Here is a 133,189-nt window from a genome sequence, read left to right as displayed (position 1 = left end):
TAATTAGCTGTGTAATCCTTTCAAATTGCATTTAATTTTATTGGACTTACTTTCAGATAAATAGGTATAAAATTGCAGCCTGAAATGCCAGTAACGTTAATCTTATTCATTTCTAAATAATCATGTTTAGGAGGACAGCATCCTGTATTAACAGGGGAAATTCTGAATTAATATTTTAATTTATTTGTATTATATCGATGCATCAAAACTTGGAAGTGTCATTTTTTTCTGATTAGGGAGCATTAATGGTAAGCCTTAGAGATTTGCATAAGTTATTTATAAAAGGCAGATCAATAAGTCTGTGGACTAGATGTTTACTTGCTGTCTCTCTCCCTCAGCTCCCTCCCTCCCTCCCTCCCTGTCTGTCTGTCTGTCTTACTGTCTGTCTTACAACCCTTTGAAAATCTTCACATTGCTGGATTCAAACTTAGTTGTGCTTAGAACTACCATTGAAATCAATGTGATGAGTTAGCCATAAGTAACTTTAGTTCTATTGAGTTCAATGGGTCTCTTCTATACATGAACATTAATCCAATCCACGGTTTCATTAACTAATGGTATAAGTGGTTTTGATACCCATGTTATACTCTAGTTCAATACTGCGTATTTCCCTGTCTTTCCATTTTTAATCTTAACCCCTCTCTTTCTGAACCATCTAATTGCCAACAGCACACAGATTCGCACCTTTCCTGGGTTGGTGGAAATGTGCACTTCCCACAACCTGAGATCAAGCATCGGTTCTTGCTTCCTCATAAAGAAGACTTCCACTTGTGAGAGGAGTGTCCACCCAACTTTTGAGGATCCCACTTCCCCCTGCACAGAATAGCTCATCCCATTCAGCAGGGTCTCCTGATTCTCTGGGTGAAGGAGGGAGTAGGGAAGTCCACATCCTGAGATCCTACCTGTGGAATCTTGTAAAGACCCAAGTTATGTGCCATGCATGCAGAGGTAACAGCACTTAGTCCACCAATGACCCCGATGAGATTTTTGTGGAAGCCACATTTGTAGTTGGGCACGATCTGATGTGATTTGAAAAGCAGGTCCAGCGTAGTACGGTATGTCATTCTTGCATTGTAGTAGCTGTCATAGATGTGGAATCCAAGAGTGACGTTGGACAAGATCTTGGGATTCTCATTGATTTCATTAATGGCAAACACCATGGCCAAGATGTGCTGGTAGAACTTTGTCAACACACTGCAAATAAAATGACTTCTTGTAGTTTGACAAGAGAATTCTGCAGTGAATTTAGTCACAGTCTATAAGGAGAGGGCACAATCTAATCATGATGAAATCCCATTAAAAATGACTCAAGATGGCGCCTGCAGCAGCAACAGTTCCTTTTGGAGCTCCATTAAGGTTTTAATTTTACTTGTTTTAATTCTACTTTTACTTACTTCTTTGCCTTGCCTTTGAAGTTTGAAGCTACGAGAGAGTTGGCGTGTGGGAGTCCACTCTGGTATCTGACTGTTTGACTACTATCTCCTCCTTCAAATCTGAAAGTTAACACTGGCTAACAAGATTTCAGAAGCACAGCATTTTATCTCTCCTTCAGGGGTCAGGAGGGCTGAAAGGTTTTCCATACTCATAGTTTAACTAGAGAATATTTACCAGAGCTTCAGTGGAGGAGGGCAACTTCTCCGGCTTGGGTGATAAAGGCACCGGGGACAGAACTGCAGAGGAGTTGTGAAGGAGGTTTGCAATTAAAAAGCCAGGTGCAAAGATAAATGTTGGTTGCCAGGAATTGAAAGCGTAAGTTCAAGTACAAGTAAGTAGGGGCACTTCTATCAAACAACTTCATTGTAATTTTTGATATCTAGATACACACTTAACTTCTAGTCATGGAGAGATAGGCCTCATCTACACCAAGCAGGATATTGCACTATGAAAACAGTATGAAAGCGGTGTATAAAAGGCAGGAGTCACACCAAGCAGGATATAGCACTATGAAAGTCTTACTATGTCTTACTATGATTTTAATTCTTGTGAACCGCCCAGAGAGCTTCGGCTATTGGGTGGTATAGAAATGTAATAAATAAATAAATAAATAAATAAATAAATAAATAAATAAATGGTATATGGAATGTGTCAATGGGCCCCAACAGTTGTCAGTGCACTTCAATACCGCTATAAAGCACTAGTGTGGCTCCTGCCTTTTATATACCGCTTTCATACTGCTTTCATAGTGCAATATTGTGCTTGGTGTAGATCTGGCCACTGTCTCTGAAAACAATTGATCAATGGTGCTAACCAGAAAGGACTACAAAACCCTTGGGCTTGTTCCCGCATCTACAGATGTTCTCTTAAAGAAACACAAAGTTCAAACAAAAATCATCAACTTCCTCACAGACAAGAAGAAGGGGGAAAGGGAGGGGGTGGGGAAGTTGGAAGATGTGAAACCACACTCCCCAGTTCCCCCTAACTCCAATTTGGACCAGACCTTGGATCTTAAAGGGAATCTCCAATGACTACAAAGAGGATTCCCATCTAGTCAGCCTTGCAGCAGAGCTGACTCTTGCAGAGAGTGTAGCACCTCAAGAGCCGTATCAGTCACCAGATAAACTCCACCTACCTCCTGACAAGTCCTCTGAGAATTCTACCCAGATAGAGGAATTAATGGAAAGGCAAATTGCTGCAATGGTTCCAGGCAGGAAAGAGGCCCCAATTCAACCCTGCACGATAAATGAGGAAGGTATGCCTATCCTAGGATGTCTTTTTATGTTAACAGAAGACATTGAACATATAAAATCTTATCTGGCTGAATGCAACAAATTATTAACTACTTTGGCGGAAATCTATAAAAGCACTAGGTTAAGTTCCAATAAAGTAACAATTGGACTGCCGACTAACAATAAGAGCCCCCCTACAAGGGGCACAAATATGCCAGGGGGAAAAGCGCGTAGTAAGGGAGGCAGCCAAAGACGGGCTATAGCCACGAAGAAAACTAAAAATGTAAGAAATCCAAAGCCAGCTCATTTTTAAAAAATGGATTATAAGAAACTCTTTAAAATACTTGATAACAGCTTAAAATTGAATTCCAACCAGAATATGGAGAAATCCCCTACGAAAAGCAAGGTAAATCAAAATGACAACAAACACTACTCAGAGACTGCTATGGGAAACCTAACCCAGACCCCAGTGTTTACACCATCTCAAAAGCAGGATTTTATAAGGAAGAGCCGTATAATGCAGGACCCATGGTCTCAAATCCTGACAGAAACCAAAACACCTCAAAAGACAGTTGTAAAAGATTGTACCTGGAAACTAGTATTGAGCGAAATAAATTCGTCTTATCAAACTATCCAAAACCAGAGGGGATTTTATCACAAAATGAACGTAAACATCATTTTTACAAAATTTTGGAACTGGTTCTTCCAGGTTTCTTTTCAATAGAGGACCTAGTAAGGGTTGAATACCTATATTTCAATGTCTTTCGTGCTCGTGCAGTAGTCACATTTTGCAATTGGAGTTCAGCTAAGATAGTGTATGATTGTAGGGGCCTATTAAGTAAGCATGGTATGGAGGAGGAGGGCTTTCTCCGCTGTGGCACCCCGGTTGTGGAACGAGCCCCCTAGAGAGGTCCGCCTGGCGCCTACACTGTACTGCTTTCATCGCCAGCTGAAGACCTTTTTATTCACTCAGTATTTTAACACTTAATTTTAACTTAAATTTAAATTTTACTGCTTTAACTCTGTATTTTAATCTTATATCAACTTTGCTGTGTGGTTTTATCCTGGTTGCGCTTTTTATACTGTATTTCGTAATTGTGTTTTAACCTGTTGGGTGTTTTACTGTGGTTTTAATTTTTGTGAACCGCCCAGAGAGCTTCAGCTATTGGGCGGTATAAAAATGTAATAAATAAAATAAAATAAAAATAAATATATTAGTTTCTAGATTATTTGAGAACTCGGCACCTCCCCTTCCTCTGGGTCCCCACTTGCCCATACATACTAAAAGTGCTCAAATTGAGGAATCATCCAATCATAATAACCTAACTGACTTTGATAGTGCAGGGAACAACCCTTCTATCCATGAACGCTCCAGCAATTTAGAGACACGAGAACTTTTACATCCTGTCGACTATGGACAAAGGCTGACATCACATAAGAGGGAAGTACCCTTCGATGCTGAAGAGCAGAAGTTACTAGAGTCCTTCTCTGCTCTATCCCATGATGCACAAAATGAAATTGTTGATAGACTCAATTTCTTAAAATCACATTTGGTAAAAATGAAGGTGGGGCAAAGAAGCCTAAGTGATCACGGGGAGGTTCATCAAACCATAGGGAGTCCGATAATAGACCAACAAGTGAACAACATGGAAAGTTGGGAGTGTGCTGAGCCGAGAGCTTTGGGCGAAAAGATATGCCCTCCACGACAACAGGTTACTGTAGAGATAAATCCACTTACCTGTAAACGTGATCCTGACTATATCCCTAAAGATCTTGCTATTGCAAAAACAGCAACTGCCTCCAAATTAATCTGGCTTGAGATGAGAGAGCTGGATGTGGCAGAAATTGGTTCTCCTCAGAAAGCAGCTGTGATAGGAGGACACCTACCTAATGCATATCATCCAATAGTTTCAAATGTGAGTAAATTGAGGCCACTTATGGAGGCCATTGAACTTGCTGAGGATGAAGTTGGCGTAGTAGGATCAATTGGGGAAAAGGAGCAGACCCATGAGAGTAGTAGGGCTATCTCCATGGGAAAAGCCAATGTACAACCTCCTCATAAAATGGTCCAGAGGACTCTTTTGCCAAACCCTGAAGGTTTGAGCCTGAAAGGGTTAAACTCTGTAGCTCCCATAGTAATGTGTAGACCTTTGAGTTCCCCTGTTGGAAAGGCTCAGTATACCCTGGATTGACCAAATTTATGCCATCAGAATTCACAACTAACATTGCTTTCTTGGAACGTCGCAGGCTGGCAGAGCAAGACTGCTGATCCATCTTTACAGGATTTCATTAGCAGTCATGATATCCTACTGCTACAGGAGACTTGGGGCCTTGCTAGACGAGGCCTTAGCGCGCCTTCTGACCCAGTTTCCCTGCTGTGCGTCCAGATGACGCACAGGGGAATCCGGAGGCAGGACGCGCTGAGGCCTCCTCCAACGTGCCATAAGCGAATACGCTTATGGCGCGCCTTTTCCCCAGCTCCGGCCTCAGGCCGGAGCTGGGGAACGTCTAGGGACTTCCGCGGCTTTTTGCGGCTACTCGCTTACTCACGAGTAGCCGCAAAAAGCTGCGGACCTGCCTGGCACAGCGCTCATAGGAGCGCTGTGCCCATCGGCCCGGGGGGGGGGCGCTTGCCCGGGCAATGCCGCCCCATGCCAGGCATTGCCCGGGCAAGCGCCGCTCGCTTGCTTGCTCGGGCGGCGCGCGGCATGATCGCACCTGCCCTGCCCCCTTGCCACCCACCCTGCCATCCTTCGCCCCCCCCCAGTTAAAAGAAAAAACTCACCTTGTCCGCCGTCTTCGGTCCGCACCCGGCCCCTTTAAAATAAAATTTTAAAAAATGACGGACGCCGCAGGGACCCGACGTCCCTGCGCGTCCGGTGTGTGGAAGCCTGGGGGAGGCGCGCTAACAGTAGTACACCTTGGCCCCGCCTCCCTGCCGGCGTAAGCTGGCAGGTCTAGCAAAGCCTTTGGATAAGGGAGGAACTGGAATGGAATGGCTTTGCAACCTACTCATTAAAAGCAGAGCCAAGAACTAGGGGAGGGCGCTCTAAGGGAGGCCTTGGGATTCTGGTTTCAACTAAACTCAGAGCCATCTTCACTAGTTCAGACTGTTTACCTGGTATTGCAATTTCTCTAGTGATTGAATTTCACATTTTCTCCTTGTTATTAATAAATGTTTATTTACCTCCTCTGAGTAAAAAACATCTAAATAAGGATAGGTGGTTCAGACTGCAAGAGTTCATCGAAAGAAAGACATCTTAGCATCCAGGAGCATCTGTGATACTGGCAGGAGATTTTAATGCTAGGATTGGTCCAAATGATGAAGCTATCTACAGCCATTATGGTGAACACCCTCCTGAAACAGAGGTGGCACATTGTATCAATCGGACAGCATGTATACCAGAGGACTGGGGCCTTGCTACAATTGTTCCGATATATAAAAAAGGGAAAAGAGGGGACCCTGCTAATTATAGGCCAATTAGTCTGCTGAGCATTGTGAGTAAGTTGTATGCTAGTCACCTTCTTGAGAAACTTTTAGGCTGGATGGAGGAGGAAAATCTTCTGGAAGATGAGCAGGCAGGCTTCAGAACTGGGCGTTCCACAGCGGATCAAGGACTTGTACTACAACATCTGGCTGAGAAATACTCCTCTGCTTCCGGAGGGGCACTTTACACAGCCTTCATTGACTTTAAGTCTGCTTTTGATCTAATCCCGAGAGACAGGTTGTGGCAAAGGCTTGAGGATACCAACATTGATAGGCGATTGTTGTTTCTTATTCGTAGCCTCTATGATAAAACGTGGGTGCAGGTGAGATGTGACCGTGTAGGCCATCTGACCAGAGCGATTCCAACTCACATTGGTGTTAGACAGGGCTGTGTTCTTGCCCCCACCTTGTTTAACATTTATATCAACTGTTTGATCAAGGGGCTCTCTGAGATAAACTCTCACCCTCCCAACTTGGCACATAGATCATTGTCTATTTTACTATATGCAGATGACGCGGTACTTCTCTCTTTGACATGCATTGGCTTGAGGCGGTTATTAGGAGTTTTAGGCATCTATTGTAAAACTGAAAAGTTGGTAATTAATTACACTAAATCTAAAGTCTTGTTTTTTACCAGAAAGCGGATTAAACATCATTGGCAGATAAATGGGCATTTAATTGAACAGGTTAAAACTTATAAATATTTGGGAGTTATCTTTCAATCGTCTGGCTCATGGAGGAGTCAAATCTCTAATGCCATTGCAAATGCACAGAGGAGTGCCAAATCACTAATTTCTTTTTTTTTTTATGCCAAAGGAGGACAGTACATACCATCAGCCCTACAAGTGTTTTCCGCCAAGGTGTTAACACAATTGCTTTATGGTGCACAATTCTGTACTTACAGCAATTTTACTGCTATGGAATCCACCCAAACAAAATTTCTGAGAAATATTCTTTGTCTTCCAAGCTGTGTGCCCAACGTACTTCTGGGTCTAGAGACAGGTCAAATCTCAGTTGAATCCCGTGCCTGGAGGTACAAGTTAAACTTCTGGCTAAAAATGACATTCTCTCCTCAAAGCTTGGCCCTTTTGACTCTGACTGATGCATTTCAGTCCAAATGGAAAAGGGCTGTGAACGAAAAATTGTGTACTTTGAGTTTCTTGCGAAATGCCATTTTGACATTAGGCCTTTCAAAAGCCAAGGAGGATATATGCCAGCGCATTAGTGACATTGAGTTACAAGATCATATAAGAGCAGCAACCCCATATCCTGAATTTAGAGATAGGGGGCAGGCTCTCCTTCCTGCAACATATTTAACTTCTTTAACTATTCCAAAATACAGGAAAGCATTCATGCAGGCTAAATTTAATGTGCTTCCCTCTGCATTTTTGGAGGGTAAATATAATAATATACCATATTCTAAGCGCCTATGCCCCTGTAAAGCTGACATGATAGAAACTGTGGATCATGTATTGTTGTACTGCTCCTTTTATTGTGATTTTCGGCATACTTTCATCACTCCTATTTTACAAAGAATACCTGGGAGATCTGATGTGTTCTATACAGACTATCTTTTGGCTGATCAGAACTCTCAGATAACCTCCAAGGTGGCTAAATTTTGTGCTGCAGCAATTGCTTGTCGGCGTGGGATGATATCATCTGATTGTGACAATGTTTTAATCTTCTCCTCCTGCTGCTCATGGGCTGGTGATCAGTGCTGGGGGTGCGGTAAGCTGAAGGACAGAATGCATCCTCCTGTCCCCCCACCCCACCCCAGGCTGATATAGGCCTTTTCCTGGGCCAGGGCGGAGAAGGCTAGATCAGACCAGGGTGGGGGTTGGGGTGCTGGAACACACGTTCCCGGAAGTATATCCATAGTATAGAACAACCTCAGTATGGCTCAGAAACAGCAGAGCCAATGGTATGATTGGAATGCCAGAGAGAGAGAGAGAGAGAGAGAGAGAGAGAGAGAGAGAGAGAGAGAGATCATACAGCATTGGAGACCCAGGCCTAATCTACACCAAGCAGGATATTGCACTATGAAAGCGGTATGGAATAGGTATGTAAAAGGCAGGAGCCACACCAAGCAGGATTTAGTGGTATGAAAGCGGTATATAGTATGTGTCAATGGGCCCCAACAGTTGTCAGTGCACTTCAATACTGCCAGAGGACCTTTTCATCTGTCGCCCCCAGATTGTGGAATGGCCTGCCGGAAAAGATTCATAAAATTAACTCTGTGTTATTTTAAGGCAGCTTTAAAGACTAGCCTTTTCCGGCAGGCCTATCCAGATCAATGTTAAATTATGAATTTTTAAGATGTATTGATTCCTGTTCTAATGTTGTTCCCCACCTCGATCTAAAGAGAGAGGCGGGTAAGAAATAAATTTATTATTATTATTATTATTATTATTATTATTATTATTATTATTATTATTAAGCAGTAGTGTGGCTCCTGCCTTTTGTATACCACTTTCATATTGCTTTCATAATGCAGTATCCTGCTTGGTGTAGATTAGGCCCCAGTCATGGCTTATATCCTTCAACTGCAAAATAAATTGCAGGCCAGTTGGGAAGGACCCTATAATATTAGAGAAAAAATGGACACTGTAACTTATGTAATTTCATCAGAACATGTACAGAAAAATAGAACTGTGCATGTGAATATTTTGAAGCCATATAGAACACGGGAAGGGAAAATCCTGCAGGTATCTTTATTCCCAGAAGGGGCAAGTCTATATGTACCAGATCTTTTAAGTGACAGCAACAGAATGAATGGAATGGCAATGTGGAGGAGCCATTGAAGAAGCCTTGAAGGACCACTTTATATCAGCATACCATCAATACTGGGAATCATTCACCTATTAATTGCACTCCATATAGGCTGAATGGCAAAGTGCTGGGGACCATAAGGGAAGAAATGCAGGAGATGCTAGAGCTGAAAGTCATCTGAGAATCACTCAGCCCATGGTCATCCAGAGTCCCCAAAGATGGGACAACACGTTTCTGTGTGGACTACAGACTCCTCAATAAAATCACATTGCAAGAAGTATTCCCTATGCCAAGAGTGGACAATATGCTGTAGTTGTTGGGATCAGCTACCATCCTTTTTAACCATAGACTTACGCAAAGGTTTTTGGCAAATGGAGTAAGAGGAGTTATCAAGGTGCAAGACTGCTTTCATCACCCCAGATGGACTTGACAAATTTACCGTTCTGCCGTTTGGATTGAGGAATTCATCTTTATCCTTCCAAAGACTTGTAAATTCTGTGATAGCAGGTATGACTAATTTTACCATCACTTGCATTGTAGTAAGACTGTACCAGACATTTAGAGCATTTTACTAAACTGTTAGAGGCAATTGAAAACGCAGGCTCAACTATTAAGGCAAAGAAGTGCCAGTTTGGACTACCAGAAATTATGTACTTAGGTCATCGAGTAGGAAATAGCTCTCCTTTAAAATAGCTCTCCTTTGGGACAAGGTGGAGGCTATAAAAAAGTGGCCTATTCCAAGAACTAAAAAACAAGTCAGAGTATTCTTAGGAATAATTGGCTATTACAGAAGATTCCTAGAAAAATGTGAAGATTTGGCATCCCCATTACATGAACTGACCAGAAAGAAAAAGCTTGATACCATCAATTTGAGTGACAAGTGTCAGAAGGCGTTTGAAGGGTTAAAAGAGGCATTATGCAGAATTCCAATTTTGATTGCTCATAACTTCAACCAACCCTTCTTTATGGTAACTGATGCGTCAAAAGGTTGGACTTGGAGAGGTGCTGTTACAGGAGAGGAAGGGGGCTAAAAATCCTATCACTTTTTTGAGCAGGAAGCCAACCAACACAGAGAAAAAAATATTATTCTGTCCAAAAAGATTGATTGGCAATTGTTTGGGCACTAATCAAACTAAGACCTTATGCATGGGGAAGGACATTTATTGTGACGATGGATCATCGTGTGGCTGGAGACTATGAGGAATACGAATACCATGTTGCAGAGATGGTCATGGATTTTGCAAGAATTTCAAATTGACTATCAATTCTTCAAAGGCAAGGACAATTTGATTGCTGATGGACTACCAAGACAAGGAGGAGAAACCAGCAATTCAGAATGCCCAGGATGAACAGTGAATGGACAATCTCCCTGATGTGTTTGTGACTTGGTGAGGACTTTGTGCCACGCACAAAGGAAATTTCTTCAGTTCTGGATACTGTGTATTCTTCAAGGGAACAAAAAGTATACTTTGTTTTGTTTTAAGGGTGGGAGATGTGATGTTTCAATGTTTTATGCTATTTATCAATGATGTAAATGCAGTTTGGACTTCATATGGTAAAGGGTGGTTAACCCTGTTGGGAGGGGAGGGAGTGAATGGAATGTTGGAGTGTATGGTGATTGGGTGTTGGATTCAATTGTGTGAGGGGGAATGACAGTTGAGGTCAGTTAGCAGTTAGAGTGAGTAGTTGATAGTTGGGAGTGAGAGAGTCTGGGTTTGTCTGGTGAAGGGGTTAGATCAGTGTAGGGTCGGCATTTAATTATTTTGGGAATAAGAGGGAATAGGAGGAGTAAGATTGGACTGGTGCATTGACTAGGCAAGGATACATGATACATTGTATTATAACAACCAAGTATTGAAACAAATGAAACCACAAGAGGAATAATTTGTCCTGCAATAAAACAACTTCTTATGTTCTATTCACATTTTATAAACATAGTATTAATGATACTCAAAGGAATGAAATCAATCTGCAGCTTTAAAAATCAATTTGCATTCTTCTTCTTCTTCTTCTTCTTCTTCCACTACTACTACTACTACTACTACTACAAGTATTCCTTTTTTCAAACTGATGAAAGCAGTTTGCAGTTACAGAAACATGAAATACAACTAAATTAAAACCAAACCTCTCTTCATAGGATTCCTTACATTGGGACCAATACCATTTCCTCCGAAGGGTGCTTGTTGAACACAATATTGGGGGACATGAAATGAATGTGAGATACAATCCCACCAATGATGAGGTCACCTGCCTGGTACCATTCATGTGGAATATGAAGAGGGTCATTTCCAGTGCACTTCAGAGTTTGCTCTTTGATTGCCATGTGTGGGACCACCACCAACATCACCACCATAATTATCATCATCTGGGTGGCCAACATCCATCTTGTGGTCACCTCTCTCATGTTTCTCTATAGAGCAATGTCTCCCACCAGCTTCATTCAAAAAATGGTTGGTATCTTCTGCCCATACACTTCTTAAGATGAGAAAAGATCCGTAACAGTGGTGTATAATCATGCCTTGAATGTTAATTGAAAATCATCAATGAATGCCAGGAAGGCGAAAATGGTTCAAAGTGACAAATCCCTGATTTTAGGTGAGTCCTTTAATGTATGCTGTAAAGGACATTGTAGGATTCTAAAATGTCAGTCTATGACGTGACGGTTGAATTGCTTTCTCTAATGCCCTCTTAAAAGAAACTGGAGGTTTGAGCTGGTGAGTTAATTACAGTGATTCCAATAATTACAAGAGTGATAATAACTTTGGAGTCTGTGGGGTATGTCTGCTATCACTACTGGTGAAAAAAACAAGTTTGTCAAATTTTGCAATTTTTTCTGCTGCTCTTCAGTGGAACAACAACTGTGCGGCCACTTCAGTTTTTTCTTCAGTGACCCCTAGTGCCGGATTCATCCTATTCTTCAGGATTTCCCAGTGATGCAGTGGTACAGAAGAACATAAGATGAGCCATGCTGGATCAGACCATGGGTCCATCTAGTCCAGCGCTCTGTTAAAACAGTAGCCAACCACCTGTTGACCAGGGACCAACAAAGCAGGTCATGTTGCTACAAAATCCTCCCACCCATGTTCCCCAGTAACTGTTGGACACAGGCTTACTGCCTCAGATACTGGAGGTAGCCCATAACCATCAGGGCAAGTAGCCATTGATAGCTTTCTCCTCCAAGAATTTATCCACCCCATTTTAAAGACATCCAAATTGGTGGACATCACTACAGCTTGTAGTAGTGAATTCCATAATTTCACCATGTGCTGTGTGAAGAAGGACTTCCTTTGATTTGTCCTGAATCTCCCACTAATCAGCTTCATGGGATGACCCCAGTTTCTAGTATTTTGAGAAAGGGAGAAAAATGGTACAGATTGACAGTATGGGTGCTGATCTTTAGCGTCCAAAAACCACACATGCAAGGAGCTAAGTAGATACAGATCAATACCCAGCTGTGTAGATATATGTCAACGGAGCAGCCTTAGCATTTTTCAACTTCTCTAGAAGCAGATGTTTCCTGCCCTGACAAAGGGCTTTACAAGACCTGCCGGCTTATGCCGGCAGGGAGGTGGGGCCGAGGCGCGCTAACGTTAGCGTGCCTCCCCCACGCTTCCACACGCACGACGCGCAGGGACGTCGAGTCCCTGTGGCGTCCGCAATTTTTTTTTTTTTTGTTCAAGGGGGTGGGTGCGGCCCGAAGACGTCAGAGAAGGTAAGGTTTTTTTTTGGTTATTTTTACGGGGGGGGGGGAGGATGGCAGGGTGGGTGGCATGGGGTGAGGGTGGGTGAGATTGCGCCACGTGCCGCCCGAGCAAGCAGGCGAGCGGCGCTTGCCCGGGCTATGCCTAGCATGGGGCGGCATTGCCCGGGCAAGCGCCACTCGCCTGCTTGCTCAGGCGGTGCGCGGCGCGATCTCACCCGCCCTCACCCCTTGCCACCCACCTTGCCATCCTTGTCTCTCCCCTCTCTTTCCACCCCCCCACCGATGGGCACAGCGCTCCTATGAGCGCTGTGCCAGGTCTGCGGCTTTTCGCGGCTTTTTGCGAGTAAGCGAGGAGCCGCGAAAAGCCGCGGAAGTCTCCACACTTCCCCCAGCCCCGGCCTGAGGCCGGAGCTGGGGAAAAAGCACGCCATACGCGCATTCTCTTATGGCGCGTTGGAGGAGGCCTCAGTGTGGCCTGCCTCCGGATTCCCCTGTGCGTCATCTGGACGCACAGCACGGAAACCGGGTCAGAAGGCGCACTAAGTCCTTGTCTAGGAAGGCCCCTACACAACTTGTGAAGAACATTTGTCTAACGGAGCAAAGGAAATATTGGAGCTTTCCCATTTCATGTAAATCAGACAATCAGATTGGCATTTGAATCCTATTTTGACACCAGAGTTGGGGGAAACCCCCCTCCCCGGCAACAGGCTTGCTCAGGCCTCCCTTCCAGCACTTCTCCCTAAGGCAGTTATTTCTCTTTGACAAATGGTAGGGTTGGTTTTGCCCCCTTGCTGCGGTCTTCTCATCACACTGATATAGTAACCAATTCAAACTAGTGTTACGTGATGTGCTCCCATTAGACCCGTGTACAAACTTGCACACGTTCTAATAAGACTTACACCCGCTTATAAGGAATCTTTTGACATTGGCAATAGAGCGTCTGTGGCTAAGTAAGGTGATTCTTACTCAAGAAACTTACAGCACTGAAGGGGATAACGCCACAATGGCACATTTATTGAAGTTGAAACAAATACAAAGGCACAAGCTAGTTTTGGGGAAATTAGCTGAGCAAGTAGAAGCTTAGAAGCAATTTCTAGACTGAAAAATAGACTTTTTGAGACTTAAGAGCATACACACAGAGACAGCAGGGGAAAGAGTAGAGGGAATCTTTAAAGGCAGTATACCTTTCCTTGGGCTGCAGCCCTTTCTTGTAGAGCAGAACTGGGGAGCGTTGCAGCTCTTGGTCTTATGTAAAGAGAAAAAGAATACAGCCAGGCAAAGCACTCACTCATGGCGGCTTGCCCTGTGTTTCTGGTTCAAGAGACAGAGAGCTAGCCGCCTTTCCCCCCCTAACTTGAGGGGTTTTTTTGTGTGTGTGATCTTATCTAAAGTTCTACTTGCTATGGGAACAAAAGAGGGTGATTTGGGATGATGGCTGTCCTTGATGCAGCCTGGAGTTCAGCAACAGGGCTACATTAGCATGCGTATGACCAGGTAAAACTCTTGCCATCCAGCATTCATATTCTGCTTAGTTTTACCCCTACCTTTGTCTCTGGGGAATGCATTTGAAGAAGTCTATCAGGAAATGATTACTTGACCTAGGCCTTCTGTGAATCCTCTCAGTCTGTAGGTGGGGTTTTGGGTCGCTTCAAAATGGAGTCAGTACTGCTCAGAGAAGCTACCTTGTAACACTAGCTCTTTGCATATCTCTTTACACAGCTACTCTTGGCTTGGTGCAATTTCCCCATGCTATTTCTTATAGCCATCATGGTAACTTATCTTTCATTTTGTGAGTTGTTTTCCTATTCAAATAACACATGTCTGTATCATATCAGAAACTCTAAACATTGCTCTACTTTCCTGGGATAATTGTGGTGATGCTCCACCATCTGGACAAAGTTCCTGAAGTTTTCCATGTTGAATTCTTGTTGATTTGGTAAAATGTCCCTGTTTTGGGGCCAGCTCTACCACGTCAACAGCAGCCTGTCCAGTGGCAGAAGCAGAAGAAAGGACCACTAAGGGGAAAGGTTTTTGAATCATTATTATTATTATTATTATTATTATTATTATTATTATTTATATAGCACCATCAATGTACATGGTGCTGTTCAGAGTAAAACAGTAAATAGCAAGACCCTGCCGCATAGGCTTACAATCTAATAAAATCATAGTAAAACAATAAGGAGGGGAAGAGAATGCAAACAGGTACAGGGTAGGGTAAGCAGGCACAGGGTAGGGTAAAACTAACAGTAGAAAGTAACAGTAGAAGTCTGCACAACATCAAGTTTTAAAAGCTTTAGGAAAAAGAAAAGTTTTTAGTTGAGCTTTAAAAGCTGCGGTTGAACTTGTAGTTCTCAAATGTTCTGGAAGAGCACGAATTCCCCAAATATCAGTGCTTCAGAGGGGCTGATTCCTCTAACATGGAGAATGGGTTGTGACATTTATTAGGTATGATGTCACAGAGCAAGCATGGTATCCACATTCAGACAACTGTAGGACTTATTGTACATTTAAAACTGAATAAATAGCCTCATGGATTTGTTAATTATTAATTATATATTTATTTGCATATGTGAGAAGAATGGTTGTATTGGTCAATTTAGACATGAAGGTTAGAAGGAACAGTAATGAAAGGATGAACTTCTCTCTTATTTACATCTTTCTTCGCATTAGCTGCTGTCTGGTGTTCAACTCAGGTCTCACCAGAATAATGTAGCATTTGGGGAAAAAGATGCAGCTGAGTAACCCAGTGCTGGAGGCCAAGATGGAGAAGATCTCCACAACCACCATGTGCTTTCCTTGTGTGCTGAGGTAGGTTGGAACAAAGGACACCCACACACTGCAAAAGACCAGCATGCTGAAGGTGATGAATTTGGCTTCATTAAAACTGTCAGGCAATTTCCTGGCCAGGAAGGCCACAGTGAAGCTGACAATGGCCAGCAGACCCATGTAACCCAGAACACAACAGAACATGAGGACAGAACCTTCATTACATAGCAGTACAATTTCTTCCAACATTGAGGTCATGTCAACATCTGGGAATGGAGGAGACATTGCCAGCCACAGAGCACAAATGCATGCTTGAATATTGGAGCAGGAGAGGACAATGGAGTACCCCAATCCTTTTCCCACCCACTTCCTCATCTGGGATCCTGGTTTGGTAGCCATGAATGCCAAAACCACTGATACGGTTTTTGCCAAGATGGTGGAGAGGGACACAGAGAAGACGATACCAAAAGCAGTTTGTCGAAGTAGGCAGGTGACCTTCTTAGGCTTTCCGAGGAACTGGAAGGAACAGAAGAAACACAAGAGGAGGGAGATGAGGAGAATGTAGGTGAGGCTTCGATTGTTTGCTTTGACCATGGCAGTGTCCCGTTGCCTAATGAAGATGCCAAGCACCAGCGCTGTGATCAGAGACAATAGAAGTCCTGAAGAAATGGAAATGATGGCTAATGTTTCTTCAAAAGCTAGGAAATTCAGAATCTTAGGAATGCATTCGCCCTGGAACTTGTTTGGATAGTGATCTTCTGGACAATTGACACAAGTTTCCATGTCTGAAAACAAACAAATGTACGTCAATTTAAAAAGGTATAATTCTATTGTCATGTCTACAAATTGCCTCACCAGAAGTCTGCCAAGTCTTATATTTTTCACCATAGAAGTTTTCAAAAATTCCTTGGAAGAAGCTTCAAGAGATATGCCATTGTTAATTTTGTTTACTTCCTCCAGCAACGAATTGTGGTATTTGTTCTAGTGGTCTTTGAGTCCATATTTTTTCTCAAAATTATGAGTTCTATGTTGATATAATAATTTCAGGACTAGGCCAAAAACATGTGGTCCATTTCTGTCCCATCCCTGCCTCGCAATTCACCTTCAAGCACATTTATCCTTTGTTAGCTAATAGGTCATTCATTCCAATCATGTGATGTATGGAAAATACTCTGCTTTAAAATACTCTGAGTATTTCTCTTTACTAACTATGATAAAACAAACTTCTGAAATGAACAGGAGTATTTGCGGAATGGAGAATGTAGCTAGTTCCCCTACATTGCAGGAGTTTTGGGATTGATTTTGTCCCTGAACTTCATGGAAAGGACGTAACTGACTACAGATCCTACAGAAGACTTTATTTCCTAAAACAAAATATATCTTTTACAAAGCTTAATGTATCATGTCCTACCCTTCTGGTTTGAGAACATCCCATCTGGACATGGAGTACATTCATAGCAGCAAAATTCGTCCCCCTCCTTCTTTTTCTTGCTGTAACCTGGATTGCAGGGGTCATTACAGAGGGAAAGAGGTGGCAGCTGTCCAAAACATTACAAGTGCTTAGTACTGAGAACATGTTTGGGGGGGGGGAAGTCATATCAGTAGTTTTATCTGTCAACATCAAGACCAAGGATATGGAACACTGGATGTGTTTGTGCACAGATGGCAAGTTCAGTGGCAGGAATAGAATCATAGAATCATAGAATAGCAGAGTTGGAAGGGGCCACTTCTGTGCCACTTATCTGTACTCTTCTTTTGTAGCCTGGCCTTCCTTCCACTTCCTTTTTTGTTTTCAGCTCATCTCTAAGCTTTTTGCGGAGCCACATCGGTTTCTTCTTTTGTCTTCTATCTTTTGTCCTTGTTGGAATTATTCGTAGCTTTGCCTTTAAAATTTCCTTTTTTAAATACTCCCACCCATCCTGCACTCCTTTTCTCATTAGGCTCATTTGCCATAGGACCTTACTTATCATAGTTCTGAGTTTATTAAAATCGGCTTTCCTAAAATACTTGTTGTTCTAAATATTATCTGAATACTTGTTATTTATTTATTTATTTATTTATTTATTTATTTATTTATTTATTTCATTTCTATACCTCCCAATAGCTGGAGCTCTCTGGGTGGTTCACAATATTCTAAATATTATCTGAAGACTTTATTTCCTAAAACAAAATATATCATTTACAAAGCTTAATGTATCATGTCCTACACTTCTGGTTTGAGAACATCCCATCTGGACATGGTGTACATTCATAGCAGCAAAATTCATCCCCCTCCTTCTTTTTCTTGCTGTAACCCAGATGGCAGGGGTCATTACAGAGGGAAAGAGGTGGCAGCTGTCCAAAACATTACAAGTGCTTAGCACTGAGAACGTGTTTGGGGGGCCAAGTCATATCAGTAGTTTTATCTGTCAACATCAAGACCAAGGATATGGAACACTGGATGTGTTTGTGCACAGATGGCAAGTTCAGTGGCAGGAATAGAATCATAGAATTATAGAATAGCAGAGTTGGAAGGGGCCTACAAGGCCATCAAGTCCAACTCCCTGCTCAATGCAGGAATCCACCCTAAAGTATCCCTGAAAGATGGTTGTCCAGCTGCCTCTTGAAGACCTGTAGTGTTGGAGAGCCTACAACCTCCCTAGGTAATTGATTCCATTGTCATACTGCTCTAACAGTCAGGAAGTTTTTCCTGATGTCCAGCTGGAATCTGGCTTCCTTTAACTTGAGCCCATTTTTCCGTGTCCTGCACTCTGGGAGGATTGTGAAGAGATCCTGTCCCTCCTCTGTCTGACAGCGTTTTAAGTATTTGAAGAGTGCTATCATGTCTCCCCTCAATCTTCTCTTCTCCAGGCTAAACATGCTCAGTTCTTTCAGTCTCTCTTCATAGGGCTTTGTTTCCAGACCCCTGATCATCCTGGTTGTTCTCCTCTGAACACGATCCAGCGTGTCTGCGTCCTTTTTGAATTGTGGAGTCCAGAACTGGACACAATACTCTAGATGAGGCCTAACCAGGGCCAAATAGAGAGGAACTGTACCTCATGCGATTTGGAAGCTATACTTCTATTAATGCAGCCCAAAATAGCATTTGCTTTTCTTGCAGCCATATCGCACTGTTGGCTCATATTCAGCTTGCGATCTACAACAATTTCAAGATCCTTCTCGTTTGTAGTATTGCTGAGCCAAGTATCCCCCATCTTGTAACTGTGCATTTGGTTTCTATTTCCTAAATGTAGAACTTGGCATTTATCCCTATTAAATTTCATTCTGTTGTTTTTAGCCCAGCACTCCAGCCTATCAAGATCACTTTGGAGTTTGTTTCTGTCTTCCAGGATATCTATCCCACCCAATTTGGTGTCATCTGAAAATTTGATCAGCGTTCCCTGCACCTGCTCATCCAAATCATTAATAAAAATGTTGGAGAGCACTGGGCCCAGGACTGAGCCCTGCGGTACCCCACTCGTTGCCTCTCCCCAGTTTGAGAAGATTCCATTGATAAGTACTCTTTGAGTCCGATTCTGTAGCCAACTGTGAATCCACCTAATAGTTGTTCCATCTAGCCCACTTTTAGCTAGTTTGTTAATCAGAATGTCATGTGGTACTTTGTCAAAAGCTTTGCTGGTCAAGATATATGACGTCCACAGCATTCCCACAGTCCACAAGGGAGGTTATCCTATCAAAAAATGAGATCAAATTAGTCTGACAGGATATGTTCCTGACAAATCCATGTTGGCTTCTAGTGATCACCGCATTGATTTCAAGGTGTTTACAGACTGACTTCTTTATAATCTGCTCCAGAATTTTCCTAGGGATGGATGTCAGTCTGACTGGTCTGTAGTTCCCAGGTTCCTCCTTTTTGCCCTTTTTGAAGATAGGGGCAACGTTAGCCCTCCTCCAGTCGTCTGGCACCTCACCCGTCTTCCATGATTTTGCAATGATAATAGAAAAAGGTTCTGAGAGTTCTTCCGCTTGCTTCTTCATTACTCTAGGATGCAGTTCATTGGGCCCTGGAGATTTGAACTCATTCAAGAAAATTAGGTGTTCTTTGACCATTTGTTTATCAATCTCAAACTGTAATCCTGCCCCCTCAACTTCTGCTTAACATTTTCCAGGGGGGTTATAGACCCGCTTTTGGGAGAAGACTGAGGCAAAGTAGGAATTGAGCACTTCAGCCTTTTCTTTCCCATCTGTTAACAATTTGCCATCCGCATTAAGCAATTGAACCACCATTTCTTTCCTCTGTCTTTTACTACTCACATATCTGAAGTAAGCCTTTTTATTGCTTTTAGCATCCCTCGCTAATCTCAGCTCATTCACAGCTTTAGCGTTCCTGATGCCATTTCGGCACTTCTGCGCCACTTGTCTGTACTCTTCTTTTGTAGCCTGGCCTTCCTTCCACTTCCTATATGAATCCTTTTTTGTTTTCAGGTCATCTCTAAGCTTTTGGTGGAGCCACATTGGTTTCCTCTGTTGTCTTCTATCTGTTCTCCTTGTTGGAATTGTTTGTAACAATTTCCTTTTTTAAATCCACCCACCCATCCTGCACTCCTTTTCTCATTAGGCTCATTTGCCATGGGACCTTACTTATCATAGTTCTGAGTTTATTAAAATCAGCTTTCCTAAAATACTTGTTGTTCTAAATATTATCTGAATACTTGTTGTTCTAAATATTATCTGAACTTTAGAAAATTTAAAGTCTGAAACCTGATGTACTAAGCTTCATACACACTCTAGTAAACTACATTTTCCTTAATTAGCCCTATGAATTGTATAATGTGCTTAGAATTCAAAGTAAGGCCAGTTACAGAGACTGTACAAGAAAGGGTTGGGGGGTGGGGAACATTATTTATACTCTCTGAAGCAGTGTTCTATGCTAGTCTGAAATGTCATCTCTGAGTACTGCCTTTGGCTTGTCTCCACTGGAATACCCATCACCCACTTATTAATTTTCTCCTTTTTAAAAACAGCTTTCCATATTTAAAAACACAACAGAAAATTCCAGTGAATTTCAAATATAATTAAGCCTCATCTAAAGACATGCTTCACCTTGTTATCCTTACATACATTCTTGTTTCAATGGATAAGCATCAATATTTATATTGGAAGGATATAGTTATTTTCCCACCGGAGTCAAGGTTCTCTGCCAGTTGATTTTGTCCTCAGCTATGGTCAATTCTTCCCCTGGAGGAGCGTGAGGATCCAGCCTTCCCACTTTGACCCTGGTATAGGAGTTATTTGGGAAAGTGATCAAGTTGGTAACATCAAATCCACCTGCTAACTCTCCACAGTCATTAAACATAATTTCCTCTCCAGCGGTGTTGTTGAATGAGATCCTTTGAATCAAAGAGTAGAACTAGATAGAGAAAGAAGGAGAACAAATATCTGGAAAACCTTTAGTGGATGAATTGAGATTATTTTTCTGTGTTTCTCTCTCTCTCTCTCTCTCTTTTAACCATGTTAACTTTTTTATTATTTCAAAACACAAATAAATAAAAAACACTACAGAACAAAATATAATACATATAAACAGACACACCCACAAAAATCAAACAAAACAAAATCAATCAAACAAAAAAAACCCCCACAAAATAAAATGTTCTTCAAATATTCTCTCCAGCAAAAATATATAACAATTTTGTTGTATTTTTTTCTCTTACTCTATCACTATCAAATCCAAATCCCTAATTTATCTCTCAACATTTTCTACACTATTGGTTGAATCCACAGATATACAAGTCATCTTTTTCTCGTCCCCTCATAAAGTTTACAAAGGGTTCCCATTCAATTATTAATCTTACAGTCGATTTTTCTCTCATTGTTGCACTGAGTTTCACCATCTCCGCTAGCTCAAACATCTTCAGTAGCCATTCCTCTATTGTGGGCACTATTTTGCCCTTCCATCTTTGTGCATACAGTAGTCTTGCAGCTGTCGTCATATATAATAGTTCCCATAGTTCTTTTTCATCTGCTCATCCATAAATCCCAAAAGAAAGTATTCCAGTTTCTGTTGGATATTAATTTTTAGGATCTTTTGGATTACAGAATGGATTTGTATCCAGAAAGTCCTTGCTTTTTTGCAGGGCCACCATGCATGGTAGAATGTCCCTTCCTGCTCTTTGCATTTCCAGCACAATCCGGATGTCCCTGTATACATTTTGGTCAATTTTGCTGGTGGCATATGCCACCTATACAACATTTTGTAAAAAAATTCTTTAAGGTTAGTACTTAACATAAATTTTAGCCCTCATCCACATATTTTCCCGTTGTGCCATTGGTATACTATATCCCATTTCTGGGCCCGTTTTATCATACATTCTTTCACTTGTTCTTCCTCCATCTCAAACCTCAATAAGAGTTTATAAATCTTAGCAATAACATGTTTGTCGTTCATACATAATGCCCTTTCAAATTCTGACTTTGTTGTTTCAAAGCTACAGACTTTTTAAAAAATCAATTTTAAACCTTTCTAACATTTGCATATATTCAAACCATTGACATGGGCACCGTTCTTTTGTCAACCCTTCTCTTGACTTTAATTGATAATCCCCTTGCCAGGGTACTAAATTATCATGGTATGTCCACCAATTGTAACTGCCTGTCCTCTCCCTTCTTTGGCATGCTTCCTGCACTGATATCCATAATGGCATTTTTTGACATAGTATAGGTTTATCTTTATTCCATATTTTCAGGACAGCACACCGTATATAATGGTTGTTGAACTCTACATTAACTTTAACTTTCTCATACCATATACAACCATGCCACCCAAATCTCAAGTCATGTCCCTCTAAATCCAATAGTCTTTTATTTTTCAACAGTATCCAATCTTTCATCCATACCAACTTCCTGTATTTTCCTGTATGAGAGAAAGTGTTTGAGAATGCAAGCCTTTTACATTTGTGTATAGATTGCATTGTGTATTGCTTTTGGAAACAAAGCAATATGAAATCATTTACAACAACCCTAATGATTTATAATTTGCAGGTACCATACGGCCATGTTCCTCTACATTAGTATATTCAATAAATGGTAATGAAATAGAAACTAAGGAATCATACTTTCCTGGACCTCTCATGATCTGTAATTTATATACCATTTTCCCATTATTGCTGTCTTGCACACCAATTTATACAACTCATTCAAGTCTGTAAATGTAAGGCCTTTTCCTAGCACATTCCCACCACATGTGCTGGTATGTGCCAGTCACTAGGCATAGGTTACTGTGTACTGCAGGTCACATCAGTGTGTGGTTTCAAGGTTATTGCAAACAACAACAACAGCAACACCCATGGTTATAGGGATACATTACCTGCCAGGGTTGCAAATGTTGAGGTGCCAGCCCTCTCATTTCTGCCATTGTTCTGTGGTTGAATGGAGAAATATAAGTGCTGTATAAAGTATGAGCAACAACATAGACAGCATTGTAGATACCGTAACTGTGGCCAGTCATGTTCATTTCAAAGAAAGGTGAAGTTAGGCTCTGCAGCGATTCCTGCCCAGTACATGATTCAGTGTTGTCACTTGGTGCATCAGAATTTGTGATAGGGCACCCAAAAGCTTGCTCCCAGAATTCTGTGATAAAACCATCTGCTTTTGCTCCAGAGGGGTTGATAATGTGAAGAAATTCTTGGAAACCTGGAGGCTCTTTTGAATGAATAGTGAAGGAAATAGCGCCATGGAACATTTGCATATTAACAGGCTTGTGAATGTAGTGTAAAATGAAATCTATTTGGGCTGTTGTAATCCACACTTTCCCTTCAGCGATAGTTGCGCTATACTCATGATGTGTGACAGGAAAAATAGTTGTAATCAATATAACATTAGCCAGCCACACAATGGATAAACTTTCTCCATAAATAATAAATACAGTGGCTTTCTTCTCCAAGAAAATTGGAAGATGACTCAGTATACCATTGAAAGTCTCAACCCAGTCAAAGAACTGCCAGTATGCTTCGAATCTTTCTGTGAACTCTGAACAGATGCCATTCTGGGAAAGCATTAGCTTCATGGTCCGCAAGAAGTGTTCTCCCCCTTCATCATCCAGAGTAATGAGCCCGACCCATTTCCACCCAAAATGTTGAAGCAGTTGGACAATTCCTTGGTATTGAAGGGCTTCATTGGGGACCATGTGGTAAAAGGATGGGATATGGGATTCATCCCTTACTGGTGTTTCAAATGAACCATATGAAAACTGAAGAAAGAAGAAATAAATGAAAGAAATATGAGCAAGAAGGAAAGAAGTGGGAGTAGGTCTTAGGTCTCCTTTAGTGAAAATACAGTTATGTGGTTCAATCTTTTTTTCCCTTCTTATTTACTGAAATTCAGACCCTCCATTTCATTCAGAAGAATGTCTTCAGTGACTTGTATAGAAGCAAAAATATGTAATTAGCAGTGTAATCCTACAAAATTGCATTTAATTTTATTGGACTTACTTTCAGATAAATAGGTATAAAATTGCAGCCTGAAAGGCCAGTAACATCAATCACATTTGTTTCCAAATAATCATGTTTAGGAGGACAGCATCCTGAATTAATAGAGAAAATTTTGAATTTATATTTTAATTTATTTGTATTATATCGATGCATCAAAACTTGGAAGTGTCATTTTTTTTTATTAGGGAGCATTAATGGTAAGCCTTAGAGATTTGTATAAGTTATTTATAAAAGGCAGATCAATAAGGCTAAGTGGACTGGATGTTTACTTGCTGTCTCTCTCCCTCAGCTCCCTGTCTGTCTGTCTGTCTGTCTATCTGTCTGTCTGTCTGTCATACTGTCTGTCTTACAACCCTTTGAAAATCTTCACGTACTCATACTCATTACTTATTGATTGATTCCTCGTTCTCAGCATATTAAAAAGCACAATGCTGGATTCAAACGTAGTTGTGCTTAGAACTACCATTGAAATCAATGTGACGAGTTAGCCATTAGTAACTTTAGTTCTATTGAGTTCAATGGGTCTCTTCTATACATGAACATTAATCCAATCCACGGTTTCATGAACAAATGGTATAAATGGTTTTGATATCCTTGTTATACTCTAGTTCAATACCGCATTTCCCCCTGTCTTTCCATCTTCCTGAACCATCTAATTGCCAACAGCACACAGATTCGCACCTTTCCTGGGTTGGTGGAAATGTGCACTTCCCACAACCTGAGATCAAGCATCGGTTCTTGCTTCCTCATAAAGAAGACTTCCACTTGTGAGAGGAGTGTCCACCCAACTTTTGAGGATCCCACCTCCCCCTGCAAGGAATAGCTCATCCCATTCAGCAGGGTCTCTTGATTCTCTGGGTGGAGGAGGGACTAGGGAAGTCCACATCCTGAGATCCTACCTGTGGAATCTTGTAAAGACCCAAGATATGTGCCATGCATGCAGAGGTGACAGTTTGCCCTGTGGGGGTGGGGGAAGAGTCCAACAGGAGCAGGCCATGATGTTTCTTCTGCCTGCTCCTGTCCCCTTGCTCTTTCTTCTTCCCCACAGGGTCCAGATGACAGTTTACCCTGTGGGGGTGGGGGAAGAGTCCAACAGGAGCAGGCCATGATGTTTCTTCTGCCTGCTCCTGTCCCCTTGCTCTTTCTTCATCCCCACAGGGTCCAGATGACAGTTTACCCTGTGGGGGTGGGGGAAGAGTCCAACAGGAGCAGGCCATGATGTTTCTTCTGCCTGCTCCTGTCCCCTTGTTCTTTCTTCTAAGTTAGCCATAAGTAACTTTAGTTCTATTGAGTTCAATGGGTCTCTTCTATACATGAACATTAATCCAATCCTTGGTTTCATGAACCAATGGTATAAGTGGTTTTGATACCCATGTTATACTCTAGTTCAATACTGCATATTTCCCAGTTCATACTCATGGATTGATTTCCCAGTCTATTTCCCAGTCTTTTCATTTCTAATCGTAACCCATCTCTTTCTGAACCATCTAATTGCCAACAGCACACAGATTTGCACCTTTCATGGGTTGGTGGAAATGCGCACTTTCCACAACCTGAGATCAAGCATCGGTTCTTGCTTCCTCATAAAGAAGACTTCCACTTGTGAGAGGAGTGTCCACCCAACTTTTGAGGATCCCACCTCCCCCTGCAAGGAATAGCTCATCCTATTCAGCAGGGTCTCTTGATTCTCTGGGTGAAGGAGGGAGTAGGGAAGTCCACATCCTGAGATCCTACCTGTGGAATCTTGTAAAGACCCAAGACATGTGCCATGCATGCAGAGGTATCAGCACTTAGTCCACCAATGACCCCGATGAGATTTTTGTGGAAGCCACATTTGTAGTTGGGCACAATCTTATGGGATTTGCAAAGCAGGTCCAGCGTAGTACGATATGTCATTCTTGCATTGTAGTAGCTGTCATAGATGTGGAATCCAAGAGTGACATTGGGCAAGATCTTGGGATTCTCATTGATTTCATTAATGGCAAACACCATGGCCAAGATGTGCTGGTAGAACTTTGTCAACACGCTGCAAATAAAATGACTTCCTGTAGTTTGACAAGAGAATTCTGCAGTGAATTTAGTCACAGTCTATAAGGAGAGGGCACAATCTAACCATGATGAAATCCCATTAAAAATAAGAGAGCTGTTGTCATGGTGTACATTTCCTCAGTTCTGTGCAGCGTAAGCTTGTGGCTCCAATTTTGGTGGGGCTCTAAATCCATTCTGGGTTTCAGTCAGAACCAGTCTGACCCCTAAAGAAATTCTCCAAGGCATGGAATGCATTTTGGGAATACGGTTCAGCACCTTGGATAGTTCAGTTAGAGTTCTGGGTGGTTTGGACTGAAACCCAGACTGATGCATAGCTCCACTGAAATTTGAGCCAATGGCTTCCACTTCTTGTGTTCATAGCTGGGAAATTGTTAGGCACATTAAAGATTCATGAACCAGCCCCATAGGTTGCCAATTTGCATAAAATTGGCATATGCTAAGTCACACCATTAGATATGTGAATTTAGAAATAATGACCAGGGTTTATTTAAATTTCACAGGCTACAAAGCCAGTCAATTAATTTCTCATTCAAAGCACCTCAGTTAGAATAAATTGCACCTTGTTCAAAGTCAGCACAAATCAGTAGCGCCACTTCCATTAAAATTAATTTGTAATGCAGTGAAAAAATACATGCAAAAATAAGAATGGCTGCTTCACAAATGTAATGAATCCCCTATTAATTTAATTCCCCTTTTGTAAACTCAACTCAATGTCATATAAAGTGTGCTGACCGATTCTCTCTCTCTCTCTCTCTGTGTATCAAAATGCTTGGTGGGAGGGTTAAAGAGAGGGGCAGAAGAGATAGAGGAAGATACTGAGAAAGGAAGCCTCCCTCTCTGTGAATTCTCTTTTTCCATCACCGCCACTTTCAGAGATGTGTTTGGTGGAAACAGAAAAGAGGGCCTTTCTGGTTGTGACTCCCAGGCTGTAGAACTCCCTCCCAAGTAAAGGTGGGATTGATCCCTCCCTCTTATACTTCCTCCAGCTGGTAAAGACTATTTGGTTCAAGAGGTCTATCTTAGGGGGACAATATTTTTGAAATCAAAAAGGAGGACATCATGGTTGTCCCCAAGAGGGCATGTTCTCTAACATGTCCAGCCAGTTGTTTGTCATCAGTTTTCCACAACCCCACAGTCACCTCTGCATATCCTATTCTCCATCCTGTCCTCATGGTTTATATCTGCTTTGGGAGAATGAGAATTTCACTGGCACTTTCTGCCACCTTAGGGAGGATGTGGCGTTATAGGCTTGTGAGCCTTAACTCCCAATTTCCCTGCTTTTTGGACCAGTGCTATTATGTCATTAACAGAGCCCATGATTTGGATTTAGATGGTCAAAGGTTCAATTCCTGGCATCACCAGTTAGAAGAATCAGTTAGCAGGTCATGAGAAGGCCTCCTGTAGAGAGATGTCTCGTAAGGAGAATCAGTAATAGGCTAAATGGAGAAATACTTTGTCCTGCAATAAAGCAACTCCTTATGTTCTATTCACATTTTATAAACATAGTATTAATGATACCCAAAAGAATCAATTTGCAATCTACTACTACTACTACTACTACTACTACTACTACTACAAGTATCCCTTTTTTCAAACTGATGAAAGCAGTTTGCAGTTACAGAAACATGAAATACAACTAAATTAAAACCAAACCTCTCTTCATAGGATTCCTTACATTGGGACCAATACCATTTCCTCCGAAGGGTGCTTGTTGAACACAATATTGGGGGACATGAAATGAATGTGAGATACAATCCCACCAATGATGAGGTCACCTGCCTGGTACCATTCATGTGGAATATGAAGAGGGTCATTTCTAGTGCACTTCAGAGTTTGCTCTTTGATTGCCATGTGTGGGACCACCACCAACATCACCACCATAATTATCATCATCTGGGTGGCCAACATCCATCTTGTGGTCACCTCTCTCATGTTTCTCTATAGAGCAATGTCTCCCACCAGCTTCATTCAAAAAATGGTTGGTATCTTCTGCCCATACACTTCTTAAGATGAGAAAAGATCCGTAACAGTGGTGTATAATCATGCCTTGAATGTTTATTAAAATCATCAATGAATACAAGGAAAGGGAAAATGGTTCAAAGTGACAAATCCCTGATTTTAGGTGAGTCCTTTAATCTATGCTGTAAAGGACATTGTAGGATTCTAAAATGTCAGTCTATGACGTGACGGTTGAATTGCTTTCTCTAATGCCCTCTTAAAAGAAACTGGAGGTTTGAACTGGTGAATTAATTATAGTGATTCCAATAATTACAAGAGTGATAATAACTTTGGAGTCTGTGTGGTATCTCTGCTATCACTACTGGTGAAAAAAACAAGTTTGTCAAATTTGCAATTTTTTTCTGCTGCTCTGCAGTGGAACAACAACTGTGCGGCCACTTCAGATTGTTCGTCAGTGACCCCTAGTGCCGGATTCACCCTATTCTTCAGGATTTCCCAGTGATGCAGTGGTACAGAAGAACATAAGACGAGCCGTGCTGGATCAGACCGAGGGTCCATCTAGTCCAGCGCTCTGTTCACACAGTAGCCAAACACCTGTTGACCAGGCACCAACAAAGCAGGTCATGTTGCAACAGAACCTTCACACCCATGTTCCCCAGTAACTGTTGGACACAGGCTTACTGCCTCTGATACTGGAGGTAGCCCATATCCATCAGGGCAAGTAGCCATTGATAGCTTTCTCCTCCAAGAATTTATCCACCCCATTTTAAAGATGTCCAAATTGGTGGACATCACAACATCTTGTGGGAGTGAATTCCATATTTTTACTAGGGGTGTGCACGGACCCCCCGCTCCGCTTCACTTGCAGATCCGCCATTTTTCGGAGCGGGTCGCTCCGCCCCGCCCCCGCTCCGCCCACTTCCGCTCCGCTCCGCCCGGAGCTCCGGATCGGATCCGGAGCTCCGTTTTTGCCCCCCCATAGGCTTGCATTGAAAGCTAAAAAAGTAAACAACTTTTTTTCCGTTGAAGTTAGAAACCTCACGTTTGGCACCATGACACCTCATGGGCGTATACACACACACGCCAAGTTTCAAGGCAATCCCATCATCCCCTGATTTTTGGCGAATTTTTGAAAATCGGGCACCCCATTCACACCCCTTGGGATAGCTCCGTCAATTTGCATGTTACAAACCTCAAACTCGGCACCAGGGCAGCTTATCCATGTGTCCACATGCACGCCAAGTTGCAAGCAAATCCCATCATCCCCTGATTTTTGGCGCGGCTCTACCCTCTAACGCACCTCCCATAACCCTAATTCACACCCCTTTAGATAGCTCCGTCAATTTGCACGTTAGAAACCTCAAACTCAGCACCATGATAGCTTATCCACGTGTCCACATGCACGCCAAGTTTCAAGGCAATCCCATCATCCCCTGATTTTTGGGGAATTTATGAAAATCGGGCACCCCATTCACACCCCTTGGGATAGCTCCGTCAATTTGCATGTTAGAAACCTCAAACTCGGCACCAGGAGAGCTTATCCATGTGTCCACATGCACGCCAAGTTGCAAGCAAATCCCATCATCCCCTGATTTTTGGCATGGCTTAACTCACCCCAAATTGTCCCATTCTACAACTACGTCAATTTGCACGTTAGAAACCTCAAACTCAGCACCATGATAGCTTATCCACGTGTCCACATGCACGCCAAGTTTCAAGGCAATCCCATCATCCCCTGATTTTTGGGGAATTTATGAAAATCGGGCACCCCATTCACACCCCTTGGGATAGCTCCGTCAATTTGCATGTTAGAAACCTCAAACTCGGCACCAGGAGAGCTTATCCATGTGTCCACATGCACGCCAAGTTGCAAGCAAATCCCATCATCCCCTGATTTTTGGCGCGGCTTAAACTTTTTAACTCACCCCAAATCAAGTCCCATTCTACAACTACGTCAATTTGCACGTTAGAAACCTATCCTTTGGTCCCATGACAGCTTACCCATGTGTCCCCATGGACACCAAGTTTCAAGGCAATCCCATCATCCCCTGATGTTAGGGGAACTTTTGAAATTTGAACACTCCAGTATGTCAGGGATTTAAAGTTGCAATTGCAGACAGCTCAATGGGGCCAGTTCCAAGGCAATCCCAACATGCCACGAGATAACCCTAAATCTTCTGGCACATTTGAAAAAGGGATTATTGAATTTGATAAAGTCTAAGTGAGCGCAGGAAGGACTTCTCCCCTTAGTCAAAGCAAGACACATACACCATCGCTGCAAGGCGGGAAGGGGAGAATTATTATTATTATTATTATTTATTTATATAGCACCATCAATGGAAAGCAGGCAGGCAGCATGCATTGTAGTGCCGCAAGGATGGCTTGAGCACTAACGCATAGCAAACCAACCCATAAGTGGGCGCAAAGTGAGGCAAAGATGGCTGGTTGTTTCTTTCTAAGCCAGCAGTTACGCCTTGAGGGGCACAGAGGAGGACGATTGGGAGCAAACCAGGCACCAGGCGGGCAGAGAGGCAGGCAGAGTAGGCGAGGAGTCAGTCCTGGCAGATGCCCCACCACAGCAGCACCCCGGGGGAGGCGGGCAGGCAGGCAGGCAGGCTGCGGGCATTTCTGGGGGCACAAGGAAGTGATGGCTGGTTTCTAAGCCAGCATTGCAGTTAGTCACGCATTGCAAACGCAAACCATCCCAGCGAGTCGGTCACCGAGGAGGACAGGCTAGCAGAGGGGCAGGCAGAGTGACATGTCATAGATCTAGTATTGGGGAGGAGTCAGTCCCGGCAGATGCCCCAACACAGTAGCACCCTGGGTGGGCATTGGAAAACGCCATCTTGTGGGTCAATACTTCCCCCACCCCATGTCCTGCAGGGTTGCCTGCCTAACCCTTGTGGGGATGGGAGATGGAGAGCTTAGAGTGGCAGTGCCAGCAGCAGCCTTCGGCTTTCCCCTGGAACCAGTCGCCTTGCCCGCCTCTTTCCCCAGCAAGATCGCCTGGTGCTGCCTCTTAAGATGCATCTTCATGCTGCTGGTTCCATAATGCCCTGTCGATGAACCCCTGCTTAGGCTGAGTTTGCAGTGGCGACAGACAGCAAAGCGGGGATCCGCTCCCAACTCAAAGTGGTCCCACACGATGCTTGTCTTTCGTTTCTGTGGTGACACCACCAATTGCCCGCCTGAGCTCTCTGGTGTTGCCACAGAAACAGGGGTGTGGGATGAGACTGGGGAGAGAGCCTCGGCCTGCTGCTGCTCCTCCTCAGCCCCCACATCCTGGAGGCCCACCGCCTCCTCCTCCTCCCCCCCCTCCACTGTGCTGAGGACCTCGTCTAGGTCCATCAGCGGGCTCGTGGGCTGAAAGGAGAATGAAGGAGTTGGGGATACTCCTCCTCCTCTAATGGCACTGCTGCCACGTGCCTCTTGCAAACGGGCACTTTTCCCATTCCCACCCTCAAAAAGAGAACGCCGGGCACAAGTTGCAGAAGAGAGTGGCTCTGCCTGCTGCTTGTCCTGCTTCTGTTTTGGAGCAGTCAGCCAAGGAGTTGCCCGTTTGAGTTTCACAGGAGGAGAGGAAGCCCTGCTGGCAGACTGAGCCTTGCTGCTTTCAGCACGCCTGCTTTCTCTTTTCATGATGACTAACAAAATATTAATACTACTAATACTATGTATAAGGTACTACTAAGAATATGTATAAGAAGAATATAATATGTTTAAATGTAGGGAAATGGGACAAGAACAATAAAATATACTACTACTAATATGTATGAGAATATACTACTAAGAATATCTACAAGAATATAATAATATGTTTTAGAATATTACTAATAAATGTAGGGAAATGGGACAAAAAGTGTGTGTATGCTTTCAAAAGAAAGCTTTCACAAAAGCAGAACAGTCAGGCTTTAATACAGGGAAGGGGGGGGCAACCAACCCAACCACACACTCCAAAATTCAAAAATAAAGTTTATATTAAATCAAAGTAAGGGGAAAACACAGGGCAAACTAAGCTACAAGTCAGAAAGAAGCAAACAAACACACACACGCGCCAAACTAAACCTATATTAAATTAATCTATCTCCAAAGCAGGAGCACTAGCTAAGTAAGTGTTCCCTCCACGAACGCCAACCCACAAAGAGACACAAAACAGAAAGTTCTCAGGGTGGGTCTGCCTTAGTCCCCCCTCCAACGCTGGGATTGGAGGAGGATGCTTTCTGAGGAGATGAATTCTCATCAGGATTGGGAGTTGAATGTGCCTGTCATCGCTTCCAAAAAAATAATAATAATAAAAAAAAAAAACCCAAACCCCGATTTTTAAAAAAATATTGCACGTGAACCACAGCACGCAGAAAGTTGAGAGTGGTCTCAAAATGACCCCCATCCACGACTCTCTGTGCACAAGAATTTTCAGAACGATAGCTTAACCCCCCCCCCAGTTATCCCCGATTCTTTCCCTCAATGCAATCCTATGGGCGAAAAGCCGAAACGCCGTTTGAGCCCTGCGGTTGACCCGATTTTTAAAAAAATATTGCACGTGAACCACAGCACGCAGAAAGTTGAGAGTGGTCTCAAAATGACCCCCATCCACGACTCTCTGTGCACAAGAATTTTCAGAACGATAGCTTAAACCCCCCCCCAGTTATCCCCGATTCTTTCCCTCAATGCAATCCTATGGGCGAAAAGCCGAAACGCAGTTTGAGCCCCGCGGTTGACCCGATTTTTAAAAAAATATTGCACGTGAACCACAGCACGCAGAGAGGTGAGAGTGGTCTCAAAATGACCCCCATCCACGACTCTCTGTGCACAAGAATTTCCAGAACGATAGCTTCAAAAACAACGTAGTTATGCGCGATTATTTGCCGCAATGCAATCCTATGGCGAAATGTTTTCAAGATGGCGACCGGAGCGCTCCGACTGAACTCGGAGCTCCGAAAAATGGTCGCTTCTCTTCGCCTTGCTTCTAGGGGGTCCGCGGTCCGCTCCTACTCCGCCTCTGGGTAAGGCGGAGCAGGCCAATCCGCTACTGCTTCTACGCTCCTAATCGGAGCGGAGCACATCCCTAATTTTTACCATGTGCTGTTTGAAGAAGTAGTTCCTTTGATTTGTCCTGAATCTCCCACTAATCAGCTTCATGGGATGACCCCGGTTTCTAGTATTTTGAGAAAGGGAGAAAAATAGTACAGATTGACAGTATGGGTGCTGATCTTGAACGTCCAAAAACCACACACCCAAGGAGCTATGTAGATACAGATCAATACCCAGCTGTGTAGATACATGTCAACAGAGCAGCCTTAGCATTTTTCAACTTCTCTAGAAGCAGATGTTTCCTGCCCTGCCTTGCACAGCTTGTGAAGGACATTTTTCTACCTGAGCAAAGGAAATACTGGAGCCATTTCATGTAAATAATTTGATCAGATTGGCATTTGAATCCTATTTTGACACCAGAGTTTGGGGAACCCCCCCTCCCAGCAGCAGGCTAGCTTAGGCCTCCCTACAAGCACGTGCTCCCTAAGGCTGTTGTTTCACTTTGTGCAATGATAGAGTTGGCTATTGCCCCATTGATGTAATCATCTCATCAGATTGGTATGGTAAATTATCCCAACCTACCCCTTTGTATAACTTTCGGCACAGCTACATTTTCACTTGTAACTTATCACATGCTTATCCCTGGATAGTCATCACTGTAGCATATCTGTGATCCTGTCTCTTCTTACCCTATTTATATTACTCATTTCTGCATTGTGTTGAGAAGTCTCAACCCTGCACTTCCTTCATGGGATATTTGTGGTGATACTCCACCATCTGGACAAAGTTCCTGAAGTTTTCCGTTTTGTATTCTTGTTGATTTGGTAAAATGTCCCTGTGTCTGGGCCAGCTCTACCACATCAACAGCAACCTGTCCTGTGGCAGAAGCAAAAGAAGGGACCACATAGGGGAAAGGGTTTTGAGTCATGCACCAGTTCTCCCAGATATCACTGCTCCAGAGGGATGATTCCTCAAACATGGAGAATAGGTTGTGACATTTATTAAGTATGAATGTCACAGAGCAAGCATGGTATCCACATTCAAACATCTGTAGGTCTTATTGTACATTTAAAACTGAATAAATAGCCTCATGAACTGGTTAATTATAAATTATGTATTTATTTGCATATTTGAGAATAATGGTTGTATTGGTCAATTTAGACATGAAGGTTAGAAAGAACAGTAATGACAGGATGAACTTCTCTCTTATTTACATTTTTCTTTGCATTAGCTGCTGTCTGTTGTTCAAGTCAGGTCTCACCACAATAATGTAGCATTTGGGAAAAAAGATACAGCTTAGTAACCCAGCGCTGGAGGCCAAGATGGAGAAGATCTCCACAGCCACCATGGATTTTCCTCTTGTGCTGAGGTAGGTTGGAACAAAGGACACCCACACACTACAAAAGACCAGCATGCTGAAGGTGATGAATTTGGCTTCATTAAAACTGTCAGGCAACTTCCTGGCCAGGAAGGCCACAGTGAAGCTTATAATTGCCAGGAGACCCATGTAACCCAAAACACAATAGAACATGAGTATAGAACCTTCATTACATAGCAGTACAATTTGTTCCGTCATTGAGGTCATGTCAACATCTGGGAATGGAGGAGACATTACTAGCCACAGAGCACAGATGCCTGCCTGAATATTGGAGCAGGCAAGGACAATGGAGTACCCCAATCTTTTTCCAACCCACTTCCTCATCTGTGATCCTGGTTTGGTAGCCATGAATGCCAAGACGACAGATACGGTTTTTGCCAAGATGGTGGAGAGAGACACAGAGAAGACAATGCCAAAAGCTGTTTGTCGAAGAAAGCAGGTGACCTTCTTAGGTTTTCCAATGAACAAGAAGGAACAGAGGAAACACAAGAGGAGGGAGATGAGGAGAATGTAGGTGAGGCTTCGATTGTTTGCTTTGATGATGGCAGTGTCCTGTTGCCTAATGAAAATGCCAAGCACCAGACCTGTGATTAGAGACAATAGAAGTCCTGAAGAAATGGAAATGATGGCCAATGTTTCTTCAAAAGCTAGGAAATTTGGAATCTTAGGAATGCATTCATCTTGAAATTTGTTTGGATAGTGAGTTTCTGGACAACTGACACAATTTTCCATATCTGAAAAGAAATGAACATATGCCAATTTAAATGGAACTGAATCTATTGTCATGACTACAAATTGCCTCACCAAGCATCTTACAAGACTTAAATTTTTTCCTAAAAAGGATTTCAAACCTTTCTCCTTCAATATGTTTCAAAATTAAATGTCTGTGATCAATTCTTGTATTTTCATCAGGGATGAGCTGTGATTTTCTGTGTGTCTTTGATGCTTCGTTTGTTGTAAAATCACCAGCATTGTGCAGCAAAATGAAAGAATAATTACAGCAGTAGTCCAAAATTTGTAGGCCAACAAATGTTATTTTGATGAGACACGCCAACTTCTTCTCATGTAAGCTCACTCATGTAGCTGAAATAATTTCTGCCCCGTTTCATCCTATCATTTCCCTTACTAAAAGACTCATCCCACGTACACTTTTGTTCTGGTTTACCCTCGAATTATCTCATTTCGCTTATATAGTGTTTATATAGTGATTATATACCATATGAAAACTTGTAAACTTACACCTCTGCTGTAGCGCGTTGGGGAGATCCATTGAGGTTCACTCACATATGTTGTTATCCCCACCCCCCAGATCTCCTTTGTACCTCCTCCTACCATTCAGTGGTTGTTTGAAGTGGGGACAACTCCCCCTCGGACAACAGGGATTGGGATTTGCTTCTCTTGTTACTGAACACCAAAGTAGAACATTACATAAGACTGCAGACAACTCTTTTACATGCTTACTCAGTAAATAAATCTCATTGATTTCAATGGAATGCATTTCCAAATTAGAGCCCCTCGGATTACAGTCTTAATTTTTGTAACTTTAAAAAGGGGAAAAAAAACAGGGTGGGTGGCTGGGGTGGGGGAGCAAAGCTAGGTAGGAAGTGGCCATCTCAACTCCCAGTGTACGGAGGAGGAGACTTCAAATGCAGCGCCAGGACCTCCAATGGCAGAGAAATTGAGAGGCAAATCACAGTTAGTGAGAGGATTAAGCCATCCTTTCCCATGTGGAGGCTCCCAATAAAAACTGGACCCCCCATTGTTAAAAAAAAGAAAAGAAAAAGGTGGGAAGATGCAGGATCCCCCCATGGAGAACGTTTCCATCTCTGCTTCCCCCTGTTTCCTGCCATCTCCCACTCAGCTTCAATGGAAGATCTGTGTCCTTCCCCCATCAACTCCCATTCAAATAAGAACAAGAGCAACGCAAAGTAGGATGAAAAAGGATGGACATGGACACACACACACACACAGATTCAGAAGCAGCCAAAAGACTTGGTTTGCAACTGACAAGACATTTGGGTGAAACTGACCAGCCTTTGAAGAGCACTGAGGAACAATGTCTTCCTTTGCAGTTACACACAGATCAAAAAAGTCTTTTCCCCCTCACCTTCCTTTCCTCCCTCCCTGCTTTTTGCTAGTTCAACTGGGGGATTTAGCTGCTCCTGTTTCCCTGCCAGGAGGGAGCAGGGGAGTTCAAAAGCAGGAGGAGGAAAGGATTTGAATTTGCACAGCCCTCTCCTTCATCAGCAATACTGCCCCTTGAAAACATGCCCACAGTACAGCGCATTGGAAATGATGGATGAAAACACATGTTGAAATTTGAGTGATGTGCCCGGAAGAAGCAGACTTTCTCCAAGCAAAATATTTCACTTTACGGGGGTGGGGGAAGAACCACTATCACAGCAGGACATAGTCAATGTCATCCGAGTCCTTTGCACTTAAGGCAGACTATAATGTCACCGTCATTTGAGCCTTTTGCGTAGATTTCGCTGAAACAGCACAATATAAGGCTGGTGGGATGAAGCTTTAAGTCTCTGAGCATTTTCCTTTACTCAAAATTATTAAGCAGAATTCTGTAAATAACAGGAGCATTTGCTTGATGGAGAATATGGCTACATGCCCCACCCCTTATTTTGGTAAATAGGGGAACTATTTTGTACCTGGCCATAATAGAAATATGGGGAGATATGTCCAGTGCTGGGTTACTTGAGAGTGAAGAAAGCATGGAGCAGCTGAAAATCACAGAAACATCAGGGAATTTGTTTTTTATTAATACTAGAACGAATTGTCTGTGTATGAGGAATTGTTTTTCTCAAGATGTCACTAAGCAAGTATCAATAAATTAAATATTTAAACAATGAGAATAATACGTAATACCATATATATATATATATATATATATATATATATATATATATATATATATCTATCCTCAGAATGTACTTAATGATAGAACCCAGAGAACAGTTGCTTGCATTTTCCTCATTTAAAACAACTTGATACAATATTTCCTACCCTCCTGATTTGAGAACATCCTATCTGGACATTGGGCACAGTCATAGCAACAAAACTTCTTTCCTTCCTCCTTTTTCTTGCTGTATCCAGGATGGCATTTGTCATTACACAGAGAAAGAGGTGGCACCTATCCAACGATATTGGAAGAACTTAATTTTAAGGAAATGTTTGAGGAAGGAAACTTACATTAGATTATCTACCCACAAAGAGGAGAAACAATGGCATAGAATATTAGATCTCTCAGTGCACAAGTGCACCTGTTGTACATAGAATCAGATAATTCTGAAATAATATCTTTATAGCAGTACTGAAGTGCACTGACAACTGTTGGGACCCATAAGATACAGTACATACTATGTATTATGTTCAATGATGGGCAACATTACTTACCCTCTTTTGGGGAGTGGTTCAAATTAGTTTGAAATGTCTGCCATAGATGTTGCATTTTCATTATCATGGCTTGTCTCCACTTGAATACCCGCCATCCAAATGGAGGCTGCTGGTACTGATTTCAGTGCAACTGTGAATCCACTCTGGGTTTCAGTCAACACCAGCTAAAACTGTATAGGAGCTATCCAATGTGCTGACACATAATGGCAAAATAGACCCATAACTTTGGATGCCTCGTTCAGAGTTCTGAATGTTTCTGACTGAAACCAGAGTGTGGTTCAGAACCCCACCAGCCTCCACAGCACTCCATTTGAAACACTATTTCCTCCTTTTCTGGCAATCCAACATTGCATTCCAGTGAACTAAAATATAGTTATGGCTCGTGTGAAGAAATGCTTCCTTACTTATCATTACATATATTAACCTTCTTGTTTCAATGGATAACTATCAATATTAATATCTGAGCGATATTATTATTTTCCAACCTGAGTCAAGTTTCTCTGCCACTTGATTTTGTCCTCAGCTATGGTCAATACTTCCCCTGGAGAAGCATGAGGATCCAGCCTTCCCACTTTGACCCTGATATAGGAGTTATTTGGGAAAGTGATCAAGTTGGTAACATCAAATCCACCTGCTAACTCCCCACGTTCATTAAACATAATTTCCTCTACGGCGCCGTTATTGAATGAGATCCTTTGAATCAAAGAGTGAAGCTAGAGAGAGAGAGAGAGAGAAAGAGAACCAAGATCTGGAAAACTTTTAGTTGATGAATTGAGATTATTTTCCTGTATGAGAGAAAGTGTTTGAGAATGCGCACCTTTTACATTTGAGAATAGACAGCATTGTGTTTTAGGAAGCAGATATGGGGAAACCATGGCAAATCACAAAAACTGTGTTTTGTTATCAACTAGTGTTAAATGTTATTTATTTATTTATTTATATAAATTGCATTGTGACTTGTAAAATATTTATTTATTTATTTATTTATTTATTACACTTATATACCGCTCCCATAGCCAGGGCTCTCTGGGCGGTTTACAAATACAAAATCGTATCGTAATTCCCACCCTCCCTTCCCACCTGTAGATAGATGCCTTAGCTAGATCTACCATTTAGCCCGGAACAGAGGAGGGAAGATCCCACGATGTGTTTATCATGAGATCCCTCACCTGTTTACATGTGACATGTGACGACCTTAGCAGTAGAGGTGTCGCATCCACCATTTTTTTTTAAAAAAGGGACAGGAGTGCATGAACGCTTGTGTGCACAAGGTAAGTGGGTTTTTTTAAAAAAAATTAACTTATTTTTCTCGCTGCCCCCACCCTACCCTCAATGAGTACGGCTCCTGGCTCCTTGCCACATGTTCCGCAGTTTCAGGCTCAGCCCAGGACCGTGGAAAAACCAGGGACAAAGGCAAGGGCTCTATCTCGGGACAGGATGGATGATCGTTCCCTGATTCCAGAATCGCCTGTGCGTCAGGTGGATGCACAGGGATTATCTCAGGGTTCGCCCTGGGATAAAGCCATGTCTAGTTATGGCCAGAGTTACAAAGTGTATAAATACAGAATCCCCCAGAAAGCAATTTTAATTTTTGGAAATAATATGGAACCATTTACAACAACCGTAATGATTTATAACTATCCAGCCATGTTCCTCTACATTAGTATATTCAATAAATGGTAACAAAACAGAAACAAAGGGATCATAGTTTCCTGGACCTCTCATGACCTGTAATTTAATGTAAGGTCTTTCCATTGTAAAGCTATTACTTTTCTAGCAGCAAAAAAAGAAAAAAGAAAAGAAAAAGAAAAAGAGAGAGGCGAAATTTGCTCCTTATGCTTCAAATTTATACTTACTTCAACAGATTCCATTCAGCCAAGTCTGAATAAACATTTACTTAATTTTTTACAGCACGGTAATCTCAGAAAATACTGCAGTCCAGTGTGCCTAGGCTTCCCTTCCAGCACATGGGGAGGAACCAGATTTGGTATTAAAGAAACTTGCAAACAAAGGGTATAGGGCTCGATTACCTGCCAAGGTTCCATATGCTGAGGTGCCAGTCTGATGCTCCCTGCCATTGCTTTGCGATTAAATGGAGATATGTAATTTCTGTATAAGGCATGAGCCACAGCATAGACAGCATTGTAGATACTGTAACTGTGGCCAGTCATGCTCATTTCAAAGAAAGGTGAAGTTAGGCTCTGCAGTGTTTCCTGCCCAGTACATGATTCACTGTTGTCTCTGGTTGAATCAGAATTTGGGATATGGCACCCAAAGGCTTGGTCCCAGACATCTGTGATAAAACCATCTGCTTTTGCTCCAGAGGGGTTGATACCTTGAAGAAATTCTTGGAAGCCTGGAGGCTGTTGGGAATGAATGGTGAAGGAAATTGCACCATGGAACATTTGCATATTAACAGGCTTTTGAAGGACATGTAAAATAAAATCTATTTGGGCTGTTGTAATCCACACTTTCCCTTCAGAGATTGTTCCACTATACTCATGATGTGTGACAGGAAAAACAGTTGTTATCAATATAACAGAAGCCAGCCACAGAATGGTTGTACTTTCTCCATAAATAACAACCACAGTGGCTTTTGTCTCCATGAAAATTGGAAGATGACTTAGTGTAACATTGATAATCTCAAACAAGTCAAAGAACTGCCAGTTTGCTTTGAGTCTTTCTGTGAATTCTGAACAGATTCCATTCTGGGATAGCATTGGCTCCATGGTCCGGAAGAAACGTTCTCCAGCTTCATCATCAGTAGTAATGAGCCCGACCCATTTCCACCCAAAACGTTGAAGCAGTTGCACAATTCCTTGGTATTGCAGGGCTTCATTGGGGACCATGCGGTAAAAGGAAGGGAAACGGGATTCATCACTCGCTGCTGTTTCAAATGAACCATATGAAAACTAAAGAAAGAAGAAAAGGATGAAAGAAATATGAGAAAGAAGGAAAGAAGTGGGAATAAGTCTTAGGTCTTCTTTAACCACAACACTCTTATGTAGTTCATTCTTTTTTCTTTTCTATTTACTGAAATTTAATCACACCATTTCATTTAGAGGAATTCCCAAAGTTACTTACATAGAAGCAAAAAATATTTTATTTTATTTATTTATTTATTTATTTATTACATTTTTATACCGCCCAATAGCCGAAGCTCTCTGGGCGGTTCACAAAAATTAAAACCACAAAAAACATCCAACAAGTTAAAAACACAATTACGAAATACAGTATAAAAAGCGCAACCAGGATAAAACCACACAGCAAAGTTGATATAAGATTAAAATACAGAGTTAAAACAGTAAAATTTAAATTTAAGTTAAAATTAAGTGTTAAAATACTGAGTGAATAAAAAGGTCTTCAGCTGGTGACGAAAGCAGTACAGTGTAGGCACCAGGCGGACCTCTCTGGGGAGCTCATATAATTTACAGCACAATCAGATTTAGTGTAATGGCATTTTCTTTCAGATATGTAGGTATATGTAAGATTGCAGCCTAAAAGGGCAGTAACACCAATCACATTTGTTTCCAATTAACCATTTTTAGGACTGCAACCTGCATTAGCAGAGTTTAAAATTTATAATTTAATTGATTTAAATTATATCAATGCTTCAAAAGCTGGGAGTATGATTTTTTTTCTGATTAGGAAGCATTAACAGAAAATCTTGGAGATTTGTGAAAATGATTTATAAAAGGCAGATCAATAAGGCTAAGACCAGATGTTTTGTTGCTGTCTCTCCCAATCTCTCTTTTTCTCTGTTTTACAAACCCTTTAAAATTGTCACATAGTTGTTATGGATTGATTCCTTCCTCTCAAGGTTGGATTCAAATTTAGTTATGCTTAGAACTGTACCATTGAAATCAATGGGATAAGTTAGCCATAAGTAACTTTAATGTGTCTCTTCTAAACATGACTCTCAATCCAATCCACAGTTTCACGAACCAATGGTATATGTAGTTTTGATAACCATATTATACTCTAGTTCAGTGCCACACATTCCCGTCTTTCCTTTTCTAATTACTCCCCACTCTCTTTCTGAACCATATAATTGCCACCAGCATTCATTTTTACACCTTTCATGGGATTGTGAAAATGCACATGTCCTACAACCTGAGATTAAGGGTTGGAAAAAGGTTCTTGCTTCTTTAGAAGGAAGACTTCCACTTGTGGAAGTAGTGTCCAGCCAACTTTTGGGGATCCCACCTCCCTCTGCAAGGAATAGCTCATCCCATTCATCAGGGTCTCCTGATTCTCTGGGTGAAGGAGGGAGTAGGGAAGTCTACATCCCTGAGATCCTACCTGTGGAATCTTGTAAAGACCAAAGACATGTGCCATGCATGCAGAGGTATCAGCACTTAGTCCACCAATGACCCCGATGAGATTTTTGTGGAAGCCACATTTGTAGTTGGGCACGATCTGATGGGATTTGAAAAGCAGGTCCAGTGTAGTACGATATGTCATTCTTGCATCGGAATAGCTGTCATAGATGTGGAATCCGAGAGTGACATTGGACAAGATCTTGAGATTCTCATTGACCTCATTAATGGCAAACACCAAGGCCAAGACGTGCTGGTAGAACTTTGTCAACACGCTGCAAATAAAGTGACTTCCTGTAGTTTGACAAGAGAATTCTGCAGTGAATTTAATCACAGACTGTAAGATGAGGACGCAATGTATTCATGACCAAGTCCCATTGTAAAGAAGAGAAATGTTATCATTGTATACATTTCCTCGATTGTGTTCAACAGAGGCTGGTGGCTCCAATTTTGGTGGGGCTGTAAATCCATTCTGGGTTTCAGTCAGAACCAGCCAGAACCCTAATGGAATTATCCAAGGCATGGAATGCATTTTGGGAATATGGCTCAGAAGCTTGAATAGTTCACTTTGAGTTCTGGCTGGTTCAGACTGAAACCCAGAATGGATTCATAGGCCTACTGAAATCAGAGCCACGAGCCTCTACTTCTTGTGTTTATAGCAGAGGAGTTGCTAGGCACTTTAAAGATTCTTGACCCAGCCCCATAGAATACCAATCCTTTACAAACTTTACAGGAAAGACAGGGAAGGGTGTACTGGTGGCGGTGTTGCTCTGTACATCAAAGAGGGCGTTGTGTCAAGTAGACTAGAGCACCTAAACGGGGAAGACTCTTCCACAGAAGTCCTGTGGGTGACAATGCAGGGCCCCCAAACTAACGTAGAGCTAGGAACATGCTATCATCCCCCAGACCAATATGCTCAGAGTGACCATGAGATGGAGAATGAAATCAGGGCAGCCTCCAAATGAGGAAGTGTTATAATAATGAGTGACTTCAATTATTCTCACATTGACTGGATAAATTCATATTCCAGTCATGACAAATTTGTTAAATTCCTTGATATCCTGAATGACTGTGGCCTGGAACAGTTGGTCATGGAACCAACCAGAGCGGAGGCAACCCTGGACTTAATCCTAAATGGTGCTGCCCAGGACCTAACACGAGATGTAAATATTGTTGAACCAATCGGTAACAAGGACCACAATGGTATCAGATTCAATATATACTTAAGTGGGAAATTGCCCAGGAAATCCAACGCATTCACGCTTGACTTCAAAAGAGGAAACTTCTCTAAAATGAAGGAACTAGTGAAAAGAAAGTTGAAAGGAGGACTCAAGAGGGTTAAATCCTTGGAAAATGCATGGAGCTTACTCAAAAGCACAATAATAGCTAAACTAAAATGTGTTCCACAGGTTATGAAAGGTCTAAGCGGTCACCAGCATGGTTGACAAGCAGTGTCAAAGGAGCTATTGTAGAAAAGAGGGCTTCCTTCAACAAATGGAAGTCTTGCCCAAGTGCGGAAAATAAAAGGGAGCACAAGCTGGCACAAAGGAGATGCAGGCAAATAATAAGAGACTAAAAAAAAAAAAGCATTTTGATGAGCACATCGCTAATTATATCAAGTCCAACAATAAAGAATGCTTTAAATATATCAGAAGCAGGAAACCAGCTAGGGAAGCAGTTGGATCGTTAGATGACAATGGAGTTAAGGGAGTACTAAAGGAGGACAGGGAAATGGCAGAGAAGCTAAATGTATTCTTTGCATCTGTGTTCACTGCAGAGGATACAGGACAGATCCCTGTGCCTGAACTAATGTTTTCAGGAAGGGAGTGTGAGGAACTGAGGCAAATAGCGGTGACTAAAGATGAAGTTCTCAACCTTAGTGACAAATAGAAAGCAAATAAATCACCAGGCCCAGATGGTATCCATCCTAGAGTTCTCAAAGAACTCAAATATGAAATTGCGGACCTCCTCACAAAAATATGCAACATGTCCGTAAGCTCAGCCTCTGTACCAGAGGACTGGAAGATGGTCAATATAACACCAATTTTCAAAAAGGGATCCGGGGGGATCTGGGAAATTACAGGCCGGTTAACTTGACATCTGTGCCAGGTAAATTGGTTGAAAGCATTATTAAAGACAAAATTAGTAAGCATATAGAATGGCATGTCCTGTTGAAGAAGAACCAGTATGGCTTCTGCAAAGGCAAGACCTGTCTCACTAATCTACCAGAATTCTTTTAGAGTGTCAACAAACATGTAGACAGGGATGATCCAGTGGACATTGTTTACTTGGACTTCCAAAAGGCTTTTGATAAAGTCCCCCACCAAAGACTCCTGAATAAACTTAGCAGTCATGGAATAAGAGGAGAGGTCCTCTTATGGATCAGTACCTGGTTAGAGAACAGAAAATAGAGAGTAGGAATAAATGGTCAATTCTCCCGATGAAGGGAAGTAAATAATGGGGTCCCACAGGGATTGGTATTGGGACCAATTCTTTTCAACTTATTCATAAATGATCTTGAATTAGGAGTGAGCAGTGAAGTGGCCAAGTTTGCTGATGACACCAAATTATTTAAGGCTGTTAAAACGCAGAGGGATTGTGAAGTGCTCCAAAGGGATCTCTCCAAACTTGGAGTGTGGGCATGCAAATAGCAGATGTGGTACAATGTAAGCAAGTGTAAGGTGATGCACGTTGGGGAAAACTTCAAGTATAACCTAATGGGATCTGAGATGGAAGTGACCGAACATGAAAGAGATCTTGGGATGGTGTTGGACAGCTCAGTGAAAATGTCCACCCAGTGTGTGACTGCTGTAAAGAAGGCAAACTCCTTGTTAGGCATTATAAGAAAAGAAAAGGATTTGAGAATAAAATGGCCAGTAGCATAATGCCTTTATACAAATCGATGGTGCGACCACACTTAGAATACTGTGAATAGTTTTGGTCACCACACCTAAAAAAGGATATTACGGAGCTAGAAAAAGTGCAGAAAAGGGCAACTAAAATGATTAAGGGGCTGGAGTATCTCCTTTATGAGGGAAGGTTACATCAACTGGGATTGTTTAGCTTAGAAAAAAAGAGGCTAAGGGGAGACATGATAGAGGTGTACAAAATTATGCATGGTATGGAGAATGTGGACAGGGAGACATTTTTCTCCCTCTCTCAAAATACTAGAACCAGGGGTCATCCCATGAACCTGATTGATGGGAGATCCAGGACACATAAAATGAAGTACTTCTTCACACAGCACATACTTAAATTATAGAACTCACTACCACAGGATGTAGTGATGGCCACCAAAATGGATGGCTTTAAAAAGTGGTTGGATAAATTCCTGGAGGTGAAGGCTATCAATGGCTACTTGTCCTGATGGTTGTGTGCTATCTCCAGTATCCGAGACAATAAGCCTGTGTGCACCAGTTGCTGGGGAACATGGGAGGGTGCTGTTGCACCAAGTCCTGCCTTGTTGGTTCTTGGCCAATGGCTGGTTGGTCATTGTATGAACAGAGTGCTGGACTAGATGGACCCTTGGTCTGATCCAGCATGGCACTTCTTACGTTCTTAAAAGAAAGCTACATCCCACTCCCCCTGTTCCAAAACGGGATGAATGAATATGTATGTTCAACCAAGGTTATTGTCCATGCATTCATTTATTCTTCCGGCCAGTGCTATTAGCTCATTAACAGAGCAAATGATTTGGATGTAGGTGGTCAAATGTTCCATTCCTGGCATCTCTAGTTAAAAGAATCGGGTAGCAGGTCATGAGAAGGCCTCATGCAGAGGAATGTCCCATGAGGAGAATCAGTAATAGGCTAAATAGAGAAATACTTTGACCTGCTTTAAAGCAACTCCTTATGCTCCGTTCATATTTTGTAAACATAGTATTAATGATACTCCTTATTTTCAAGGGGATGAAATCAATCTGCAGCCTTAAATATCAGTTTACAGTCTACTACTACTGCTGCTCCTGCTACTACTACTACTACTACCAGTGTCCTTCCTCCCCCCAAATTATGAAAGCAGTTTGTAGTTAGAGAAACATGAAATACACTAAAACTGAAATCAAACCTCTTTTCGTAGGATTGCTTACAATGGGAATGGAATCGCTTCCTCCGAAGGATGCTTGTCAAACACAATATTGGGGAACATGTAATGAATATGAGATGCAATCCCAGCAATGAGGAGTTCACCCGCCTGGTACCATTCATGTGGAATATGGAGAGGGTCATTTCCAGTGCACTTCAGAATTTGTTCTTTGATTGCCATGTGAGGGACAACCACCATCAACACCACAGTTATCATCATCTGGGTGGCCAACATCCATCTTGCGGTCACCTCTCCCATGTTTCTCTACAGAGTCATGTCTCCCACCAGCTTCATTCAAACAACGGTTGCTATCTTCTAATCATACACTTCTTAAGATGAGAAAATATCTTTAACAGTGGTGTATTATCATACCTTGAATGTCCATTGAAAATCAGTGAATATCAGGAAGGGGGGAAACGGTTCAAAGTGACTAATCCCTGATTTTAGCTGCTGCCCATAATCTAGGACATTGTGGGGTTTTAAAACAACAGTTAATGACTTGACTGTTGAATTTCTTTCTCTCATGCCTTCTTAAAAGCCACTGGAGGTTTGACCTGTTTAATTAATTACAGGAATTGTGAAAATTACAGGAGAGATAATCACTTTAGATGCTATGTGGCATTTTTGCTATCACTATGTTGAAGCAAAAACATGCTTGTCAAATGTTACAATAACTTCTTGCAGTGCGACAACACTGCGATGCAACTTCAGATTGATCCACAGTGACCTGTAAGATGGAATTAAACAGGAAGTGGGCATGCTTGCCCTTGACCATGGAAACTTTCTGTGTGCTAAGCTAATTACACCCATACCTGATTGCAATCAACACAGCAGCATCCTACAATACCACGAGCCATGTGGACTTTTTATTTTATTTATTATTACATTTATACCCCACCTTATTTCCTCCTTGTGGAACCCGAGGCAGCAGCCATACTCCTTCTCTTCTCCATTTTATCCTCCCAGCCCAAAGTCACCCAGTGAGCTTCCATGACCAAGTGGGACTAGAACTCAGATCTCCTGACTCCCAGTCCAACCCTCTACCCACTACACCACACTGGCATCACACTGGCTCTCAATGATCAGTTTTGTGATTCTTGTGATCATTATTACCAATTCTCCTTGATGAGTGTATGACCACCCTTTTTAAAAGGCAGCCTTGAATCTTTATATATTTATATCTTTATGGCCCAACCATAGCAGACATGCTTTTTGATCCTTGTAAATCTGGGGATTCTGGTTGTAATGTATATTAAGTACATTACAAAGCAAGTGTGATAACCACATTTAAACAACTGTAGTGTTTAATCTGTCTTTAAAACAGAATAAGTGGCTATACGCATTGGCAAAATATTATTCATTTTTTTTTATTTATTTGCATAGGTGAGAACAATAATTGGATTAGCAAATACCACAGAGCCAAATGAAGATAGGACACTTCAGTCACAATGCATTTGCAGCACTTTTATGTAGTTATGTAGGATACACAGAACATTAATGAAGGGAAGAACTTTTACATCAATTTACATCTTTCTTCTCATTAGCTGCTCTCTGTTGTTCAACTCAGGTCTCACCACGATAATGTAGCATTTGGGGAAAAAGATGCAGCTGAATAACCCAGCACTGGAGGCCAAGATGGAGAAGATCTCCACAGCCACCATGGATTTTCCTTGTGTGCTGAGGTAGGTTGGGACAAAGGAAAGCCAAACACTGCAAAAGACCAACATGCTGAAGGTGATGAACTTGGCTTCATTAAAACTGTCAGGCAACTTCCTGGCCAGGAAGGCCACAGTGAAGCTGACAATGGCCAGCAGACCCATGTAGCCCAAAACAAAATAGAACATGAGGACTGACCCTTCATTACACAGCAGGACAATTTCTTCCACCATTGAGGTCATGTCAAAATCTGGGAATGGAGGAGACATTGCCAGCCACAGAACACAGATGCCTGCTTGAATATTGGAGCACAAGAGGACAATGGAGTATGCCAATCTTTTTCCAACCCACTTCCTCATCCATGATCCTGGTTTGGTAGCCATGAAGGCCAAGACCACAGACACAGTTTTTGCCAAGATGGTTGAGAGGGACACAGAGAAGATGATGCCAAAAGCAGTTTGTCGAAGAAGGCAGGTGACTTTATTGGGTTTTCCGATGAATAGCAAGGAACAGAGGAAACACAAGAGGAGGGAGATGAGGAGAGTGTAGGTGAGGCTTCGGTTATTTGCTTTGACTATGGCAGTGTCCCGGTGCCTAATGAAGATGCCAAGAACCAGAGCTGTGATCAGAATCAACAAAACTATAGACGAGGATGAAATAATGGCCAAAGTGTCCTCAAAATCTAGGAAATTTGGAATTTTAGGAATGCATTGATCCTGGAATTTGTTAGGATAGTGACCTTCTGGACAATTGACACAAATGTCCATATCTGAGAAACAAATATATAATAATGTGGGGAAAAAAGACCAAAAAATACACTCAAGATTTAGAACAACCTTACCTAGCTAACCTAGTTCAGCTCATCTGGATTTTTCCCCCCACTGGGAGGATGTGAAAACTTCCACCCACCATGTGCATTGTGGTCTTTGACCTTTTCCTTTTTTTTTTTAATTGCAACTGTTATGGAGTGTAATGAGTGAAAATTCTGGCAGTGGTCCAATAGCTTTAGGTCCAATAATTATTATTTACTGTTTCATTCTGGCTCAGCTTATATGCAGCATATTTTATTTGTGACTGAAGCTGGCTTTTTGTGTCAAAATGTTATACATTTTTAAAATATGTTTATAGTTACACAAACATACACACATAATTACATAAACTGGGTATGCTATCATTGGAATTTTGGGGTTTTTTTTGGAGTTCTGTGCCATGCACATCATATAGCCCCTGTATCAATTTACTTCAATGGTTGTTTTGATATCTTTTCAACTTCTCTTCAAGCAACCTAATTCTAAAAGTGATGATCACTTCTTTCTCATCCTGGCCTAGCCATTTACTTTCCCCCCACAAGCTCTTCCATCTCATGTAATCATGATTCTGGTTTATGTAGAAGTTTATGTAGAGAGCTCCAGCTATTGGGAGGTATAGAAATGTAACACATAAATAAATAAATAAATAAATAAATAAATGTAGTGGTTCATGGATGCCAGCTTTACACTCAAACTACTAACATGATGGATAAGACATTGCTTTAATTGTCTCCAAAAGTTGTCACAGTATCCCTCATCAAAAATGATTGAGCAAACCACTGAAAATAATTGGAAAGCATGCTTAAAAAGAAAGAATGGATATCAATACTTTGGTGGATGGTGCCATAGCTTTGCCCCTGGACCTCATGAGGGATAAGAAGCAAGCCTGGCTAAGGGCCATGGCGAGGAATGTTAAAACCATTAATGGAAGTGCATTCTAGGACTTCCTGCTCATCTAAGACCAGCTATTACTTAGGGTGACCATATGAAAAGGTGGACAGGGCTCCTGTATCTTTAACAGTTGTATTGAAAAGGGAATTTCAGCAGGTGTCATTTGTATATATGGGGAACCTGGTGAAATTTCCTCTTCATCCCAACAGTTAAAGCTGCAGGTGCCCTGCCCTCTTTTAAATCTGGTCACTCTAGTATAACTCCTGCAGCTTTACCTATTGTGATGAAGAGGGAATTCCAATGACACCTGCTGAAATCCCCTTTTCTATGTAACTGTTAAAGATACAGGAGCCCTGCCCTCCATTTCATATGGTCACCCTATATTACTGTTTCAGAATTTTCTGGGAACTTGATTTTTATTATTTCTAAAACATGTTGCCAATCTTTCTATAACTGTTTCCCTCAAGATGGACAAGAGGAAAGTGCAATTCATAAAGTTAATACGTCAACGAAGAGGGCAATACCAAATAAGTAAAATTTTAAAAATGCTCGAAAATGTGATTGAGAAATTGGATGGCTTTAAAAGGGTGTTGGATAAATTCCTGGAAGAGAAGATGCTCAATGGCTACTAGTCCTGATGGCTATGTGCTGCCTCCAGTATCAGAGGGAGTAAACATGGGCAGGACGGTGCTGTTGCACTTGTGTCCTGCTTGTGGGTTCCTGGTCAAAAGTTGGTGGGCCACTGTGTGGACAGGGTGCTGGACTAGATGCACCCTTGGTCTGATCCAGCATCAGGGCTTTTCTTATATTCTTAAGGGAACCTGGAGAAAGGTTGCTTGCATTTTCCTGAAATAAAATGTATCTTTTGATATAATGTGTCCTACCATTCTGGTTTGAGAACAGCCCATCTGGACATGGAGCACAATCATAACAGCAAAATTTCTTCCCCTCCTTCTTTTTCTTGCTGTAACCAGGATGGCAGTTGTTATTACAGAGAGAAAGAGGTGGCACCTATTCAAAGAGAGATGAAAAAGTTGGCTTTAAGAAAATGTTTGAGGAATTCATTTTACTTTAGATAATCCACTAGTAAACAGGAAGTCCAAAGATACTGAATGGATGGCCCATAAAGTACAGTAGAGGAGTACCTGTTGAACTCAGCATCTAATAAACCCTAGAAGATTAGAATTTTCATTATTAGACTGATCAGTGATACAGCTAGCTTAGTATTCCATTTAACACCGTTAACTGGATGTGTTTCTCATAATTCACATGAAAGTAATGATGGGCAACATTATTCCTTTCTTACTCTCCTTCTTTTTCCAACTGTGATCAGGTTTGCAGTAGACATTACACAGAGAAAGGGGTGGAACCTGTCCAAAATTATTGCAAGAGCTTAGTATTAAGGAAATGTTATGGAGGACCATCACAAATACAAATAGAAGGCCAATGACAAGAAATATTAGATAACTAAGTGCACAGGTGGTACAATTCATTTGGAAGAACATCCATTATACCAAGCAATGCATGAACTCTAGAAGATTTGAATGTCCATTCTTGGGCTTTCTCAGATTTCACATGAAAGTAAGGATAGACAACATTATCTATTCTGTTAGCCACTAGACCATCTTAGTCACAACATGTTCTCTCTAAATTTTACATTTTTGGTATCTTGGATTTTTTTCAAGTGGATTTTCCACCTGCCATAAATTGATTTGATCCCTTGAAAAAGCCATTTCTCCTCTTACCCAGTATAGTGTTCCACTGAATTTCAAATAAATTGTGCCTTGTGTAAAGAAATGCAGTTCTTTCCCCACCTGAGTCAAGTCTCGGTGCCATTTGATTATGTCCTCATTAATGGTGACTTCTTTGCCTGGAGGAGCATGAGGATCCAACCTTCCCACTTTGACCTTGACACAGGACTTATTTGGGAAGGTGACAAAGTTTGTAATATCAAATCCTCCCTCAAATTCTCCATGTTCATCAAATGTAATTTCATCACCGGCACTATTGTTGAATGAGATTGTCTGAATCAGTGAGTAGAGCTAGATAGAGAGGGAAGGAGAATCAAAGGGTTGAGATAATGTTGTAATATTCTCATTAAGGTTGTTCACATCTGTTTTTATGAAACCAATGTATCCCCCTTTAGGCAGTAGATATAGGGAAAGTGTGAAATATAATGAATCACTGTAAATTGAAAAGGTAAAGGTGTTGTGAAGAGAACTTCCAAAAAAAAATATTTTTTTTTGAAGAACAAAATTAGGCTATACACATATAGGGGTCATATCCATGTTTAGTCAAACTTAGAGGAGATCCCTTGAATTCAATGGGACAGGTTAGGCATGATTTCACTGGATCTACTCTGGTTTAGAGATGAAAAATATCTTTAAATTTTGAAGCCTTTGGGTGAGGAGACAGGGTTTTATGCAGAAGAAATAGAAACATATGCAATACTTAGTTTTCTTTAATGCTGTTTACGTAGAATTATAGAATAGTAGAATTGGAAGGGGGCTATAAGGCCAGCGAGTCCAAACCCCTGGTCAATTCAGGAATCCACATTAAAGTATTCCTGACAGATGGCTGTACAGCTGTATCTTGAGTTCCACTAGTGTGGGAGAGCCCACGACCTTCCTTGGTAATTTGTTCCATTGGTGTACTGCTTTAACTGTCAGGAATTTTTTCCTGACATTCAGCTGAAATTTCGCTTCCTGTAACTTGAGCCCATTATTCTTTGTCCTCATTCTGGGATGATAGAGAAGAGATCTGGCCCTCCTCTGTGTGACAACCTTTCAAGTACTTGAGGAGTGCTATCATATCTCCCTTCAGTCTTCTCAAGACTAAACATGGCCAGTTCTTTCAGCCTCTCTTCATAGGGCTTTGTTTCCAGACCCCTGATTATCCTGGTTGCCCTCCTCTGAACACGCTCCAGCTTGTCTGCGTCCTTCTTGAATTGTGGAGCCCAGAACTGGATGCAATACTCTAGATGAGGCCTAACCAGGGCTGAATAGAGAGGAACCAGGACCTCACGTGATTTGGAAGCTATACTTCTATTAATGCAGCCCAAAATAGCATTTGCCTTTCTTGCAGCCATATCGCACTGTTGGCTCATATTCAGCTTGCGATCTACAACAATTCCAAGATCCTTCTCGTTTGTAGTATTGCTGAGCCCTGATCTTCTCAGTATTGCTTGTAGTGTCCCTGATGGTGGTGGTGGTGCTTACATGCACTGCATACAGCAGGACCAGTATCCCATATGATTTGGAAGCTAAAATCAGGGATGTGTCCTCCCATATTACTGAAAGGGTCTCTAAGTTTCTCATGACCTCAATGCAAATTAGAAAAATAACATTGCAATCCTTCTGAGAGAAGCAACTCACCAACCTGTATTTTGTTTTTATGTCACTTTTTATCTATCCGTTGTATGTTTTGGTGTTGATTTTGCTGTTCTGTGACCGTAATAAATAACAATGAATGAATGAAGCTAAAATCAGTTATTTGCTCTGGGACAATCACACCCAATCTGCTCCCCCCCTGAATGTTCAGGAATTCTGGGAATTGTAGTCCAAAACTTCTTGGGGGCACCAGGTAGAGAAGTCTGCTTTAGGAACATAAACTACTAGTGTGTTGCATTATGGGCTAGTAGTGTGAGAATGATTGGATAAAAATATATGTGCCTATTTCCATTCTGACTGGAAAAACTGTATGCTTTAAAAATAAATCTACTACTAAAAAACTGGCAGCAAAGATGAAAAAAATGTTTGTTTTCTGAGGATTACTCTCCACTACCAGAAATATGAGTAATTTTGAGGTGGGTTAAACCTTGTTTTCCCGTTTCATAAGCCTCCCCCCATCACCACCCACCGAAAACTACAACTCCCAGATGGCTTTACATCAGGCTCTTACATCATGCCCAGCCTGCTTGTAGAACAACTCCAGCTTCTCCTTCAGCTGCAGCTCATCCATGGCAGCTGCTTTCTTGGGGACTTTCATCTCTGAGGCAGGCTGGCCTCAGGGTGGGGCCAGAATGGTCCCAAGTGGAGCTGGGGAGGATGTGCTGGTGAGCAAGGGCAGCAGGTGGACAGGGCTTCTCCTCAGCAGGTACACCCTGACCTCAGCAGCAAGAGACAAGTCTGGGTGGCCACACCAGGGCCACCATGTTGGTTATGGGTGATGACAATGACAATTAAGGGAATAAGAAAGGTATTGTGAGATTTCCATTGCCAGAGGAATAGGGGACTGCTTGGCGCAGAGCCAAGAGACAGTATTTTCCTATTAAAGCTTGAGCTTTGAACTTTTTCACAGTTTCAAAATTTTCTGCACATCTACACTGCTCAAGATGTTTTTTTAATTTTTTTTAGCGAAATCGGTCTGGGAGATCTGTAATAATAAACCTAACCATACTCTTATATTATGTATAGCTTCTTGTCTGGATAAATTATTATGCCAAACATGATAATTTTATGAGCAGAGGAAGTTATCCATAATATACTGTACTTTATCTTCCTATAATATTTCAGACCAAAGAGAACTTCATTAAACTTCTGAATCATCCTAGAAGCTGGAAAAAGCAGGAAGAACTGGAGGCAGAGGAAGACTGGTTTTGCAGCATCTATTCCTGCTTGCAAATTAGTTTAAGGAAATTGCTAAACCTTTTCCTGTTTGTATGGTGGAGTTCATGGACATCTTTTCTGAAGGAAAAGCTAATGAGGTCTTATTTAACTGAGAAATACTTCCCCATCTATTAGGAATGGTTTGCAACCATATTTAACTAGAATAAGATGGTAAACACAGGCCGTAGCTAGACCTAAGGTTTATCCCAGGATCATCCCGGGTTCATCCCTGCCTGAGCGCTGGATGCCCTGTGTGGCACTGAGATGAACAGGTTTGACCCCAGGACAATCCTGGGATAAACCTTAGGTCTAGCTACGGCCACAGAAACTGAAACTGCCAAGAATATACATTTTCATCCACATTATGATATGATAAATCTACTCAGATGCTGAGAAACTGAGCACCTAGTGTCCTTAAATGTCTATCAGTAAAAATACGTTAGATCAAAAATTGTAATACAGAATGGAAAAATTAATGATACTAGGAAACTTACAGAGAGGATTGAAAAGAATCCACCCTGCCCTGATTTTTTTTCCCTGATTTGTTTCTGGGGACTTCATAACTCTAGTTTAGATGCAACCTTCTGTATGTATGCCACTCACATTTGGCAAGGAAGGGAAGAAAATTGAGAAGTTGAGGAAGACATGAGTTGGGTGATTTGTAGAGATTTAGAGCCAAACAATAATCTATGTTTAAACAGGTTTAGTGTGTGTGTCTGTGTGTCCAATTTTTATTGGAACCACCACAGGAGGAGAGGAAGTTTAATACTTCTCTTCCCAGCTGCAGGTTCATCCATCTTGCAATTTTGAAAGGTGAAAAAAGCGCCCTATTGACACAATTTCATTTTTAATACATTCCATAACTGTGGTCACCCCCTCTCTCTGTTTGTAGATTATTGGTAAAATCATAGTCTGAGAGGGAAGTATTAAACATACCACTCCTGCATTTGGTATCCCAATAAATACAAGATGTTCACCCCAAATATAAGAAAAGGTGCTACTTATACTATTAACATAATGGGAGAGAATATCTATGGTCGCACGGACCATAGGACCATAGGGGCGTAAAGGAGATGGTCTAGGAGTGGGGAAAGTAGGGTGACCAATTGTCAGGATTTCCCCAGATTTGTCCGGGATTTTGTTCTGTCCAAGGTGTCAGCTGGGATTTTTGGGGGTAATTTTCTATATTGACTAGGAATGACACACTTTCCCCTTTAAAGCTGCTATTGGCATGGCAGGGCTGAGGGTGGGGGGATGATGCACTTTCCAGAGGCACATCATTCCCCCACTGCTCCAATTCAGGCCTTAAAGAGGAAAGCATGTCATATCCGGACATTATAGAAATGGCTCTGATTGCAGCAGAGGAGGGGAAATGGTGCTTTCTGGGGCCTCCCACACTGAGTGTCTACTTTTTGGGTTTGCAACGTTGGAGACGGTAAACTTCAGAGCCAATAAACTGGGCTCCTTGCCCCTCCCTCTCATAGCTAACATGGGCGAAAAGGAGGCGGCCTTGGGGTGAGGGAGACCATTTTCATCCATAATATGATATGGTGACTCTACTATTCATATTTAAGCTTTTAGAGGTCATTAGGATACTGACTACTACATGTTACTCTGTTGTCCAGGAAATATATCATGACAAGTGATTACTGTCATTGAGGAAAGGTTACCTGCCAGGGTTCTATATTCTCAGGAGACAGTGTTTCTCCACTCTCCGTTGTTCTGTGGTTGACTCTAGTAGAGTAGAACATGTGTAAGGCATGTGCCACAGTGTAGACAGCGTTATATACACTATAGCTGTGGCCACTCATGCTCATGTCAAAAAGGGATGTTGGAAGGCTCTCCAGCATCTCCTCTCCTGTACATAGTTTACCCGTTAAACGCAGAATTGAGTCTGAAAGTGAACAACCAAATGCTTGTTCCCAGAAATCCTGAACAAAACCATCTTCATTTTCCCATGAAGGATTTACAAGCTGAAGAAATTCATGGAAGCCCTGAGGCTCCTTTGATGGAATTGTAAAGGAGATGGCACCATGGAGCAACTGTATATCAAATCCAATAGCCATTCCCAAGGTATTTATTCTGAAATCGATTTGTGCTGTTGTTATCCATACTTTTGCTGCAGATGCCTTTTTATACTGAGGATATATTAGTGGAATTCTGCTTCCATATATATAAAATTCCAACCATGTAATGGCCGTAGATTCTCCATGTACTACAGCTGCCTTGGCTTTGCTCTCCATGATAGTTTTGAAAACCCTAAATTTGTCAAAGGCCATTTGATATAGATCATATATATATACATTGTTTTCAAACCTTTCTGTGAATGCTGAACAGATTCTGTTCTGCAAAAGCAGAGGTTCCATGGTCTGCAAGAAGTGATCTCCACCCTCATCATCTGCAGCAATGAGTCCAATCCATTTCCACCTGAAATGCATTAGTAACTGGGCAAGTCCCTGGTATTGCAGGTCTTCATTGGGGACAATGCGGTAAAAGGAATGGGAATTGGTTTGATCTTTCACTGCAGACTTAAATGAGCCATATGAAATCTGAAAAGAAGGAAGAGAAGAAAGCAAAGGGGGAAAAGCAGACATTTCAGAATGGGAGCAGGGATATTTAATGGCCTCATCGTTCATTAAAAAGGAGTCATAAAGCAAAACCTCCAGCCATTATGAGCCTCTAAATTTTACTGCTTTAAAAAATGACACCTCTTAAGTTAATAACTTTTAACTTGGTATCCATGATCTAGCTGATGAGGTCTAAAATTGAGCAATGTGGATGTTATCTGTCCAAATTGAGGCCACTGCCCCTGAGAAATGCTTTCATTGAATTGAGGTTTCAAGTGATACCAACTGCAGTGCTGGATGGATGCTACCACAAGGTACCATTTGAATCAAGATTATGTATCTGTGGTCAACAACAAATGGAAGACATAGCACACTATATGTTAACTTGCCCTCTGTATAGGGACCCAAGAGAGAGACTCTTGAAACCGCTGCTGACATATGGAGGCATGAATGCCCAAGCAGAAACAGTTCCCTTGCTCCTTAGTGATACCAAGAGTTACGTCACTCCTAAAGTGGCCCTGTTTGCACTGGCAGTGAAAAAGATTAGGAAGAGAGAACTAGATAAAATTGCTATAAACTGCCACGGAGACTCAGAGTGTGGAGCGAAATGAGAGCTTTAGTCACTGTAAATTTAAGGTTGTCTGTATGGTTCTCTTGGCTATTTTAAACTATTGTGTACTTTTATAGTTGTATGCTTTTCTATGGATGTATTTGTCATGGCCTTCGGCTAGCACAATAAACGTATGATGATGATGATGATGATGATGATGATGATGAGCAATAGGGATCTGATAAAAATGTCGTTGATAGCCCATAAAGAAGTGCAAAAATAACACTATTTACACATTTATCCTTTTTACACATTTCTCTCCCTATGTTCCTGATGGACAGTTATTCTGAAAATTAAAGGCAGCCTAGAGGTGTCCCTAAGTAAGGAACCAGCAATGTTTCAGAAGGATGGGTGGAGATTTCTCTAGTTCAAGGGATGGAAGGATTTGCTTTTCCTTCCCTTTACCTCCCATGGTTTTTGCATAAAGTTGAATGAATGCAACAGGGGCTAAGGAATGATGATTCAGTCAAAGCTGTTTCATAGTTAAGTGTACCGGCATTGGAAGAATGGTGATCTCATGGTCCAACCCTTGTCTTCCCTGTAACCAAATTGATGGGAGACCATGGTGAAAATGTGCCCTAGGATTAGAAGGTTGGCCTGTAAGTCATTGTACCTGATTCCCTCCCTCCTCTTGCAGCTTTTATCGAAACTAAAGCAAAATATGTTACTTTGAGACCTGAAGACACTCCTATTTTGCTTGAGCTTCATAACTGGCATGAACTCAATGCATATGTCTAATGTGTGTGTGTGTGTGTGTGTGTGTGTGTGTGTGTGTGTGTGTGTGTGTGTAGCATGCAAATTTAGATTTGCTGGAATTTATTTACATTGCACCAACGTTGGCACAATGGGAATATTGGTGGAAGGGTGCTGTTGCACTCAAGTCCTGCTTCTGGGTTTCCCTGACAGAGTTTTTTGGCTATTGTATCAACAGAATGCTTGACTTGATGAACCTCAGTCTGATGCAGCCTGGCCCTACTGTTCTTAAATATAGGGTGTCTCTACATTAAGCAAAACCCCTGCCCCCTTGCTGGGCTTTCTTCTTTCAGAGTCTTTCCAGGTGTATGATTAGCTATTCAGATGCCAAACATGTGATTTGGGATTGAAAACTTCCTTTCTTGGACAATGCTCTAGTGGTTGTACGCATTACATTGGCACCTCACACTGCCGGTATTTCACATGAAGGCCCCTTATCACTTTATAACTGTTCTTTTTGAAAGCAGCAAAATGAAGGGAAAGCACAGAAGATATCCGACAGGTTGGCAACATCATGTAAAGGATTCACAAACATCCATGAGTGGCCAATCATGAGCATGAAAAAAAGCCTAATGTAGAAATGCTCATAGAGTGTCTCTGAGCATATGCAGAATGCTTTCCTTTCACCACTGACCACTTACATTCTCTCCCTGCCAATTCTGTTCCCATCCATACAACAATCCCTCCACATTCTACAATCCTCCAGCAATGCTTCATAAAAGCAGATGTCTTCAAGAAAATAGATGTCTCCTGAGCCTCCACATTGTTATATACAAGGTCTCATTGTATCTACCTTCCCATAACTTCATTTGTGCCAAGACTTCACCAGGATTTAGCCAAGGAGTCTGTTGTCAAAACTGAGCATGTAATAAATGTCTTTCCCTCACCACTGAAGCTACAGTTCAAGTAAAATGAAAAACAAACAAATACACAAATGACAAAACACGCATAGGACAGGGCAGAAGGAGTAGTCATTTGACTGGAATTGGATGTGCATCATATTAAGCCTGTGGTGATATGCTCGCAACTCAGGACTTATTTCTGAGTAAATATGGAGGAGATCAGGCTTCCACCTCCACCCACCCCACATTGTGTTGGAATCCTAACAACCCTTTCCAAGAGGTTTAAGCTGTTTAAACTAATGACTAGGGATAACAAGCATTGTGTGAGTGAGCCTTATTTATCTCTCCTCCACTTCCCCCCACAAAATCCCTTCTATTTTTATTAAAGCTTTCTGTTCATACTAACAGAGGAAACTTCTTTATACTGAGTCAGAACACTGGTCTATCTAGTCCAATATTGTGGACAGTGACTGGCAGCAGGTTTCCGGCAGGTTCCTTTCTTATCCCTACCTGGAGATAATGAGGATTTGAACATGGGACTTTCTGCATGGCACACATGTGCTCAACCACTGAGCTACCGCCCAATTCATGTCCTAAAAATGTAAGAAGGGCCCTGCTGGATCAGACCAAGGGTCCATCGTGTCCAGCATTCTGTTCACACAGTGGCCAACCAGCTGTCAACCGGGAAACCAGAAGAAGAACATAAGTGCAACAAGACACTCCCACCCATGTTTCCCAGCAACTGGTGTACATAGGCATACTGTGTCTGAAACTGTGTGAAATACTAGAATTTCACATGGAGCTTTTTCTGTTCTTTCCTGTCCCTCTTCAAAAAGTAGGGGGAGAGAGAAATACAATGAGAAGACTGTGGAAGAAAAGGTGGCAGTTTGGCCTCTAGTTTAAAAGCTGGTACATTAACACAACATTCCCTATTAGTCTGTTAAGGGAGTGGATCCTAGGGCCTTTTCAGTAACTATAAGGCTACGGAGGCCGGAGAGAAGATCCAGGTTTGTATTAAGGCAGATGATGGCAATTAGGACTGCTTAGAAGAACCAGGGCAAACGTCAGAAGATCCGGGGCCCATGACCACATAGGTGTCTCCCAACAAAGGCCATGGCTAGTGAAAGAAATGGGTCTACCCCTGGTATGACAAAATTTGGTTAAAATTGACAATGTTTGGAACACCCCACTTTTTATACACATATCGGGATACCCGCATGGTATTCCAAATGCAACTCCACTTATTTCTGCTCCATTTTGACACACCCTCTCAGTGTACTATGCTATCCTGACAAATGATCAGATTGTGATTGGAAAGAGAAGAGAAGAGTGAATTACTGGTGACTTCTGGGGAATTGCCATGGCTCCCATTTGCTGATCCTACCTGTGGAACCTTGTAAGGACTTAAGATGTCTGAAATGAGTGAGGAGATATCAAGGCTAAGTCCACCAATGACTCCTATTACGTTTTTCTGAATGCCACATTTGTAGTTGGGGAGAAATAGATCAGAGTTAAAGAGCAAGTCCAGAGTGGCACGATAGGTCATCTGTGAATCAGTGTAGCTGTCAAAGATATGGAACCCAAGAGTAACATTGGGCAGGATCTTGGGACTGCCATTGATCTCGTCTATGGCAAACACCAAAGCCAGGACATGCTGGTAGAACTTTGTCACCACCCTGCAAAAAAAGTGACATACTGTTTCATGGTAGTTTTAAAGACAGAACAAGATCAATTTAGCACAGCACAGTCCACACTAGATGGGAGAGATTCAGGCCGGATCTACACTATTGTTTTAAAGCGCTTTATAACAGTTTTATAGCGCTTTAAAGCAGTTAAAGCGCTTTATAACTGTTATAAAGTGCTTTAAAGCAGTAGTGTAGATCCAGCCTCAGTCACCTGTGAATAAGGAATAGAGTATAACCATCAAAAGTCTTTTAGGAAAGAAGGACAATGTGGCTATGTTTTTCTGGAATGTGCTTTTAGGCTTGTATATCATAATATTAGGCATGGAATTGAGTGGTTCCTGAGACTGCATCTACTTCGCACACTTTGAGATCTCTTTGTACTTTCCACTTTGTTTTGTGGTTTTTAATTTTTGTATATTGTTTTTAAGTGTTTTATCTTATGTGAACTGCCCAGAAAGCTTCAGCTATGGGGCGGTATATAAATAATAATAATAATAATAATAATAATAATAATAATAATAATAATAGCTATTCATAGATTGGAACAAAGGTATATTAGAAGGAATATTGTAACATGGCCAATACAGTAAGTTGGCCTGCAAGTGAAGTGACTCACTGAGGGTTAAACAGTGCACACAATCATTTTATCACAGCATTGATCCACTCTAGATCTGAAAGGTTTAGCTGACTGGCTCTAAGGAGAGAGCGTAATCAGGAAAGTGAGTCAGAAATACAGGCCTTTTGGAAAGAAGGACAATGTGGGCTACCGTTTACTAGATCGTACCTTTAGGCTTGCATATCATATTTTTAAGCATTTTCTTTTTAATGTCCAGCTCATATCATTTTTCAATGTCTGATGTCACACTTTATGGAGACAGCTGTGTAGAATTGATCAAACATTCCTTTCAATGTTACTGCCTTCGCCAACAATACCTCTATCCATGTTGTTCTTTATTTTAATTTTTCTACTACTTACATCGACTCTACCACAGTGCTGTGCTCCAGTTTTGGAAACTTTGCCACTTCCTGAGTGCTCCTGAAACTGCATCTGTTTCACAGACTTTGAGATCTCTCTGTACCACCAGCATCAAGCTATTCATAGTTTGAAACAGATGAAATAAAAGGAATTTTGGAAGTTGGGCCAGACAGATGTTGCAATCATTTCTGCATCATCACCCAGCAATGTTTTGTGAATGGCTACTGTAAAGATAACCATGACTGTCTAAAGATACACATGTACTATTTTTTGCATGTCAATTCTGTCTGAGGAGACAGGTTACATTTCCCTCTACCTCAGAATGTTTATACAGTTCTGCCAATTTGAGGTTAACACTCTGTGCATATAGTGAAGTTGATGGTGTCCAAGAAACTTTAGCTAGAATAAATGTGGTAGAATAAATGCCACTAAAACCTTTTGCTTTTCTTGTTGATGCAGTGGAATAATGTGGTTACCCATCTGGAAAAGAGAGAAATGCTATTTATGTGCTTCACAACTGAAGTAATAGAGTAAGTGGAAGTAATCCTCCCCATAAGATCGTAAAGAGAGCTTCGGCTATGGGGCAGTGTATAAATGTAATAAATAAATATAAATAAATAAATAAATAAATGTCATTTTCTAGCTCTGCCACTGTGAACATTTGTACTTCACAAAATATTGTGGCTATCTATACACGTTCCCTTTTTTCTTTTTGGAAAGGATGAAGGAGGTTTCAGCTTTTCACATCACCCTATGGAGGAGGCAGCCCATCCAACACTACTCCATTCTTCCATTTCTTTAAGAAGATCTCATTATTTACTAGGACCATAAGTACTTTGGAGTTAGTTGTATAAACATAAACACATACACACACAAAAATGAAGATCATTTTGGGTCTGGGGAAGAATTCCTTACACTGGGAATTGAATCTTCTCCTGAGAAGGATGTCTGCTGAATACAGTTTTGGGGGAAATGTATTGGATATGAGATGCCATCCCACCAATAAAAAAATCACCTGACTGGTACCATTCATGTGGAATATATGTAGCATTATTTCCGTTGCACTTAAAGCTGTGCACTTTCCATACCACAATTTGCAGTAACAGCAACAGCAGCGGAAGCACCATCTTTGTGTCTAACTCCCCTCCACACATCGGGTCTCCTTTGTCTCTCTCTACAGCAACACAATTGCTACCATCAGTAGGACTTGAACAAGGTGTGGCAGCAGATGCAGGTAAAAGCAAGCCTTGAGTGCCAATTGAGAGTCACGATCCAACACTTGAGGTGTACAATGCAAGAGGGAAAGTGATCAGAATGACAGAGCCCGGGTTCCCTCTTCTCATCATTCTTCATGGTCAATGGCCCATTTTGAATGGCATAAATAGTTCAGGATTGCTTGTTGTTTACCTCCCTCCCCAGAAAGCTTTTTCAGCTAGTAAATCAATTATAGCAATTGTGATAATTACATAGAACTTTTGCCATGTTTTTCGCCACCATCATGCAACATCAATAGCAGGTGTGCTGAAAGAAACATGTTTGTCTGATCTGCATGCTACATTCTGCTGCTCCCTAATGGTGAGGAAGGAAATAGTAGGTAGAGTTGGAAGAGGCCTCAAAGGTCATGTAGTCCAGCCTGTCCATGCAGGAAATCTGCTGTATTTTATGGGAGAGGGGAGTTCACATAAATAGATACATTCATGTTGACTCACAGTGATTCCTAGAGTGGAATTAATTAGAGTAGTGTAAAGTAGGTACCTTTCATCAAATGAAAAGTGACAGCTCAGTGGGGTACACTTGTGGCTCCTATTTGGGGGGCCACAGGGGCCCCATACTTTTAGGGCCCCAAGGAATATTGGGGTACACTTGTGGCCCCTACTTTTGGGGCCCAGCCCCCCAGTTTAAGGGGCCCCAGCAAAAATTTTGGTTTGGGGGAGTTTGGGGTCCCAGGGATCCCTCCTGGTGGTCCCCCAGGTTCTCCCCACACCCCAAGGAACTTGTGGCCCCCAAATAGGGGCCACAAGTGTTCTCCATGCTGCCATTTTGTATGTAATGGTTTTCAGCATGGGGTGTGATCCCTCTATGTGCTCGGCCCATTGCCATTGTCCTTTTGGAAAGGGATTTGGGTGCCCCAAAGTGACGGGTGATTGATCATCATGCCTTTTAATGTTTGGGGTGCCAGATCACCCCCTGCAACTCATTTGGGACTCCCTGCATCTGAGTGACCCCATAGAGCCTGTTTCCATCCCTCTAGGCCACTATTTTGTATATGGTGGCCATTTTGTGCCTGCCCCAAGTTTGCTTCAGGGTGGGGTGGGGTGGTTCTATGTGCTCGGCCCAACAGTCCCAACTGGATGGAACAAGTTTTGGACCCCCTCAAGGCAGTGGCTGATTGGCCAGTGTTATTTTTGAAAAACAAACTATTTTGGGGTGGAGTGTGACCCCTCTACACGCTCAGCCCAATGGCCCTGACCATTTGGAACTGGTTTCAGCCTGCATTTTTTAAAAGGGATCTCGGGGGTGGTAAAGGAGCCCCTTTTTGGTGCCATGAGTGCTGCAGCAAATCCCTTGAATCCCGTAGAGCCGCTACAACTTTGGTTGTAGTAATTGATTATTATGGTCACAAGACTAGCACTGTGAATACAATGATATATAAAGATAGTAATTAATTAAAAGTACAAGTAGACAGTCAGATGGTATCATCCCACGCCGAGAAGCAATTGCAGCAGCACAGAATCTAGCCACCTTGGAGGTTATCTGAGAATTCTGCCCGGGCAGGCAGAATTAATATAAAATACATCAGATCTCCCAGGTATTCCTTGTACGACAGGGGTAATGAAAATATGCCAAATGGTACGGGAAGGAACAGTACAGCAGCACATGGCCCACAGTCTCTATCATGCCAACTTTACAGGGGCATAAGTGCTCAGAACGTGGAACACTATTGTATCTACTCTCCAAAAGTGCAGAGGGAAGCACATTGAACTTAGCTACTGTAAACGCTTTCCTATATTTTGGAATAGTTAGAAGAGTTAAATAGGTTGCAGATAGTAAAGCCTAGCCCCTAAATTTAGGATGTGGAGTGGCTGCTCTTATATTCGTTTGCAAGCCTATGAACTCTGATAATAATAATAATAATAATAATAATAATAATAATAATAATAATAATAATAATAATAATTTTATTTGTTACTCGCCTCTCCCTCTGGATCAAGGCAGGGTACAACACAACTGCAAACACCATAAAATACATATAATTGATTAAAACATATAAAACAAATACATTATTAAAAGCAGCACATTATTAAAAGGCATCTTAAAATTCAACATTGGATGTCTATTATTAAAAAATTGATCGTAAGAGATCTTATAAATTTTACCTGAATGCTTGTGATGCCTGTGAACACTTATACTGTACGTTTTAAAAATAAAACTTGTACAATAAAAAGGTTGTTTCCCCCCTTTCTTCTTTTGAACAAAGGCTATGCATATCTGGGATTAACAGATAACAGCTATGGGGCAGGGGTCTAATGACTCAGGAGCCAGTAAATTGAGGAGGAGGGATTATATTTTTGGGTGACTTTTGGAGCACCAGTTCAAGAGTGCATCAGGTAATTGGAGTGTGAGGTTAATTCAGCATGAAGTTGTGGGATATTATTAAAGCATTAATGCTTCTTTCAACAGTTTATTGCTTGGTAGTTTATTGCTTGCGCACACAGAAACTCAACAAAATACTCCTCACAGCAGAGGCAACACCAAAATACAAAGTGTAAACAAAATGGCCAACAAGAGTAGGCCAAAACATACCGCAATCCTGGACAACATTTGCTGACATATTATATTATATTAATAAGTTTAGTCTTTTATGGCTGCCAGTGACTTTCGTTTCTCCAGAGTCCATTTGACAAACTTGGCAGTCCTATATGATGTGTAATAGTCTGTACCTGCCAGTAGTGTTAGAGATATGCTTGCAGAGGAGATATAATTGAACCCAACAATTAAGGGCTCAAGATATTGCCTCCTCAGTTCTGCATACAATGGGCACTCTGATAGGAAGTGTACCATGTCCTCTGCCTTAAGACAGCCGACTGGGCAATCTGCTTTTACACTGTGGTGAGACCTATAGCATGCCTTCACCACCATCAGCAGGAGTGAATTCAGTCTGCACTGAGTCATAAGCCATCACAGCTCATAGGAGGTGACAGAAGTTAAGTATGGGGGGACCTTCCCTCATGTAGCCGTCTAAAGACCTCCTCCCTGGCCCTATCATACCCCCTTGCTAGTAGGTATGTTTACGAAAAGCCCAGCTCAGAGATAGATATTCTTATCTTGTCTGCCCATGAGTCTTTACCCCTGTCTTCACATGCTGATAAAACCAAGGGTGAGACCAGTTGGAACACTATCTTTAGCCAAAACAAGATGGCTGCTTTTTGGACAAGTGTTCCTACTGAATGACAAGCTGTTTCTAATCGAACAATAGCCATGGAGGTGGATCTAGGTACCCAGAGTACTCTGGATAGGAATTGATGCTGTGTTGACTCCAATGAGGTAATGTTTGCATGGGCCCAGGCAGGTGTCCCATATAAAATCTGGGTGTGTAATGTACTTTTGAATAGCCCTATTAAGGGTGCTACCATCTTTCCACCTGGTCCTGCTGCAAAGCAAAGAGTGGCATTGCCAGTTGCATTAGCTGTCAAAACCGTTGCTTTCAAATGATCAGACCAGGATCCTGATCTTTGAAATATCACTCTGAGATATTTGCACTTATTGACCTGATCAGGTAGGTAGCTATCTAGCTGCCATCAGTATTTCTTCCTCCTTTTGCCCAAAACTAAGATTTTTGTTTTTTCGTAATTGACTTGAAGGGCTTCCCTCATACAATAAGAGCTTAAGGCTCTTAGAAGCCTATACATCCCCACCTCGGTGTATGACAAGAGAACAGCATCATCTGCATATAATAACACTGAGATACTCCTGACCTTTAGATGAGGTGGGGAGAAATCAGGTCTAGATAAGGAGGAGACTTATTAAGATATAGATTAAATAAGAGAGGTGCTAGCAGACATCCCTGGTGCACTCCTTTGTTGATAATAATAGGATCTGAAAGATCTCCACCCGAAGAGATTCTCACACATAGACTAGAGTTTTCATACAGCCACTGTATTCTCCTGAGCAATTTATGATCAACATTTAAAAGTGTACGCTTGTGCCAAATTGGGTGTTATTATTAAAAGTAGGGCTGTGCTCCGCCTTGGATCAGAACCCCGAATCTGAAGCAGATTGGGGTGATTTAGACCCCCAAATTACAGATCCAAGGTAGTTTGGGGAATCTCCGAATCGGTCCAAGCCAAATTAGATCTTTCCAAATCGATTTGGACTGATTCGGAGGTTCAGGTGCCGTTTTAGGCCAAACCGTGTTTTTCACCCCCTTTGACTTTCAATGGAAAAAAACACACGCCTATTTTTTTTTTTTAACATAGAAACTTGAAACTTGGGGAACTTAGAGATCGCCTTGTGTACGTTATGTGTGTTAATTTTCAGACACATATGTTCAGTGGTTTCCTTGCAATTAATTTTTAAAAAATAACTTAAAAGAGGGAGGGGGAGAAGGAGTTTTCAGGGGGGTGATTGATAGCTTCAACTCCCAATTATCCCAAAGCCTCCAGCACTGTATCCCCCAATCCTGCTCAAGTTTCCAGCAGCCACCAATCACAATGGTGGAGGAGGGCTTTAGGAGGGCGAGATTAGGAGAGATCTTTCCTCATTGTTTCTTTGTGGGGTTGGCGTTTGTGGGAGAAAGACTGTTGTTTGGAACTGTGTGGTGGGAGATAGTTTTGGAAGAGTTTTGTTGTGTGGGGGTTTCTTTCATTTCCTTCTCATTCACCTTTCCCTGTTCTGTCACTCTTTTGCCTTTCTTTTCTTCTGCTCTTTATTATTTAATATTTAGTTTGTTCCTGTTGAGAACGTGTTTGCTTTCTCCCCTCCTCCCCTTGTTCCAGCCAGGCATCCTTTCCATTGTAAAACCCTGTGTTTGTCTCTGTGTTGATTCTTACTTTCTGTCCATCTTTTCATTATAAAAAACCATATATCTATATCTATATCTATATCTATATCTATATATATATCTCCTCTCTCTCTCTCTCTCTCTCTGTGTGTGTGTGTGTGTATGTTACTGAAGCAGCCTTTGTACATAAGCACACACAATTGTGAGGGCAAAGCAGCACACAATAACATAACATAAGGTGTGGTCTGGTGGATGAGAAAAATTTCACATTCTCAGATCCACTCCAAACAGGTGCCAAAAATTAGTGCTAGTTTTGTGCTGCCACCAACAGCTGTGTATTGATACTTCAAATGGGGTTCATAGTTAACACACCAAAAAACGAACTTTGTCATAGAACCTCCAAACCGGTGCCAAAGCTTTGTGCTAGTTTTGTGCCGTTTTATGCTGCTGTGAGGTGTCAATTCGCCACCTCACAGGCTTGCCCCTCTTGGGGTAGGGAGGCATTCTGGTGTCACCCCCACCCCCAAGGCCGCAGGGCTCTGACTGGGTGAGGAGGGTTGGCCTCAAAGGGAACCTGTATTCCCCAGCTGGTGCCGCAAGGCTTACCATGTTGGATGGTCCTAAACAAATTGGGACCATAGGGAGGCAATCTGGGTGACACAACATCTTGAAGCAGCAGGGTACGAACATGATGCACAAACATTGGCTGATACCTCCCATTTAGAAACCCCAACACCCAATAAATGTGATATGGCAGTGGCGTAAAAGATAGTTATGCCTTGCAGTCCATGTAGCTAGGGACTCCCCAATAGGTGGGAGGATGTTGCATCCTGAAATCAATTTGTGGGAAAAGTAGGATCCCCACCTGACCACGCCATAATTTTGAGTTCAAAATTATTATGTACACTCCTGTTACCAGACGCAAGTTTAGTGCTACCAGGGATTATGGAGGCAGAAAGGCATAATGAGACTGCCCCCTAACAGACTCCTCCCTGTTCTTAAACAACACCTGGGCTGCTCCCCCTACACGGAATCATTCAGGCAGAAGCCCTCTGTTATGTGGCTGCATCTTCATGTACTACTGCTCCCGGATAAGACCCATGCTGCCGTCTTGTATGTAGATTGCCAGAAAATTCTCTTTAGAGATGGTATTATCTGGTACTAACCCCCCTAAAACATAGTCACAAGGCAAGAGGGGCATCTTGCTAATGACAACCGCTTTTGTGAGACCCATATCGAAATACAGCGAAAGGTCTATGGGAATAGGCCACTGCCACACTATCTGCCCCCTGATAGGCAAGGATGGCTGTCTATTTAAGATAAGGGTCCTGGCACTAGTGACTTCAGATCCCAATTTTCGCTTGCCCCGGCCATTCTCTGGACATGCTCTTACCCCTGGGGATGGGCACACAACAGCCCACATACAGGCTCAACCAGGCTTAGCCATGTTAAATAAAGCCAGTCTTTGTATAATAACCATAAATTCTCTTGCAAGAAAATGGTCCTCATCTCTAGACTATATAAGGGTAGTATAGATGCCTGAACTGTTACTACTGTTGCAAGAAAATATGCAAGAAAATTGGAGGACTGGTTTATGTGCAAAGTTGTGACTATGAGAAAACTCCAAATGAAGGAGGTCCCTCAGCATCCTAACAAAATTAAGATGCCCTTAGAAGTATCCTGGTGGCTGAGAAATCCGGCCAACATGATGCACGCCGAATGTTAAAACCACACGCCCTTGAGTGCCTGCCAATCGCAGCAAGAGGGCGGAAACTTCATCTAAAAATGTTCTCCTAATCCTAGTTGTGGCCACCCCAACTCAAAACGGATCAACAAACAGCATTCTAATGTCCCACATAGCGTGGAATTTGCCCTGTGAATACAATAAATGAGTTTTAAACGTTAAACTGGGAGCTTAGCATAGTTTGGTCATCTGTACTGTTAATTGCCTAAAGGCATCCATTGTATGCAAAGAGGTCAAGTGATCTCCATGATCTCCCCACCCTGGCTCCACTCTTCCCCCCATCTCTCCCACCGGTTCCGCTCTTCCACTGGCCCCCAACTCCCCCCATGATTCCCTCCCCAGCCCGATGGGCACAGCTTTGATTACTTTTATGTTTTTCTATAGTATACCAAGATCATCAATGAAACCACAAACTCTTCTGTTTGTTATCTCTTTCTTCGCATTAGCTCCTCTCTGTTGTTCAGCTCAGGCCTCACCACAATAATGTAGCATTTGGGGAAAAAGATGCAGCAGAGTAACCCAGCACCAGAGGCCAAGATAGAGAAGATCTCCACAGCCACCATGTACTTCCCTCTTGTACTGAGATAAGTTGGAACAAAGGACATCCATACACTGCAAAAGACTAACATGCTGAAGGTGATGAACTTGGCTTCATTAAAACTGTCAGGCAACTTCTTGGCCAGGAAGGCCACTGTAAAGCTGACAGTGGCCAAGAGGCCCATGTATCCCATGATACAAGAGAACATGAGGACTGAACCTTCATTACATAATAGTATAATTTCTTCAGTCATGGAGGTCATGTCTACATCTGGAAAGGGTGGAGAAGTTGCCAGCCACAGAGCACAGAGCACAGCTTGAATAATGGAGCATGAGAGGACAATGGAATATGCCAGTCTTTTCCCCACCCATTTCCTCATCTGGGATCCTGGTTTGGTAGCCATGAAGGCCAGAACCACAGATATCGTTTTGGCCAAGATGGTTGAGAGGGACACAGAGAAGACGATACCAAAAGCAGTTTGTCGAAGAAGGCAGGTGACCTTCTTAGGCTTCCCCATGAACAGGAAGGTACAGAGGAAACACAAGAGGAGGGAGATGAGGAGAATGTAGGTGAGGGTACAGTTGTTTGCTTTGACTATGGCAGTGTCCCTGTGTCTAATGAAGGTGCCAAGCACAAGAGCTGTGATGAGAGACAACAAAAGTACTGAACAAATTGAAGCAATGGCCAAAATGTCTTCAAAATCTAGGAAGTTTGGAATCTTAGGAATGCATTGATCCCGGAATTCATTTGGGTAGTGACTTTCCGGACAATTGGCACAAGTCTCCATGTCTGAAAAACAATCATAGAAAGCTTCAGAGCCAATAACAAATTGTTCCTGATGTGAAATACTGCATAACCAAGAGTTCACATAAGCAAGTATCTTTCACAAATAAAATTCCTCTGTCTAAGATACTATAAGAAGAATGGGTAATTCTGGTATGTCCTCCATGAAAGTTGGGTATTTCATGTGATGACCCTACCTTCTTCTTTGAAACACAAGTACTCTGCAGAGTATGGACCAGCTAATGCTTCAGAATTTTCTGGGAACTTGATTTTTTATTAACACTATAATACATTACCTATGTTTCCAAAATAGGTTCCCTCAAAATGGCCAATAGCAAATATCGACTTATACATTTATAAGTTAATCTGTTAAGTTATACATAGTGCAGGAGTGGTTTTAAAAAGTCTCCAGGATGTAATTCAGAACAGAATCTGGAGAAGTATTGGTTGCATTTTCATGAAAAAAAGAGAAAGTATATTTTGATATATGATGTCCTACCATTCTCATCTGAGAACATGCCATCTGGACACGGAGCACAATCATAGCAGCAAAATGTCTTCCCCTCCTTCTTTGTTTTGCTGTAACCTGGATGGCAATTTTCATTACAAAGAGAAAGAGGTGGCACCTATTCAAGGATATTAGAAGAGCTTAGTATTAGGAATACGTTTGAGGAAATAATTTCACACCAGTTAATCTACTAGTAAAAAGGAAGGCCAGTGATACTGAAGAGATTGCACATGAAGTCATAGTATCATGGAATCATAGAATCATAGAATAGCAGAGTTGGAAGGGGCCTACAAGGCTATCAAGTCCAACCTCCTGCTCAATGCAGGAATCTACAAAGGATTACATGTTCTACTAAGCATCTAATGGACGCTAGAACATTAGAATTACTCTTCTTAGTCAGCCGAGTGGTATAATTAGCTTAGCATTCCCTCTAACACCATTAACTAGATACATGATTCAGATGATGGACAATTAGCCACTTGTCCACTTTAGGCCAAGCAGGATATAACACTTTGGAAACGTTCTGAAACAGTATGTAGACTGTGTCCTGGGCCCCAGCAGTTGTCCAAACTGGTATATACCATGATAAAGCAGTAGTGTAGATCCTGCATTAGTCAGAAGTGCCCTCTCTGGATGGTGTATTGTATTATGGCTTTGCTCAACTCTTCATATATTGATGTAATCTTTTTAAAAAGCAATTTCTTCCCTTTCCCAATACACCATTCTAATAAATGTCAAATTAACTTTGCAGTGTGTAAAGAAATGCAGTTGTTCCCCTACCTGAGTCAGGCCTTTGTGCCAATTGATTCTCTCCTCATTAATGGCAAATCCATTGACTGGAAGATGATTGATCCTTCCTACTTTGACCATGACATAGGAGTTATTTGGGAAAGTGTCCAAGTTGGTAATATCAAACCCACCTTCAAATACTCCATGTTGATTAAATGAAATTTCATCTCCAGCACTGTTGTTGAATGAGATTGTCTGAATCAATGAATGGAGCTAGGTGAAGGGAGAAAGAGAATCAAATGGCGGTAATATTTTCATTAAGATTCTTCCAATAGGTTTTGCCAAGAGAACTTCCAAGGCTGTCTGTGAAGATGAAATAAGGCTATAGACTCATGTGTTTGGATACAGGTTTAGTTATACTTGGAGTAGACCCACTGACATCAATGGGACTTAAATTAGTGGTGGTTTCAATGGGTCTACTCTAAATATGACTAAGTCTGGATTAGAGATATAAAATTGGGATGAAAATATTTCAAAATTTTGAAGCCATAAAGGGAGGGGGACAGGTTCCCCCCCTTTTTGGAACAAAATAATGAAGCCCCATATAGATAGCAGATATAGGGAATGAGTGATACATAATGAATCATAGAATAGTGGAGTTGGAAGGGCCCAAAAATGCCATTGAGTCCAACCCCCTGCTCAATGCAGGAATCCCTGACAGATTGGCTGTCCAGCTGCCTCTTGAATACCTCAAATGTGGGTGAACCCACTACCTCCCTAGGTAATCGGTCCCATTGTCGTACTGCTCTAATGTTCAGGAAGTTTTTTCTGCTGTCCAGAGGAAATCAGAATTCCTGTAACTTGAGCCCATTATTCCATGTCCTGCTCTCCAGGATATTCAAGAAAAGATCCTGACCATCTTCTTTATGACAACGACTCAAGTATTTGAATAGTGCTATCATGTCTCCCCTCAATTAAAGTTTGACAGGTGAAAGAGAACTTAAAAACATGGATGAACAGACTCACACAGAGTCCATCAGATACTCGCCAATCTGCCACCACTGCTTGTTCCTCGTTGTGGCACAATGCAAGCTTCTTTGTGGCACGGTGAGCACCTGACAAAGCTGTGACCCCGTCTGCCGTCATCCAGGGCCTCCAATTTGCACACAATGGAGGCTCCAGAAATTACAAAATTCTTGCCTTGTATAAATGACGACGGTTAAGGCTCCATGGACACAAGAATGAGGGTGTGAACAGAACGTTCATGCCTTTATTTTTTAATTTATTTATTTTTATTTTTTAATAATTATAATAATAATGATAAAGAACAAAGAAAAAACCTACTTAATACAATAATAATAATAATAATAATAATAATAATAATAATAATAATAATAACCATAATAAAAATGATAATAATAAAAAGTGCAACCCACCCCCTGGGACCATTATTCTCCACTCCAAAATTGTAACACATCTTGTGATGGTTTACACCCTTTCCCTTTCCTAATACAAATTTAACAAATGGTTTCCAAATCTCCTCAAAATCATTCCGCTTTAATATTCCTTTCTTAACTTTCATACACCTCGTTAGCCTTTCATTAATAGCAATATCCCAGACTTCTTTATACCATTCTTCTATTTTATATTCTATTTGTTCTTTCCAATTCCTAGCAATTATCAGTCTAGCTGCTGTTAGTAAATTAGTTATTAAGTTATTAATTAGTTATTAATTATTATTATAGCATTCATGTTTGGGAACGAAAGAAAATTAATAAGATGATCAAGACAAGAGTTGGATGCTTTGTAGAGCTATAGAGCTAAATATTATGCTACATTTAAACAGATGAGGGTGGGTGTCCATTTTTAATACTTCTGTCCTCAGCTGAAGTTTCATGCCCATTGTAACTATGGAATATGGAAAAAGAGTGTCCCATGGTCACAATTCTGTAGTTACAAAGTCCCACAGCTGTAGTGTGTGTGTGTGTGTGTGTGTGTGTGTGTGTTTGTGTAGATTACTGGTAAATCCATAGCCCTGGAGGCACGTATGTATTAAACATAAAATTACAGTATAGGAATTCCCAATAAATATAAGACCCCAATGCCAAATCTAAGAAAAGAAAAAAAGATATACATGCTAGCTATACCGTTAATATAATGAACGCCGGCTTTTAGGACTACTGCATGTCACTCCATAGTCCAGTAACTCGAGCATGACTATTGACTTCAGTCAGTGAGGAGAAGTTACCTGCCAGGGTTCTACGTTTTGAAGAGACAATCTGTCTCTGCTCTCCATTGTTCTGTGGTTGACTCTAGCTGAGTAGAAGGTGTTTAAGGCAAGTGCCACAGTGTAGACAGCATTATAGATACTGTAGCTGTGGCCGCTTATGCTCATGTCGAAAAGGGATGTTGGAAGGCTCTCCAACATCTCGTCTCCTGTACATGGTCCACCTATGAATCTCACAATTGAGTCTGAAAGTGAACAACCAAATGCTTGTTCCCAGAAATCCTGAACAAAACCATCTTCTTTTTCCCAGGAAGGATTTACAAGCTGAAGAAATTCATGGAAGCCTTGAGGCTCCTTTGATGGAATTGTAAAGGAAAGGGCACCATGGAACATTTGTATATCAAGTCCACCAACTTTTGCAAAGGTACTTAATGTGAAATCGATTTGGGCTGTTGTTATCCACACTTTTGCTGCAGAGAACCTTCCCTTATACTCAGGAAATATAAGAGGAAACAAGCTGCTTACACATAGTAAACATTCCAACCCTAAAATGGCTTCAGATTCTCCATGTATTACAGCTGCCTTGGCTTTGCTCTCCATGATAGTTTCCAAAACCTTCAATTTGTCAATGGCCATTTGATTTAGATCATATATATACACATTGTTTTCAAACCTTTCTGTGAATGCCAAACAGACTCCATTCTGCAAAAGCAGAGGTTCCATGGTCTCCAAGAAGTGATCTCCACCTTCATCAGCTGCAGCAATAAGTCCGACCCATTTCCACCTGAAATGCATTAGTAACTGGACAAGTCCCTGGTACTGCAGGTCTTCATTGGGGACAATGTGGTAAAAGGAATGGGAATTGGTTTGATCTTTCACTGCAGACTTAAATGAGCCATATGAAATCTTAAAAAAAAGGGAAGGGAAGTGAGCAAAGAAAAAATGCCAGACATTTCCGAATGGGAACAGGGATATCTAATGGCATCTTCATTCGTCAAAAGGGAGTCACAGAACAAACCCTTCAGCTATTATAAGCCTCTAAATTCTACTGCTTTTAAAAATGACACCTGTTAACTTTTAACTTGGTATCCATGATCCAGCTGATGAGTTCTACAATTGAGCAATAGTAATCTGATAAAAATGTCAGTTATGGCCCATTAAAAAGTGCTAAAATAACACATTTGTCTTTTTTACACACTTCTTTCCCTATGTTCCTGAGGATTCCCCAAGATATGCTCTGGGTGGAATAAAGAAGAGAAAGGAGATCTTGGATAGGAGAGATAAAAAGAGAAAAGTAGAATGGTGATTGGAGGTGTGCGAGAGAGAAGTCCCCAAGCATAATATCTCCTTTCAGAGTTGTAGCACTTCGGAGAAATTTAGGAGTCTGTGGAAGGTTTGTAAGGATTGCACAAATTAACTATATGAGGCAAGGTGACTGCAGGCTTTTTCTTGCATTTTTAAACCATTAGCACTTCCTTGTTCATGGTATCGTATAGTCCTAACTCTCCTTTTGGAAAAATCTTGAGGCTTGCAGCTATTTAAGAGAACCTAAAGTTTAGGGGGAGAAAATGGTTTGTGGAGGTTGATTGAATCCTCCTCTGTGCAGAAGCTACTATATTTCTGTTGAAGCCGAAGGTTCCATTTTGGGGCAGTAAAATCAGATGCTGTGTGAAATACCAGAATTTCACATGGATCTTTTTCTGCCCTTTCATCTCCCTCTTCAAAAAGTAGGGGGAGAGAAAAATACAACGGGCAGACTGTGGAAGAAAAGGTGGCAGTCTACCCTCTAGATTAAAAGGCTGGTGCGTTAACGCTGCATTCCCTTTTGGTCTGTTAATCCTAATCAGTAACTGTAAGGCTACTGAGGTCAGAGAGAAGCAGGCTTGTTTTAAGGCAGATGATGGCTATTGGGACTACTCAGAAGAACAAGGGCACACCTCAAAAGATCTGGGGCCCATGCCCAGATAGGTGTCTCTTAACAAAGCCCCTGGCCAGTGAATGCAAAGGTTCTACTCCAAGTATAACTAAAATTGGGTTAAAATGACAATGTTTGGAACACCCCACTTCTCATACACATATCTAGATGTCCGCATGATATTCCAAATGCAACTCCACTTATTTCAGCTCCCTTTCCACACATCCTCCCAGTGCACTATGACAAATGATCACCTTGTGGTTGGAAAGAGAGGAGAGAAGTGAATTACAGGGGAGTTCTGCGGAATCATCATGGCTCTCATGTGCTGATCCTACCTGTGGAACCTCGTAAAGACCCAAGATGTCTGAGATGCGTGAGGAGATATCCGAGCTAAGTCCCCCGATGACTCCTATTAGATTTTTCTGAATGCCACATTTGTAGTTGGGGAGAAACTGATGGGAGTTGAAGAGAAAGTCTAAAGTGGCACGATAGGTCATCTTTGAATCAGTGTAGCTGTCATAGATATGAAACCCCAGAGTGATATTGTGCAGGATCTGGGGATTGTCATTGATCTCGTCTATGGCAAACACAAAAGCCAGGATATGCTGGTAGGACCTTGTCACTATCCTGCAAAAGAAATGGCATACTGTTTCACAGGAGTATTAAAGATGGCACAAGATCAATTTTTCACAGTACAGGTCCATTCTGGATCTGAGGGATTCAGTCACCTGAGAATAAAGAATAGAGCATAACCAGCAAAAGTCTTTAGGAATGGACGATGTGGCTATGTTTTTCTGGAATGTGTTTTTAGGGTTGTATATCATAATATTAGGCATGGAATTGAGTGCTCCCAAAACAGCATCTGCCTCACACACTTTGAGATCTCTTTGTACTTTCAACATCTAGATATTCATAGATTGAAACCAAAGGAATAGAAGAATGAATATAGTAAGTTGGCCAATACAGTAAGTTGGCCTGCAAATGAAGTGACTCACTGAGGGCTAAACAGTAAACACAATCATTTCATCACAGCATTGATACACTCTAGATCGGAAAGGTTCATCTGATTGGCTATACAGTGAGAGCATAATCAGGAAAGTGAGTCAGAAATTCAGGCCTTTTGGAAAGAAGGACAATGTGGGCTACCTTTTACTGCATTGTACCTTCAGTCTTGCATATCATATTTTTGAATATTTATCCTTTTAATGTTCAGCGCACATCATTTTTTCAATGTCTCATCACAACTTGATGGAGACAGCTATGTAGAATTGATGAAAGATTTCTTTGAATTTTACTGCCTTCGCCAACAGTACCACTATCTATGTTGTTTTTCATTATACATTTTCTCCTACTGACATCCACTGTACCACAGTGCTGTGCTCTGACTTTTGGATCCTTTGCCACTTCCTGAATGCTCCTGAAACTGAAACTGCTACACACTTTGAGAACTCTTTGTACCTCCAGCATTAAGCTTTTCCTAGCGCGAAACAGATGAATATAAGAAGGAATTTTGGAAGTTGGCCCATACAGATGTTGCAATGATGTCTGCATCATCACCAAACAACATTTTGTGAATGATAACTGTAAAGATAACCCTGACTGCCTGAAGATAAACATGCACTATTTTGCATGTCAATTCTGCATGAGAAGACAGTCTACATTTTCCCCTGCCCCTATATGCGTATGCAGCTCTGCCAATTTGAGCTTAACTCTCCGTGTATATGGTGAATTTGACAGTGTCCATGAAACTTAGGCTAGAATAAATGTGGTAGAATAAATGCTACTAAAATCTTTTGTTTTTGTTGCTGCTGCAGTGGAATAACGTGGTTACCCACCTGGAAAATGCTATCTATGTGCTTCACAACTGAAATAATACAGATGTGCATCTATTGGGCTTCCCCATAAGATAGTAAAATTAATGGTGTGCAATTTCCTAGCTCCGCCACTGTGAACATTGTACTTCACAAAATATTGTGGCTATATATACACACATTCCCTCTCCATTTTGGAAAGGCAGCCCATCCAACACCACTCCATCCTTCCATTTCTTTAAAAAGAACCCATTATTTACTGATAACTTAAGTATTTTGGAGTTCTTTGGACAAATATAAACGCGCGCGCTCACTCACACACACACACACACACACACACAAATAAAAATGAAGATCATTTTGGGTCTGGGGAAGAATTCCTTACACTGGAATCTGAATCTTCTCCCTTGAAGGATGTCTTCTGAATGAAATTTTAGGGGGTAAGTATTGGATGTGAGATGTTATTCCACCAATAAGGAGATCACCTGACTGGTACCATTCATGTGGAATATATGTAGGCTTATTTCTGGTGCACTTAAAACTATTTGCTTTCCATACCACATTTCGCAGTAACAGCAGCAGCAACAGCACCACCACCATATTTGTGTCCAACTCCCCTCCACACATTAGGTTTCCTTTGTCTCTTTCTAGAGCAACACAATTGCTACCATCAGTAGGACTTGAACAAGGTGTGTGGCAGCAGATGCTGGTAATGCAACAGAATGAAGAGACGTGTCCTCTGTGTCCTTAAACACAACAGTGCAACAAAAGCAAACCTTGAGTGCCCATTGAGAGTCACCATCCGACACTTGAGGTGTACAATGGAAGAGGGAAAGTGATCAAAATGACGGAGCCCTTGTTCTCTCTTTTCCAGATTCTTCATGGTCAATGGCCCATATTTAAAGGTATAAATAGTTCAGAATTGCTTGTTGTTTACCTCCCTCCCCAGAAATCTTTTAAGCTGCTAAATCAATTATAGCAATTATGATAATGATAGGGAAGATAAGCACTTGTGCCATGTTTTTTGCCTCCATAATGCAACATCAGTAGCAGAAATGCTGAAAGAAACATGTTTGTCTGATCTCCGCACTACATTCTGCTGCTCCGTAATGGTGAGGAAGGGAATAGTAGTTAGTGTTGGACATCAAAGGTCATCTTGTCCAGCCCCAATGCAGAAAATCCGCTGTTCTTTTATGGGAGTGGAGATTTCACAGAAATAGATACATTCATGATAGAACACTTTGTTGGATGTTCTAAAATGAATATTTTCTTTTCTAGTCTAACTAGCAATTACTAGCATTTCCATCTAATATTGACTGGACTCTGCTTGGTATCCGATGTCCTTCATTACTCATTGGAGTTTGTGAACTATGGTGGACATAACCCTAAAAATCATGGGAATAAAGGCATGTTGACCCGTTCCAAAATCCCAAAATCCATATTAATGTAATACTTTTATTGCAACAATTTATTTATTTATTTATTTATTTATTTTATTACATTTCTATACCGCCCAATAGCAGGAGCTCTCCAATCCCTGGAGTTTGTGAACTATGGTGGACAGAACTCTAAAAAGCTAGGAAATAAAGGCATGTTGGCCCTTTGCAAAATTCCAAAATCCATTTTAATGTAATACTTTTATTGCACCAACGAAAGATAACAGAACTGTCTAAAGTTTTGAGTACTTGAGGTCCCTACATCTGGGAAGAAATTAAAGAAAGCAGGTAAGCTGTGAAACAAACAAATTTGTCAAATGTTACATCAATTTTGTGGTGACCTGCAGTTCCACAACTACTGTGTTGTAACTTCAGAATCATAGAATCATAGAATCATAGAATAGCAGAATTGGAAGGGGCCTGCAAGGCCATCTAGTCCAATCCCTGCTCATTGCAGAAATCCACCCTAAAGCATCCCTGACAGATGGTTGTCCAGCTGCCTCTTGAAGGCCTCTAGTGTGGGAGAGCCCACAACCTCACCAGGCAACTGATTCCATTGTCATACTGCTCTAACAGTCAGGAAGTTTTTCCTGATGTCCAACTGGAATCTGGCTTCCTTTAACTTGAGCCCGCTATTCCATGTCCTGCACTCTGGGAGGATCGAGAAGAGATCCTGGCCCTCCTCTGAGTGACAACCTTTTAAGTATTTGAAGAGTGCTATCATGTCTCCCCTCAATCTTCTCTTCTCCAGGCTAAACATGCCCAGTTCTTTCAGTCTCTCTTCATAGGGCTTTGTTTCCAGACCCCTGAACATCCTGGTTGTCATCCTCTGAACACTCTCCAGCTTGTCTGCATCCTTCTTCAATTGTGGAGCCCAATTGAGAATGCTCCACAGTGACCTCCAGGGTGGGATCAAACAGGAAGTGGGCATAGTTGCCCTTGGATACAGAGCCTTTCAGTGTGCTAAACTGCCCACATTAGGTTACAATCAAGACAATATCAGTCCAGAATGCCAAGATCCATGTGCATTCTTGTGATCCTTGTCATCAATTGACCCATGGAGTGTCTATGGCTACCCTTTTCAAAAGGGAGCCTTCAATCATTATCTTTTTTTAGATATACCCAAAACTTTTGGCCTTTTGTTCTAAGAAGCAGAATTGTCTTTCAATGCTTGTTCAATTTCAGTGCTTGTCAAGAGTTGTCACAGGAGCAGCCCCTCTGTTTGACAGTCTCTTGAAACTCCTGGTTGCACACCCATCTTTGCATCTCACCTCCAAACGTTTATTGAGTCAGTACTGAGGCTTAGCAATGCCTGGACCCCAGGACCTTCTGACACTGAAAACTCTGTGATACCAGGGAATGCTGGTTTCACCCTTCTCTTTAGATTTAGCCAGTGCTTGAGAGGTTCATTTTGAAAGTGTGGACACTCATCTTGAACGTAGGGCTAATTCCTCAAACAGTTGTGATGTTTACTAAGTATACATGTGACAAAGTAAGCATAGTAACCACATTCAAACAATTGTAGCATTCATTATATATTTAAAACAGAATAATGGCTCCATGGTTTGGTTGATTAATATTTATTTATAATTTATTTTTGTACATGAGGAAAATGATTGGAATAGCAAATACCACAGAGTCAGATACAGATATTCTACTTTAATCACAATTCAGTTTAATATTCTTCTGTAGGCACTTCAATGAAAACATAAACTCTTGTATTTACACTAGGGCTGTGCTCCGCTTCACTTAGGGTTGTAGAAGCAGCATCGGATCGGCCTGATTCACCTCCGTTAAAGGTGGAGGTGGATTGGGTGGGGGCAGCGGAGCAATGTGGGGGGGGGTTGACCATTTGTGGATCAACCTGCTTCCTCGCGGAGCTCCGCCTGCCATGTTGGAAGGTTTTCCCCATAGGATTGCATTCTGCAAATGAAGCGCGTATAACTTTTTTGTTTTAAAAGCTACATTATTGAAACTTACTGTCCTTAGAGAGTTATGGCTGGGGGTCATTTGTGGAGATTTTCAGATTTTTTTGTAATGCTGTTTGCTTGCTATTAATTTTCATAAAATGGGTAAAACGGGAGGGGGAAGCTCTTCTTTTCCACCTTGATTGACAGACTGAACTCCCAGTCCGGATGATAATGTGAAGCATCCTCCAGTCCCAATGTTGGAGGGAGGGACTAAGCCAGAGGGAGCCAGAGACAGTTTCCTTTCTCTCTCGGAGGGTTAATTAGCTCTGTACTGTAGCTGTGTTTGTTTGGCAGAGATAGGATTTAGTTTGGTGTGTGTGTGTGTGTGTGTGTGTGTTTGCTGTACACTGCTTGTTAAGTGCAAAAAGCATTCAAATAAAGTTTGGGCAAAGCACAATACACACTTATCCCATTTCCCCAAATAATAAATACATTATTAGTATTAGTCCTTCCTCGTGATGAAAAATGCATTGCTGCCCAGTTGTATCTGTAAAAAATGTCGGACCTATTTGCATTTTTGAAAATGGGGTGTGGGATTTGGAAATATTTCCCAAAAATCAGTGGATGCTCAGATTTGATCCAAACTTGGCATGAATGAGTATACATTTATAAGCTCGCATGTTGGTGATTTTGATGTTTCTAACATGAAAACTGAAGGAGATCTAGAAAGGGTTGTTAATGGGATTAGGGTTGAGGGTTAAAAATCACTAAAAATCAGGGCATGCTTGGATTTGCTACAAACTTATGGTGAGTGAGTATCAAGGTGGCTGCTGTAAGGATGCCCATTTTCAAGTTTCTATATGGAAAAATGTCAGAGATATTTGCGTTTCTGAAAATGGGTTGGAGATTTTCAAATATTCCCCCAAAATCACTGGATGCTCGGATTTGCTTCAAACTGGCCATGAATGTGGATACATGGCTAATTTCTCATGGTGCCAATTTTGAAGTTTCTAATGTTAAAAGTAAAAAAGTTATAGGCATTTGATTTTCAATGCAAGTCTATGGGGAAAACACAGAGCTCTGATCCGGATCCGGAGCCCTGCTGTGGAGTGGATTAGACCATAGGCAGATTGGTGTGGGGCGGAGCCAACCTGATCTGGAAGTTGCAGATCAGAATCTGGATCGGATTGGTGTGTGTGTGGGTGTCTGCGCAGAGCCCTAATTTACACCTTTCTTCGTATCAGGATTTCTCTGGTGTTCAGCTCAGGTCTCATGACAATAATGTAGCATTTGGGGAAAAAGATGCAGCTGAGTAACCCAGCACTAGAAGCCAAGATGGAGAAGATCTCCACAGTCACCATGTACTTTCCCCTTGTGCTGAGATAGGTTGGAACAAAGGACACCCAAACACTGCAAAAGACCAACATGCTGAAGGTGATGAACTTGGCTTCATTAAAACTGTCAGGCAACTTCCTGGCCAGGAAGGCCACAGTGAAGCTGACAATAGCTAGGAGACCCATGTAACCCAAAACAAAGTAGAACATGATGACTGACCCTTCATTACACAGCAGGACAATTTCTTCAGTCACTGAAGTCATGTCCATATCTGGGAATGGGGGAGAAGTTGCCAGCCACAGAGTACAGATGCCTGCTTGAATACTGGAACACAATAGGATAATTGAATATGCTAGTCTTTTCCCCACCCATTTCCTTATATGGGATCCTGGTTTGGTAGCCATGAATGCAAGAACCACAGAGATCGTTTTTGCCAATATGGTAGAAAGGGACACAGAGAAGATGATGCCAAAAGCAGTTTGTCGAAGAAGGCAGGTGATCTTCCTAGGTTTTCCGATGAAGAGCAAGGAAGAGTTGAAACACAAGAGGAGGGAGAGGAGGAGGACGTAGGTGAGACTTCGGTTATTTGCTTTGACTATGGCTGTGTCCCGGTGGCTAATGAAGATGCCAAACACCAGAGCTGTGATGAGAGACAATAAAAGTACAGAAAACATGGAAATGCTGGCCAAAGTGTCTTTGAAATCTAGGAAATTTGGAATTTTAGGAATGCATTCATTCTTGAATTTGTTTGGATAGTAACCATTTGGACAATTGACACAAATTTCCGTATCTGAAAAACAAACATAAAAAAAATCATAAAGAACTTTTCCTAACCCATTTCAGGTCACCAAGTTTGTTTTTTAAATACTTTGGTCGGATATGAAAACCTTTGCATAACATACTTTTAAATGAATTTACAATTGTGGTATTTTTTCATTAACCGTTTGTTTTAGAGTAGTGTGACCTCAGTACAATACCATCTAAATATCGGGTGATTTAAATATTTTTATATCCCTTCAACTTTTCAAGCAAACTCGTTCTATGAGAGATGACCTTGGCCCAGCCATTTACTTTTCTTTCAAGTTTTTACATCTCATGAAATCTTCATTATGGTTTATCTAAGTATGCATGATCCCCAGCTCTACATTAAAGCTACTAATAGGATAGGTAAAACATTGCTTTAAGGGTATTAAGGCCATTTGTACACCTGCCTTTTTCCTGGGATCGTCCCGGGATCATCCCTGTGCATCCAAATGACACACATTGGATCCCAGGAGCAGGCAGGGATTTATTTATTTATTTATTTATTTATTACATTTCTATACCGCCCAATAGCTGAAGCTCTCTGGGCGGTTCACAAAAATTAAAACCATAATAAAAAAACCAATATGTTAAAAGCACAATTACAAAATACAGTGTAAAAAGCACAACCAGGATAAAACCACACAACAAAATTGATATAAGTTTAAAATACAGAGTTAGAACAGTAAAATTTAAATTTAAGTTAAAATTAAGTGTTAAAATACTGAAATAATAAAAAATTTGCCTGGGATAATTCTTAGGTGTAGAAAGGGCCTAAGATACCTCTAAAACAACTGGAGGATATGTTTAAAAAAGAATAGTGCAACTTTGGTGGCTGGTAGAGAAGCTTTGCCCATCCATTTCTTAGGCAATCTTGTTAAGAGCCAGGTGCGTTGTGAAGGAAGGGTGATGAATGGCATGGCTTCTAATCATGTCTCTTATCCTCTTCTTTCACTTCCATCATTAGCTCAGTACCATCCAACTTTTCTATATGTCTTGCTTATTATTGAGAATCATGAAGGATTTGAAACACCCCAGTAGCCTAGTTTGGCTTTGCTGCTGGAGGCTTTTCCAACCTGGAGCACAGACAGTCATACTTAGGCAGTTTCAGTAACAGTAGGCCGTTTCAGTGCAGGTTCAAGTGGAAGAAGAAGAGAAACCAAAATTTGATGAACATCCTGAAGTATCTTTGAAGAAGGGAGGCTTCTTCATATATGCTCCTGTGTCTTCTTTCTTCATTAGGGGTGCAGGGTATCTCTTCCTGCTATTATAGAGGACCAGCTATTACTCCTTTAGAATTTTCTGGGAACTTTATTTTTATTAATGCTAAAATGTGTTATCTATTTTTCTAAAACTGTTCCCCTCAAGATGGACAAGAGGAAAATTCAATGAAATTACATCTATCAATTGCAATGCATAAGATTTCAAAAACTCTTGAGAATGTAATTGACAACAGAACATGGAGAAGGGTTGCTTGCCAGTAATATGTATCAGTGATACCATATGTCCTACCATTCTTGTTTGAGAACATCCCATCTGGACATGGAGCACAATCATAGCAGCAAAATTTCTCCCCCTCTATCTTTTTCTTGCTGTAACCCGGATGACAGTTGTCAGTACACTGAGAAAGAGGTGGCACCTATTCGAAGAGCTTAGTATTAACTTGATGTTTGAGGAATTCATTTCACTTCAGATTTTCTATTATTATTATTATTATTATTATTATTATTATTATTATTATTATTATTTATATAGCACCATCAATGTACATGGTGCTGTACAGAGTAAAACAGTAAATAGCAAGACCCTGCCGCATAGGCTTACATAGGCTTACATTCTAATAAAATCATAATAAAACAATAAGGAGGGGAAGACAATGCAAACAGGCACAGGGTAGGGTAAACAGGCATTGGGTAGGGTAAAACTAACAGTATAAAGTCAGAACAAAATCAAGTTTTAAAAGCTTTAGGAAAAAGAAAAGTTTTTAGCTGAGCTTTAAAAGCTGCGGTTGAACTTGTAGTTCTCAAATGTTCTGGAAGAGCGTTCCAGGCATAAGGGGCAGCAGAAGAAAATGGACGAAGACAAGCAAGGGAAGTAGAGACCCTTGGGCAGGCGAGAAACATGGCATCAGAGATGCGAAGAGCACGAGCGGGGCAATAGTGTGAGATGAGAGAGGAGAGATAGGAAGGAGCTGGACAGTGAAAAGCATTGTAGGTCAACAGGAGAAGTTTATATTGGATTCTGAAGTGAATTGGAAGCCAATGAAGAGATTTCAGAAGTGGAGTTACATGGTCAGAGCGGCGAGCCAAGAAGATGATCTTAGCAGCAGAGTGGTGAACAGAAACCAACGGACTGATGTGAGAAGAAGGAAGGCCAGTGAGAAGAAGGTTGCAGTAGTCCAACCGAGAAATAACCAATGCATGATGAAGAGGAAATTTCACCAGGTTCTCCATATATACAAATGACACCTGCTGAAATTCCCTTTTCTATGCAACGGTTAAAGATACAGGAGCCCTGTCCTCTTTTTCATATGGTCACCCTTTTAAAACTTCCATTCCTAATCTGATCTAGGATACAAGTAGTTTAGCATTTCATCCCACACCAGTCTCAGAATTCTCATGAAGGTAATGAGGAGCAACATCATCTTTCCTTTCTTCTACTCTTTTTTCTTGTAACGGGGGCTCATTACACCAAGCAGGATATTCCATTATGGAAGCGGTATATAAAGGCAGGAGCCACACCGCTGCCTAATAGTGGTATTGAAGAACACTGACAACAGTTTGGGCCCATTGACCCATACCATACACCGCTTTCATACTGCTATATCCTGCTTTGTGTAGCTCCTGCCTTTTATATACTGCTTTCATAGTGCGTTATCCTGCTTGGTGTAGATGAGGCCTCAGACTCACAAACTCAATGGAAGTGTTAGAGCTTTAAAATAGGCATGTGCTCCACTCCTATTAGAAGCGCAGAAGCAGGACCGAATTGGCCTGCTCCGCCTTGCCCAGAGGCGGAGTAGAAGCGGACTGCGGACCCCTAGAAGCAAGGCAAAGAGAAGCGACCATTTTCGGAGCGCTTCTCTTTCTGCGGAGCGCTCCGATCGCCATCTTGAAACATTTCCCCCATAGATAACTGGGTTGTTTTTGAAGCTATCGTTCTGAAAATTCTTGTGCTTAGACAGTCGTGGATGGGGATCATTTTGAGACTACTCTCACCTCTATGCGTTGTGTGGGTTGCATACTATATTTTTTAAAAAATCGGTTCAACAAACGGACAGCGCGGGTCAAACGGCGGTTTTCGCCCATAGGATTGCATTGCGGAAAAGAATTGGGGATAACTGGGTTGTTTTTTAAGCTATCATTCTGAAAATTCTTGTGCTTAGACAGTCGTGGATGGGGGTCATTTTGAGACTACTCTCAACTTTCTGTGTCCTTTGGTTCATGTGCTATGTTTTTTTAAAAAATCGGGTACATTTACAATACAAACGGTAGGGTAAACCCGGCTGCGCCCCAGCGGGGTTTATTTGAAGCGATGACAGGCACATTCAACTCCCAATCCTGATGAGAAGTGATCACCTCATGAAGCATCCTCCAATCCCAGCGTTGGAGGGGGGGACTAAGGCAGAGCCACCCTGAGACCTTTCTCCTTTCTGTCTCTTTGTGGGTTCGTGGAGAGAGGAGTTAGTTATAGGTGCTGCTGCTGTGTTTGGACTTTGGAGATAGATTAGGATTTAGCTTGGCGCGCGCGTGTGTGTTTGTTTGCTTCTTTCTGACTTTTAGCTTAGTTTGCTCTGTGTTTTTCCCTTACTTTGATTTAATATAAACTTTATTTTTAAACTTTGGAGTGTGTGTTTGTTTAGTTGGTTGGTTGGTTGTCCCCCCCTCCCCTCTCTTAAAGCCTGACTGTGTTTCATCTTCCTTCCTTCTATATACCAAAAAATACAAAAAAATACAAAAAAAAAATTCTCTATTTCTTCTCTCTGTTACTTGGACTCTGTGTGTGACTGTGTGATTGTATGAGTGTGCTGTGTGTGCAGTGCACTGTTTGTGAAGTGCAACAGCCACTGATTGAGCATTTCAAATCCTGTTTGGGCAAAGCATACACACACTTCTTGTCCCATTTCCCTACAAACAGTAGGATTAGACACATGGATTAGCTTTCATGGTGCCAAGTTTAAGGTTTCTAACATGCAAAATGACAGAGCTATGGAAAGGGGTGTGAATGGGGTGCCCGATTTTCAAAAATTCCCCAAAAATCAGGGGATGATGGGATTGCCCTGAAACTTGGCATCCATATGGACACATGGATAAGATATCATGGTGCCATGTTTGAGGTTTCTAACATGCAAATTGACATAGTTGTAGAATGGGACAATTTGGGGTGAGTTAAGCCGCGCCAAAAATCAGGGAATGATGGGATTGCCTTGAGTCTGGGCGTCCATGTGGATACATGGATAAGCTATCATGGTGCCGAGTTTGAGGTTTCTAACATGCAAATTGACGGAGCTATCCCAAGGGGTCTGAATGGGGTTCCTGATTTTCAAAAATTCCCCAAAAATCAGGGGATGATGGGATTGCCTTGAAACTTGGCGTCCATGTGGACACATGGATAAGCTATCATGGTGCTGAGTTTGAGGTTTCTAACATGCAAATTGACGGAGCTATCAAAAGGGGTGTGAATTAGGGTTATGGGTGGTGCGTTAGAGGTTATAGCCGCGCCAAAAATCAGGGGATGATGGGACTGCCTTGAGTCTGGGCATGCGTGTATGTCCCTGGATAAGATCTCATGGCGGTGAGTTTGAGATTTTTAGCGTGCAAATTGACGGAGCTATGGAAAGGGGTGTGAATGGGGTGCCCGATTTTCAAAAATTCCCCAAAAATCAGGGGATGATGGGATTCCCTTGAAACTTGGCGTGCATGTGTATACCCCCATGAGGTGTCATGGTGCCAAACGTGAGGTTTCTAACTTTCACAGAAAAAAGTTGTATACTTTTTTAGCTTTCAATGCAAGCCTATGGGGGGAAAAAACGGAGCTCCGATCCGGATCCGGAGCTCCGAGCGGAGCGGAGCGGACATGGGCAGAGTGCGGGCGGGGCGAAGCAGCCCGATCTGAAAATCGCAGATCTGGAAGTGAAGCGGAGTGGGGGGTCCGTGCACACCCCTACTTTAAAGCATTTATTAAAACAATTTAAGAAAGTTACACAGACACACAAACCTCCATTCAGCCAAGCAAATTAAAAGGATATATACTCATCAGTCTGGAAGATTCATGAAGAACAAGATCTTTACTAAGAGAAACACAGACAAACACCCTCTCCCAATGACAAAACTGGTTTTCTCAAGGAAGACCTTGGTCTTAGGCCTAGCAACTTGGCTCAAAGAAATTTCTCCTTTGTGTTCAGACTTAAATACCCTTCTCAAAGACAAAGATCTCCCTCCTAATACTTATTCTAAGTCTATTGGTCCACATCATCAATTTAGATCATCCTCTTCCCAGAATGTTCCATCCCTTCTGATGTACAGTACTTTTGCTTTTCAACTGGTCAACTATGTGGCTTCCTTCTCAGTTCTTCAGGATTTTTTAAACCACAACTCTATCTTTTCATCAGCCTGAACCTTTCACATAGTTCCTTTAACAGGAACACATACAGTTGGTACAAGTCACAAGTTCTTATGACTAATGTCTTGAGCAATATCAAATCATATTTCCAAATCATATTTCATCAGGCCTTATCTACACCAAAGTATCTAACCATTGATACACTGTTCTATGTGTGCATGCCTCCTTGCCCCATTAATATTAAATCATTTCCCCATCACTTGTACATCCATTTTAACCCATTCTATGCCACCCAAAGCTTCATTCGCTATGCTATGCCAACGAACTCTTATAACCCAATGCTTACACATATTCAGTAAAATTGACAATGAAAAAAAAATTCTTCAAGTAGATATTGCACAGAGAAAGAGGTGGCATCTGTCCAAAAAGTATTGCAAGAGGTTAGTATTAAGAAAACGTTTGGCGAGCCCATGACACATATAAATTATCGACCAGGAAACAGGAAGGCAAAAGTCATGGAATATTAGATAACTAAGTGCACAGGTGGTGCATTCATTTAGAGTTATATCCAGTTCACCAAACACTGCATGAATTCTACAATATTTGAATTTCCATACTTAGTCCTTCTCAGATTTCACATGAATGTACCAATGGGTAACACCACTAGTGCATCATAGTCCCTTTCTACACCTAAGGATTATCCCAGGAAAATGGAGGGATCATGCCTGTCTACTCCCGGGATCCCCTGTGTTTCATTTGGATGCACATGAATGATCCCTGGATGATCCCGGGAGGAAAAGGCAGGTGTAGAAATGGCCAAAATCAAAACTTGTCCTGTCAGATGTTGAATATTTGTTACGTTGGGTCTTTTTCAAGTGCAATCTTTACCCACCATATATTGATTTGGCCCTTTGAAAAAGCCATTTCTCCTCTTTCCCATTACAGTGTACCAATGAATTTTGAATTAATTGTGCCTTGTGTAAAGAAATGCACTTCTTTCCCCACCTGAGTCAGGTCTCGGTGCCATTTGATTCTGTCCTCATTAATGGTGAGTCCTTTGCCTGGAGGAGCATGAGGATCCAGCCTTCCCACTTTGACCCTGACACAGGACTTATTTGGGAAGGTGACAAAGTTTGTAATATCAAATCCCCCTTCAAATTCTCCATGTTCATTAAATGTAATTTCATCTCCAGCAGTGTTGTTGAATGAGATTGTCTGAATCAATGAGTGGAGCTAGATGGAGAGAGAAAGCCAATCAAAGGGTTTAGAAAATGTTGTAATATTCTCATGAAGATTGTTCAAATAGGTTTCATGGCTTGGGAAAGAAGTATTAAACATACCACTCCTGCACAAGGAATCCCAATAAATTATTATTATTATTATTATTATTATTATTATTATTATTACTTATTTATTCAATTTATACCCTGCCTATCTACGAAATAACATATAAGACCCCCACCCCGAATATAAGAAAAAGAAAAGATATAGGTGCTAGCTACCTCATTGACATAACATAGGTTAGTTTTTAGGATTCTGGCTACAGCATGTCACTCGATAGACCAAAAATTACACCATGACTGTTGACTTCTGTCATTGTGAAAATGTTACCTGCCAGGGTTCTACATTCTCAGGAAACAATCTTTCTCCACTCTCCATTGTTCTGTGGTTGACTCTAGCCATGTAGAAGGTGTGTAAGGCTTGTGCCACAGTGTAGACAGCATTGTAGATACTGTAGCTGTGGCCGCTCATGTTCATATCAAAAACACCTCCAGGAAGACTCTCCAGCATCTCCTCTCCGGTACATGTTCCACCTATGAGACTCACAATTGAGGGTGAAAATGAACAACAAAATGCTTGTTCCCAGAAATCATGAACAAAACCGTCTTCTTTTTCCCAGAAAGGATTTACAAGCTGAAGAAATTCTTGGAAGCCTTGAAGCTCCATTGATGGAATTGTAAAGGAGATGGCACCATGGAGGAATTGTATATCAAATCCACCAAGTGTTGCTAAGGTATTCATTAGGAAATCAATTTGGGCTGTCGTTATCCATACTTTTGCTGCAGAGAACCTCTCCTTATTCTGAGGAAAAATTAGTGGAAGCATCCTGCTTCCATATATTAAAAATTCCAACCATGTTATGGCTGAAGATTCTCCATGTATAACAACCGCATTGGCTTTGCTCTCCATGAGAGTTTGCAAAAGTCCCAATTTTTCAAAGATGATTTTATGCATATCATGGAGATAAACATTTTTTTCAAATCTTTCTGTGAATGTTAAACAGATTCTGTTCTGCAAAAGCAGAGACTCCATGACCTGCAAGAAATTATCTCCTCCCTCATCCTTCGTAGCCATGAGTACAACCCAGTTCCATCTGAAATGCTGAAATAACTGGACAAGTCCTTGGTATTGCAGGTCTGCATTAGGGACAATGCGGTAAAAGGAAGGGGAATTGGTTTGTTCTTTCACTGCAGACTTAAATGAGCCATATGAAACCTAAAACAAGGAAGGAAAGAGAAGCAAAGAAAAAGAGAGAAAGAATGACATTTCAGAATGTCCTTTTTACCTTAGTACATACAGCTTAGCATATTGAATACAGGTTGCAAAGTTTGGTGAAAAATAGCTGTGTATGGTATTCATTCTTGTGAAGGAGGGGTGTCATGCATTGGTTTGGTGATGTATTGAGCAGCTTGTCACACCGATTAAAGAGGGGTGGGTTTTTTTTGCCCCATATAAGCCTACAGCAGAAAACAGACGATTAGTTTCACTCTGAAGCTAAAATGCTGTAAGTACATCAAGCACTTGAGAGAAATTCTCTTAGAGGGGGCTGTTCCCTTTCAGCATGGGATGTTACCTCACAAGGTTAGACTGTGAGGTTCATCAGACAAGCTTTTTATCACACACTCGCTACTGCCCACTTATGGATATACGTGTGTCCTTTACACATCGTTGTCTACCTCCCACTCCTACAGCTCATTTTTCCATTGCAAAACATACCTCTTTTAATCTATTCCCCCCCTTAAAAATAATGGAATGCAGCACAATCTCTTGCTGTGTGAAGGAGAAGTGGCACGACAAAAAATGCCTCCTGAATGGGCCATGTGGTCTTGGTTTATGAGAGTCAAAAGTGGAGGTGGAGAAGGGTCCGTCATGAAATGCCTGTGTGATGACGCTCTATATGTTAGTACATGGATTGGGACTCTAGCATAGGGAAGGCTAGGGAGATTTGCATCCTTTGCCCCCACTGTAGTCCCAATCTGGATCAGGCCCCTTCATCCCTCCAATTCACATTACCCAAAAAGCTTTAATGTAAATAGCAGGCAAAGGGTTAAAACCCACTATCCTTAATTTAGGATCCTGATCCGTATTAAGTCCCAGTATTTAACTTTAATTGAACAAAGATGAAAAAGCTACATCAGGAAAGTAACATGAAATTCGGCCTTCAGGGAATTTGTGGGATGGAACTCACAGATCAGGAAATTATAATGAACAGGACATCACACCACCTTTTTGAAAGCTGAAATGTAGTATAAGGTTTCCCAAACCTGCTTTTCCTTTCTATGTGGTGGGGAAAAACATCGGGATTGGGACCCATGGGCTGATTTTCATTCCTGAAGGCAGAAATATGTGTGAAGCCATGGTCCCTCTTTGTGTTATCATGCATTCGTAAATTCATGCTCATATATGTGTTCATTCAACCCAGGTTGAGCTGTACAAATAATCTGTACACTTAATTAAGTTCTACTGGAGTAGGGCAGTGCACACCCCCAATTCAACATATATGCTATGAAATGTGTCCCTGTGTGAGATTACTCTAGACTTACTGATGAACCCAAATTCTGATTGATGTGAAATGTAATTTCCCCTTTCTTTGCCCCCCGCCAATGAATATTTTTCTTGTGCTGCCACTGTCTCCAACTTACTTCTTTGCAGAAAAACATCCCCCACATTTTACATATATAAACATACATAGAGATGCACAACTGGTCGAAGATTCCTCCAGATATTTCTATCCTACCACCACTGGAACAATCTTTCTCTACACATGTTAAGCTCACCATGTTAGCTTGACATTTAGTAGAAGCAGAGCCACTGGAATCACTGGATCAATTCCAGGTATGACTAAAGCTGGATTAAACCCTCAAGATTTGGAACATCCCACTTCTCATCTAAAAATTTGAATACCCCCATAGTATTCCAAATGAAACTCTACTTAGTTCAGCTACTCTGCTCCCCACTCCATTACTACCACTGCATCCTGTCAAAGCATCAAATTGCTCCTGGAAGGAGTAGTGAAGAATGAATTACAGAGGAGTCTGGAGGAATCACCATGAGCTGATCCTACCTGTGGAACCTTGTAAAGACCTAAGATGTCTGCGATTCGCGAGGAGGCATCAGAACTAAGTCCCCCGATGACTCCTATTAGATTTTTCTGGATGTCACATTTGTAGTTGGGGAGAAACTGATGGGAGTTAAAGAGAAAGTCTAAAGTGGCATGATAGGTCCTCTTTGAATCAGTGTAGCTGTCATAGATGTGGAACCCAAGAGTGACATTGGGCAGGATCTTGGGATTGTCATTGATCTCATCTATGGCAAACACCAAAGCCAGGACATGCTGGTAGAACTTTGTCGACACCCTGCAAAAAGGTAACATGCTGTTTCATAGGAGAGTTAAGTGGTGCACAAGATAAACAAGTGTATGGTGATGCATGTTGCTGCAAACCCCCCCCCCAACTTTAAGTATAACCTGGTGGGATCTGAGCTGGTGGTGATCAAAGAGGAAAGAAATCTTGGAGTTTTGGTGGAAAGCTCGATTAAAATGTCCACCTAGTGTGTGGCCAGTGTAAAGAAGGCAAACTCCACGTTAGGCATTCTAAGAAAAGGAATTGAGAATAAAACTGCGAGTATCACAATGCCTTTATGCAAATCTATGGTGCAGCCACACCGAATACTGCGTACAGTTCTGGTCACCACACCTAAAAAACGGATATTATAGGGCTGGAAAAAGTGCAGAAAATGTCAACTAAAGTGATTAAGGGGCTGGAGCTTCTCCCCTATGAGGGAAGGTTACAGAAGCTGGGATTGTTCCGCTTGGAAAAAAGAAGGATAAGGGGAGACATGATAAAAGTGTACAACATTATGCATAATGTGGAGAATGGGGATAGGGAGACATTTTTCTCCAATTTCAAAATACTAGAACCGTGGGTCATCCCATGAAGCTGATTGGTGGGAGAGTCAGGACAAATAAAAGGAAGCACTTCTTCACACAGTGCTTAGTTAAATTATGGAGTTCACTACCACAAGATGTAGTGATGGTCACTAATTCGGATGGCTTTAAAAGGAGTTTTGATAAATAACTGGAGGAGAAGGCTATCAATGGCTACTACTATTGAAGTTTATGTGCTGCCTCCAGTATCTGAAACAATAAGCCTATGAGCACCAGCTGCTGGGGTCCTAGTTCTACTAATTATTACACATCTTCTTTTCAAAAATGGATGAAGGAGGTGTCAACATGTCATATCACCCTGTGGAAGAAGGGATCCCATCCAGCAGCACTCCATCCTTCTGTTTCTTTACAAAGATCTACTCCCATTACTTACTAAGACTATAAGTGCTTTGCAGTCTGCCATACAAATCTAAAGAATCACCAAAATAAAAACAGAGATAATTTGGGAAAAGGTGTAGAAGGAGAATTCCTTACATGGGAAAGTTTATCTTCTCCTTAGAAGGATGTCTGAGGAATGACACTTTGGGGGGCATGTAATGGAGATGAGATGTCACCCCACCGATGAAGAGATCCCCTGGCTGGTACCACTCTTGTGGAATGTAGGGAGGCTGATTTCCACTGCACTTCATGGCGTGCACTTTCCACACCACGTTTGGCAGCAACAGAAGGAGCAGCAGCAGGAGCAACAGCAACACCATCCTCGTGTCAAAGTCCCCTCCACGCATCGGGGCTCCTGTGTCTCTTTCTACATCAACATGGTTGCTACCATCAGTAGGACTTGAACAAGGTGCATGGCAGCAGATTCTGAAAATGGGTCTGAGTGAAGAGAAGTGTTTCCTCTGAATCCTGATGTTCAAAAGTGCAACAAGAGCAACCCTTGAGTGCCAATAGAGCACCACCATCTGAATCTTGAGGTGTGCAATGGAAGAGGGAAAGCGATCCAAAAGACAGAGCCCTGGTTCCCTCTTCTCATGATTCTTAGCAATCAATGGGCCATTGGGGGACTTATACATATTTCAGACTTGCTTGGTGATTTTCTTTTTCCTAGAAAGCTTTTTGAGTTGGTAAATCAATTATAGCAATTGTGATAATTGCAGGGGAGATGAGTACTTCTGCAATGATTTTGGCCTCCATGATGCAACATCAGTAGCAGAAGTGCTGGAATCAACATGTTTGTGTGATCTCCCTGCTACGCTGTGTTGCTTCAGAATGGTGAGGAAGGAAATAGTAGGTGGAATCATGGAGTTGGATGGGACTTCAAAGGTCATCTAGTCCAACCCATGCCAAGGCAGGAAATGTCCTATACTTTACTAAAGCAGGGTCTACACTACTGCTTTCAAACAGTTTATAACAGCAGTGACAACTGTTGGGGCCCAGGACACCCTCCTTATACAGTTTTAAAGCTGTTTTCAAAGTGTCATACCCTGCTTAGTGTAGATCTGGCTTAGGTGAGTAAGAGAGTTCACATAAGTAGGTACATTGAGGATGATGCACAGTGACTCTTAGAATGGAAGGGAGCATGCTTGGAATAGGAATTCCACTCCTCCTATAACAGACCTTTTCCTGTTTTTGAAAATGTAAATCAAAGGGCAAATGTAAATCTAACAAGACAAATCCTGCACTAGAACTGTAATTAATTTTAAAATAACAGCACATGATGAATATGTAGGATGCTTGCTGGTTGCGTGTTGGAGGATGAAGCAGTAAATAACACACAGACACAGAGCTTGGATTCAACTTGGGCCTGTTTATTTAACATTAACCGGAGAAATCAACCCTCCCTGGATCTTCATGTGACTGTGCGGGAATTAATCATAACTCAGGCCATACTGCCTGTCCATATGGGCAAGCCACACTCAAAGCGAGCAGCCAGTTAACCCGGCTCCTTGCTTATCAGTCACTTATGTAAGTGTGGGGATACCACCCTGTTCCACCCAAGCTCGCTGCCATAACGATAGTGAGTAGATGAAACAGGAGGGTCTCCAAAGGCATACCATATCCTGACACGTAAGCCGCGGAGCCCCACGGAGCAGGCCGTCTGGATATGCCAATCACCCAAACAGGTGCCAGTGTGCTTACCATCCTAGCTAAACTATGCAATTCCCGCACATCCCTGCCAATGAAGTGAACCAAGTCTCAGCTTAGGTTCACTTCCCCCACCCAGGGAAATAGTACCGCAAACCCACATGGAGATCCTGCAGGAAAATCTCATTTCCAACATCAGAGAGATGCACTCCATCGACCCTGTATAACTCGTGCCTGTCAACAGTTATAGCAGGATGAGGGATGACCTATCCCTGCCTGCCTTGAAAACATATCCTTATTTCCCTATTAACTTTTTTGACAGCCCTATTTAAGCCCTGGGCGTCATTTCCTTCGCGCCACTGGTGTCTCGGTAACATGTTGGACCATACAATCCTTGTATCTGGTCAACGTCTCCATATTACCTCAAAGTCTGCTTGGGCCTGTAAAATCAGTGCCTTCCCTTTTAGGAGCCCAAGATCGTTGCCCCCCAGGTGTATAACCAGAACCTGTGGAGGGCAAAAAACAACCTTATCAAAAAACAGCAAACGAAGAAGGCCTCCCCATCTGAGCCCACGCCGCCCAATCCATTGGACCGTGGCTCCAGGTTGTAATGCCAGTTGTGGGCCAACAGCCGCTCCAGAAACTCTGCGACAAGCCCAGAACACCATGCTGTGCCCACAAATCACCACTCTTATGGGGTCTGGCCTCCTCCATAGATCTGTTAAAACAACAACCAACTGTTAACATCTGATTATCTGAACTGGCTACCTATGCACGTAGGTTCTAAATGCCTTGGATCGCCATCTGCCAATGGCTTTAACCTTGTCCTCGTCCATGCAGGCACATGCAGCTGTGGAAGCTGCCCCAATCCTGAATGAATGGGTTCTAAACTGAACCTCATTCAAACCGATCTGTGATAATGCACGTTTTTCAATCGCCCAAAATTGGTATTTAGTAAGAGGTTTCCCATCCATGTGACAAAAGAGAAAACCCTGGAAGTTACCCCTAAATTTGCAATAGGATAAGATAGCTGCTATTGGGCATAATTCCTCCCTGGATGCAGGAGCCAAGTCCACCCAAACCCCACGACCTTTTTGGTCAGTTTTGGATTACCTTAAATGAAGGCGAACCTTGTTACTGTCTACTCGGAGATCATCCCATTGAAGGGCTCTCTGAGAAGTGTCTTTCTTAGACCCAGCCAATATTTCGCTTACTCTTAAAGCCCCCAAAAATGCTGTAAGAGCTGTGGCATGGTACAAACATTGCCCGAAATTAGAAAAACACAATTTAGCCCATTGGGCATGAAGCCCAAGGAGAATTCCGGGGGGAACAGGCCTACGCTGGTCAGCTATCGGTGGGTTAACCCTTGTCCTACCTTCTAGCATCTTACGCACCCTGAAATCAGCTGTTGTATCTTCCAAACCATTAATCTTTGCTTTGAAAGATAGGCCAGCTAACTTCCGTCTTATCGTCCTAGCAGAATTACCCTTGTGATGCAATGTAGTATTCCAGAAGATGGTCAATAGGTATGGGCCAGATGTCAGGAAGCTCACTTTTTAACCTAAAGGCGCCGAATTCCCTACCTGATCTTTGGTATAGGGCATGAGTTCTGGGGGCCACTGACATCTTCATTGCTTCGAAAGCTTCGGATCTCCAAGATCCCAAAGCACCTTGGGCATGGGATCTGGGGACTGCCTTGCTGTTGGTGCCAACTCCTGGAATCTGGACATCTGGTTACACGACAAAGCATCCGCGAGTCCATTATCGAGTCCATGAATATGGCGTGCATAAAATATCACATTATTCTGTAAGCAACGAAAAGTCATGGCCCTCACTAATCTCATAACCCTGGATGTCAATGAATTTATCACATGAACAGTGGCCATATTATCACACCAAAAGTATACTGAAGCTGAAGAAAGCAGCTCCGCCCATAGCCAAATTGCAACCACAATTGGAAACAGTTCCAAAAAGGTCAAGTTACGGCATATGTCGGACTCTCTCCACTTTCTAGGCCACTGCTGGGCACACCAGCAGTCCTTAAAGATAATGCCAAATCCCAAAGCTCCGGAGGCATCTGACCTAACTTGAAACTGTGATTCCAACAAAATTTCTTATCTCCAGAAAGATATTCTGTTATAACTCTGAAGGAAGGTCAACCAGACCTCGAGGTCTGCCCGCATATCAGCAGAAACCCTAATGCGATGAAGGGGCCGTTTAGCCCCTTTCAGAGCATCACATAAGCGCCTAAGGAAGGCGCACCCTGGAGCAACTACTCTGCAGGCAAAATTGAGGTGCCCGACTAACTCTTGCAACTGACGCAGAGTCACTTCCTTGGCAGCGTGTGCTGCATCTACTAAAGCCCTCAAAGTCCCTAATATCTCCTTTGGGAGATTACAGGATTGCTGGACAGAATCAATGTGGATTCCAAGGAAGGACAAAGCAGTGGTGCGGCCCTCTGTCTTCTCCTGTGCTAACGGGACTCCCAGTTCCTCTGCTAAGGCCTCGAATTCTTCCATGAAGATCTTACATTGATTGGACTGTGAACTCCCTGCAAACAGGAAATTGTCCAAATAATGTATAGAATTGCTAGACCTGGTCCTAATTCTCCAAGCCCACTCGATAAACAAGCTGAACCATTCAAAGGTCAAGTAGGACCCAGAACATCCCATAGGGAGAGCCCTGTCCACAAAGAACTTTCCTTGAAAGGAAAATCCTAAAAGCTTGAAATCCTCTGGATGTACAGGCAAAAGGCGGAAGGCATGAGCTGATCCTACCTGTGGAACCTTGTAAAGACCCAAGATGTCTGAGATCCATGAGGAGATATCCGAGCTAAGTCCCCCGATGACTGCTATTAGATTTTTCTGAATGTCACATTTGTAGTTGGGGAGAAATTGATTGGAGTTAAAGAGAAAGTCTAAAGTGGCACGATAGGATGCTGGATGTTCTAAAATGAATATTTTCTTTTCTAGTCTAACAAGCAACTTTTAGCATTTCCAACAGCCTATGGCCCATTTAATATTGACGGGACTCGGCTTTGTATCCAATGCCCTGCATAGAATCACAGAGTTGGAAAGGGTACGACAATGGAAACAACTGATTCCATTGTCGTACTGCTCTAACTGTCAGGAAGTTTTTCCTGATGTCCAGCTGGAATCTGGCTTCCTTTTACTTGAGCCCATTATTCTGTGTCCTGGGAGGATCGAGAAGAGATCCTAGCCCTCCTCTGTGTGACAACCTTTTAAGTATTTGAAGAGTGCTATCATGTCTCCCCTCAATCTTCTCTTCTCCAAGCGAAACATGCCCAGCATTACTGACTGAAATCTGTGAACTGTGCCAATTGAGGACTGTGCCAGCTGAACCGTCACTGTGAACTGTGTCAGCTGAAGACCTTTTTATTCTCTCAGTATTTTAACACTTAATTTTAACTTAAATTTAAATTTAACTGTTCTAACTCTGTATTTTAATCTTATATCAATTTTGCTGTGTGGTTTTATCCTGGTTGTGCTTTTTATACTGTATTTTGTATTTGTGCTTTTAACCTGTTGTTTGCTTTGTTATGGTTTTAATTTTTGTGAACCATCCAGAGAGCTTCAGCTATTGGGCGGTATAAAAATGTAATAAACAAATAAATAAATAAATAAACAAACAAACTGTGGTGGACAGACCTTAAAAAATCTAGGAAATAACAGCATGTTGGCCCTTTGCAAAATTCCAAAATCCATTTTAATGTAATACTTTCATTGCACCAATGAAAAATAATAAAATTGTCTAAAGTTTTGAGTACTTGACATCCCTACATCTGGGAAGAGATTAAAGAAAGCAGGTAAGCTGTGAAACAAAGAAATTTGTCAAATGTTACAACAATTTTGTTGTGATTCGCAGTGCAACAACAACTGTGCTGTAACTTCAGAATGATCCACAGTGACCTCCAGAGTGGAATCAAACAGGAAGTGGGCATAGTTTTCCTTGTTTACAGAGCCGTTCAGTGTGCTAAACTGCCCACATTAGGTTACAATGAAGACAGTGTCACTCCAGAATGCCGGGAGCCATGTGCTTTCTTGTGATCCTTTTCACCAATTGACCCGTGGAGTGTCTATGGCCACCCTTTTCAAAAGGGAGCCTTCAATCATTATCTTTTCTGAAATACACCCAAAACTTTTCTCCTTTTGTCCTAAGAAGCAGAGTAGTGTTTCAATGTTTGTTCAATTTCAATGCTTGTCAATAGTAGTCACAGGAGCAGCCCTTCTGCTTGACTGTCTCTTGGAACTCCTGGCTGGACACCCATCTTTGCAGCTCACCTCGAAACGTTTGTTGTGGAGTCAGTACTGAGGCTTAGCAATGCCTGGACCCCAGGACCTTCTGATTCTACAGACTTGAAAACTCTATGATACCAGGGAATGCTGGTTTCACCCTACTCTTTAGATTTAGCCAGTGCTGCAGTGGTATACTTTGAAAGTGTGGACTCAACTTGAAAATAGGGCTAATTCCTCAAACAGTTGTAATGTTTACTAAGTATACATGTGACAAAGCAAGCATGGTAATCATGTTCAAACAATTGTAGCGTTCATTATATATTTAAAACAGAAAAATGGCTCCATGGATTGGTTAATTATTACTTATTTATTCACGTACATAAGGAAAATGATTGGAATAGGAAATATCACACAGTCAAATCTAGATATGCTACTTTAATCACAATTCAGGTTTATGTTCTTGTGTAGGAAGGATACTAAGGCCTTCAATGAAAATATAAATCCTGTATTTACACCTTTCTTCGTATTAGGAGCTCTCTGGTGTTCAACTCAGGTCTCATGACAATAATGTAGCATTTGGGGAAAAAGATGCAGCTGAGTAACCCAGCACTAGAAGCCAAGATGGAGAAGATCTCCACAGTCACCATGTACTTTCCCCTTGTGCTGAGGTAGGTTGGAACAAAGGACACCCACACACTGCAAAAGACTAACATGCTGAAGGTGATGAACTTGGCTTCATTAAAACTGTCAGGCAACTTCCTGGCCAGGAAGGCCACAGTGAAGCTGACAATAGCTAGGAGACCCATGTAACCCAAAACAAAGTAGAACATGACGACTGACCCTTCATTACACAGCAGGACATTTTCTTCAGTCACTGAAGTCATGTCTATATCTGGGAATGGGGGAGAAGTTGCCAGCCACAGAGTACAGATGCCTGCTTGAATACTGGAACACGAGAGGATAATCGAATATGCTAGTCTTTTCCCCACCCATTTCCTTATCTGGGATCCTGGTTTGGTAGCCATGAATGCAAGAACCACCGAGATCGTTTTTGCCAAGATGGTAGAAAGGGACACAGAGAAGATGATGCCAAAAGCAGTTTGTCGAAGAAGGCAGGTCCCCTTCTTAGGCTTTCCGATGAAGAGCAAGGAAGAGTTGAAACACAAGAGGAGGGAGAGGAGGAGGACGTAGGTGAGACTTAGGTTATTTGCTTTGACTATGGCAGTGTCCCGGTGCCTAATGAAGATGCCAAGCACCAGAGCTGTGATGAGAGACAAGAAAAGTACAGAAAACATGGAAATGCTGGCCAAAGTGTCTTTGAAATCTAGGAAATTTGGAATTTTAGGAATGCATTCATTCTTGAATTTGTTTGGATAGTAACCATTTGGACAATTGACACAAATTTCTGTATCTGAAAAACAAACATAAAAAAAATCATAAAGAACTTTTCCTAAAAGTTAAGTACTGCCTTTCTTGGCTAAGCCATTTCAGGTCACCAAGTTTGTTTTTTAATTACATTGGTAGGATATGAAAACCTTTGCATAACATACTTTTAAATGAATTTACAATTCTGGTATTTTTTCATTAACCTTTTTCTTTTAGAGTAATGTGACCTGTGTATAACATCATCTAAATATTGAATGATTTAAATATTTTTATATCCCTTCAAATTTTCAAACAAACTCGTTCTATGAGAGATGACCTTGGCCCAGCCATTTTCTTTTCTTTCAAGCTTTTCCATCTCATGAAATCTTGATTATGGTTTATCTAACTATGCATGGATCCCCAGCTCTATATTAAAGCTACTAATAGGATAGATAAAACATTGCTTTAAGGGTATTAAGGCCATTTGTACACCTGCCTTTTTCATGGGATCGTCAAGGGATCATCCTTGTGCATCCAAATGACACACATTGGATCCCAGGAGCAGGCAGAGATGATCCCTCCATTTGCCTGGGATAATAGTTTGGTGTAGAAAGGGCCTAAGAAACTTCTAAAACAACTGGAGGATATATTTTAAAACGAATAGTGGAACTTTGGTGGCTGGTAGAGAAGCTTTGCCCATCCATTTCTTAGGCAATCTTGTTAAGAGCCATGTGTGTTGTGAAGGAAGGCATGGCTTATAATCATTAGGCATGTTCTCTGCTCCGATTAGAATTAGAGAATCAGAAGCGAATTGGCCTGCTCCGCCTTGCCCAGAGGTGGAGTAAAAGCAAACTGTGGACTCCTAGAAGCAAGGCGAAGAGAAGCGCCCATTGGCGGAGCGATTCTCTTTTTGTGGCGCGATCCGATCGCCATTTTGAAAAATTTCGCCCATAGGATTGCATTGCGGAAAAGAATAGGGGATAACTGTGTTGTTTTTTAAGCTATCTTTCTGAAACTTCTTGTGCTTAGAGAGTTTTGGATGGAGGTTATTTTGAGCCCACTCTCAGCTCTCTGCGTGCTGTGGTTCACTTGCTATATTTTTTTGAAAAGTCGAGTAAAATCAGTGGGAAAAGGTACCTTTTTTGAAGTGCTGAGGGGCAGAGTCAACTCCTGGTCATGATCACATGATCCCAAAGTTGGAGGAAGGGATAGGCAAAACAGGTAACTTGGGATCCTGGGAAACTTCTGTTTCTACTTTGAACGGACTTTTCCCAGTGTTTTTTAAAACAGTAGCCCCACCAAATGCACAAACACAACCTGAAATCATATACTAAGCAAATATAACAGATAGGAAACACAGCACTGCTAACCCACCATAACCTTGGGGAACAACTGAATAGATGTGGTTCAAGGGGATGAGCTCCCCTAGGGCATGTGGACGTGCCCAGTGCACTCTCCTGACCTTGGAGAGCCATCAGAGTCCTCCAAAGTGTAACCCAGTGGAGAGAGAGTGAAGCTAATGCCTGTCATGAGTTGAAGTGGCAGGTCACTTCTCAAAGACTGGTCCCTACACAGGACCAGTCAAATTGGCATTATGATTCCCCCTCCCCCTGGGCACGTCCACTCCCCTCTTACTGGTAAAAGACAGATATAGCTTTTTTAAAAAAAATCTTTTTGTTGTTTATTCAGCAACACTACTGCTTTTAATTCCACCCCTCCTTTGCTTATTTATTTATTCCATTTTATATTATTTACTAGGCATGTGCTCCACTCCTATTAGAAGCGCAGAAGCAGGAGCGAATTGGCCTGCTCCGCCTTGCCCAGAGGCGGAGTAGAAGCGGACTGCGGACCCCTAGAAGCAAGGCGAAGAGAAGCAACCATTTTTCGGAGCTCCTCTTTCAGGCGGACCGCTCTGATCGCCATCTTGAAACATTTCGCCCATAGTTAACTGGGTTGATTTTGAAGCTATCGTTCTGAAAATTCTTGTGCTTAGACAGTCGTGGATGGGGGTCATTTTGAGACTACTCTCACCTCTCTGCGTGGTGCGGGTCGCGCGCTAGAATTTTTTTAAAAGTAGGGTAAAGGCGGGAAAAAGATTACCTTTTCGATTGCTGAGGGGCAGAGTCAACTCCTGGTCATGATCACATGATCCCAAAGTTGGAGGAGGGGATAGGCAAAATGGGTAACTTGGGATTCTGGGAAACTTCTCTTTCTTAATCTGAACGGACTTTCCCCAGTGTTTTTTAAAACAGTAGCCCCACCAAATGCACAAACACAACCTGAAATCATATACTAAGCCAATAATAAGAGAGCACTGCTACCCACCCTAACTTTGGGGAACAACTGAAAAGATGTGGTGCAAGGGGATGAGCTCCCCTAGGGCATCTCATTGTGGACGTGCCCCCACTCTCTCCTGTACTTGGAAGGCCATCAGAGCCTTCCAAAGAGAGTAACCCGGTGGAGCAATGCCTATCATGAGTTGAAGTGAGTGGTCGACTTCTCTTAGTGGTGGAGCAATGCCTATCATGAGTTGAAGTGACAGTTCCACTTCTTAGCGGTGGAGCAATGGCTTTCATGAGTTGAACTGACAGCCTTGCTTTTTAAAAGACTGGTCACTACTAGGACCAGTCAAATTGGCAGCTGCTTCCCCCTCCCCCGGGCACGTCCCCCTATTACTGGTAAAAGACAGATATAACCTTTTTTAAAAAGTTCTTCTTGTTGTTTATTTAGCAACACTGCTGCTTTTAATTCCACCCCTCCTTCGTTTATTTTATATGCATTACTGGCTTATCCTTGGCTCACTTCCTTATGCCCCCAGAAATGTCTGCTGCCTGCCTGACTGCCTGCCTTCCCTCTCTCCTCCCTGCCCGCCTTGCAGGGATGTTGTGTGTGTCTGGATTTGATTCAGGGGAGAAGTCCTTCCTGCGCTCACTTGGAGTTTTGGAAGTTCCAAATCCATTTTTCAAGTGTGGAAGAAGATTCATATAGGTTGATCTCTACTCCCCAATTCATGGCATGTTGGGATTTCCTTTGAAATGGCCCCATTGAGAGGTCTGCAGGTTTAAGCCCCGCCAAAAAACAGGGGATGATGGGACTGCCTTGAGTCTCGGAGTGCGGCATATGTATCCCTGGATAAGCTGTCATGGTGGTGAGTTTGAGGGTTTTTTTTAACGTGCAAATTGATGGAGCTATTGGAAAGGGGTGTGAATGGGTGTGGGATTTTCATAAATTCCCCAAAAATCAGGGGATGATGGGACTGCCTTGAGTCTCAGTGCGCATATGTATCCCTGGATAAGCTTTCATGGCGGCGAGTTTGAGGTTTCTAACGTGCAAATTGACAGAGCTATTGAAAGGGGTGTGAATGGGGTGCCCGATTTTCAAAAATTCCCCCAAAATCAGGGGATGATGGGATTGCCTTGAAACTTGGCGTCCATGTGGACACATGGATAAGCTATCATGGTGCCAAGTTTGAGGTTTCTAACGTACAAATTGACGTAGTTGTAGAATGGGACAATTTGGGGTGAGTTAAGCCGCGCCAAAAATCAGGGGATGATGGGATTGCCTTGAGTCTGGGCGTCCATGTGGACACATGGATAAGCTGTCATGGTGGTGAGCTTGAGGTTTCTAACGTGCAAATTGACAGAGCTATCCCAAGGGGTCTGAATGGGGTGCCCGATTTTCATAAATTCCCCAAAAATCAGGGGATAATGGGATTGCCTTGAAACTTGGCGTGCGTGTGTATACCCCCATGAGGTGTCATGGTGCCAAACATGAGGTTTCTAACTTGAACCAAAAAAAAGTTGTATACTTTTTTAGCTTAATGCAAGCCTATGGGGAAAAAAACGGAACTCCGATCCGGATCCGGAGCTCCGAGCGGAGTAGAGCGGAAATGGGCAGAGCAGGGGTGGGGCGAAGCGGCCTGATCCAAAAATTGCAGATCTGGAAGTGAAGCGGAGCGGGGGGTCCATGCACACCCCTATTATTTACACCCCATAGCCCAAGCTCTCCTGGCTTTTTCTCTTCAGTGAAGTCAGGCAGGCTGGTTAAACTCCTTATTGTTGTTGTTGTTGCTATTAATATTAATTACTAGTAGTGCTATTAACATTATTATTTTGTTGTTTAGTAATGGCTGTGATCACAATGCAGTCAATCAACTCTGAAGCAAGGATCACAAAGCTTTACTCTTATCCTCCTAGCCTCCTAGTAGTTATGGGATGCAAAAGAAAAGGCATCTCTCTGTGCTGCTCCCACCTCACAGGGATGGTTTGCAATGCATTACTGGCTTTGAAACTATCCTTTGCTCACTTCCTTGTACCCCCAGAAATGTCTGCTGCCTGCCTGCCTTCCCTCCCTCCTCCCCTGCCCACATCACAGGGATGGTTTGTGTGAGTCTTGCTTTGACTCAGGGGAGAAGTCCTTCCTGCGCTCACTTAGACTTTTGGCAGTTCCAAATCAATTTTTCAAGTGTGGAAGAAGATTCATATTTAGGTTTATCTCTACTCCCCAATTCATGGCATGTTTGGATTTCCTTTGAAATGGCCCCATTGAGCTGTCTGCAGCTTCAAATCCCTGAGATACTGGGGTGTCTGATTTTCAAAAATTCCCCAAAAATCAGGGGATGATGGGATTGCCTTGAGTCTCGGCGTGCATGTGTATCCATGGATAATCTATCATGGTGCCAAGTTTGAGGTTTCTAACATGAACATTGACAGAGCTATCGAAAGGGGTGTGAATTGAGGTTATGGGTGGTGCGTTAGAGGTTAGAGCCCCGCCAAAAATCAGGGGATGATGGGATTTGCTTGAAACTTGGCATGATTGTGGATCTAGATGGCATCTGTGAAGGTGCCCACTTCAATTTTTTTTATCTGTCAAAATGTCGGAGAAAAGTCCATGTCGGAAAATGGGGTGTCCAATTTTCATAAATTCCCCAAAAATCAGGGGAGGCTTGGATTGGCTTGAGCTTTGGCATGCTTGTGTATATGTCCATGAGGTGTGATGGTGCCAAACTTGAGGTTTCTAACTGTAACAGAAAAAAAGTTGTATACTTTTTTGGCTTTCAATGCAAGTCTATGGGGGGGGGAAGCGGAGCTCCGATCCGGAGCTCCGCAGTGGAGCGGAACAGACTAAAGGCGGAGTGGGACAGAGCGAAGCGGCCCGATCCACAAATTGCAGATCTGGAAGAGAAGCAGATCGGGGGGTCCATGCACACCCATAATAATCATGTCTCTTATCCTCTTCTTTCACTTCCATCATTAGCTCAGTACCATCCAACTTTTCTATATTTCTTGCTTATTATTGAGAATCATGAAGGATTTGAAACACCCCAGTAGCCTAGTTTGGCTTGGCTGCTGGAGGCTTTCCCGACCTGGAGCACAAACAGTCATAATTAGGCAGTTTCAGTAACAGTAGGCAGTTTCAGTGCAGGTTCAAGTGGAAGAAGAGGAGAAACCAAAATTTGACGAACATCCTGAAGTATCTTTGAAGAAGGGAGGCTTCTTCATGTATGCTCCTGTGACTTCTTTCTTCATTAGGGGTGCAGGGTACCTCTTCCTGTTCTTATAGAGTACCAGCTATTACTCCTTTAGCATTTTCTGGGAACTTTATTTTTATGAATGCTAAAATGTTTTACCTATGTTTCTAAAACTGTCCCCCTCAAGATGGACAAGAGGAAAAGTCAATAAAATTACATCTATCAATTGCAATGCATAAGATGTCAAAAACTCTTGAGAATGTAATTGACAATAGAACATGGAGAAGGGTTGCTTGCCAGTAATATGTATCAGTGATACCATATGTCCTACCATTCTTGTTTGAGAACATCCCATCTGGACATGGAGCACAATCATAGCAGCAAAATTTCTCCCCCTCTATCTTTTTCTTGCTGTACCCTGGATGGCAGTTGTCAGTACACTGTGAAAGAGGTGGCACCTATTCGAAGAGCTTAGTATTAACTTGATGTTCGAGGAATTAATTTCACTTCAGATGATCTATTAGTAAGCAGGAAGACCAATGATACTGAATAGATGGCACAAAATGTAGGAGGAGTATCTAAACTTCACCTATGAACCTTAGAAGATTAAATCTTAGGATGACCATATGAAAAAGAGGACAGGGCTCCTGTATCTAACAGTTGCATAGAAAAGGGAATTTCAGCAGGTGTCATTTGTATGCATGTCACACCTGGTGAAATTTCCTGTTCACCACAACAGTCAAAGCAGCAGGAGCTATACTGCAGCTATACCGTGACCAGATTTAAAAGAGGGCAGGGCACTTGCAGCTTTAACCGTTGTGATGAAGAGGAAATTTCACCAGGTTCTCCATATATACAAATGACACCTGCTGAAATTCCCTTTTCTATGCAACTGTTAAAGATACAGGAGCCCTGTCCTCCTTTTCATATGGTCACCCTTTTAAAACTTCCATTCCTTATCTGATCTAGGATACAAGTAGTTTAGCATTTCATTCCACACCAGTCTCAGAATTCTCATGAAGGTAATGATGAGCAACATCATCTTTCCTTTCTTCTACTCTTTTTCCTTGTAACAGGGGGCTCGTTACACCAAGCAGGATATTCCACTATGGAAGCGGTATATAAAAGGCAGGAGCCACACTACTTCTTTATAGTGGTATTGAAAATGCACTGACAACTGTTGGGTCCCCTTGAGACATACGACATACTACCACTTTCATACCGCTATATGCTACTTGGTGTGGCTCTTGCCTTTTATATACCTCTTTCATCATTAAATATCCTGCTTGGTGAAGATGAGTCCAGGGATTGCACTAGGCAGGGTAAAAAAATATTGATAACCTTTTACTTGAGAGGTACTGAATGTAGGCTGCCTTGAAGAATAGATTCCCACAATACTTTTTATCTATACCCCTCAAGATTGCACCCCACTATAGTACGTGAAACCTGTAGAGATAAGTAACAGAATGATTGTCTTCACTCAGGCCTCATCTACACCAACTAGGATATTGCACTATGAAAGCGGTACGAAAGTGTTATATATAATGCAGGAGCCACACCACTGCTTAATAGTGGTATTAAAAAACACTGACAACTGTTGGGGCCCATTGACCCACACCATACACCGCTTTCATACTGCTATATTCTGCTTTGTGTGGCTCCTGCCTTTTATATACTGCTTTCATACTGCATTATCCTGCTTGGTGTAGATGAGGCCTCAGACTCACAAACTCAATGAAAGTGTTAGAGCTTTCAAACATTTATTAAAACAATTTAAGAAAGTTACACAAACACATGAACCTCCATTCAGCCAAGCAAATTAAAAGGATATACTCATCAGTCTGGAAGATTCCTGAAGAACAAGATCTTTACTTAGACAAACATAGACGAACACCCTCTCCCAATGACTAAACTGGTTTTGGACTCTTTCCCATTCTCAAGAAAGACCTTGGTTTTAGGCCTAGCAACTTGGCTCAATCCAGTGCTGAAAAGTCAGCTTAGGTCTTGATGGTTTGAGAAAAGAAAAAAGAGAATCTGTATACTCACACATTTTGCATCACTCATACTGACTCTGCAAAGGAGTTCTTCTCTGCAAATGGGCTTCTTTTTCTCCCAGACAAAACCAAGGAGTCACTGGGGCCTACATGTTAGGCTCAGAGCAATGTCTTGGATGTCATGCCTGAGGGAAAGGAAATTTCTCCTTTGTGTTCAGACTTAAATACCCTTCTCAAAGACAAAGATCTCCCTCCTAATACTTATTCTAAGTCTATTGGTCCACATCATCAATTTAGATCATCCTCTTCCCAGAATGTTCCATCCCTTCTGATGTACAGTACTTTTGCTTTTCAAGTGGTCAACTGTGTGGCTTCCTTCTCAGTTCTTCAGGATTTTTTAAACCACAACTCTATCTTTTCATCACCGTGAACCTTTCCTTTCACTTAGTTCCTTTAACAGGAACACATACAGTTGGTAAAAGTCACAAGTTCTTATGACTAATGTCTTTGAGCAATATCAAATCATATTTCCAAATCATATTTCATCAGGCCTTATCTACACCAAAGTATCTAACCATTGATACACTGTTCTATGTGTGCATGCCTCCTTGCCCCCTTAACATTAAATCATTTCCCCATCACTTGTGCATCTATTTAAACCCATTCTATGCCACCCAAAGCTTCATTCGCTATGCTATGCCAACAAACTCTTATAACGCAATGCTTACACATATTCAATAAAATTGACAATGAAAAAAAAATCCTTCAAGTAGACATTGCACAGAGAAAGAGGTGGCATCTGTCCAAAAAGTATTGCAAGAGGTTTATATTAAGAAAAAGTTTGGCGAGCCCATGACACATATAAATTATTGACCAGTAAAAAGGAAGGCAAAAGTCAAGGAATATTAGATAACTAAGTGCACAGGCGGTGCATTCATTTAGAGTTATATCCAATTCACCAAACACTGCACGAACTCTACAATATTTGAATTTCCATACTTAGTCTTTCTCAGATTTCACATGAATGTAACAATGGGTAACACCACTAGTGCACCATATTCCCTTCCTACACCTAAGGATTATCCCAGGAAAATGGAGGGATCATGCCTGTCTGCTCCCGAGATCCCCTGTGTGTCATTTGGATGCACACAAATGATCCCTGGATGATCCTGGGGGAAAAGGCAAGTGTAGAAATGGCCTAAGTCAAAACCTGTCCTGTCAGATGTTGAATTTTTGTTACGTTGGGTTTTTTTCAAGTGGAATCTTCACCCACCATATATTGTTTTGGCCCTTTGAAAAAGCCATTTCTCCTCTTTCCCACTACAGTGTTCCAATGAATTTTGAATTAATTATGCCTTGTGTAAAGAAATGCACTTCTTTCCCCACCTGAGTCAGGTCTCGGTGCCATTTGATTCTATCCTCATTAATGGTGACTCCTTTGCCTGGAGGAGCATGAGGATCCAGCCTTCCCACTTTGACCCTGACACAGGACTTATTTGGGAAGGTGACAAAGTTTGTAATATCAAATCCCCCTTCAAGTTCTCCACGTTCATTAAATGTAATTTCATCTCCAGCAGTGTTGTTGAATGAGATTGTCTGAATCAATGAGTGGAGCTAGATGGAGAGAGAAAGCCAATCAAAGGGTTTAGAAAATGTTGTAATATTATCATGAAGATTGTTCAAATAGGTTTCATGGCCTGGGAAAGAAGTATTAAACATACAACATCTGCACAAGGAATCCCAATAAATTGTTGTTGTTGTTGTTGTTGTTGTTGTTGTTGTTATTATTATTATTATTATTATTATTATTTATTCAATTTATACCCTGCCTATCTACGAAATAACATATAAGACCCCCACCCCAAATATAAGAAAAAAGAAAAGATATAGGTGCTAGCTACCTCATTGACATAACATAGGTTAGTTTTTAGGATTCTGGCTACAGCATGTCACTCGATAGACCAAAAATTACACCATGACTGTTGACTTCTGTCATTGTGAAAATGTTACCTGCCAGGGTTCTACATTCTCAGGAAACAATCTTTCTCCACTCTCCATTGTTCTGTGGTTGACTCTAGCCATGTAGAAGGTGTGTAAGGCTTGTGCCACAGTGTAGACAGCATTGTAGATACTGTAGCTGTGGCCGCTCATGTTCATATCAAAAACACCTCCAGGAAGACTCTCCAGCATCTCCTCTCCGGTACATGTTCCACCTATGAGACTCACAATTGAGGGTGAAAATGAACAACAAAATGCTTGTTCCCAGAAATCATGAACAAAACCGTCTTCTTTTTCCCAGAAAGGATTTACAAGCTGAAGAAATTCTTGGAAGCCTTGAAGCTCCATTGATGGAATTGTAAAGGAGATGGCACCATGGAGGAATTGTATATCAAATCCACCAAGTATTACTAAGGTATTCATTATGAAATCAATTTGGGCTGTCGTTATCCATACTTTTGCTGCAGAGAACCTCTCCTTATTCTGAGGAAAAATTAGCGGAAGCATCCTGCTTCCATATATTAAAAATTCCAACCATGTTATGGCTGAAGATTCTCCATGTATAACAACCGCATTGGCTTTGCTCTCCATGAGAGTTTGCAAAAGTCCCAATTTTTCAAAGATGATTTTATGCATATCATGGAGATAAACATTTTTTTCAAATCTTTCTGTGAATGTTGAACAGATTCTGTTCTGCAAAAGCAGAGACTCCATGACCTGCAAGAAATGATCTCCTCCCTCATCCTTCGTAGCCATGAGTACAACCCAGTTCCATCTGAAATGCTGAAATAACTGGACAAGTCCTTGGTATTGCAGGTCTACATTAGGGACAATGCGGTAAAAGGAAGGGGAATTGGTTTGTTCTTTCACTGCAGACTTAAATGAGCCATATGAAACCTAAAACAAGGAAGGAAAGAGAAGCAAAGAAAAAGAGAGAAAGAATGACATTTCAGAATGTCCTTTTTACTTTAGTACATACAGCTTAGCATATTGAATACAGGTTGCAAAGTTTGGTGAAAAATAGCTGTGTATGGTATTCATTCTTGTGAAGGAGGGGTGTCATGCATTGGTTTGGTGATGTATTGAGCAGCTGGTCACACCGATTAAAGAGGGGTGGGTTTTTTTTGCCCCATATAAGCCTACAGCAGAAAACAGATGATTAGTTTCACTCTGAAGCTAAAATGCTGTAAGTACATCAAGCACTTGAGAGAAATTCTCTTAGAGGGGGCTGTTCCCTTTCAGCATGGGATGTTACCTCACAAGGTTAGACTGTGAGGTTCATCAGACAAGCTTTTTATCACACACTCGCTACTGCCCACTTATGGATATACGTGTGTCCTTTACACATCGTTGTCTACCTCCCACTCCTACAGCTCATTTTTCCATTGCAAAACATACCTCTTTTAATCTATTCCCCCTCTTAAAAATAATGGAATGTAGCACAATCTCTTGCTGTGTGAAGGAGAAGTGGCACGACAAAAAATGCCTCCTGAATGGGCCATGTGGTCTTGGTTAATGAGAGTCAAAAGTGGAGGTGGAGAAGGGTCCGTCATGAAATGCCTGTGTGATGACGCTCTATATGTTAGTACATGGATTGGGACTCTAGCATAGGGAAGGCTAGGGAGATTTGCATCCTTTGCCCCCACTGTAGTCCCAATCTGGATCAGGCCCCTTCATCCCTCCAATTCACATTACCCAAAAAGCTTTAATGTAAATAGCAGGCAAAGGGTTAAAACCCACTATCCTTAATTTAGGATCCTGATCCGTATTAAGTCCCGGTATTTAACTTTAATTGAACAAAGATGAAAAAGCTACATCAGAAAAGTAACATGAAATTCAGCCTTCAGGGAATTTGTGGGATGGAACACACAGATCAGGAAATTATAATGAACAGGACATCACACCACCTTTTTGAAAGCTGAAATGTAGTATAAGGTTTCCCAAACCTGCTTTTCCTTTCTATGTGGTGTGGGAAAACATTGAGATTGGGACCCATGGGCTGATTTTCTTTCCCGAAGGCAGAAATATGTGTGAAGCCATGGTCCCTCTTTGTGTTATCATGCATTCATAAATTCATACTCATATATGTGTTCATTCAACCCAGGTTGAGCTGTACAAATAATCTGTACCCTTAATTAAGTTCTACTGGAGTACCTATGTAGTAGGGCTGTGCACACCCCCAATTCAACATATATGCTATGAAATGTGTCCCTGTGTGAGATTACTCTAGACTTACTGATGAACCCAAATTCTGATTGATGTGAAATGTAATTTCCCCTTTCTTTGCCCCCCGCCAATGAATATTTTTCTTGTGCTTCCACTGTCTCCAACTTACTTCTTTGCAGAAAAACATCCCCCACATTTTACATATATAAACATACATAGAGATGCACAACTGGTCAAAGATTCCTCCAGATATTTCTATCCTACCACCACTGGAACAATCTTTCTCTACACATGTTAAGCTCACCATGTTAGCTTGACATTTAGTAGAAGCAGAGACACTGGAATCACTGGATCAATTCCAGGTATGACTAAAGCTGGATTAAACCCTCAAGATTTGGAACATCCCACTTCTCATCTAAAAATTTGAATACCCCCATAGTATTCCAAATGAAACTCTACTTAGTTCAGCTACTCTGCTCCCCACTCCATTACTACCACTGCATCCTGTCAAACCATCAAATTGCTCCTGGAAGGAGTGTTGAAGAATGAATTACAGAGGAGTCTGGAGGAATCACCATGAGCTGATCCTACCTGTGGAACCTTGTAAAGACCTAAGATGTCTGCGATTCGCGAGGAGGCATCAGAACTAAGTCCCCCGATGACTCCTATTAGATTTTTCTGGATGTCACATTTGTAGTTGGGGAGAAACTGATGGGAGTTAAAGAGAAAGTCTAAAGTGGCACGATAGGTCCTCTTTGAATCAGTGTAGCTGTCATAGATGTGGAACCCAAGAGTGACATTGGGCAGGATCTTGGGATTGTCATTGATCTCATCTATGGCAAACACCAAAGCCAGGACATGCTGGTAGAACTTTGTCGACACCCTGCAAAAAGGTAACATGCTGTTTCATAGGAGAGTTAAGTGGTGCACAAGATAAACAAGTGTATGGTGATGCACGTTGCTGCAAACCCCCCCCCCCCAACTTTAAGTATAACCTGGTGGGATCTGAGCTGGTGGTGATCAAAGAGGAAAGAAATCTTGGAGTTTTGGTGGAAAGCTCGATGAAAATGTCCACCTAGTGTGTGGCCAGTGTAAAGAAGGCAAACTCCACGTTAGGCATTCTAAGAAAAGGAATTGAGAATGAAACTGCGAGTATCACAATGCCTTTATGCAAATCTATGGTGCAGCCACACTTCGAATACTGCGTACAGTTCTGGTCACCACACCTAAAAAACGGATATTATAGGGCTGGAAAAAGTGCAGAAAATGTCAACTAAAGTGATTAAGGGGCTGGAGCTTCTCCCCTATGAGGGAAGGTTACAGAAGCTGGGATTGTTCCGCTTGGAAAAAAGAAGGATAAGGGGAGACATGATAAAAGTGTACAACATTATGCATAATGTGGAGAATGGGGATAGGGAGACATTTTTCTCCAATTTCAAAATACTAGAACCGTGGGTCATCCCATGAAGCTGATTGGTGGAAGAGTCAGGACAAATAAAAGGAAGCACTTCTTCACACAGTGCATAGTTAAATTATGGAGTTCACTACCACAAGATGTAGTGATGGTCACTAATTCGGATGGCTTTAAAAGGAGTTTTGATAAATAACTGGAGGAGAAGGCTATCAATGGCTACTACTATTGAAGTTTATGTGCTACCTCCAGTATCTGAAACAATAAGCCTATGAGCACCAGCTGCTGGGGTCCTAGTTCTACTAATTATTACACATCTTCTTTTCAAAAATGGATGAAGGAGGTGTCAACATGTCATATCACCCTGTGGAAGAAGGGATCCCATCCAGCAGCACTCCATCCTTCTGTTTCTTTACAAAGATCTACTCCCATTACTTACTAAGACTATAAGTGCTTTGCAGTCTGCCATACAAATCTAAAGAATCACCAAAATAAAAACAGAGATAATTTGGGAGAAGGTGTAGAAGGAGAATTCCTTACATGAGAAATTTTATCTTCTCCTTAGAAGGATGTCTGAGGAATGACACTTTGGGGGGAGGGTAATGGAGATGAGATGTCACCCCACCGATGAAGAGATCCCCTGGCTGGTACCACTCTTGTGGAATGTAGGGAGGCTGATTTCCACTGCACTTCATGGCGTGCACTTTCCACACCACGTTTGGCAGCAACAGAAAGAGCAGCAGCAGGAGCAACAGCAACACCATCCTCGTGTCAAAGTCCCCTCCACGCATCGGGGCTCCTGTGTCTCTTTCTACATCAACATGGTTGCTACCATCAGTAGGACTTGAACAAGGTGCATGGCAGCAGATTCTGAAAATGGGTCTGAGTGAAGAGAAGTGTTTCCTCTGAATCCTGATGTTCAAAAGTGCAACAAGAGTAACCCTTGAGTGCCAATAGAGCACCACCATCTGAATCTTGAGGTGTGCAATGGAAGAGGGAAAGCGATCCAAAAGACAGAGCCCTGGTTCCCTCTTCTCATGATTCTTAGCAATCAATGGGCCATTGGGGGACTTATACATATTTCAGACTTGCTTGGTGATTTTCTTTTTCCTAGAAAGCTTTTTGAGTTGGTAAATCAATTATAGCAATTGTGATAATTGCAGGGGAGATGAGTACTTCTGCAATGATTTTGGCCTCCATGATGCAACATCAGTAGCAGAAGTGCTGGAATCAACATGTTTGTGTGATCTCCCTGCTATGCTGTGTTGCTTCAGAATGGTGAGGAAGGAAATAGTAGGCGGAATCATGGAGTTGGATGGGACTTCAAAGGTCATCTAGTCCAACTCATGCCAAGGCAGGAAATGTCCTATACTTTACTAAAGCAGGCTCTACACTACTACTTTCAAACAGTTTATAACAGCAGTGACAACTGTTGGGGCCCAGGACACCCTCCTTATACAGTTTTAAAGCTGTTTTCAAAGTGTCATACCCTGCTTAGTGTAGATCCGGCTTAGGTGGGTAAGAGAGTTCACATAAGTAGGTACATTGAGAATGATGCACAGTGACTCTTAGAATGGAGGGGAGCATGCTTGGAATAGAAATTCCACTCCTATAACAGACCTTTTCCTGTTTTTGAAAATGTAAATCAAAGGACAAGAAGGAATTTTGGAAATGGGCACATAAAGATGTTGCAATGATATCTGCATCATCACCCAGAAACATTTTGTGAATGGTAACTGTAAAGATAACCATGACTGCCTGAAGATAAACATGCACTATTTTACATGTCAATTCTGCCTGAGAAGACAGTCTACATTTTCCCCTGCCCCTGTATGCATATGCAGCTCTGCCAATTTGAGGTTAACTCTCTGTGTATATGGTGAATTTGACAGTGTCCATGAAACTTTAGCTAGAATAAATGTGGTAGAATAAATGCTACTAAAATCTTTTGGTGTGAAATTTCCCAGCTCTGCCACTGTGAACATTGTACTTCACAAAATATTGTGGCTATCTATTATACACATTCCCTCTTTTCATTTTGGAAAGGGTTGTCCGATCACCCTGTGGAGGAGGCAGCCCATCCAACACCACTCCATCCTTCCATTTCTTTAAAAAGAACCCATTATTTACTGATAACTTAAGTATTTTGGAGTTGTTTGGACAAATATAAACGTGCGCTCTCTCTCTCTCTCTCTCACACACACACACACACACAAATAAAAATGAAGATCATTTTGGGTCTGGGGAAGAATTCCTTACATTGGAATCTGAATCTTCTCCCTTGAAGGATGTCTTCTGAATGAAATTTTAGGGGGTAAGTATTGGATGTGAGATGTTATTCCACCAATAAGGAGATCACCTGACTGGTACCATTCATGTGGAATATATGTAGGTTTATTTCCGGTGCACTTAAAACTATTTGCTTTCCATACCACATTTCGCAGTAACAGCAGCAGGAGCAGCAGCAGAAGGACCATCTTTGTGTCCAACTCCCCTCCACACATCGGGTCTCCTTTGTCACTCTCTATAGCAACACAATTGCTACCATTAGTAGGAGTTGAACAAGGTGTGTAGCAGCAGATGCTGGTAATGCAACTGAGTGAAGAGACGTGTGCCCTCTGTGTCCTTAAACACAACAGTGCAACAAAAGCAAGCCTTGAGTGCCAATTGAGAGTCACCATCTGACACTTGAGGTTTACAACGGAAAAGTGATCTATGGCCTCATCTACACTAAGCAGGATATTGCACTATGAAAGTGGTATGAAAGCAGTATATCAAAAGCAAGAGCCACATTACAGCTTTATAGCGGTATTGAAGTGCACTGAAAACTGCTGGGGCCCATAGACACATACCATATACTGCTTCCATACCACTATATCCTGATTGGTGTGGCTCCTGCCTTTTATATTTAACTTTCATAGTGCAATATCTTGCTTGGTTTAGATAAGGCCAAAATGATGAAACCCCGGTTCTCTCTTCTTGTGATTCTTCATGGTCAATGGCACATTTTGAAAGGTATAAATAGTTCAGAATTACTTGGTCTTTACCTTCCTCTCAAGAAAACTTTTTAAGATGGTAAATCAATTAGAGCAATTGTGATAATTATAGGGGAGATAAGCACTTGTGCCATGTTTTTTGCCTCCATAATGCAACATCAATAGCAGAAGTGCAGAAAGAAACATGTTTCTCTGATCTCCACACTATATTCTGCTGCTCCCTAATGGTGAGGAAGGGAATAGTAGTTAGTGTTGGACCTCAAAAGTCATCTAATCCAGCCCCTGCCAATGCAGAAAATCTGCTGTAATTTTATGGGAGTGGGGATTTAACAGAAATAGATACATTGATGTTGACTCAAACTGACTCCTAGAGTGGAATCAATGAGGGGGTGACCATGTTAGGAATAAAAATGCCACTTCTTTCACTGTCTTCCTCTCTTTGCAAATGTAAAAGAAATTGCAAATGTGAAACAAAACAAAAGAAAAACAGAAAGAAGGTACCCATCATAGTCATGCACTAGAACATAAATGGATTTAAAAAACAACTGTCAAGGATGAAATGATAAGAAACTTTGCTGGAATTTTTCTAAAATGAATATTTTCTTTTCTAGTCTAACAAGCAACTTTTAGCATTTCCAACAGCCTATGGCCCATTTAATATTGACGGGACTTGGCTTTGTATACGATGCCCTGCATAGAATCATAGAATCGCAGAGTTGGAAGGGGTCAACAAGGCCATCGAGTCCAACCCCCTGCTCAGCGCAGGAATCCATCCTAAAGCATCCCTGACAGATGGTTGTCCAGCTGCCTCTTGAAGGCCTCTAGTGTGGGAGAGGCCACAACCTCACCAGGCAACTGATTCCATTGTCATACTGCTCTAACAGTCAGGAAGTTTTTCCTGATGTCCAGCTGGAATTTGGCTTCCTTTAACTTGAGCCCATTATTCCATGTCCTGCACTCTGGGAGGATCGAGAAGAGATCCTGGGCTTCCTCTGTGTGACAACTTTATAAGTATTTGAAGAGTGCTATTATGTCTCCTCTCAATCTTCTCTTCTCCAGGCTCAACATGCCCAGCATTACTGACTGAAATCTGTGAACTCTGCCAATTGAGAACTGTGCCAGCTGAAGACCTTTTTATTCTCTCAGTATTTTAACACTTAATTTTAACTTAAATTTAAATTTAACTGTTCTCACTCTGTATTTTAATCTTATATCAATTTTGCTGCATGGTTTTATCCTGGTTGTGCTTTTTATACTATATTTTGTATTTGTGCTTTTAACCTGTTGGTTACTTTGTTATGGTTTTAATTTTTGTGAACTGCCCAGAGAGCTTCAGCTAATGGGCGGTATAAAAATATAATAAAGAAAGAAAGAAAGAAACTGTGGTGGACAGACCCCCAAAAATCTAGGAAATAACAGCATGTTGGCCCTTTACAAAATTCCAAAATCCATATTAACGTAATACTTTCATTGCACCAATGAAAAATAACAAAACTGTCTAAAGTACTTGTGATCCCTACATCTGGGAAGAGATTAAAGAAAGCAGGTAAGCTGTGAAACAAAGAAATTTGTCAAATGTTACAACAATTTTGTTGTGATCCGCAGTGCAACAACAACTGTGCTGTAACTCAGAATTATTATTATTATTATTATTATTATTATTATTATTATTATTATTATTTATTTATATAGCACCATCAATGTACATGGTGCTGTACAGATAACACAGTAAATAGCAAGACCCTGCCACATAGGCTTACAATCTAATAAGTTGTAGTAAACAATAAAGAGGGAAGGAGAATGCAAACAGGCACAGGGAAGTGTAAACAGGCACCGGGTAGGGTGAAGCTAACAGTATAGAGTCAGAACAAACTCAATATTTGAAGGCTATAGGGAAAAGAAAACTTTTTAGCTGAGTTTTAAAAGCAGTGATTGAGTTTGTAGTTCTCAAGTGTTCTGGAAGAGCGTTCCAGGCGTAAGGGGCAGCAGAAGAAAAAGGACGAAGCCGAGTAAGGGAAGTGGAGGTCCTTGGGCAGGCGAGAAGCATGGCATCAGAGGAGCGGAGAGCCCGAGTGGGGCGATAGTGTGAGATGAGAGAGGAGAGATAGGCAGGAGCTAGACCGTGAAGAGCTTTGAAGGTCAGCAGGAGAAGTTTATATTGGATTCTGGAGTGAATTGGAAGCCAATGAAGAGATTTCAGAAGTGGAGTGACATGGTCAGAGCGGTGGGCCAGGAAGATGATCTTAGCGGCAGAGTGGTGGACAGAGACCATCGGACTGATGTGAGACGAAGGAAGGCCAGAGAGAAGAAGGTTGCAGTAGTCCAGCCGAGAGATAACCAGTGCGTGAACTGGTTATGATCCAGAATGATCCACAGTGACCTCCAGAGTGGAATCAAACAGGAAGTGGGCATAGTTTCCCTTGTTTACAGAGCCGTTCAGTGTGCTAAACTGCTCACATTAGGTTACAATGAAGACAGTGTCACTCCAGAATGCCAGAGCCATGTGCTTTCTTGTGATCTTTTTCACCAATTGACCTATGGAGTGTCTATGGTCACCCTTTTCAAAAGGGAGCCTTCAATCATTATCTTTTCTGAAATACACCCAAAACTTTTCTCCTTTTGTCCTAAGAAGCAGAGCAGTGTTTCAATGCTTGTTCAATTTCAGTGCTTGTCAATAGTAGTCACAGGAGCAGCCCTTCTGCTTGACTGTCTCTTGGAACTCCTGGTTGGACACCCATCTTTGCAGCTCACCTCGAAACGTTTGTTGTGGAGTCAGTACTGAGGCTTAGCAATGCCTGGACCCCAGGACCTTCTGATTCTTCAGACTAAAAACTCTGTGATACCAGGGAATGCTGGTTTCACCCTACTCTTTAGATTTAGCCAGTGCTGCAGTGGTACATTTTGAAAGTGTGGACTCAACTTGAAAATAGGGCTAATTCCTCAAACAGTTGTAATGTTTACTAAGTATACATGTGACAAAGCAAGCATGGTAATCATGTTCAAACAATTGTAGCATTCATTATATATTTCAAACAGAAAAATGGCTCCATGGTTTAGTTAATTACTATTTGTTTATTCATGTACATGAGGAAAATGATTGGAATAGGAAATATCACACAGTCAAATCTAGATATGCTACTTTAATCACAATTCAGGTTTATGTTCTTGTGTAGGAAGGATACTAAGGCCTTCAATGAAAATATAAATCCTGTATTTACACCTTTCTTCGTATTAGGAGCTCTCTGGTGTTCAACTCAGGTCTCATGACAATAATGTAGCATTTGGGGAAAAAGATGCAGCTGAGTAACCCAGCACTAGAAGCCAAGATGGAGAAGATCTCCACAATCACCATGTACTTTCCCCTTGTGCTGAGGTAGGTTGGAACAAAGGACACCCACACACTGCAAAAGACCAACATGCTGAAGGTGATGAACTTGGCTTCATTAAAACTGTCAGGCAACTTCCTGGCCAGGAAGGCCACAGTAAAGCTGACAATAGCTAGGAGACCCATGTAACCCAAAACAAAGTAGAACATGACGACTGACCCTTCATTACACAGCAGGACAATTTCTTCAGTCACTGAAGTCATGTCCATATCTGGGAATGGGGGAGAAGTTGCCAGCCACAGAGTACAGATGCCTGCTTGAATATTGGAACACAAGAGGATAATCGAATATGCTAGTCTTTTCCCCACCCATTTCCTTATCTGGGATCCTGGTTTGGTAGCCATGAATGCAAGAACCACCGAGATCGTTTTTGCCAATATGGTAGAAAGGGACACAGAGAAGATGATGCCAAAAGCAGTTTGTCGAAGAAGGCAGGTCCCCTTTTTAGGCTTTCCAATGAAGGGCAAGGAAGAGTTGAAACACAACAGGAGGGAGAGGAGGAGGACGTAGGTGAGACTTCGGTTATTTGCTTTGACTATGGCAGTGTCCCGGTGCCTAATGAAGATGCCAAGCACCAGAGCTGTGATGAGAGACCATAAAAGTACAGAAAACATGGAAATGCTGGCCAAAGTGTCTTTGAAATCTAGGAAATTTGGAATTTTAGGAATGCATTCATTCTTGAATTTGTTTGGATAGTAACCATTTGGACAATTGACACAAATTTCCGTATCTGAAAAACAAACATAAAAAAAAATCATAAAGAACTTTTTCTAAAAGTTAAGTACTGCCTTTCTCGGCTAACCCATTTCAGGTCACCAAGTTTGTTTTTTAAATACATTGGTAGGATATGAAAACCTTTGCATAACATAATTTTAAATGAATTTACAATTCTGGTATTTTTTCATTAACCTTTTGTTTTAGAATCATAGAATCATAGAATAGCAGAGTTGGAAGGGGCCTACAAGGCCATCGAGTCCAACCCCCTGCTCAATGCAGGAATCCACCCTAAAGCATCCCTGACAGATGCTTGTCCAGCTGCCTCTTGAATGCCTCTAGTGTGGGAGAGCCCACAACCTCCCTAGGTAGCTGATTCCACTGTCGCACTGCTCTAACAGTCAGGAAGTTTTTCCTGATGTCCAGCCGGAATCTGGCTTCCTTTAACTTGAGCCCGTTATTCCGTGTCCTGCACTCTGGGAGAATCGAGAAGAGATCCTGGCCCTCCTCTGTGTGACAACCTTTTAAGTATTTGAAGAGTGCTATCATGTCTCCCCTCAATCTTCTCTTCTCCAGGCTAAACATGCCCAGTTCTTTCAGTCTCTCTTCATAGGGCTTTGTTTCTAGACCTCTGATCATCCTCGTTGCCCTCTTCTGAACACGCTCCAGCTTGTCTGCGTCCTTCTTGAATTGTGGAGCCCAGAACTGGACGCAATACTCTAGATGAGGCCTAACCAGGGCCGAATAGAGAGGAACCAGTACCTCACGTGATTTGGAAGCTATACTTCTATTAATGCAGCCCAAAATAGCATTTGCCTTTCTTGCAGCCATATCGCACTGTTGGCTCATATTCAGCTTGTGATCTACAACAATTCCAAGATCTTTCTCATTTGTAGTATTGCTGAGCCAAGTGTCCCCCATCTTGTAACTGTGCATTTGGTTTCTATTCCCTAAATGTAGAACTTGGCATTTATCCCTATTAAATTTCATTCTGTTGTTTTCAGCCCAGCACTCCAGCCTATCAAGATCACTTTGAAGTTTGTTTCTGTCTTCCAGGGTATTAGCTATCCCACCCAATTTGGTGTCATCTGCAAATTTGATCAGCGTTCCCTGCACCTCCTCGTCCAAATCATTAATAAAAATGTTGAAGAGCACTGGGCCCAGGACTGAGCCCTGAAGTAGTGTGGCCTGTGTATAATATCATCTAAATATCGGGTGATTTAAATATTTTTATATCCCTTCAACTTTTCAAGCAAACTCGTTCTATGAGAGATGACCTTGGCCCAGCCATTTACTTTTCTTTCAAGCTTTTACATCTCATGAAATCTTCATTATGGTTTATCTAAGTATGCATGGATCCCCAGGTCTACATTAAAGCTACTAATAGGATAGGTAAAACATTGCTTTAAGGGTTTTAAGGCCATTTGTACACCTGCCTTTTTCCCGGGATCGTCCCGGGATCATCCCTGTGCATCCAAATGACACACATTGGATCCCAGGAGCAGGCAGGGATTTATTTATTTATTTATTTATTTATTACATTTCTATACCGCCCAATAGCCGAAGCTCTCTGGGCGGTTCACAAAAATTAAAACCATAATAAAAAAATCAACATGTTAAAAGCAAAATTACAAAATACAGTATAAAAAGCACAGCCAGGATAAAACCACGCAACAAAATTGATATAAGATTAAAATACAGAGTTAGAACAGTAAAATTTAAATTTAAGTTAAAATTAAGTGTTAAAATACTGAGAGAATAAAAAATTTGCCTGGGATAATCCTTAGGTGTAGAAAGGGCCTAAGATACCTCTAAAACAACTGGAGGATATGTTTAAAAAAGAATAGTGCAACTTTGGTGGCTGGTAGAGAAGCTTTGCCCATCCATTTCTTAGGCAATCTTGTTAAGAGCCAGGTGCGTTGTGAAGCAAGGGTGATGAATGGCATGGCTTCTAATCATGTCTCTTATCCTCTTCTTTCACTTCCATCATTAGCTCAGTACCATCCAACTTTTCTATATGTCTTGCTTATTATTGAGAATCATGAAGGATTTGAAACACCCCAGTAGCCTAGTTTGGCTTTGCTGCTGGAGGCTTTTCTGACCTGGAGCACAGACAGTCATACTTAGGCAGTTTCAGTAACAGTAGGCCGTTTCAGTGCAGGTTCAAGTGGAAGAAGAAGAGAAACCAAAATTTGATGAACATCCTGAAGTACCTTTGAAGAAGGGAGGCTTCTTCATATATGCTCCTGTGTCTTCTTTCTTCATTAGGGGTGCAGGGTATCTCTTCCTGCTATTATAGAGGACCAGCTATTACTCCTTTAGAATTTTCTGGGAACTTTATTTTTATTAATGCTAAAATGTGTTATCTATGTTTCTAAAACTGTTTCCGTCAAGGTGGACAAGAGGAAAAGTCAATGAAATTACATCTATCAATTGCAATGCATAAGATTTCAAAAACTCTTGAGAATGTAATTGACAACAGAACATGGAGAAGGGTTGCTTGCCAGTAATATGTATCAGTGATACCATATGTCCTACCATTCTTGTTTGAGAACATCCCATCTGGACATGGAGCACAATCATAGCAGCAAAATTTCTCCCCCTCTATCTTTTTCTTGCTGTAACCCGGATGACAGTTGTCAGTACACTGAGAAAGAGGTGGCACCTATTCGAAGAGCTTAGTATTAACTTGATGTTTGAGGAATTCATTTCACTTCAGATTTTCTATTATTATTATTATTATTATTATTATTATTATTATTATTATTATTATTATTTATATAGCACCATCAATGTACATGGTGCTGTACAGAGTAAAACAGTAAATAGCAAGACCCTGCCGCATAGGCTTACATAGGCTTACATTCTAATAAAATCATAATAAAACAATAAGGAGGGGAAGAGAATGCAAACAGGCACAGGGTAGGGTAAACAGGCACTGGGTAGGGTAAAACTAACAGTATAAAGTCAGAACAAAATCAAGTTTTAAAAGCTTTAGGAAAAAGAAAAGTTTTTAGCTGAGCTTTAAAAGCTGCGGTTGAACTTGTAGTTCTCAAATGTTCTGGAAGAGCGTTCCAGGCATAAGGGGCAGCAGAAGAAAATGGACGAAGACAAGCAAGGGAAGTAGAGACCCTTGGGCAGGCGAGAAACATGGCATCAGAGATGCGAAGAGCACGAGCGGGGCAATAGTGTGAGATGAGAGAGGAGAGATAGGAAGGAGCTGGACAGTGAAAAGCTTTGTAGGTCAACAGGAGAAGTTTATATTGGATTCTGAAGTGAATTGGAACCCAATGAAGAGATTTCAGAAGTGGAGTTACATGGTCAGAGCGGCGAGCCAAGAAGATGATCTTAGCAGCAGAGTGGTGAACAGAAACCAACGGACTGATGTGAGAAGAAGGAAGGCCAGTGAGAAGAAGGTTGCAGTAGTCCAACCGAGAAATAACCAATGCATGATGAAGAGGAAATTTCACCAGGTTCTCCATATATACAAATGACACCTGCTGAAATTCTCTTTTCTATGCAACTGTTAAAGATACAGGAGCCCTGTCCTCTTTTTCATATGGTCACCCTTTTAAAACTTCCATTCCTAATCTGATCTAGGATACAAGTAGTTTAGCATTTCATCCCACACCAGTCTCAGAATTCTCATGAAGGTAATGAGGAGCAACATCATCTTTCCTTTCTTCTACTCTTTTTTCTTGTAACGGGGGCTCATTACACCAAGCAGGATATTCCATTATGGAAGCGGTATATAAAGGCAGGAGCCACACCGCTGCCTAATAGTGGTATTGAAGAACACTTACAACAGTTTGGGCCCATTGACCCATACCATACACCGCTTTCATACTGCTATATCCTGCTTTGTGTAGCTCCTGCCTTTTATATACTGCTTTCATAGTGCGTTATCCTGCTTGGTGTAGATGAGGCCTCAGACTCACAAACTCAATGGAAGTGTTAGAGCTTTAAAATAGGCATGTGCTCCGCATCTATTAGAAGCGCAGAAGCAGGAGCGAATTGGCCTGCTCCGCCTTGCCCAGAGGCGGAGTAGAAGCGGACCGCGGACCCCTAGAAGCAAGGCAAAGAGAAGCGACCATTTTCAGAGCGATTCTCTTTCCGCGGAGCGCTCCGATCGCCATCTTGAAACATTTCCCCCATAGATAACTGGGTTGTTTTTGAAGCTATCGTTCTGAAAATTCTTGTGCTTAGACAGTCGTGGATGGGGATCATTTTGAGACTACTCTCACCTCTCTGCGTTGTGTGGGTCGCACACTATATTTTTTAAAAAATCGGTTCAACAAAAGGACAGCGCGGGTCAAACGGCTGTTTTCGCCCATAGGATTGCATTGCGGAAAAGAATCGGGGATAACTGGGTTGTTTTTTAAGCTATCATTCTGAAAATTCTTGTGCTTAGACAGTCGTGGATGGGGGTCATTTTGAGACTACTCTCAACTTTCTGTGTCCTTTGGTTCGTGTGCTATGTTTTTTTAAAAAATCGGGTACATTTACAATACAAACGGTAGGGTAAACCCGGCTGCGGCGCGGCGGGGTTTATTTGAAGCGATGACAGGCACATTCAACTCCCAATCCTGATGAGAAGTGATCACCTCATGAAGCATCCTCCAATCCCAGCGTTGGAGGGGGGGACTAAGGCAGAGCCACCCTGAGACCTTTCTCCTTTCTGTCTCTTTGTGGGTTTGTGGAGAGAGGAGTTAGTTATAGGTGCTGCTGCTGTGTTTGGACTTTGGAGATAGATTAGGATTTAGCTTGGCGCGCGTGTGTGTGTTTGTTTGCTTCTTTCTGACTTTTAGCTTAGTTTGCTCTGTGTTTTTCCCTTACTTTGATTTAATATAAACTTTATTTTTAAACTTTGGAGTGTGTGTTTGTTTAGTTGGTTGGTTGGTTGTCCCCCCCTCCCCTCTCTTAAAGCCTGACTGTGTTTCATCTTCCTTCCTTCTATATACCAAAAAATACAAAAAAATACAAAAAAAAAATTCTCTATTTCTTCTCTCTGTTACTTGGACTCTGTGTGTGACTGTGTGATTGTATGAGTGTGCTGTGTGTGCAGTGCACTGTTTGTGAAGTGCAACAGCCACTGATTGAGCATTTCAAATCCTGTTTGGGCAAAGCATACACACACTTCTTGTCCCATTTCCCTACAAACAGTAGGATTAGACACATGGATTAGCTTTCATGGTGCCAAGTTTAAGGTTTCTAACATGCAAAATGACAGAGCTATGGAAAGGGGTGTGAATGGGGTGCCCGATTTTCAAAAATTCCCCAAAAATCAGGGGATGATGGGATTGCCTTGAAACTTGGCATCCATATGGACACATGGATAAGATATCATGGTGCCATGTTTGAGGTTTCTAACATGCAAATTGACATAGTTGTAGAATGGGACAATTTGGGGTGAGTTAAGCCGCGCCAAAAATCAGGGAATGATGGGATTGCCTTGAGTCCGGGCGTCCATGTGTATACATGGATAAGCTATCATGGTGCCGAGTTTGAGGTTTCTAACATGCAAATTGACGGAGCTATCCCAAGGGGTCTGAATGGGTGCCCGATTTTCAAAAATTCCCCAAAAATCAGGGGATGATGGGATTGCCTTGAAACTTGGCGTCCATGTGGACACATGGATAAGCTATCATGGTGCTGAGTTTGAGGTTTCTAACATGCAAATTGACAGAGCTATCGAAAGGGGTGTGAATTAGGGTTATGGGTGGTGCGTTAGAGGTTATAGCCGCGCCAAAAATCAGGGGATGATGGGACTGCCTTGAGTCTGGGCATGCGTGTGTGTCCCTGGATAAGATCTCATGGCGGGGAGTTTGAGATTTTTAGCGTGCAAATTGACGGAGCTATGGAAAGGGGTGTGAATGGGGTGCCCGATTTTCAAAAATTCCCCAAAAATCAGGGGATGATGGGATTCCCTTGAAACTTGGCGTGCATGTGTATACCCCCATGAGGTGTCATGGTGCCAAACGTGAGGTTTCTAACTTTCACAGAAAAAAAGTTGTATACTTTTTTAGCTTTCAATGCAAGCCTATGGGGGGGAAAAACGGAGCTCCGATCCGGATCCGGAGCTCCGAGCGGAGCGGAGCAGACATGGGCAGAGTGGGGGCGGGGCGAAGCGGCCCGATCTGAAAATTGCAGATCTGGAAGTGAAGCGGAGTGGGGGGTCCGTGCACACCCCTACTTTAAAGCATTTATTAAAACAATTTAAGAAAGTTACACAGACACACAAACCTCCATTCAGCCAAGCAAATTAAAAGGATATATACTCATCAGTCTGGAAGATTCATGAAGAACAAGATCTTTACTAAGAGAAACACAGACAAACACCCTCTCCCAATGACAAAACTGGTTTTCTCAAGGAAGACCTTGGTCTTAGGCCTAGCAACTTGGCTCAAAGAAATTTCTCCTTTGTGTTCAGACTTAAATACCCTTCTCAAAGACAAAGATCTCCCTCCTAATACTTATTCTAAGTCTATTGGTACACATCATCAATTTAGATCATCCTCTTCCCATAATGTTCCATCCCTTCTGATGTACAGTACTTTTGCTTTTCAACTGGTCAACTATGTGGGAAGCTTCTCAGTTCTTCAGGATTTTTTAAACCACAACTCTATCTTTTCATCAGCCTGAACCTTTCACCTAGTTCCTTTAACAGGAACACATACAGTTGGTACAAGTCACAAGTTCTTATGACTAATGTCTTGAGCAATATCAAATCATATTTCCAAATCATATTTCATCAGGCCTTATCTACACCAAAGTATCTAACCATTGATACACTTTTCTATGTGTGCATGCCTCCTTGCCCCATTAATATTAAAACATTTCCCCATCACTTGTACATCCATTTTCACCCATTCTATGCCACCCAAAGCTTCATTCGCTATGCTATGCCAACGAACTCTTATAACCCAATGCTTACACATATTCAGTAAAATTGAAATCTGAGTCTTTCTCAGATTTCACATGAATGTACCAATGGGTAACAACACTAGTGCATCATAGTCCCTTTCTACACCTAAGGATTATCCCAGGAAAATGGAGGGATCATGCCTGTCTACTCCCGGGATCCCCTGTGTGTCATTTGGATGCACATGAATGATCCCTGGATGATCCCGGGAGGAAAAGGCAGGTGTAGAAATGGCCAAAATCAAAACTTGTCCTGTCAGATGTTGAATATTTGTTACGTTGGGTCTTTTTCAAGTGGAATCTTCACCCACCATATATTGATTTGGCCCTTTGAAAAAGCCATTTCTCCTCTTTCCCACTACAGTGTTCCAATGAATTTTGAATTAATTGTGCCTTGTGTAAAGAAATGCACTTCTTTCCCCACCTGAGTCAGGTCTCGGTGCCATTTGATTCTGTCCTCATTAATGGTGAGTCCTTTGCCTGGGGGAGCATGAGGATCCAGCCTTCCCACTTTGACCCTGACACAGGACTTATTTGGGAAGGTGACAAAGTTTGTAATATCAAATCCCCCTTCAAATTCTCCATGTTCATTAAATGTAATTTCATCTCCAGCAGTGTTGTTGAATGAGATTGTCTGAATCAATGAGTGGAGCTAGATGGAGAGAGAAAGCCAATCAAAGGGTTTAGAAAATGTTGTAATATTCTCATGAAGATTGTTCAGATAGGTTTCATGGCTTGGGAAAGAAGTATTAAACATACCACTCCTGCACAAGGAATCCCAATAAATTATTATTATTATTATTAATATTATTATTATTATTATTTATTCAATTTATACCCTGCCTATCTACGAAATAACATATAAGACCCCCACCCCAAATATAAGAAAAAAGAAAAGATATAGGTGCTAGCTACCTCATTGACATAACATAGGTTAGTTTTTAGGATTCTGGCTACAGCATGTCACTCGATAGACCAAAAATTACACCATGACTGTTGACTTCTGTCATTGTGAAAATGTTACCTGCCAGGGTTCTACATTCTCAGGAAACAATCTTTCTCCACTCTCCATTGTTCTGTGGTTGACTCTAGCCATGTAGAAGGTGTGTAAGGCTTGTGCCACAGTGTAGACAGCATTGTAGATACTGTAGCTGTGGCCGCTCATGTTCATATCAAAAACACCTCCAGGAAGACTCTCCAGCATCTCCTCTCCGGTACATGTTCCACCTATGAGACTCACAATTGAGGGTGAAAATGAACAACAAAATGCTTGTTCCCAGAAATCATGAACAAAACCGTCTTCTTTTTCCCAGAAAGGATTTACAAGCTGAAGAAATTCTTGGAAGCCTTGAAGCTCCATTGATGGAATTGTAAAGGAGATGGCACCATGGAGGAATTGTATATCAAATCCACCAAGTATTACTAAGGTATTCATTATGAAATCAATTTGGGCTGTCGTTATCCATACTTTTGCTGCAGAGAACCTCTCCTTATTCTGAGGAAAAATTAGCGGAAGCATCCTGCTTCCATATATTAAAAATTCCAACCATGTTATGGCTGAAGATTCTCCATGTATAACAACCGCATTGGCTTTGCTCTCCATGAGAGTTTGCAAAAGTCCCAATTTTTCAAAGATGGTTTTATGCATATCATGGAGATAAACATTCTTTTCAAATCTTTCTGTGAATGTTGAACAGATTCTGTTCTGCAAAAGCAGAGACTCCATGACCTGCAAGAAATGATCTCCTCCCTCATCCTTCGTAGCCATGAGTACAACCCAGTTCCATCTGAAATGCTGAAATAACTGGACAAGTCCTTGGTATTGCAGGTCTACATTGGGGACAATGCGGTAAAAGGAAGGGGAATTGGTTTGATCTTTCACGGCAGACCTAAATGAGCCATATGAAACCTAAAAAAGGGAAGGAAAGAGAAGCAAAGAAAAAGAGAGAAAGCGTGACATTTCAGAATGCCCTTTTTACTCCAATACATACAGCTTAGCATATTGAATACAGGTTGCAAAGTTTGGTGAAAAATAGCTGTGTATGGTATTCATTCTTGTGAAGGAGGGGTGTCATGCATTGGTTTGGTGATGTATTGAGCAGCTGGTCACACCGATTAAAGAGGGGTGGGTTTTTTTTGCCCCATATAAGCCTACAGCAGAAAACAGATGATTAGTTTCACTCTGAAGCTAAAATGCTGTAAGTACATCAAGCACTTGAGAGAAATTCTCTTAGAGGGGGCTGTTCCCTTTCAGCATGGGATGTTACCTCACAAGGTTAGACTGTGAGGTTCATCAGACAAGCTTTTTATCACACACTCGCTACTGCCCACTTATGGATATACGTGTGTCCTTTACACATCGTTGTCTACCTCCCACTCCTACAGCTCATTTTTCCATTGCAAAACATACCTCTTTTAATCTATTCCCCCCTTAAAAATAATGGAATGCAGCACAATCTCTTGCTGTGTGAAGGAGAAGTGGCACGACAAAAAATGCCTCCTGAATGGGCCATGTGGTCTTGGTTTATGAGAGTCAAAAGTGGAGGTGGAGAAGGGTCCGTCATGAAATGCCTGTGTGATGACGCTCTATATGTTAGTACATGGATTGGGACTCTAGCATAGGGAAGGCTAGGGAGATTTGCATCCTTTGCCCCCACTGTAGTCCCAATCTGGATCAGGCCCCTTCATCCCTCCAATTCACATTACCCAAAAAGCTTTAATGTAAATAGCAGGCAAAGGGTTAAAACCCACTATCCTTAATTTAGGATCCTGATCCGTATTAAGTCCCAGTATTTAACTTTAATTGAACAAAGATGAAAAAGCTACATCAGGAAAGTAACATGAAATTCGGCCTTCAGGGAATTTGTGGGATGGAACACACAGATCAGGAAATTATAATGAACAGGACATCACACCACCTTTTTGAAAGCTGAAATGTAGTATAAGGTTTCCCAAACCTGCTTTTCCTTTCTATGTGGTGGGGAAAAACATCGGGATTGGGACCCATGGGCTGATTTTCATTCCCGAAGGCAGAAATATGTGTGAAGCCATGGTCCCTCTTTGTGTTATCATGCATTCGTAAATTCATGCTCATATATGTGTTCATTCAACCCAGGTTGAGCTGTACAAATAATCTGTACCCTTAATTAAGTTCTACTGGAGTACCTATGTAGTAGGGCTGTGCACACCCCCAATTCAACATATATGCTATGAAATGTGTCCCTGTGTGAGATTACTCTAGACTTACTGATGAACCCAAATTCTGATTGATGTGAAATGTAATTTCCCCTTTCTTTGCCCCTCGCCTACAGATATTTTTCTTGTGCTGCCACTGTCTCCAACTTACTTCTTTGCAGAAAAACATCCCCCACATTTTACATATATAAACATACATAGAGATGCACAACTGGTAGAAGATTCCTCCAGATATTTCTATCCTACCACCACTGGAACAATCTTTCTCTACACATGTTAAGCTCACCATGTTAGCTTGACATTTAGTAGAAGCAGAGCCACTGGAATCACTGGATCAATTCCAGGTATGACTAAAGCTGGATTAAACCCTCAAGATTTGGAACATCCCACTTCTCATCTAAAAATTTGAATACCCCCATAGTATTCCAAATGAAACTCTACTTAGTTCAGCTACTCTGCTCCCCACTCCATTACTACCACTGCATCCTGTCAAAGCATCAAATTGCTCCTGGAAGGAGTAGTGAAGAATGAATTACAGAGGAGTCTGGAGGAATCACCATGAGCTGATCCTACCTGTGGAACCTTGTAAAGACCTAAGATGTCTGCGACGCGTGAGGAGGCATCAGAACTAAGTCCCCCGATGACTCCTATTAGATTTTTCTGGATGTCACATTTGTAGTTGGGGAGAAACTGATGGGAGTTAAAGAGAAAGTCTAAAGTGGCACGATAGGTCCTCTTTGAATCAGTGTAGCTGTCATAGATGTGGAACCCAAGAGTGACATTGGGCAGGATCTTGGGATTGTCATTGATCTCATCTATGGCAAACACCAAAGCCAGGACATGCTGGTAGAACTTTGTCGACACCCTGCAAAAAGGTAACATGCTGTTTCATAGGAGAGTTAAGTGGTGCACAAGATAAACAAGTGTATGGTGATGCACGTTGCTGCAAACCCCCCCCCCCAACTTTAAGTATAACCTGGTGGGATCTGAGCTGGTGGTGATCAAAGAGGAAAGAAATCTTGGAGTTTTGGTGGAAAGCTCGATGAAAATGTCCACCTAGTGTGTGGCCAGTGTAAAGAAGGCAAACTCCACGTTAGGCATTCTAAGAAAAGGAATTGAGAATGAAACTGCGAGTATCACAATGCCTTTATGCAAATCTATGGTGCAGCCACACTTCGAATACTGCGTACAGTTCTGGTCACCACACCTAAAAAAAGGATATTATAGGGCTGGAAAAAGTGCAGAAAATGTCAACTAAAGTGATTAAGGGGCTGGAGCTTCTCCCCTATGAGGGAAGGTTACAGAAGCTGGGATTGTTCCGCTTG

The 133,189-nt window shown here is 41.8% G+C and overlaps 7 protein-coding genes across 7 annotated transcripts in view; all 7 read right to left on the bottom strand.

Annotated features, from left to right (window-relative positions):
• Positions 1–15,277: 15,277 nt before the first annotated feature.
• LOC134405818 (vomeronasal type-2 receptor 26-like) lies at positions 15,278–23,519 on the bottom strand. Its single transcript, XM_063137069.1, has 4 exons — positions 22,701–23,519; positions 20,517–20,744; positions 16,806–16,932; positions 15,278–16,179 (listed from the first exon to the last, which is right to left on the bottom strand). The coding sequence occupies exons 1-4, from the start codon at positions 23,517–23,519 to the stop codon at positions 15,278–15,280; spliced, it is 2,076 nt and encodes a 691-aa protein (XP_062993139.1).
• Positions 23,520–34,072: 10,553 nt separating this feature from the next.
• On the bottom strand, positions 34,073–46,305 carry LOC134405816 (vomeronasal type-2 receptor 26-like). Its single transcript, XM_063137068.1, has 6 exons — positions 46,052–46,305; positions 41,948–42,239; positions 39,676–40,557; positions 38,131–38,358; positions 37,237–37,382; positions 34,073–34,955 (listed from the first exon to the last, which is right to left on the bottom strand). Exons 1-6 carry the CDS (start codon positions 46,303–46,305, stop codon positions 34,073–34,075), a joined length of 2,685 nt encoding a protein of 894 aa, XP_062993138.1.
• Positions 46,306–47,570: 1,265 nt separating this feature from the next.
• Positions 47,571–61,567, bottom strand: LOC134405815 (vomeronasal type-2 receptor 26-like). Its single transcript, XM_063137067.1, has 6 exons — positions 61,455–61,567; positions 60,167–60,458; positions 55,681–56,559; positions 51,218–51,445; positions 50,288–50,414; positions 47,571–48,472 (listed from the first exon to the last, which is right to left on the bottom strand). The coding sequence occupies exons 1-6, from the start codon at positions 61,565–61,567 to the stop codon at positions 47,571–47,573; spliced, it is 2,541 nt and encodes an 846-aa protein (XP_062993137.1).
• An 8,046-nt stretch (positions 61,568–69,613) lies between these two features.
• On the bottom strand, positions 69,614–78,299 carry LOC134405814 (vomeronasal type-2 receptor 26-like). The gene is made up of 6 exons (XM_063137066.1): positions 78,085–78,299; positions 76,224–76,515; positions 73,995–74,879; positions 71,798–72,019; positions 71,009–71,135; positions 69,614–70,515 (listed from the first exon to the last, which is right to left on the bottom strand). The coding sequence occupies exons 1-6, from the start codon at positions 78,297–78,299 to the stop codon at positions 69,614–69,616; spliced, it is 2,643 nt and encodes an 880-aa protein (XP_062993136.1).
• Positions 78,300–82,268: 3,969 nt separating this feature from the next.
• On the bottom strand, positions 82,269–97,754 carry LOC134405813 (vomeronasal type-2 receptor 26-like). Its single transcript, XM_063137065.1, has 6 exons — positions 97,576–97,754; positions 93,086–93,377; positions 90,352–91,236; positions 89,746–89,973; positions 84,694–84,820; positions 82,269–83,170 (listed from the first exon to the last, which is right to left on the bottom strand). The coding sequence occupies exons 1-6, from the start codon at positions 97,752–97,754 to the stop codon at positions 82,269–82,271; spliced, it is 2,613 nt and encodes an 870-aa protein (XP_062993135.1).
• A 352-nt stretch (positions 97,755–98,106) lies between these two features.
• Positions 98,107–115,347, bottom strand: LOC134405812 (vomeronasal type-2 receptor 26-like). The gene is made up of 7 exons (XM_063137064.1): positions 115,193–115,347; positions 113,833–114,124; positions 111,088–111,972; positions 110,464–110,691; positions 107,415–107,541; positions 100,764–101,659; positions 98,107–98,856 (listed from the first exon to the last, which is right to left on the bottom strand). Exons 1-7 carry the CDS (start codon positions 115,345–115,347, stop codon positions 98,107–98,109), a joined length of 3,333 nt encoding a protein of 1,110 aa, XP_062993134.1.
• A 5,515-nt stretch (positions 115,348–120,862) lies between these two features.
• LOC134405811 (vomeronasal type-2 receptor 26-like) overlaps positions 120,863–133,189 on the bottom strand; it is a 13,185-nt gene continuing 858 nt past the window's right edge. Inside the window, exons 2-6 of the mRNA XM_063137063.1 lie at positions 132,438–132,729; positions 129,694–130,578; positions 129,094–129,321; positions 124,287–124,395; positions 120,863–121,764 (exon numbers count right to left, since the gene is read on the bottom strand). Coding sequence (XP_062993133.1) covers positions 120,863–121,764; positions 124,287–124,395; positions 129,094–129,321; positions 129,694–130,578; positions 132,438–132,729 — 2,416 coding nt within the window. The remainder of the gene's footprint in view (positions 121,765–124,286; positions 124,396–129,093; positions 129,322–129,693; positions 130,579–132,437; positions 132,730–133,189) is intronic.

Source organism: Elgaria multicarinata, chromosome 11 (assembly GCF_023053635.1).
Source record: "Elgaria multicarinata webbii isolate HBS135686 ecotype San Diego chromosome 11, rElgMul1.1.pri, whole genome shotgun sequence".
In the NCBI taxonomy this organism is placed as follows: domain Eukaryota; kingdom Metazoa; phylum Chordata; class Lepidosauria; order Squamata; family Anguidae; genus Elgaria; species Elgaria multicarinata.
Note: the sequence above shows the minus strand (reverse complement) of the source record. Positions and strands in the feature narration are given on the sequence as shown.

Excerpts from the sequence above, each read along its gene's own strand:
- LOC134405818 (XM_063137069.1), bottom strand. The coding sequence starts at position 23,519 with ATGGTCCCCAATGAAGCCCTTCAATACCAAGGAATTGTCCAACTGCTT. Across the intron at positions 16,933-20,516 it reads GGCAGAGAACCTTGACTCCG|CTGCCACCTCTTTCCCTCTG; the intron begins GTGGGAAAATAA and ends TGTTTTGGACAG. Across the intron at positions 16,180-16,805 it reads GATGTTCTCAAACCAGAAGG|ACATGGAAACTTGTGTCAAT; the intron begins GTAGGACATGAT and ends GTTTGTTTTCAG.
- LOC134405816 (XM_063137068.1), bottom strand. The coding sequence starts at position 46,305 with ATGGGAGAGGTGACCGCAAGATGGATGTTGGCCACCCAGATGATGATA. Across the intron at positions 42,240-46,051 it reads GAAGCGATTCCATTCCCATT|CGTGTTGACAAAGTTCTACC; the intron begins GTAAGCAATCCT and ends CTTTATTTGCAG. Across the intron at positions 40,558-41,947 it reads GTCTTTACAAGATTCCACAG|TTTTCATATGGTTCATTTGA; the intron begins GTAGGATCTCAG and ends TTCTTTCTTTAG.
- LOC134405815 (XM_063137067.1), bottom strand. The coding sequence starts at position 61,567 with ATGAATAGCTTGATGCTGGTGGTACAGAGAGATCTCAAAGTCTGTGAA. Across the intron at positions 51,446-55,680 it reads AGAATATAGAACCCTGGCAG|CTCTACTCACTGATTCAGAC; the intron begins GTAACCTTTCCT and ends CTCTCTATCTAG. Across the intron at positions 48,473-50,287 it reads GCTGTTCTCAAACCAGAATG|ATATGGACATTTGTGTCAAT; the intron begins GTAGGACACATT and ends TTTGTTTCTCAG.
- LOC134405814 (XM_063137066.1), bottom strand. The coding sequence starts at position 78,299 with ATGGTGGTGGTGCTGTTGCTGCTGCTGTTACTGCGAAATGTGGTATGG. Across the intron at positions 72,020-73,994 it reads AAAACGTAGAACCCTGGCAG|CTCCATTCATTGATTCAGAC; the intron begins GTAACTTCTCCT and ends CCCTTCACCTAG. Across the intron at positions 70,516-71,008 it reads CATGTTCTCAGATGAGAATG|ACATGGAGACTTGTGCCAAT; the intron begins GTAGGACATCAT and ends ATTGTTTTTCAG.
- LOC134405813 (XM_063137065.1), bottom strand. The coding sequence starts at position 97,754 with ATGGACTCGCGGATGCTTTGTCGTGTAACCAGATGTCCAGATTCCAGG. Across the intron at positions 93,378-97,575 it reads TGCCCTATACCAAAGATCAG|GGTGTCGACAAAGTTCTACC; the intron begins GTAGGGAATTCG and ends ACCTTTTTGCAG. Across the intron at positions 91,237-93,085 it reads GTCTTTACAAGGTTCCACAG|GTTTCATATGGCTCATTTAA; the intron begins GTAGGATCAGCT and ends TCCTTGTTTTAG.
- LOC134405812 (XM_063137064.1), bottom strand. The coding sequence starts at position 115,347 with ATGAAGTGCAGTGGAAATCAGCCTCCCTACATTCCACAAGAGTGGTAC. Across the intron at positions 114,125-115,192 it reads GAGAAGATAAAATTTCTCAT|GGTGTCGACAAAGTTCTACC; the intron begins GTAAGGAATTCT and ends ACCTTTTTGCAG. Across the intron at positions 101,660-107,414 it reads GATGTTCTCAAACAAGAATG|ATACAGAAATTTGTGTCAAT; the intron begins GTAGGACATATG and ends TTTGTTTTTCAG.